The sequence below is a fragment of the Calonectris borealis genome, chromosome 1 (assembly GCF_964195595.1).
Source record: "Calonectris borealis chromosome 1, bCalBor7.hap1.2, whole genome shotgun sequence".
In the NCBI taxonomy this organism is placed as follows: domain Eukaryota; kingdom Metazoa; phylum Chordata; class Aves; order Procellariiformes; family Procellariidae; genus Calonectris; species Calonectris borealis.
Window position 1 is genome coordinate 116,641,977 of NC_134312.1, and position 118,000 is coordinate 116,759,976.

Below are 118,000 nucleotides of genomic sequence, written 5' to 3' on the forward strand. Positions count from 1 at the left end.
AAAGGTACCTTAAGGAATTTCAGGGTGGTTCGTAAAGTTCCTCAGCCATGCGAGAGAGATTTCCAATGATTCCTTATAGCTAAATGTCTTACCTGGGTTTTGCAGCTCCTCAACATTATATCTGTACTTGATGGAATTTCAAAGCCTCCAACTTCTTGATGTAGCTTTTAGGAAGACGTGGGGCTGAGGGCTCAGAGCTGACATCAGTTTCAGGGCATCCATGCTTATCATGTCACTCTGGTTTAATTTGTGTTACAGAACCAGTGAGGAGAGTCTATCCTAATAACACCCTATCCTGGGAAACAGGTGTCTCTGGACATGATGTCATTCACAAGGGAGTTATGACAGTTTGCATCAGATATAGGAGATGCCTCGATCCATGAAAAGGGATTAAAACGTGAGTGAACCTCCCTTTTTCAAGCCGGGGAAATGACTCCTGTAACCAGTGAAACTGCCTGAGCTGGTTTGCTGCACGCAGCTTAGCGATCTGAACAGCGCTTTGTCGAAGGGGTGTGCGGTCACTCTTGACGGAGCAACTGAAACTTCAGACCATATATTAGTTCTAGTGAATTAACGCAGCATCTCCTGACCATCTGGCATAACCGTGGATTCCCCTGTCCCCTCTAAAGCTTGACAGAAGCCCAAGCTGTCTGTCGCGGTGACTGAAGGCAAATGTCACACCTTATATGTAATACCTTTGGGTATTGTAGCCTCCTTCCCCAAACTCTGAGCTTGCTCCCACCGAGTCCGTCCAAAACACAGCTGCCTCCCTGGTGTGCTTGGGCTTGCCCACCCTTGGCCCTTTCTTCTCCAGCTCCCAGTCTCCCCTTGCTCACAGCAGCAAGGCTGGGGAGGAGCTCTCACCCCCGCGATGACTCGCCCTACTCCCAGGAACCACTTTAGACCATATGGTGTTATAATTTTATCCCGTGCTCAAGCTTTTGGGACGACTGCTCGCCATGGCCCTTCCCCTTTCCCACCATGGACACGGTGTTTGTGCCCAGTGCCAAACTGGGAGCATTGGAGTTAACTGCCACCGTGTCACCTGGAACCACCTCCAATGCGCGGCACCACCAGCCTTGGGTTTGGAGAGAGTTGGCCACCCTCACAGACCTGATGCAACAGAAACACAGCCAGTGCACCACAGGGAGGTAACTTTCCACTCGTTTTCTCACCTGAGGCATCAAGGAGCCGTCCCTCAGCCCAAAAGCAAAGTGAAGCAGCCACCAGCCAGTAGGAATAGCCGCAAGAGGCTGGCCGTACCCTGGCAGCGGGAGAGGCGGCGAGGATGTGCACACCCACACCCTGGGGAAGAACACAGCTTGTTTCATGCAGAAGTGGACTTGGCAAGCCTGACCTACATTTTGGATGGCTCTGGTGCAGCAGACTGGAAACTTGGTGGCAGCTCCAGATAATTAAAAATGGGGCAGGCTTTTGTTGGATTATGGAAATCATTAGCGTGAAACATGATTCTGTGTCTTACTTAATTGCATTAATTGAATGTTCCCACACCATGTCTTGTATTCAACATGCTGCTGGATCTTGTATGGAAAATAGCCACACAGAGGGGAGCTGAATGTTGAGCCTAGCAGGGAGAAAAAGATCGAGATTTTTTGACTGTGAAAGCATAAGAATATATCTGGAATGAATCTGTACATTGGATGTGTCCACTAAAATGAGAAGCAGGTAAATAGTGAAAAGTGCCAATATTTTCATTTTCATTGTTAGGTTCCAGAGTTAACTGCCATTAACATACATTGAAATGCAAGATTTAGGCCCAGGACTCAGACTCATTGCGGGATTGTTTGCAGATTCAGACAAGCCTTGTTGACAGATTTTTCTAGTGGGTTTCTCTGAGCCCCATTTCAAGATTTACTTTACAACTGCGTTAGCTAAAGATCAGAGCTGGTTAAAAACTGGTATTTGCACATTCACATAAAAATGCTCTAGATCTTCTTACTCCCCTTCAGACTTAGAGGGTAATTTTATTGAGAAGAATATTTGTGATGCTAAGCTTACTATAGTCATTTCAACTGGAATAGCCAGTAGCTGTTTGGGGCTAGTTTGGGTATTTTATGTGCACCATTTTCCTTATGAATATGGTCATCAAGCTTGCAAGTAGGCAGTTGTTTTAAATCTTCCATCGAGCTCTACGCAGACAAATACGTACACACTTGTAAGGGAGAAATAATTTTTCCTGACAAGCACAATAACTAGCTACTTCAACACAAGCTCTTTGTTGTCTGACAGAAAGGTCAAGTCAACAAGTTCAAGCCAGTATGACTGCTCCAGTCAATCTACAGTGCTCCACTGAATGATTTCTTAAATGAACCCATAATTATTTTAAATTGATGGATCTGAAAAGCAGTTCTATTCTAATATCTTTAATTTCAGCAATTGCAAGGCTGATACTTGGATGTCAATTTTCAGGCTGCTACCACAGGAAAATGCTGAACCATGAGCATCACACTCTCTTTCTATGAACTAAAGAGGGTTGCTGAGCGCACAGAAAATGTGCCTGCAGCACTGGGTTCGTTAGCTGGGCATCTGGAGTTAGGAGGACAGAAAAGCTGAAACCAAGTTTCTGGAACGGACTTGGCTGCGTTTTGACTGTGGCTAAATATGGCAAGTTGGGCAGGTGGCTACCTGTGAAGGTGGCTACGCAGCGAAGTCAGAGGGGTGCAGATGCGGGCCTGTCTATGCCTGCTCCAGAGTGGGTGGGTCACAGCACCCCTTGCCCCTGGGAGGCGCAGCTGGAACACAGCTGCCAGGGACACTGCAAAGCACATTGCCGCATAACCAGCAAATGCCTTTTAACTTCAGCCTCTCTCCGACTAGGGAAAGCAGGCTCTGGGGCAGATTGTGCTAAACTCCAGTGCTAGCCCTCAGAGAGGAATCAAAGCTCCCCTTCCCCGTTGCTTCTCTCCCTGCAGACTCTCCTTTTTACTGCCTTTTTAAGCAGTTATAATTTTTTTTTCAAAGGGGCTCCCCATTCTCCCTCCTTTGGCCCATCTTCTGGCTCACGAGTTGCTATTCTTATCACATAATGTAAAAAGTTCCAACACGGCAAGACGGTTTAAGTGTCAGTACCATGTAACTAAGGTCAAAAGCCAGATGCTGTGTAGCAACGGGGTGATATTGCTAGAGTGTTTGCTGTTGTGTCAGGATACCAACCCCCAAAACCAGGTGCGTTGATCCTACTAGAGGCATTAGGACAGATCTCAGCAGTTCAACCAAACGAAATCCTGAAGTAACGTGTGGGTATTGGCCAGACTAGAGAGCTCACAGCTGGCGCACAGCTAGGAGGGAGCACTGGCTGTCATGCCAGTAGCCTTTGGTACAAGGACCATGCTGAAAAAAGGGGGTGTTTCCAGGCAGCAAGTGATGTCTAAGCTAAGTCTATATGTATGGCTACTACATTGCACAGCTATACCTTCTAATCTACCTTGGGACCAATGTTGACAAGTCACCCAACAAAGGGTGACAGTTGCCCTTAGCTGGGAAGTTGCCATTCCCTCTTGGCAAGCTCTGAGGTGCTCTGGTGGGAAGAGGAGATGCGTTCTGCAGGGGCAATGGCAGCCTGTTAGATTTTTATGTCTTCAAGCCCATGCTTTGATTAGCTTTCTCCTTGCTTGTTCAAGATGGCCGTCTACAATTCTGTATCTGAAAACAGAAATAATATAACCATTACTGGCACTGTCTACATGTACACAGGAGAACTGCGTTGCTGTTTCCTCCTGGAATTGTTTGAATTGAAACATTCTTACTTTTAGAGCCATTTCAAGGAAGATCATCTTTTATAATCGTTCCTCATCTTGGAAATTACAATCCATTTCCATGTCATTCATGAGGAAGGCAATAGATCATCTGCAAAAATGTATCCTTGACTTGTGTGTTTCCTTTCCTGGATTGCTTGCTCATTTTCTTCAAAAAGAGCAAAACACAGTCATGCCCTGCTCTTATCACCTGCCAGACGCCACTAAGCACACCTTGCTATGCTGGCTCATCTTCCTCAGATGGTGTGTTTGATCATGAAATGGTCTCCTCCAGAAGAGGTAACTGATGATGGTCAGCCAGATCCTCCCCTGCTGGACATGTCATCATCACGTTATCCACAAGAAGTTGCGTGAAATGATTAAGCCTCTCCCAGCAGCTGTGTTGCCACTGAAAATCCTTCTCATGTCATATAGGATTTGGCATGTTTTATGTATGAAGAAGACAATGTTATGAAACATAGGTGTACAGCATGAATGTTATAAGCCAGTGTCTGTGCCTCTAAATAACAACAGCATGATTTTCGGAGGGGTCTACCCTTTTCACCTTTCATTGCTCCCCTCCTGCTCCCCCCAGGAGCCAAAAGTGTTTCTCTTACTCCATAAGGGTCAAGGCTAAAGACAGAGCCTGTGTAGGAAGGACTTCAGAGACTAAAGCAGACAGGTTTGCCAGAGACACCTCCTAAGCTACATAGGGCAGAATTTGACTAAAGGGGTGAGACCATTAATTAAGTTGATCTGCTGAGAGATAAGTGCCCAGCAACAAGATGGAGACCTTCTCTCCAACTCAGAAAAGCCTTCCTGAAAACAGGGTCAAGGCACCTGGAGGCAGTACTGTTCACAAGAAATTCATCAAGAATTCAACAAGAGCAAATTGCTCCTTCTTTGCACACAGCTAGCTCTGTCCTGTGTCCTTGCCACCACCCCAGATTCCCAGCCAGAAGGACGGCATCTGTCAGTCTGATCTTGTTAGCAACACCTCGAGCTTTAGATAAAGGGGAAGGGATGGACACAGACCTCAAGGAGCATCTTGGAAGAGAAAGAGCAGAAGAGCTTCAAGGCTGGGTAGCCTGAAGTCTGCGATCTCAAGAGGCACCTACCTGTTCCCGGGGGAGGTTGTCTCTCTTTAAAGATCAGTGATGTCTTCTACTTCCTCCCCCTCGTTCTTCCCAGAGAAAAGCCCCCTGTGCAGTGCTGAGTGGAGGGGGAGACCAGCCACTCCAACACAAAGATTTCAAAAGGGCGGGACGCTGACAGCCCGAAAGGAAAAACGAAACCCATGGGGCATTTCCTCCTCACCCCATGAAAAGGTATTTGGGACTCACAGAGTTTCTTTTCTCTCCTTTTTGTCTGCAGCTGAAGAGGGGCTGGGGCTCAGCCCGTGAGCTCCTTTGCTGAGGGAGGCAGCCCTAATTGCTTTTCCAGCTGGGTTGCTCGGCAGCATCCCCTGCTCCCCCCAGGCACCCTGTGAATGAGGAGCCTTTATGGAGGTCTTCAGGGTTCTTTTGTTTATATGCCCCGGGCACAGAGGTACTTAGAGAAGGGCCAGGGCATCGACACAGTCCTGCTAGGTCTCTAACAGAAACGTGAAAAATTTCGGGTGCCTTTGCCAAGCGGTATCATTCCCGTTTAGATACCACTGCAGATGGGTAAGCTCTTGGATTACATTCCTGGACAGGGCTTACACACCACTGCAGTCCTTAGGGTCAGGTCATGGATTTCAGGAGAAAGTACAGCATTTGCTTGGAGGAAGAGCTTTAATATTCAAATTAATTATGATACAGTGTGACAGGAAGGAGAGGTGCGCGGTAGGAGAGAAAGGGAGGAAGGCTTTTACCAGCAGACAGCGGTTTCCTCTGCTGCTGTGCCCGGTACGGACGACACACAGAGAGGTTTTCCCCATAAATGAAGTACTGCTGTGGGGGCCTGTTGAGAATTGTCTCCAAAGAGAAATGGAATATTTTCCTTATAGTGAACCACAAGAGAATGTTACTACATCCTGCTCCTTGCATGACATATAAATAGAAGGAGGAAAGGAATGACTAGTTAACTGTTTGACCTCCATTTGGGGAAAAAAACCTCCCAAGAAACCTCAAGAACTCACCCCATTAAGCATACAGGAAAATGTCACTGATCTGGCACCTTAATTATATGCTAATGACATCCTACCAGGAAGAAAAGCATCAGATGTCTGAAAGAAAAATATATGACTGAAAAGGGTTGTGCATGCTCACAGAGCATTTTCTGACAACTATTCCCTCTTTCTTTTTTTTTTTTTAGCATTCGAAAAACAAAACAAAACAAAAAAGCAGACTGAAAAACTAGGTGAACCTTTGACATTTGTGTTTGATTTTCAACCCCTTGGCATGAACTGAAAACAAAACAAATCCTGCTGCAGAGAGGTTTGTCAAATGTACAGACTTTCAATGACCCTTCTGTTCATAATATTTTTCTGATTCACTTTTAGCTAAGATTGCAAATGGTCTTTACCCATCACCTTCTGGTAAATTTGTCTGCAAAATACTTATTATTTTCCTATAAATTTATTTGCTCCACATGAAAAAAAAAAATCTCTGCTAGTATAAATATGTGGCAAAGTTAATGAAGGTATACCCAGATATGCAGTCGAAGTATCTAGTATGATTTTTGTTGACTTGCTGGTTTGTTCGAATTATTATTTCCCAAGGACTTCGCACTACGCCTGAATGCTTAGAGAACCCTCTACTGACAGCAGAAGCTAATGATGACATTTATTTGGACAGTTTTTCTGACTCGTATTTACATCCATTCACATGTGGCGCATTTATTGGCACTGAAATTATACTATATTTGACTGTTGAATATTCTTCTGCAAAGCTTTTGGCTGAGCATCTTGGTTCACATGCCATTTCAAGCCTCGGTTTGACTGGTACTGAAAACCAGGCCTGAACCTGCTGACGGGAAAGCCCGTAACTCAACTGCTGGACCCCAAAGAGGTGGGAGGCAGCCGAAAGTGCCCAAGTCTTTCCTTCAAGAAACCTTTGCAAGCTGGAGGTACTCCCCGGGGCTCTGGGGGGGACCTGGGGCAGGGTCCTCGCCTCGTGGAGCTCACTGCAGGAAGAGGGGCCTCAGCTCTTGTTTCAAGGTCTGCAAAAACAGTACTGCGCAGACATCAAATGTGAGTGGAGTCAAAGCTGTTTGCATATGTAATAATTGCAAAAATGAAAGGAAAGGAGTATCTCCAATCAATGTCTGGAAATAATTAGGAAAAAAAAAAACCAGCTCAGGAAGGACTACTGAACATTCATGGACAAAAAAAAATGAACAAAAGCCTCCATCATTATGAAAGCAATCCCAAAAATAATGGTAGAAAACTTGCCTTTGTCAGCACCAAGTGGAAAAAATGCTTGAGCCCAAAATGGCAGCTCCAATCCTAGGTAGCACGGGGCTCACACGGCAAAGGCTGGGCCTGGCTGCATGGGGAAACTAACAAAAATGGCGATGGCAGAACTGATACTGTGTAAAAAGTTTAGTGCGTTTCCAGAGAGAAGTCACTATTCTAGAATAAAATCATTTCTATTCAGTAAGAGTCCCCACCCAAAGCAGTTATTCCAGGATAGCCTATATGGGAAACCTAATGTGACACTTGCTATTCCAGCTATTTTCTGCAAATGGGCAAGGCTTTACTTACAAGACTAGTCCTGCTGACTTCCCAGGAACATCTCATACATGGAAATGCTGCAGACTTGAGGTCACTACCTTGCTTGTTACAAAACCATGAAACTATTTGGCTTTCACTCCCATTTTGTTCTCTGTTTCTCCTCTGGGATGGCTATTTTTGCCTTTCATTAATATGGGGTCTATAATTCTCGGCAAAGGCTGTGTGATAATCCCTCTAGGTTTTATTTAACATTTGGGAAATATGAGACGTGTACAATAAATAGGGGTTTGTTTTCTCCTGGAGAACATAAGTTGGGTTTACTAGATTTAATTTATTAATTGAATGAAAAAAAGTTCTGTTTAAATTATACTAAAAATATCAGTCTTGTGTGTGTCACAAGGAGTAGCAGTCATGGGACACAACAGCATGGTTTTCAAGAGACATAGGAAGGAGACAGCTGAAGCTAACAGGAGTTTTTTTTTTCATTGCTCAAAGATGTGCCATTTACTTCAATACAATCAGGCTTTATGGCTAGCCAAAAGAGAAACCCCATCAAAGTTCTTTAAGGTGCGTTAACTTTACTTTGAGATAGTCTTGCCAAGATTAGCCTCATCCTCCTGCCATTAGGGTTAACTTTAGCGGTTTGTTTAAGGATAAAACAGAAGGTCTGGATTCCTCTTTAATACCTGGTAGGGCTGTTAGCTTTTGTCTGACGAAAAAGATTCCTCTTCTATATCTTCCCAGTTTTCAGTAATCATAGAATCATAGAATCATTAAGGTTGGAAAAGACCTGTAAGATCATCGACTCCAACCATCAACCCAACACCACCATGCCCTCTAAACCATGTCCCTAAGCGCCTCATCTACACGTCTTTTAAATACTTCCAGGGATGGTGACTGAACCACTTCCCTGGGCAGCCTGTTCCAAGGCCTGACCACTCTTTCAGTATCCCGGTCTGGGAGCACATTATGGCAATACCTGAGTAGAGCTGCACAGCTCGGCGCGAGCAACCTCCCCTCCACCTAAGGGAGTAGGTCCCAGCCCTCCTCTGCCATCTTCCTCCTCCCTCCCTGCCCCAGGCTGTTCGCTCTGGTTGCTTCAGGTAGCCCCGGCACTCAGCTGAGCTGAGCTGGTCAGGCAGTCATCAGATTCGAACTCACCAGTACAGCAGAAGACAGCAAAGCAGCAAGCTTTTTTTCCCCAAGTTCATGACCCAGTTAAGCGACTCGCTCCCCTGCCAGAGCGAGTGCAAAGGAGAGGAAGGATGGCATGGCGGGGAGCCGGTGGAGCAGGAAACCAAGGCGAGGAAAGGAAGCTCTGCCTGGCTGAGCTGGGCTGACCCTGTAGCCTCTCGTATTTGGAGTCCCCGCAACGCTCAGGAGTGGTGGATCCCAGCACCACCTGCTTAGACATGCCATCCTCCGCTCTGCGTCCCTTCTCACTACCCCTGCTCCACTTCTGTTCCTTGTGTTGGGGGTGGGATACAAATACCCTTTGCAGCACTATGCAGAGCCAGGCACTTTCTAGAGGTATCTAGAGGTGTTTTCCTCTCCTAATTTATAGCCAAATAGCTCAAGGTGAAACAGATATAGATAGGGGTTTTTGTGGGGAGGACACATGGTGTTCTATCAGGTCAGCCAAGCATACCAAAGGTTAAGCTGTCAATTAGACATTTGCTCTGTGAAATTCATGATCATTCATGCATTATCAGCCTTTTTAAAAGAAAATCTGCCATGCATTATTAACACCTGACAGACCTCATAGCAAGTTTTTCTGTCTGGGCAAGCTTTTGAGGACAGGTTCTTCCCGCCACTTCCATCCCAGATGAGGGGATGTGGCCCTCACTCTTTATTGGCACTCTGTGATGTTCTCTCTGCCAATTAATAGGGAAGATGCTGTACATATAGAGCCATCCCACCCATAGCATGGCTGTCTCCAGCTGAGGCTAACCTGACTGCTTCCAGCATGAGCTAAGAGCAATCACTGAGCTTATGTGCATAGGATCTACATTAATACTGAAAGAGAAAACGTGCCTGCATGTGTCCATCAATGCATGGAGAAGTGGGTGTATGCCTGTGGACGTGTATGGCTGTGCATGCAGTGTGTCTGCACACAAGTGTTCACAGGCTTGTATGTGCAAAACAGAGAGAGCCAAGCGGATTGTATCTTTGAAGCAGCCGGAGTCCGCATGAGTGAAAATGAACAACAGGAGCTCCTATTCAATCAAGACGGACAAATGGGGTCAGGGAAGTTCTCCCAAAGTCTCCGCTGAACACTTCAGCTCACACAGCAGCACTAAACGCACCGCTCTTCACTCTGCTTGATGGGGCTGCTAACTCTTTCCAGATGAATGTTGTTTATTTAGCTTATTGATTAAACCAGCTGCTGCAGCTAACAGGAACCTCACATTTTCCAGAAAGACAGATATGCAACGTTAAAACTGGTGACCATTCCCCTCCGCCCCCCCTTTCAAGAGGGTATAACTGCTCTTTGTGAAGAGGGCCGGCTTGCATTACACAAGGCTGCGGACCACGAGTCTGAAGAGGAAATGAAAGCAAGTTCTGCTTGAAGGAAATTTCTAGCGCTTGGGTGGCTTTTTCTTTCTTTTTTAACACAAAATTACTAATTTCCTTTAGTATGAAAAACGAGACGGCATCTGAAAATACAGTCACTAAATCAGGTTGATTTATAAAAATCTTTAGACTACCTTGCCACACCGATAAGTGACGTGATGTGCTAGACGAAAGGCTTTGGGCTTGAATGGAGGCGAACGGGGAATTTCTTTTCGGCCGTTGCAGCACCGCTTGGGTTGGGAACGCTGCTCTCGGTGACCATAAGAAGCTACCTGCAGACTGACTTGCCAGGGGGTTTATCACTGGCGCACCTGGTGAGCACTCAAGAGCTGAGGTCCCGTCCCCTCATGGCGTAAAGCTGTCTTCTTCTATCCCTGCTTCCCAAGCAGGGAACAGAGTGATTTGGACAAGCCAACACAGAAACTCAGCAATGTGCCTGGAAATAGGCCCCAGCTCACCTCCCTGTTTGGTGTCCTAGGCACAAAGCCAGCTTTCCTCACTGCTAGCCATGCCTGTGGCCTTCCCTTTTTCGGTGGGAGGTGATGTGGTTTCTTTCTCTGAAGAAGTTGTTGACACATCAATGCACCTGGATCCATCAAGCCCGGTGCAAAACTGCATTGCTCCTGTTTTTACTGAAACCAAAGGCCACTCACTGCCTTAGCCGGCAGTCAGGGGAAGATGGTGGTGGGGCAGCAAGCGTGGCACACCAGAAGAAATCAGAGGCTCAGCTCGCTCAGTCTTCCATTCCCTTCTGCTTAGGACATGCTGGTCCTACAGCATCCCTCTGGCATGTGCAAGCAAGATCTTCATCATCCCTTTGAATGTTTTCATCTGCCTTTGCAACACAGTTGAAAACCTCTGGAGGACAAAGGAGCAAAAGGATGAGTATTATTATCAGACTGCTGAGTCTGAGTTAACGGCTCTGGATCCATAAAGCTGCATAAGTACTTCATGCCCTAGCATCTGAAAGGAGGAGCTGAGCAGAATCTAAACCAAAATGCCAAAGAACATAATTTCTTATTATGCCCCATCCCCAAGACAATGAAGAGCACATCCAGCCAAGGTAATCAGTTAGACGTTAGGACACCCATCACAAAACCAAACATACAGTATAAAAGCGATGTCCCTGATCCCTAGTCCCTTTGCCGACGTTGCAGCAGCTCCAGCTGCTCCATGTCCCCATCACACCCATACCAGATGAGAGCTGTCATGTGCTGCAGTTCCTCTGAGGCTGTATGAGTCCAGAATGTATAACGATTTAATTCTGCCCACTTTTCCCTTAGTAGGACATTGTATATCACTTCCTCACCGCACTGCTGAACTTCATAAAGCCCTCAGTTACCTTGGAGACTCTTACCATTTTCTGAAACTTGGCTGAAATGCCCATCAAAAGCTACTCCAGGGAGAGACAAATCAACAGGCAGACAGGCAAGCCCATCTCCACAAGTAAAAAAAAAAAAATTCACACACAAGGACTGGCACAGTGCCTGTGAAACACGAACAAATGCCAGCTTGTAGGAGACTCAAAGCCGTGTGATGAGGCAGTGCCATCGGCTTTCCTGCGCACCACTCCGGTGCTTGCTGAGGGAGCTCCCCGTGAAGCAACCACCCCTTGCTGGTTACACTTCCAGACGGAAGCACAGGGGTTGCTGCAGACAAATGTTGAGCAGCCTGGAAGGAAATTGCCTTCTTGTTCCCTCCTGATAGGGAGCTAACCTCAGAGAGCATCCGACTGAAAGCTGTACGTTTTGAATATGCTCCCTTCTGCTAAGAAAATGTCCAAGGGAGGACATCTTTCCTGCATCTTGGAGAAATTCCAGCAGCCTGATAAAACATGATGGCTGTGATACAAAAAATCCCAGAGGAAAAGATAACTCGCAGTGGTCTCCCTGCTGACTGACATGTGGCAGTGAGCGTTGCACATTTCCTCGGGCTCCTACGCTTCAGTACAATTCTTCTCCAAGATTTCTTACCACACAAAGCAAAGAGACAGCAAACAACTATTTTGCTGTGAGATGCCGATTTATCTGTGATACATCTAATTGAAACTGTGGTTGTCCTCATTTCTTTTTCTCCAGGAAGGAAGGAAGGGAGTTACGGCTGTGCTAGAAACCAGTGTGCATGAAATGATTGCATTAGTGAGCATTTTCAAAGTTCACTTCAGCAAAAGACTCAGTGTTTGATCTTCCTTCCCCTGCCACCACTGGCAATATTCCCACTAGTTTCAATGGAAGCAGGAGGAGAGCTTCAGAGCCGACACCTCAAACAGCACTGACCTAAGTTACCGGAACGAGAAAATAGAAATGAGGCTGAATGGAAAGCAAGACTTACCCATCTAGGTTAAATTGAGCAAAAGACACAGGTTAACCTAAACACAGTAAAGCAGCGAGAAGTAAATGAATGCACTGCACTATTCAATGCTGTTGAAAATCAGGTAAGTTTTATCCAAGTTTCATAGAGGATATTTGAAAATTTTGGCACTTAGCAGATTGTCCTTCTTCTGCAGTGTGCTCGTGACTAGGCGCACACACACAGGCAGCCAAGCACACCAACAAATATAGATAAGATTTCTCTTCTCCCTATTTAATACCTCCACTCGTTGCATCTTTTTCAAGTCCCATAAAAGTCTGAAAGGCACAGAACACCTTAAAAGCAACCTCTTGGCCGTGCGTCTCCATCACGGTTTTCTCTGTCAGACAGCTCTTACCAGAAGAGAGAGCACAGGTGATGGGGGCAATGAACAGGGCTGGGTTTTCCCTTATCTTTTCCCATGGAGGCTCCACCAAGCCCTCTTGAAAGAAACAAGCCAAACCAGTAGCACAGTAGCGCAAGAAGAGACCAGGTTTGCATGCAATTCTTGAACCCTCCTGAGAACCCTAACACAAGCTGTGCATGGTTTTGGATGAAATCTCCCTCACAAAGCTCTTCATTTCTTTCTTTCCTTTTCCTTTTTTTGGAAGTCCTGAAGGAAGAGAGCTGGCAGTGGCACCCAATCTGCCCTCGGTTCCTTTTGCATGTCCTTCCCACCCATCCAAAAGACTTCTCAAGAGAAAACAGAGTGCAGATAGGTACCGCTCCCATCTTGTGCTTTGTGACTGAAGTATGACTTGAAACTTGTTCATTTAGAAATAGGAGATGGATGAAGAAATGAGGGAACGAAAGACAAGCTCTTCTCCACCCCCACAGGAAAATAGCCTCTTCGGTCTCTGAAAATCACTTTTCCAATATAGCATCCTGAGGCTTGAAAGCACAACAGGTTTTGCTTACGCTACTCGATTCTTTTCTTGTTAAGATAAGGGGGAAATATTCTTGCTGGCTTTAATGGAGCCAGGCCCTTGGCCAGCTGGTGTGAACCAACACAGTTCCTGTACAGGCAGACTGATTCCCCTAAAATTGCAGCTCCCGAGGACCGGGGTGCATTACAGAGGCAGCAGGTGAGAAGCACACTTATTAAATGCCATATTGTTAATGCAAATGAAGGCAGATGGCATCTCCACTGCAGGGAACACAAACCTCTGAAGAGCTTCTGAACATCCTGCAAGTTTTAATGACCCATTCAATGCTTTAGTGATTTTGCCCTTCAGTCACAATTCAATAGCTTTTAACATGCAGGAAGTCTACTCTCTACAAGGGAGAGTAATTCTTAGGTCTTTACTAAATAATAATATAAGTTGGCTTTCTTTCTTTTTTCTCTAGTGAGTATGATTTTTGCAAGACAGAAATCCAGGAGGAAGATAATGGACTTCACCAGAATCTGTATAGGATTTGAAGCACTTATGTGACTCCTGTGTGAAAGTACTTTTTTTTCAGGCAGTAACTCTATCCAAGTGTGTATTTTGATCGGTATCAATGTCATCACCTGTGGTAAGGTAGCCTCAAGATGTCCCAGCCAGGCTTAGGGTTTCATTCTCCTGAGCTTTGGTGACAGCCAGCTGGAGAGCTGTAGCAAATGAAAGGGAGGTAACAGAGAGGAAGGATGGCAAGAAGCATGGGTGATTGCATAGGAAAGCGTAGGCACGACCTTGTGAAAAGACTTTCTAAACGATACAGTGGTTTAAAACCAATACACAAACCCAGTAGCCACCCCATCCCCACTGTGGGGTTTTGTTATTTGTACATTGAATGCCCATACAAACTCCCTTGAGGAAGGGAGCATGAGAAGAAACACACACAAAGCTGTGGTATAACCTCTTTAACCAGTACAGGGCACGGCAGGCTCTGTTATTGGTCTCCAGAGATCAGACGCTTCTCAGAAAATTACACCAACTTCAGTTCTCCTCCCCCCAGATACAACAGCCAGCTGTGGGGTCCAGGCTCCCGAACTACGTGAAGCCGTTTACTGATAGGCTTACCATGGTATTGTCTCTGTTTTTAAAGATAACATTCACTTCTTCCAAGTAGAGCAGAAAAAACCAAAACAAACCAAAACAAAACAATCTTCAAGGAGAAGGATGTGATCACCCCCAAAAAAACCCATCATATGCCACCGGGGCAGACAGATAATTCTCTTAAGGGTAAAACGGGCAGCAATTTAAGAGTTACTAGGGCTCCTACTGCAAATATTCTGAAGTATACTTGAGAAACAAAAGAAGAAGCAGAAACTAGGAGATGCCTTTTGGATTAGCAGTGAATAAAATCTCACCAGCAGGAAAAGCACCGCGAACAACCAAGGCAGTGCTAGCTCCACGCCGGTTCACAGCGAGATGCTGAAGTTGAGGCGCTGGTCCCGTGGGAGCCAGCCAGCGCTGGGTAGCTTACCGACTCCAGCAGATTCAGTATCTATCTCCTGTCCTGTGTGGTGGTAGCTACTTGCTTAGTTAGATAACCAAGATGTAAAAAAAATTCGGGGAAACAACCTGTTTTTTCTGGTATTTAAGCCATTTGGGTTGGTTTTTTTCTGAGCTATCTGGATTAGATAACAACTCCGCCTTGGTCTTGTTAATGGTGCTCTCTGCTGCGTTGAAAGACTCTGCTCTGTGTCTTGTTGGGGTGCTATCTTTCTGTGTTTCCTGATCAAATTTACAAACACTATGTTGTTTAATAAACTTTTCAAATGGTATTTCCTCTTCTCAGTGTGGAACTGCATCTGCCTCATCTGAATTACAGACCCACATAGCCTTGAGTTATTTGGGGCCCTGTGGCCCCATTCCTTGCTGACTCAAAGGCTTTTCCTCTCAGCCTGACGCAACCTTCTGTTAGAAGTTGTGTTTTACCCCTCTAGGTGCCGGATTTGACACCAACCAGGTTTCTTTAGCTTGGGCCAGTAACTCTCTGCAAGGGCAGAGCAGTCCGAAGGACATCACTGATGCGTGTTGCAAACCTTGCAGCCACTCTGCAACTGTGCCGGACCTCTGACCCCCGGAAGATGTCCACCTTCTGCCACCCAGGAAGCACCTGGATGGCTCTGCGCACCTTGGCCTGCAGGAAGGCAGCTCCTGCGGATACCATGACCACAGCTGGAGCTGGCAGGAGACCAGGTTTCTTTGCATCAGAGACATGGTTGAGGAAAGACTTACTGGGAGCGCCCACCCTCCACCACCACATCCAAGAGCAGGTGTTTCCCAGTGGGTGTGCATGAGGTTTGGACTGGTGCACCATCAAAGCAAATAGTCCATGTCTGGGTAAAAGGCAGAAAAGGACCACTGGGATGGTCGTGAAGCTAGAGGAGCGTTGGGTCCCCATTAAGCACTGCGAGGCAGAAGCACATCCAGCATCCCAAACACGGTGTGGACTTACACCAGGGACAGAGGCAGTCCCCAGACAGGAATGATGCTGGTGACAAGGGCCTGAGGAGGCCACAGCTCTTGGTAGCCAGGATGTCTGTGCTCATCCAGTCACTGAGGGCCCACAAAACACCTGGACAGCAGAGGGGAGACCTGGTCCATCCCTGACACCCCAGCTGTGGGAGAAGGGAGGCACGACAGGAGGCAAGCTCCGTAACAGCTCCCTGCCTTTACCCCGACACAACAGGATTATGTGTTGACATCTGGCCAGGCTTGTGACTGGCCAACGGCTGTGATTGTTTACCCCTGGAGTTAATCTCTTTTTTTTTTTAAATTCTCTTAAATGCCAAGGAGTCATGTTTGGCCAGAAGCTGGACTATATTTAAAATATCTATGAAGCTGACTTCTTATGCAGAATAATGCTCGTACTGTATTATCTGATTTTTGTGCTGACATGGTGTCCAGTGACAAGGCACCACGTCCATGGTTTCTCCTGTCCATGTCTTAGGATCAGATAAGCTTGATCATTTCAAAAGGACCGGACGTGACCTGGCCCAACACCATTTCAATGAACATTACTGATCTGACCATGTAAACATGAGGCAGTTAAATATTCCAGTTTTCAGTGGAAATCAATAACAGTAGGTAAAAAATCTATCCAAGAAAAAATCTGACAAGTTTTTGGAAAGGAACACACACACTTGCAAGTTTTTATACCTCAGCCACTGCTGCAGTAGCCAGGGCAGAGGAGAGAACAAAAGTGATAGTTTGGGAAAAATCTATTTCTACAAAATGCTGAATTCCAGATTTAATTTCACAGTTTCAGTGATGATTTCCCATGCACGTTACTGCATTCGGTTGCACCATCCATCTTGGTTTAAGGAAGAGATGATTGCTTGTGCCTAATACTGAGTCAGTAAGTGCCATCAGCTATTCAGTCATCCTGGTCTGATCTGAATCCGGAGTTTCACAGCTGGAGGCTGTGGATTCAGCAAAGACCCTGGTGGAGCAGAGAAGGCTCAGTGAGGTGGGGGAGGGCTGTGGGCCACACTCACTGCTCCAAGCAGCTCCAAGTGCACATGACTTTGGCTTTCTGCTGCTCTGGCTTTTCCCAACTCCTGCTTGCTCAGAAGAGCCTTTGCAAAGGCTGTGGTGGGCAAAGCACCAGCGTGAGGGGCACAGAGCGGTCAGAGGGGCGAGCTGTGAGCTGCAACGCTGTGTGGTGGGAACTCTGCTTCTGCAACCGGAGCCACTCAAACAAGTGAGTGGTGGTCTTGGTCCTTCGCAACTGGGACTGACATCCCAGGGAGGAGGTGGATCAGGGCCATAGCACTATATGTGATGGACCCCAGTTTGTTACAATCTCTGGCTGGGGCTCAGAGTCAAACTGTGGGCTAGTGAGTGTCCCCCATGGAGCGATGTGACAGGGGCAGCACAGCCAGGGGTGCAACCGTATGACATTGCCTATTCTTCTGTTTTGAATTCTGCAGGACCACATAAGTGAGCGTGTGGGCAGAAAAGGCAGCCAGAGTGGGGAAGAACACAACAGCAGCTCCCTGATGGAGCAGGGACCGAACAAATGAACTCACCACCACCACTGCGGGAGTCTGGCACCACTGGCGTTCGGAGGGAGAGAAGAGCCTCCATGGACTTTTCTAGTAGCTACAAGTCCTGCTTGCAATTCCCCTGCAGGGAATTTTTGCAACTGCACAAGCCTCTCTGTGTTGAGGGCTCCTCTAGCTAATGCTCAGGTATTGTGGGCCACGCGACAGGGGGTACAAGGTGCAGGATGGTGACAGAAGCATGTGCTATTGAGGGATGGAAACTCCTAGGAGATGGCTCTTCCCTTGCTTGCCTTGTGGTAGCACGTGCTGCCCAGCCTCTGGCACATGGGATCTCACAGCAGGAGAGACATGGCAGCACTGTGTCCGTGGGGCATGGGCGTGGGGTGAACAGAGCATGGGCAGCGGGTGGATCAGCTGCTCAGACCGTGAGGGCTGACGGTCTCGTGCCACACATGTGTCCACGTGCTTTCCTTCTGGCTGACCCACTAACGCTGATGCAGGAGCTTCAAAGTGGCTAGTGAGGACTCTCCATTGTCAAAGAGCCACCTAGATTTTTTCGACTCAGGACAGCTAATAAAGACAATCAGCAGTTTAAACCTGACTGGCCAATGTTTTGCCAAGGAAAAGTGCCCTGAAGGGAATCTGGTCCCACCATCTTTTGGTGCGTTATTCAGTATGGCTTATTTCTGCTGAATAAAGCCTTTGGGACTAACTAGCACTGCAGTCAAAACCCCATCCAAGTAAGAAAAGTGGTTTGCAAGTTGTGCCCCTGAGCCCTGGCTCCAGCTACCCAGCTCTCATCGTGCCTAAGGGGCTGGGTTAGTACTCCAACAAGGGGGCTAACGAGACACCGGGCTAGATAAAATAAGCAGCCTGAAATTTAATGGCAGCGTTATGAATGGGGACTTCCACAGCTAAGCCAACCCAGCCCTCTGTATTTATTGGGGTTGGGGAGGAGACACTTTAAGAAAAGACTTCTGATAGCAGCAACTAGGAAGAGTTTGTGTGTTTGCAAACTGCTTCCAAGCCTTGTTAATTCCTGCTCAAATATGAAGCTTTGTAAGCTTAATCCTCCTTTCTCATCAGCTGCTTTCAGAAAAGCCCTGCTGGCCTGATATAACGCAGAGCTTTGCTTATGCAAGGCTTAAAGAACAGCCATTAAAAAAAAGAAGTTGTTTCAAAGAACCATCAGTTTTCAGGGGTTGACCTTAAATCCAGCATTCTTCTCTGGATGCGTGTTATTCACAGCTCAAAAGAGGATGCAGAAATTGGTGATTTGGAAAAAAAATGCAGAAAAAATTTGAAGTGTGAACAATGAAGGGCCTATTGTTACTCCTACAGGAATCACTGCATGAAGTCACTCTGTCCCAGGATATTTTTAAATACATATTCAGTGGGTAGATGTTTTGGTTCTTTTAGGAACTGTTAGATTCGCCAGCAGTGTTAATTAGCTAGTGGTGAACGGTGTGCAGTTTGTCATTCAAAACTTAGGCTGTGGGCTCCTTTTCTAGAGTATCACAGTGCCACTGAAAACTAGATTATGGTCTATTTATAAAATCCTTATTTATAAAATCCTCTATTTATAAATAGATAAATCTATTTATAAATATATAAATCTATTTATATACTCCTCTATTTATAAAATAGGCAAGTTTTCATGTTTTCTACTGTACCTTACTTTGTTTTGTAAAGATAAGCTAAACGGTTTTAGTTTCTGTCAAATCATGGAAATTTGCTCCTCAATATGGATTAAATGAATGCTTGCTACATTTTATTGCTTCTATAACGTCTTATATATCAGAAACAAAAGACAGATTTATGCTCAAGATTAGAAAAATCTGTCTTGTTCAGGTTTTTTTTCATAGAAAGCATCACAGTGATAATAGCACATCATCCCCAGGGAACCCCTAGGGAAGTAACAGATGAGAGTCCTGTGGACTCCTTTGTGGCTCTGTCTTAATAGTTTTGAGTCTAAACAGTATTTATTCAACAAACCCACACCTCCTGCCTCCAAGTAACAAAGCAGAGCTCCAGCTAGCCTGCAAATTCATCTTGAAGAGCAAATAGGTGGAGAAAGAAAGGCAAAAACCCCGCTGCACTACGTAGTGAAAAACCAAAGTCGTGGGTGAGCAGAATGAGCTGGGGAGGAAAGTCTTAATTGTCACTGCTAAGCGGCGGTGAAATCTCTTATGGAGATGTGCCCTCTCCCGGCCTCACTGGGGAAGCGTGGAGGGACCGGGGGTGCCAGGGGCACAGGCGCCGCGGGGAGGTTCGGGAGCCTGCGTTACTCTGCTGTCATACTAGCAAGCAAATAAATGAAACGCGTATCGGCCTGGCAATTACATATTAACAAGTTGTTTGGGTCAAGATTTAAATAAATAGAGGGGCTGCCCGAAGTTCAGCTCCCAGGGGGCCGTTTAAGCGCTGTTTTTTCACAAGTGCCAGAGCACCTGAGCCTAAAGCCGGCTTCAGCTCCTTAGATTGCGATTGGTCTGTTGCCAGCAGCTTGAAAGTCACACCTTCTATTTGGATGCTTGAAGATGGTTATCTGAACCCAGCTTTCATCCCGGGTCGTTGTTGTTGTTATTATTTATTGCTGCTCTTGTTTGTTTGTGGTTTTAAACTGGGGCCAGGGAGAGAAAGCTTTACCAGGCTGGGGCCCAGGGAAGGCTGCCGCTACACAAGCCCTGCCAGACGGAGCGAGCCCTGGCTGCAAGCCCCACGCCTCCTGGGGGCTGCTCTGAACCATGCCACCCACGCAGCCATGGCCCGGGGCCCCCGCACAAACCCACAGCCAGCTGTGAACAGGGCCTATATTACGGATTTCCAGCCATGGAGCATCCCTTATTTGTGCACATTGGTGCATAGGAGTTGGCTTACTGATTCTGTTAAAAATCATACACTTCACTTCCAATGTGATTTTTGCCTAGCTTGCAGTCCAAACCACTGCCTCCTCCTGTGCTGCTAGACTGAGGGTCCCTGCATTAGCAGATCTCTGTTCCTTGGGGATGAACTGACAGACACTTAAACTTCTGTTCCCTGAATTAGCTAAACAGTTGGAAGGGTTAAAATCTTCAATGAAATAAAGCTTATTTTGCTGTCGTTAAGACATTGTCCTGCACTCTTCAGTATCGCCCCCCCTGTCAAACCATGGACATCAAGCAGAAACGTGGTCTTCCAGGAACAGCTCTCCCTATGCCCAGCACAGGAACAGCCTCCCTGTCCTAGACTCCGCTAGAGTTAGTGCCCACTATTTAATTCTGAAACACCACGAGAAACACATCTGTGCCTGATCCCCTCATAGCAAAGTCTTATCAGAGAACAAAACTGCATAGAAAACTATTTTGAAATGTTTCAAGTGAAGTGGCTGTACTAACAGAGTGGATCCATGTGATGTTGTACAGTAACTTAATGTCATTTTGACAGTCTGGAATAGCTAAAAATAAGTCAGAAAAGCCAAATGCATTTCAGGTTTTTAATTCCTTATTGTTTGAACCTTCTATTTGCTGCACTGAGAGATTTGGGAAGAGTTTCCTCTTAGTTTACAAAAACTTTAAAACAAATCTTCTCTGTCAACCTAGTATAAGCACTAGTCCTTAGGGGTTAGAGGGAAAACATAGCTTTCACACCAGCAGAGAGCAAAAACAAGGGGATCTTTGCCGATTTACATCCCCAGCGCTTTCGTCCTAGCAGTAAACACAAAGCCTCGTACTATAAAATTACATAGGTTTGGTCTCCTGGGTGACTTGGCTCAGCTTGGAGTTCTCGTTAATTTAAAAGAAAACACAGTTCTGTTTCTGTGCTCATTTTCAAGCTGACAATACTCCTCTCCTTTGGCCACACAGTAGGAAGCCATGGGAGACACATGGAAAGAATTGCCAGGATGGTGTCACGCTGCTTGGCATTGTGGAAGCGAGCCTTACTTCTACCGTAGCCCCACAGCACAGCCAATACAGTGTGGCCACTGCTGTTAGCAGGCCACAGCCCTTGTATTCTCATGGCAATAAAAGGCTTAAGGGTTTGAGAAACACGGTTGGGGCTTGTCTGGTCTTGAACTTCTTTAGCTCGGTTGTAGCTGATCAGCCCATTGCCAACAGTCAGCTGACTAGAGTCTAGTTTGTTTTAGCTATAATGGCAGAACTGTCGAGCAGTTTAATGTTTCCTTTGTTTTCAGCTTTAGATTGGTTTTGTGTAACTCCAGTTATTACCCCAAAGCATTATACCATATATGTTCATGGATTTTGCTAGCCTGTTAACATTATACTCCTGAATTTGTATACTAACCAGAAAGATGTGTTAGCAGTCAGCTGCTTGGAAATGTCCATGAATAGCATCGAGCTGTCCCAAGAAATACCCCGCTACCAACAGCAGTACATCACCTGGTGAAGAACCTGAACACTAAATACCTGCATCATCCCATCTGAGGAAAAAAAGACCCTCCACTGCAGACCACAGGCACACAGGTGAACATCACAACAGAGAAGAGGGGGAGATGGTAGAAAGTCTGTGTAACAGTTCTAATTGTATTATTAATGGGAATTAGCAATAATTGGAAAATTTGGACAGTAAGTGCTGATATCATTGTAACTAGATTAATAATAGCTGCTTGCTACTATTTTGACTAGACTGCTAAAACAATCACAGTAACAATATATGGAGCAAAGAACTGCAATGTAAGAGGAGCAAAGTGTTCATTCCAAGTATAACATTATCAGTTTTTGTAGATCACGTGGATATTGAGTAAAAAAAAAAAATCTGCTAGGACTTAGGTCCTTTTCCTATTTTCTTCCTGTTATTTATTTTCACCAAGAATTTTCATTGACTATTTTCCATTGACTTTCTCTTTTCAATTATGGAATATGTTTTCTGCAATCCTTTCCTGCCCTGAAGACTTACAAGAAGGGTTTTCAAAGGATCTGCTGCCTTGTTCATACGGAGGACTTGACATGCATCTGCACTACAATGTCTGCTCTGGTGTTTCCCCGCCCTCCCTTAAACACATTTTGTGAGAATAAAAGTTATTTTATTCCAGAAACAAATCTGCTGTGTCAGTTTACTCTCCAGTAGCTGTATCTGTCAGTTTGCCTGTGTACACAAGGCCTAAAGGAATCTGATGTTCAGATCTCTCTGGAACTAAACCGATTCAGGTGCTTTGCTCCTTTTGGAATCACACATCTATTTTCTTCATGCTTACTCCCACAGTATCATGCTTTCCTGTCAGGATATTATGTGCCAGTTTTTTCTTCTCCTTCTGCTCTGGCAGATTTTCTCCAGTTCAGACTCTTCCTCGGCTTTTCTCCATCTTGCCAGCTGAAAAGGAAGGGAAAGAAGCATTCATGGAGGCAGTTTTCCAGCTAGTAGATTCTCAAAATTTATGTGGATAAACTACAGGGCACTAGTGGACACCAGGGAGGGAGGGGTTCTGCCCAATGGTTCATTTCACTTTACACATCTACCTCAGGTCTCTAAATGAGGAGGCCACCTTTAGTCAGGGAAGAAGCCTCTTTCCCTGTCTGTGGAGGACATGGGGACCCTAACCTCCTGATCTAGAAACCTCAGTCAAGGTGTGTTCTCCTTTCTCATGAGCATTCAGAGTACAGCCATAAGAGTCTCCACCTTCATCTCATCCCCCCAGCCCCCAATTCCCTTCTCCCTCCAAGTAAGATCTGTCCCACCTTGAGTAGCAGTTTTGTTTTGCACTTGCACTTCTTTCATTTCCTTGTGTCTTTTCAGCCATCTTGCTTGCTTGGTCTCTTTCCAGGAAGCCCCAGCTGTATCTATGGTGCTTTAAGCTTAAAAACAGAAATTACCATTTCAGCGCCCAGTGCTATCTGCTGGACCTGTGCTCTACTGCATCTTACCATACAGGGTACACTTAACTACTCCCTATGCTTTTTCCAAGCCTCTTTTAGAGCAGAAATCACATCCAGAGAAGAACATCAATTTTTGCTCCTTTCCTACTCATTGCCTCTACTGCTTTTATTTCCAAAAGTCCAACAACAGCCAGGAAAATTTTGAGATCCTTACCTTTTAGACCTTTCCTGAAACCAAGAGCTATAATTACCATATGGATTAGCCAGGAACTACCACGCTCAGTAAAGAACATTGCCTGTTTGGGACACGTTCCCAGGAAGGTATGTCCAGCCTCTGCTGCAGTGTTTGTTGGAAAACTAACAAAAACAATCTCTACTTAACTTCAGAATCTTAGCCTAACCTGAAATTTTGGTGCAATTGGGGGGGGGGGGGGGGGAAATCAATCAGCAGCTCCATCCCTGACCTTATGGAGTCACCTTGGCAACTTTGAAATCCTAACCTCAGCAGCAGATGACCGTATCACCTGTGACAAAGATAAACATACCTGGGCCACCAGATGCCAAACTGGATGGAGCTAACTGTCCCTGTTGGACACTCCACTTTCTTGTGCAAAAAAGAGAGATGGTTCTCACATTGGTTTCCTAGGCCTTTATGGACAGGTACATCTGTGCTGCTAAATGCTGTAGAGCCCATTCATCAATACTTCCATGGTTAACACTACTGTCATTCAATAGCTCTCCCCCAACTTGAGAAGACTAAGGACCACAGTAGGCTAGATTTTGCCCACACGGAACATAAAATCATAGAATCATTACAGTTGGAAAAGACCTCTAAGATCATCGAGTCCAACCGTCAACCCAACACCACCATGCCCACTACACCATGTCCCTAAGCACCACATCTACACGTCTTTTAAATACGTCCAGGGATGGTGACTCAACCACTGTCCTGGGCAGCCTGTTCCAAGGCCTGACCACTCTTTCAGTAAAGAAATTTCTCCTAATGTCCAGTCTAAACCTCCCTTGGCGCAACTTGAGGCCATTTCCTCTCGTCCTATCACTTCTTACTTGGGAGAAGAGACCAACACCCACCTCGCTACAACCTCCTGTCAGCGCGATGAGGTCTCCCCTCAGCCTCCTCTTCTCCAGGCTAAACAGTCCCAGTTCCCTCAGCTGCTCCTCATCAGACTTGTGCTCCAGACCCTTCACCAGCTTCCTTGCCTTTCTCTGGACACGCTCCAGCACCTCCATGTCCTTCTTGTAGTGAGGGGCCCAAAACTGAACACAGTATTCGAGGTGCGGCCTCACCAGTGCCGAGTACAGGGGCACGATCACCTCCCTGCTCCTGCTGGCCACACTATTTCTGATACAGGCCAGGATGCTGTTGGCCTTCTTGGCCACCTGGGCACACTGCCAGCTCATGTTCAGCCGGCTGCCAACCAGCACCCCCAGGTCCTTTTCCTCTGGGCAGCTTTCCAGCCACTCTTCCCCAAGCCTGTAGCATTGCCTGGGGTTGTTGTGACCCAAGTGCAGGACCCGGCACTTGGCCTTGTTGAACCTCATACAGTTGGCCTCAGCCCATCGATCCAGCCTGTCCAGGTCCCCCTGCAGAGCCTTCCTACCCTCGAGCAGATCAACACTCCCGCCCAGCTTGGTGTCCTCTGCAAACTTACTGAGGGAGCACTTGCTACCCTCGTCCAGATCATTGATAAAGATATTGAACAGAACTGGCCCCAAAACTGAGCCCTGGGGAACACCGCTCGTGACCGGCCGCCAACTGGATTTAACTCCGTTCACCACAACTCTCTGGGCTCGGCCATCCAGCCAGTTTTTTACCCAGTGAAGAGTGCACCCATCTAAGCCGTGAGCCGCCAGCTTCTCTAGGAGAATGCTGTGGGAAATGGTGTCAAAGCTTTACTAAAATCTAGGTAGACCACATCCACAGCCTTTCCCTCATCCACTAGCTGGGTCACCTGGTCATAGAAGGAGATCAGGTTGGTCAAGCAGGACTTGCCTTTCATGAACCCGTGCTGGCTGGGCCTGATCCCCTGGTTGTGAGCACCCTCAAGACAAACCGCTCCATAATCTTCCCCGGCACCGGGGTCAGGCTGACCGGCCTGTAGTTCCCCGGATCCTCCTTCCGGCCCTTCTTGTAGATGGGCGTCACATTGGCAAGCCTCCAGTCATCCGGGACCTCCCCTGTTAACCAGGACTGCTGGTAAATGATGGAGAGTGGCTTGGCAAGCTCCTCTGCCAGCTCCCTCAGTACCCTCGGGTGGATTATGAAGCATAGCGTGTGTTTATCTTCCCAGCACATGCCATTCACAGGGCTATTGTCAAAGCTGACGTGGTGCTATTTTACAAGGTAGTTACCACCAATGGAAGCTTTGACCAGTATTCTTTGAAGTCATACAAGCATTTCTGGCAAAGATCGGTTTGGGAAAGCAAGCTGTTAGGGACAGTTTTCAACTACAGATACATATGCTAGTATAGACAAAATTTGTAAGAAAGGAGACAAACCATCGCTTTTTCAACCAGAAGGAAACACCCTTTTATTTTCTGTAGCAGTAGCCAGGATGACAGCAGGTCCTGTGTGGGAAGGTTCCTGTCAGCATTACAAAGGGCTACAGACACAGGGCGGGGTGGGTGGGTGTTTAAGTTAAATAGTTAAAGAACAAAACCAGTATTTCAGACACGTTGACACCCTAGCAAACAGAACTCTACTGTCATAAAAAGAACACTAGGACTAAAATATAGCTCACCTGTCTATTCCCTATCCCCCCTTCAAAAACAGCCTATAAAAGCTCCAGTCTCATCTATGTTCATTCCCAGTTTTCACCTTTCCTAAGCATATACAGATCTTTGAGCATACCTGTAACAGCTTTTATGTGTTTCTTTTTCTTCCATTGACAATTCCATGGTGTTTATTAATACGCTACAGAGAACATGTGCAACGTTACCCATCCTTAAATAAATTCTTTGTGTGAAGTGTATGGTCTTCCCCATCCTCATTCCTTTCCTGCTAGTGGATTCTGTACATGTGAAGTTTTGCTTGTTATTCTTCTCAGTGTTTTGGGGTGGTTTTTAAGTTACAGAAAAGTGTTTTAAAGTTTGAATCAGGGGATACCGAAACCTCAATTTTAATCCTCTGAAAACATGTATTTTATGTTATACCACTTTCTCTCTCCTAAAGGGCATAATTAGAGTGAGCTACAAAGTACTGCTGTACTTGAACTAAGTCCCTACCGTATTTAACTGCATACAAATTTAAAGAACTCAAAGTGGTATTTTTCCCCCTCCCAGTGCATAATGCACAAAGTGCCTAGGACAAGTATAAGGAAGTGTACCAGAGAGCATGCAGATTCCTGCAAAGGAGAATTAAACTTCCTATTAATCCTGCATTCAAGGGCAGAAACCAAGAAACTGTGTATAGAAGGAACAGTCACCCAGTAATAGGTACTGCTTATTAAGCAAGAAGCAATACCTTTTACATGACTGTATACCCTACATCCTGCTGGCACACTAAAACTTTGCTACTATATTTGATTAGGGAAAAACTACAGCTTTCTTTAATGTTTAAAAATTGTTCAAGTGTACCATAATACACGTTTATACATTTAAAAAGAAAAATTCTCTATTTTATTACTATTTATCTCTATTTAGCCCAGTTAACTACTCAAGATACTAGGTCCTAATTGAACTTCACAGTAAAAAAGAAATTATTTCAGCTTCTTGGAACAATACACATACCCAAATACACACATTTCCCCATGCAGATATAAATATATCTACATCCATATGAAATTTATTCTAAATTTAGACTGTTCATTGCACACCTTAGCAAAGCAGCAGCTAGCAACCCTTGAAAGTGTGGAAACACTATTTTAAGAGAGTCTGTTGTGTTAATGTACTCGAGCTCCCACCTACAATATGCTAAGAGACATTGTTCTAAATATACACTGATGCCAAATGCAGGTATTCAATAAAGAAAAGCTACAGAAGACCGTAACACTAAACCAAGGAGAAAAATGGTAACTTAACAGGCACTTCTAAAATGTGTTACCTGTGTATGTTCCATCACAGGAACACATACTCTAATCCAGATCCTTTGTAGTCATTTCTGCCTGTGAGTTCAGGGACATACGGGTGGGATTATGTTTTTTGGGTTCCTTCTTCAGCAGGTATTTTTCCCACAGTAGCTAGAAAAGAGGGATAGTTACGGAATTCACATGCTTACCTTAAGATAAGCAACCATTTATTATTTTGAATATTTGCTTACATATATACACTTTACTTTCACTACCCACAGTAGCAATATATAGGACACAGGAGACAGGTGCTAGGAATCTACCTAAACAAGTCTCAGAAGGAACTCAGCTGGTGAATCTATTTAGGGAACTCACTCTGAACACAGTTAGCTGCCCTCCATGTTTAATGGAGGAACATGTTTAAAGCTACAGGTGCTGCTTGAGGCCAGCATACCTGGTTCTTTCCATCAAGGGTAGATCTAATTGAACAAATACAAGAACCCACTTTGAATAACCTAATGTTTATCAACCTGGAGTTTCTATCTCCCACCTCTAACATGCCAATAATTTGGATAGGGAAGCATCAGAAAATCATACAAGTTTATCTTTGCACCTTTGTGTTTTGCTGCTGCTTTGCTGGAATATAGATGTAAAAGATCATGCTGTCTTGTCTCAATCTTTGGTTAGAAAATTGAACACGTTTACCTCCACAAAAAAAAAATCTAGAGATCCTTATGGGCTTATGTCCCTGCTCCCATCCACATGTTAAAAAAAAGTATATATCTGGAAAAAGCATGTCTGAAAAGGTAGGCCTATCAAGCCATCAACTGTTAACATTCCCAACAAAAACATACTCTGTATATAATGAAAAACATCAACCAACCTTCAATTAAAGGGCAGAGTTCATGGTTCTCTTCAGACATTCAGGATGAACTGTCACTTACCAGCATTCAAAACCTCATTAGAGATGAAACTGCCTCAAAAATTACACTGGAGTAATTTCATTGGAAAGATTAGTACTTATAACAATTCCTTTGGCAGGTATGCAAGTAGGAAAACATTTTAGTTACCTGAACAGGAAAGAACCTGAGACCCATCACTACAGGCTAAGCTTGAGTACTACTTCAAAACAAAGCAGTAAATAGAGAAAAGGTGGGGGGGAGAAGCTTTTATAAGAGAAACAGTGCCTACCAATGGGGGAGAACAGTGCGAAATTCATTAGAGCTTTTTGGAGAAAACTTAAAAACTTGCAGTAGTAAAATTAAGTAGTGTTGGGTAACAAAAAAACCCTTTTCAAAATTGTTATTCCTTTAGACTATAACTGCTTGCTTTCGTTTTATTAAAAAAAATTACTTGGAACACTCACACTATATAAGAAACCCTGACAATTAGTTAAATACATAGAAGATCGAAGACAAATAACTGAAATATCTGCATGAAACCAACAAAATACTGATAAGTGTTCTTACTTAGTATTTTGAATTCATTGCTCAAATGTACACCAAGTTTTTCTTAAAGGTGTACTGCTACCAGCCTTGTTTATTTTCCTCCCCTTGAAGCCGTAAAACATATGACCTTCAATACTGTGTGGAAAGCCATTTTATCTAATGCTTTTAAAGCCTTCTTTTACATTTTACCCTTGAGCTTAAAAAAAAAAAACACACACACGAAACAAACCACCCCATATGGTTATTGTGCCATTCCCATCTCTGAGCACAGGTCAAGCAAAGGCTGTGGAGACAAGAAAAATGACATATGTTGTTCCTTCAGACATCACAGGGATTTTTTTTTTTTATTGGCTTAGGAAGGAGAAGCACACCTAGTTCAGTAGATATTGAAGTCAGGAGATAAATGCTTTCCTTTCAGAGATAAAAATTTAAATATATATTTACATATGAACCAAAAGTCTACAGAAACTTGATTAAAAACAATTCTATTTCTTTTTGTGGTATCCTTTTAACAGAAAACAGAGGAACTCCTTGTCTGTGTTGAAGACTCATAGGCAGCATTGTTCTACTGCAGCATGAGCCACCAATGTCTTTCACTTTTTTGCACAGCTTTTGCAATGTTCCCACAGATTCCATAGGATTACAAGGACAAGTTTCACATACATCATTCTCCTGCAGTTAAACTTCCTGCGTGTAATTTCTTCCCAACTTTATTGTGAAGAGAAGCCATACTCGATTCAACAGCAGTCAGTCTTGTCTCCAGAGCCTTTAATACAGTGTCTGCCTGTAAACAGGGTAAGATACTTGGTTATAAACAGAACTTGACAATATAAAGAGCAAGCATGGATTTCACCAAGCACTCACTCTTGCATCACCAATCCTGTTGGATTCTATCCCTGCTACTTTCATAGTTTGAAAGCTCACTCAACTCTAATATTAACTCTCCATATTTTCTCAAATTTATAATTGTCTTCAACCTTGGCAAGCGTCAGATCCACATATTCAGCTTTTGCTAGACAACCATCAGCTTTCAGAACCAACTTTGTTACGCTGTTTTCTCCCAACTGATTGCTACCTGCAATCAGAAGTTTTCAGTAGAGCAAAATGTCAACTTTATTTATTATGTAATATTTCAATACAAAGTTACAGCAAAAGCATTAAGTCAGTTTACATGAAAGACAGAAGAGACATGACTAAAGCAAAGTTAACTGAAAATCTGGAGAAGTGAATCAGAACTAATTAGAAACGAAAGTTCTAATTACTGACATAGATAGGAATCTAAAGCTGCACTTAAACAGAAAATGCTAATTATCATTAAAATTGAAGGAAAAGTTACGGAAAATCTTGCATAACACAAGATATTAATAGCATGAAGTATTACAGCATATGTTAAAATCCACAGAATTTATCTGGATGAAATAAGGATATAAAGGATATTAAGATTTCATAGAGGTGATTTAAACAAAGAATGGTATGAGGTTAAATCTTACCCTTTGTAGCACCTCTTCCAAGACAGCTCGACTTTCAAGAGTTAAAGGTTCCTCATCAGTAAGAGCTTGCTTTTCTGAGGATCCTAGAATGTAACTGATACACTACAGTTTAGATCATGCACTTTTCACTCTGAAGGCAAAAAGATGTAGGACTCCTACATCATTGTCAATAATTATGAGATTATTATTAATACACTAGCAAAATGGAAGCATGATTCCAGCAACAACAAAAAAAAGTATCTTTATTTGGTAATCTTGTAAACAAACTGTATGGTGGAATGAAAAGAGTTTTAACTCCAAGAGACAGTTAGGAATTCTGGTGCTACAGGATATGGTGAAAAATTATGCAGACATTAAGAAAAGTGTCGCTGGGAGAACCAGCCATCACCATTACTGCACAACAAAATGCCATTTTGTCACCATTTAGCATTTCAGAGAATTTTACTGCCATGGAAAAAGCAAAAGGCAGCCCTGGTATCTTCTTTTTTCTAGGATTTGTTTAACATTACACAGATGATGTTTCTCACACTTCAGCACTATGATGCTAACGGCATTAATACAGAAAACTGCTCTGGAACAGAGCAGCAGGAACACTACCTCCAGACATGCCACAAATATTAACAGGAGCATCCCTCAGTAAGATGCCTGGGTGAAGCTTAGCTGGCAGGCTTACCAATAAAAAGTCCGCCTTTACCTTTCAATTGAGTCAACATTGAAACAGAACAAATCCCTCTTGTAGTCGAGATTCTTTGGGGTGCATCTATAGATGTTGCCAAGTGTCATTGAGCAGCCAGAGCAGAATAATGTTTCAATCATGCTGTAAGTAGAATGTGCAACATTTATTCAGGTGAAAAGAAGAAGAAACACCTCTCCCCATCCCTATTCTAAAAAAAAAAAAAACACAAAAAATCCCCCAAACCATTATGATTTTTTTAGAGCATTCACTCCTGCTTTACATAGTGCAATTACAAGCATTCATCTTTCAGCCTGCGTTCCCGGTGGCCGGCTGACCTCAGCAAGACCAACACATAAGCACCTCGTACAGACCGCCCGAAAGAAGCGTTCCAGGCCCAGGCCCCCCCGCCCTGCCCGGGGGAACACGGGCACTCCCCGCGGGCCAGGTCGGCAGCACCTGACGGGCCGTTTATCATGCTTTTCCTCAGCACCTTCCCCGGGGCCTCTCGGCTCCCTCAGGAGAGGGGAAGGGAAGGGCCCAAGTGGGGACCCCCCACGCCCGGGGCAGCAGCGGGGCTCCGCGGCCGGGCCTCACCATCCGCACTCGCCGGGCCGCTTGGAGAGCTTCCGCTCCTCGTCCACCGAGACGCTGGCGGTCGCACCTGCGCAGAAGGGGGGAGGGAGGTGACCAACGGCCGCCGCGCGGGGCAGGGCGGGGCGCTGGGTGGGGGCAGGACTCACTGCGCAGCAGGATGCAGCCCGCCTCCTCGTCGTTGGTCACCCAGCTCAGCGTGTCGCCCACCGGCCGCTTGCAGCCGGCGCAGAGGAACACCATGGGCAGCAGGTCTGCGTCCTCCCGCCGCTGCTCTGCCGCCGGCGCCCGCCCGCCGCCCACCTCCAGCAGCGACAGGGAGGAGTCCAGCTCCGCCACAAGGCCCGGCGGCGTGTAGAGCGCGCCCGCCATCGCCTTCAAACCGCCCGCGCCGGAAGCGGCAGTGACGCCCGCCCACTACAAGAGCTGCGCCACGCCCACCGCCCGCCGGAGCGGAAAATACCTCCCGCCCCGCCTAGGGGGCGGGGACGCACCGCGCGTGGCCACGCCCCCCCAAGGTCCCGCCCCCCCCCCCCCAGCCGTTAACGGTTCTGGTGGACGGGACGGGGCGGGGCGGCAGGTGTTGGCTCGCCGCTGTCTCCGCTGGAGGCCTGCGCCTGTGGGCCCCAGCAACGCGTACGGAAACGCGTTGCGGGGGCTCGAATGCTATAGCGGTGGGGAGGCACGGAAAAGATGGCGATGCGTGCTTTGAAAGCTGCCTTTAACCGACCTGACGCTTTTTGTGCCGCGTTTGCGTACCTGGCTCGCGGTTCTAAATGGTGCCTCGCCGCACTCCGCGCCCCGGAGGTGTCCTGGGAGGCCTGCCTTTCCCCCGCGCCCTGGGTGCAGTCAAAAGAAGGCTGAGGGTTTGTTTCAGTTTTAGCATGAGTAATTGGTGGTGTGGAAACCTCAGTGTAAGAACGCGTGTGTGCGTTTGCCTAGGCACAAGACTTCTGTGGGCCAAACACCTTCCACTGGTCTGCCTTCGTCTTGGTTGGGAGCCTGCCTTTCCATCCCACCATGGGGTGGAGGGAATGAAGAAGTAGGAAGGCAAAATACGTGGTTATTCCAATACGTCCTTTCTGTAGGAAGCATTTTGTCAGGTCTTACCTATGTTTTTATAGCCAGAGAAATTCAGAAATGTCTTTCAGGCCAGGTCTCAGTAGCTCCAGGGAGTGTTGCGTTGCTGTGAGTTTCTGGGAGGGAAGGGTTTGTGATCCAGCTGGCACTTGTCCACCCCATTCTTAGGTTACTTGACGTCCATCTCAGTTTAAAATATGCTGAGGAATAACATAATTGCCCACCAGGAAGTGAAGATTACATTGTAAGGGCTGCTGTTTCATAGCTGTCGGACATTAATATTCATTGCTGCTAAATGTTTTTTAGTACCAAGGCAGTCCTTGAGCTGTGGGACCCCAGAGTGATTTACATAGGCATCAGTTATGCAATCTCTTTCTGAGGGCGCTGAAGTACAATGAAAAAAAGTATTTGGTTGGAGTTCTGAGCTGGTTTAAAATGCACCACTGAAATGGCTAACAGGACAAACTCCTCTGAGTATTTTTGGTCGTATGAATATTATTGGGATTATATAGATCCAATTCCAGTAGATGGAAGCAAGTTGAAGGTTAATAAATGTAAGTATTGTAGAGTAGTAGGTGCTAATCTAGTACAGGAAAAATGTTGGATACTTTGTCTCACTGACTTATTTTTTGTTTTCCTTGCAATAGAGTCCATGCCGGGTTGTATGTGCGTGGTTTGTATGGATGGGTGTCTGCCTTCCAAACTGACTGTGCTGTAATAGCAGTTATTACTAATACTGAAACTCTTTGCTTCATCTTACAGTATTTGAAACTATAAGACTGCTGATACTAACTCTTATTCAGAAGGACAGATTCTTTTTTAACCATTTGCTAAGTGGAAACCTAATGACTTGCAAATCTGCAGTTTGTTAGTTACCTGCATGCTACTATCAGAAAAGTTGACTGAATGAGCAGAGTTTTCCATAAGACTATCGTCGTGTTTTTTTCTTGGGATGTAAGGCTTACATTACAACTGATAAACATTCAAAACCTTAGTAAAAGAAGTAGTGTGTTTCTGCTAGCCAAGAACAACAAGCTGAAAACATACTCTATTACCTTTCCTCCTTTGATTTAGTGCTACTGTACTGTAAGATAAAGTAATAATATACATTATTATCAAAATAGTTTATTGCTGTGGAAGCTGATTCTGCTGGGTGTAGAAGTTTATTTTCAAAGTATGTAATAATGATGAAATAGCATTCATCAAATTCACCTTGCGACAGTTAATTCCGTTTCACACTTGCTTTTGCACAATGAGATAGCGGTGTCCTTTTATGGTTACTTAAAATGGCAAGTAATTATTTTTTTTCCTAATGTAGCTGCATTAGTTTTTTTTGATAAGATAAAATGACAAGCTATGTCATGAGGGATTAACTTAACCGAGTATAGTTGGATGGGTTGACAAAGGTAAAGGGAGAGCGGTAGGCATGTTTGAGTCACTTAGGCTATAGGCAGTGTTTTCCCTCGATTTCTGCCAAGTCTCTACCTATGGTTGTATCCTCATTTGAGTGACAAAGCTATGGGCTTTACTGGTTGCTATTTAGTTTACTGAAGACAACTATGACTGTTCAGATACCGTTTCAGAGGCTAAAATTGCTTTCCCCAAGGCTATTATAGTGATCTGGTCTGTAAGGAAAACATGATAGTCTTTCAAAATATTGTCATGTCTCTCTAATTAACAGTGCAAGGAACTGTCTTTCTAATAGTGACTGGACAATGCTAGGAGCTTCGTGTCCTTCGCTTGCCTTATGAGAGCAAGAATAAGAAACGGGAGCAGAAACTTTTATTCTCCACAGCCTCTAGAAAAGCTCTGATGAGCCTAGGGTTTATTGCCTCCAAAGTTAGAGAACCATGCCTTAAAGGAGGTGGTGTAAATATCCACATCCTTCCATATATAGAATCTTGCTCCATAATACTGTAGGGCAACATTTGGTGCTGCTGAGATCAAGCAGGTTATGGGCCGCTTCTCTAATTTTCTTAATTTTAAAGTTAGGGCAGATAATTACCCCCAAATTCCACCAGGGAAACCCCAAACTGCTGAGTTAAGGTAGCTGTAAGTCCCCGGCATGTGGCTGGCTTAGCAAAAAACAGAAATCAGGAATCTAACCTTCCTCCTTTTTTAACATTTATAACATCTTTCTAACATTTGGGTTGCCTGATACATAATAGATGTGGAGTCTGTGTTACAGCATTTCCCTCCATGGCAATTTATAGGATATTTCTCTTTACCCAGCTGCCTGTTTTCTTGACATTTGTAGAAATTGTGCTTTTGAGAGAAGATGCTCCCCTTCTGTTAAATTTAATTTTAATTTGTTGATAGTTTCATGGAGGAAATTACCACACACGTGTGTGAGTGCTTATGAGTAATCTCATAAGCCTTATTTCCATTAAAAAAGCAGAGTAAACTGATCTCTTACTGATTTTTTTTTTTTAATTTGTTCTCTCCCCCTAAAGAAGTAGAGAAGTCTGCCACCTTTCAGATCTTTTTATATTCTAAGGAGATGATTTATGCAATCATACTTTGTGTTTATGCATCTCATCTGCTCCTACAGTAACTCCAACTTGATCTAGTTATAAAGGAGTGGAGGCCTCAAAGATATAAAATATCTGCAAGTTCCTGCAGCTGGTGACTAGATAATAGAGGAAGAACACTGTTAGTGAAGACCTTTGCTGACAAAAAGGCTGCAGGGTGAGATCATGCCCTGTTGGACATGAAAGAAAATCGCCTTTGGGCTCAGCTTTGGGAAACAAATCTGCAGGAAACCAGGCTTCTGTATTTCAGCTGCTCAGCTCCCAGGCAAAGAAGAAAGAGAAAGATGCAAGTGTAGGGTTTGGGATGTGTTTTTTTTTCCCCTCAGCAGGTTAATGTTAAGGCAATTTGAATTCCCTGGGGCGGCTGTTTATGTAAGACATTTCTAGGCAGCTTGTCAAAATGGAGTTCTGCTCTATGATTTGTGTCTTTTAAAAAGCCCACATTGGCTGTACTAATTTCTAAACTAAAAGTGTTGGATTTGGTTTTCTGATAGCCAGTGAAACTGTTTTTTTTTTTTTTTTTTTTTTTGCTTCCTATAAAAATAGACATTTTTCCATGTCAGCAGTCTAGGAGGAATGGAGACTGCGTCATCTTGGCACTTTTATTCTTCCTTCTCCAAATACCAGTGGGAGAACAGTGAGTTGCAAGTTATAAAGAAAACACCAAGGGAAATAATTCCACAGTTGGTCAGTTTTTATCTTGTTTTGAATAAAAGCACTAGTCAAGCAATGAATACTTTGTAGGTTTTCCTGTCTTTGCATAATATTTACATTCTTATACCTTCAAAAGCCACTGTTGGGATTATTGTCTTCATGTGCTTGGAAGTATGTAGACGAAATAAGTTCAGCAAGTCCTTGCCCTTTGTGCTGAAGATGAAATGTGATAATTTCCCCTCAGATAGCCATAAACATTCCAAGTTTCTAAAAATGTAGGATATTTCCAGGATTACAATAACCGCTGTATTGATGTTCCAGAGGGCCTCTGCTGGTTGACTGCAGTGGGACCTGAGCGTTTGTTTAGGTGCTTTGGTGAATCAGCCCGAATGAATCATATGGTTGTCATAACCCCTGGGATGGGATTATAGCTCCCTAATTCAATTTTGCCTGTTTTTTTTTTATTTAATGTGAAACAGAGACCTGAATCTCTGCCCTTTCTTTCCTCTGTTATGTGGCCTGTCCCTGAAGCATTGTGAGACCATGTTTGTCTCATGAAAATGAATCTAAATCCAGCTATAAAGTAATGGTCTTGCTTTCTATTAATAGCATTGTGCAGCTCTCTCCATTTTGTATAAAAATAATAAAAAGCTTAATTGGCCCATGAAGTAGTAGGCTATTTAAAAACACATGCACACACACACAAAAGGTGACTGTAAAATTTAACAATAGAAAAGCTTTTTATAGATTGTTAAAATTTGTTATCCCAGTTCAAAAAAAATCCTAATTGCAGGACTTTAAAAACAGTCAGGAAGTTTCTGTTTATCCCTCAAAAGTTCAAACTCCCACTGAGACCTGGAGTAAATTTGATTAGCTGCAGTGAATTCCATGAATCGTATTAAAGCTGGTTTTAAAAGATGAAACCAAAATAGCTCTGATGGGGAATTCTGTAAATCCAAACTCTTCATTTCTGTCCCAATGGCTTTGAACACTTCAAAACTTCGAGCTTTTCAAAATATCCTTGGACCATGAGCTTGCTTTTTTTTTTTTTAACAGAAGTCCCCTAAGTCTCCCTTGAGGAGTTGGGGTTGGCCAGTAGCACCCCATCACTTTTTCCCATAATAATTTTGGGAAGAGCAGGTCAGAATATTGGCCCTCACATGCTAATTTACCATCCTCTGAATTAAAGCTCAGTAAAACTTTTTTAACAGAGGAAGAATAAAATAAGCTGACCCTCCACATTCTTATTTCTCAGTAGTTCAGCCAAAACTCAGCTTTCTGATAAGACTCCGGCTGGGTCAGCTCTAGTTTTAGGTTTAAAAAGAGCTGGAATAATTCCCCCTAATCTCTTTGTGGCTCTGATGACAACACGTTCTGAACTTTTTCACAAAGAAACACCTAATCAAACATATTGGACCTGTTTCAAAGAACACAATGTTTTCTGTCCTTTCAGATGGAAGATTTATTTTATCTTGGTCAATATTTGTCTCTAGAGTCAATGACCCTTCTTTTTCACCTCAGTCTAAGTGAGTAGCCGGTTATGAATTCAGGGCATTTCTCCACTTGTGCCCTGCAGAACACCCAACCTTTTCAAGGCTTTAACTGGGACGTTCACCACCGCCACACTGATCCCAGGAAGGAGCATTTTTGAAACAGCGACCAAATGCGCTACCGGGGTAGGAGCAGATTCATGCCATCTAACCGCGAGCCTGTAACTGAGGCAGTCATTTCAGCAGCACCGTAGCCTTCATTCATGGAAGAGCAACTCCCTTTTCTCCCCCAACCAGCTTATACCCCATTAGCTCTGGTCACCCAGATCAGGGATCAGTTCATCTTTTTTTTCTTTTATTAATTAAAAAAAAAAAAGTTTTCATCTGAATCGGGGATAACAGCAGTGGCAGGGTCTTAGGCTGGTTCAAACCCATACTTAGGTGCTAGGAATCCACTTAGTTGTTCCTTGAAGAAACCACTTAGTCCTGATAAAGTAGGCTGCATTTTGAACTATTTTATGTTGATTACAGAAGTATTGCAGCTGAACAGGGGAAGGTTCACATTCTCTTCCACTGGACTGATGTGCTGTGAGGGTCACAGGCACTTTTCAACAAGTTTTCCTTGGTATTTCTCTTGGTAGAAAATGTTTTCAAGGCTAGAATTCCCTCCCTAAAAGCATCATCTTAGAGATCATGGATTGTTGTACTTTTTCACCTAAAAGCAGGATTTGGCTACACACACTGAGGGGTGATGGCTCAGTCTTGAGTATTGCACTGCTTACTGCACTGTGATTTTGTAAAAGAAACTGCAAAGAGCTTAAACTGTGAAAACCATCAGTGCTCAGTATTACCTTTTAAATATACACATAGTGCTAGTCACCATCACGCTAGATTTTTTTCCCCAGCCTCTCCCCCAGTCCTGGCCATGCACTGTTACAATAAACTGCTAGGAGGCTCTTAAGACTTTTAACAAATTGGCACTCAGATTGCTGTCTCTCAAGGGTTTAATGAAATTGAATTAATAATATGACACACCTTTCTTAGAGATCATAAACTATATTGCTGTGTTTTATATTTGCTATGGTACCAGTGACAGAATTACTGTGTTGTGTCCACAGATTCTATTGTCATAGCCTTTTGGGTTGGGCTTGCTGCGTTTGTGACGTTTCTTTTCCTTATTTTACTGTATATGTCCCGCTCTGGATCAACTCCAGTAAAGTAAGTACAACCAGAGGTAAAGTAAGTATAGATAGTGCGATAAAATAATCTGCATGAAACGTTCATTCAGTGCTTCAAGTGATCCAGCAATTACAACATTTATAATTGCACACAGAGATGACACTTTTTATGTTATTACTTGGTTTGAGTGTCTCTCAACCCGTGGCTATTCACTGCTTGTATTAATCACCTGGATAAAAATAAATCCATATCTGATGAGGTTTGCAGGTGACAGAAAGATGGGGGAACAGTAAACCACGAGGATCTGCAGAGCAGGCTGGACTGCTTGGTATGATGGCAAACAACAGGCATTTTAGTTATGCCAGCTATCCAGGTCGCATACTATGGAAGTAAGAGTGTCTGCTTTACACACAGAATGGGAAAGTACCTCTTGTAAACCACATCTGAGAAGGAAGTAGGAATCATGGTGGTAAAACAGGTGAACACAAGCTCCCAAAGCAATTCTGTGAGCCTTGATCAAATTAAGAGAAAATTTATTAGTGAGGTCAGGAAAATAATAGTATGTGTGCCATTGCTTAGATCATCCCAAGAATGTTGTACTTATGTTAGAACGCACTCTTTAAAAGGGGTTTTAAGGAAATTGGGCAGAATCGGGAAAAAACTGATTTGAGTTCCAGAAACACATCCTATAGTGAGAGAAATCAACTCAAATCAATTAGTTTCTCAAGGAGCAGTGGCTCAAAGATGCTCCTGGTGAACTGTCTGCATCTTTTAGAACGCTAGTGTCCAATTCAAGAGCCCCATGGTAAATACCTCAAATGGTAAAGTACCGTACTAAAATGCAATGGTTGGAAGCTGATGCTACACAAACTCAGATGTACCACATATTTTATGTGAGGGTAATGATACACTGGAATAATTTAGAGTAGAATATTAAATGGGTTACGATTAACTCTTTTTTTACTTGATGACTGAACATCTGAAAAACATGCAAACATTACTGTGAGGAGCCTATGGTCTATCATTCTCTGGTCTGTTATGCAGAAGGTTAGGCAAGCTTCTTTCTTGCCTAAAATAAGTGTATGACTCAGTCCTTAAGCACTTTTAAGTTCTTGTAGGTTAAATTAACTCAGTGAAATTATTGATTTATAATTGGCTGAAGATCTGGGCAAATTTTCCTTTTTTTTTATTTTGTTTTGTTTTGTTTTGCAAAATCTGGCAGGAGTATGACAATACCTTCCTTCCCAAAGATGGCCCGTATCTGAACTTCTGTCCTTCAGCATAGTAAGCCCACGGTAAAACTACGAATACACTTAGAGTATTAATCAGCCAAAAGTGTGGTTGTGAAATGACTTGAAACACCTGCCAACCATGGATGTGTAGCATTCACAGTACCAGTCAGCTTAGGAGTGAGACAACATGGTCAAACTGGGTTTTCTGTTGGGGCAGAATCTCCTGGAATTAGCCTCAGGCCATTTCATTAGTGATTGAAGTTTACAGGTGTGATTCTGTCACTCTCACCTGAGTACCGTAATTTAAATTCCAGTAGAGCATTAGGGAGCATTATTTAGCATTAGGGAGACAGAGTTGGGTCTGAGCTAGCGAGTAGCCCCGTAAAGCATAACAGCATCTTCAGACTGAGAGTGTGTGCAGTGTATCTAGCTCTGCAGAAAGAGATCCCGGAGCCATGTGTTTGTGTCATCCAGATTGTTTTTACAGCTGGGCTTGACAAAACAGGGAGATATCCTCCAGTGGCAGATAGATGGAATAGCCAATCTATTCTAGTAGGGTGTTTCCACCTGAAACCTCCATGACTGAAAAGAGAGGCTGCATAAATACCTCACTGTTGACAGGCATGTCCCCAGTCTCCTAAAAGATTATAGGCCCTGTCCTGTGAAGGTAGCTGTAGTGGATGTGCCTGATGGAGACGCAGCGCCCGCTGACGTGCAGCACCCACATGTTGAATGGAAATGTAGTTCTAATGCTGCCTGTGATTTTGAACTTTGTCTAAGGACAGGTATCTGTTTGCAGCTTTCTACATTTGGTTTACTTTGTTTGCTGCTAGTTTTTCTGGCAAACACGTTTTATGCAAACAAGGATGCATTTGCCCACTGCTCCTCCTAATCTGATCAGGACGCAGAAAATTCAGCTCAGGAGATTAGGCAGAGGTTCAAGATTAGGTCACAAACAAGCAGAGGGAAACGAGTATAATATGGCAGTAAAAAGGAGCGCTAATATTCTAATTTATTGGCACCCTAAGGCCTCTGGCATGCTCACAAAAGGTAACAACAACAAGAAAAAAGGCAAGTTGCCCAAATAAACCACAAAGCAGGAGGCAAGCTAACAATACAAGAAACACATGGAAATGGACATAAAATTACAGGGTAACAGAGGCATGTTCCCATTAATTTACTGTTCCTAAAAAACTGGCAGGAGAAGTCTATATACATGAAAATCTCAGAGTGTTCGGAAGACTTAAACAAAAGTATTAATTTTTTAAAATTTTTCACTTTTACATCATGTTACTGAGTGAAATACTTGGCTTAAAAATATCTATATTTATCCCTAATATGTTCAGTTTTGCCCATCGAAAGAGCTATTGTGAACAAGGCAAGTCTAGGAATGTTTTGTGGAGAGCCCAGGAATCATTAATGGCAAGCAGTATTGGATGAGATTTGTTTAGGCTTTGAAATCATCGTGTTTTATCATTTTTCTAGGCTTGCGACATACTGTAAGAAAACAATTTCAGGCCTGAAGAGACTATTCAACACACACCTCCCAAACTTGCCCTTTTTGATTGAGTTCCATTTGGTTTTTAACCCCCACTCCAATTATACTTCTCCCAATTCCAGCAATAAAACAAAGTAGGGTGCCCGAAAGAAGTTTTTCCTCTTAACTTCCACCATCCTCCCCTGGCATCTTCTTTGTTATGTATGTATTCCATCCGTTACCCTTGGCATTACGATCATCTAATTTCTGTATTTAAATCTCCTGTCTCTTTTCCCGTGATAATTCTGATACGTTCACCCAACAAACGTACATACACGTCACTGGTCAAGGCTGGAGAACTTTTACCTTCACTGTTTCTGTGCTCATCCATCTCTCTGTCAAGCCCAGGGGCATATAGGGCAGCATGTACTCTTCCAGCTTGCTCAACCGCCTGGTGAAACAAGTGTGCTTTCAAGTCTGGCAGTTCGTAGGAGCGTATCTTCTTGCTTCAGTTGACTGTCGAGCAAACCCCCACCGCCGCATGTCAGCTGTCTTTATCGTCAGCTGGATCTCTGTGGGGTCCCTGAAGGTTCCATTTTGGCCTGGTATAACAGGCAGTGGTTATACTCTTCCACCACTGTGTACACCAAGGTCTTACTATTTTGGCAAGAGCATGCCATCTACCACAGTATAGTCTGCTGATTTTTACCTGCATACCCGCACAGAAAAGAAGCCACTGTCAAAGTGTCTTCTGAAAGGCACATGCAACAACTAGATCTACTTATGCCACAGCATAATCCTTAGGCACTGAGAGGTCCTGGACCTGAATCCATGATCTGATTGCACCACACTCTTCTCTGCAATACAAAGTAATTTGGTGCCAAGTCAGATGAGTGAGTTCGGGAGAGGGGGGAGGGCTGATGTTTGCAAGAGGGCTGCAGCAAGGAATCGATGTCCCAGTCCCTTTTGTCACCATTACGCTATCCCCACAGAAATAGAAAAAGGGTTTGAGGCATGGGACCAATTATTTCAAACCCACTAGCATGCCAAGGCAGTTGACTACCACACTGCTGTAATCAAGAGCCAGTATTAACATTTGCTTCGACTATGTTTCTTACCATCCAAAATGATACAGAAAAATAAGGGTTAGTGGCTGGAGACAGTTCTCGGCCAAGGCTGGAACTTCATGCAGTGGAAGCGGGGCAGGAAAAGTTCCTTCCTGGACCTCTCAAGAGGACACCCTTGTTTTCCATGCATTTCACTAGAGGCTGTGCATTCCTGACAGCCGTGACTGAGACCGCTGTGGACATCCAAAATCTTTTGGCTATCACTTTCCTACCGGACAGTGTAATGTAGAAAAACAAATAAACTGGGTACCCAGAGAGTTGGAAGATCTGCATGTCTCATCCCTTGTCCACATTTCTTGCTGTCATAGTAGCCTCAGAGAGGCTCAGTCAAGGGACTCTGGACTCCTTGGCAGCATGAGCCTTGCTGGCTTCAGACAGATTTCTTGCAATAAGAAACCCGATTCAGTGTTTAGATATTTTTTTCCCCTGACTACCACCAGCTTTTACCCAACATTTCTGGGGCATATGGTAACACAGTTTGAGGATACCACTTGACAAACAGAAATGTGGGAGTTGGCTTGAAAACACTTGTTCTACAGCCAGCTTTCTTCTCAGTTTGCAGGTGAGAGTTTCCTTCATGGACAGACTGTACAATGTCCATGTGCTCTTTCCATTTTTTGCTCCATCCAGATCAATTGCAACAGCTGCTTCATTCCTGGAACTGGGGAACTAATTTGGACATTTGACAGCTCAGGGGTTTTGGTCCCTAGGACAGAAAAAAAATCTATAGCAATATCCTAGATCTCACATGAGGGCAGATAGTTTTCGGAGGGTTTTTTTTTTTAGCTTACCTTCAAGATTGTAATATTCATTAGTGAACAATATAACCACCATATATTACAATAACAAAAAAGTACCTATTGGGGTACATGAAGGCAGTGAATCTGATACTTAAGGCACCATATTCCTCCAGATGACAGTAAGACATGTAATAGCTCTACTTGGGCATGCTACCTTGTCTTTGGGGAGAAGTCGTTCTTTTTAATACTACAGGAAGATCTTCATGAGAGGTGCTTCTCTGGCTAAGCAGACCATGCTCTTTTTTTTCTATTTTCTTAAGGCAGCTGCTCCTGTTCTCTACTTTCTTCAGCCCTCTCTCTCCTATCACAGTAGGCTGTTTCCTGGAATCAAGGTAATTCGTCTGTCTGTAAACTCACTTAAGACATACTCAACTGCGGTCTCTACCTACTATCTCTCACTAGCGGTAATGACGTATTCTCACACCCAGGTATCTTGAACTTCCTAGCCAAGATTGGCTAAGAGCTCAGAAAGAACCCAGTTTCTCAGTGGTGCTTAAATCTCATGGTCGGGACTCTCACAAGACCAGTATTTGAGGTCTACATGACTTGTCTGCATAGATTACAGCATCATTCCTTGTGTCAGAAGAAGCTGAGACAGCTAAGTCTTTACAGCTGGCTTCCCATATACAGTGTTCCTGGGGACCTATCCCAGTTTCTCCCCATTACAGTTTCTGAATTTAATCTCAAACAGCAGATAATAAATCTTGCTATTCTCAAGCCTCTGGTTTCAAGGAATAAAGCTGTCTTTCACACCTCCATCGTTAGAACTTTCTCTTTTTATGTTGACAGAACCAGCTCCCTTTGATGTGAGCAGCTGTCAGACCCACAGGAGCAGCGGCCGTAAAAATGGTTAGCTATAAACTGTCAAAGCCTGTTATAGACTTCAGTCACCAGAGCTCAAATTACAGTGTCTCCACAGGAAGTGTCTCACTCCTGTCATCTAAAGAAACATGCTCCATACTTTTTAGCAGGTATCACGCCACTGGAGAGAGGCCTGGGATTGGTATCACACTTGGTAGGGTGGTGCTGAGGTTGGTCAGAGAGAACTGATCTCCAAGTGACAACTAACGGGCTGGGGTTTTGTTTAGCACCAGCCACTGTGTGAATGTATGTGTGAACTCAAAGCGAGCAATAGAGGTTGTTTACCATAGCCAGTGTCCCTCCAGAAATCCCATGCGCTGACACTCCGCAGTTGAGAGGATCCCGTTTGCTGGGTGTGAGGTCAGAACATGCCCTCTGCGGCTGCTGCTCAGACATTCTCCAAGTCTGGTTCCACCAGGCAAACATCCATCTAGGTGGGCTGTGCAGTGGACTGCACTGCTCAGGTACTGGGAAGCAGGCTGGCTGTGTTAGCATTAAGGTGCTCTCCGTTGCTTTCCAAAGTTCTTCCTAGTTCTTGCCCTTTCTTCTACAAACCGAAACGATGGGCCTTTTTGTTTTCAAACTCTGAAATGGTTTTAAGTGTCACAAAAAGGCTTCCAGCTAATACTGAGTAGACAGACATTTACAAGTGACAATCAAAAGAGTGAAGTAACTCTTGAGCCATGCGTTCAAATAGTGTCCTGTAACAACCGTATCATCAAATCCAGTATTATCTCCTCAGAGGGTGCAGAATGCTCAGGCAGGCAGGCTGAGATTATGTCAGCTCGCTCTCATGGGACACAAACCAAACCACAGACAGCTCGTGCACTGGAGGAGATTTGAGAGTGCTGGCAACTGAGAGCAGGGATGCAGGCTCCCGAAGCCTTTGCCCAGGTGCTATACCTCTGCAGAGGAGAACAAGTTCTTGTATTTATTAAGTTGGTCGGTATTTCTTATTTCTCTGCCTAGTTAAATCACAATGCCTTGGCATTGTGTCTTGGCTTAACCGATAAACTTCTTCAATAAAATTAGAGCTAAACATGTATTTGCGTTTAAAAAATATTATAGTTGTTCATTAATGAAGAATGCCAAAAAGTGATCACTGTGGATAGATAGTGTGATGAATATATGAAATTTTGGAATCATAGTATCACCTACTCCAGGCTTTCAAAGATCATGTCTGTCCCCAGAAATCCAAAAATACAAAATATCAGCTCTACTTTTTTTTGTGAATATCTCAAGCTTTTCTGTACGCCACAATTCACTGTCTTTAGGGAGAATAGTTTATGAAAAACCTGCAGTTCTTAATGAAAAATATTATTGCCAGTGTTGAGGCTTATATTTAATATATTAATATTCTTTGAATAAGTCCATCTTAACTAGCTATCCAGTCTGTGCTGTATGACTGTTTGCTCCTCCTTGTATCACTGTATCTTTTTCTGCATCTTTCATTCAGGGTGACTTTACATTTACTTCCAGATCACTGATGAAAATGCTGAACAGGATCGGGTGCTTATGGAGCCCTGCTAGAAACAGCCACAGTCGGAGATCATTCTCCAGTTACTCTTTGAGAAGCCTAATTCACTTAACACCTGTTTAATGGGGCTTGTGTATAGTTCTTTTTAAGGAAGACAGTATAGAATACTAAGTCAAACGCCTTACTGCAGTTTAAATAGCGACATATATGCAGCTACCTTTATTCTCCAAATTGTGTTCCCCTCAAAAAATGACATCAGACATTTTTCACTGTCCCTGTCTTTCTATAAAACCACACTCACTGGAATTAGGTTTTCTGTCCTTCAAAATACTTTTTCAGTCGTATCTTATCTTAGCTTTAATTCCATGATTTTGCCTGGGGCTGAGGTCAGTTGCACTGCCTTATAGTGACCTGGCTTGACCAGTTCGCTCTCTTTGAGTACTGGGACACTAAGGCTCTTCCAGCCTCCTCAAACTTCCCTGCTGTTCCAGGGATGGTTAACTATTAACAAGAGCCGGCCAGAGGTCTCCTCAGACAGTCTCCAGGTCTCTGGGATGCAAGTTCTCCAGCTGATTTTAAAATATGGATAGCTAGCTGATGATATTTAGCTACTTAATGGACTGGAAAGAAAATGTCCTGTTTTGGTAAGAGTATTTTTGTCTTGCTCCTGCCAAACAAAGAGAAGAGAGATGTCTTGAATATGCCTGCATCATAGCAAAGAAAACCCCAAATCTGCCTGCCTGTGGTGGGCCTGTTGCTGAGACTTGCAGGTTTTGTTTCGGGTTTTTGAATTACCATTAAGCAAAGTCCCTGTTGTAAGGTTTAAGCTTTCATTAGCAATTAATCAATATAAATTTGAAGTTTTAAAGTATATATTTCTCATCCTCCAAAGTATTACAAATAGTCATTTTCCTTTTCATCCCATTTACTTCATCTTGTTTTTTAGACTTGGTTGTTAGGGTTGTCTAGCCACTGAAACACTGGCTTCTAGTCAAAGATGTCCTGTTTCTCGTCTCTGAGGCCATGGCTCCAGGACATTAATAAGACTTTTCAAACATTTTCCGTTTTCATTCTTGCTTTTGGGTTACATTTTTCTTCCCAATGTAATTTTCCTCCCCACTTTTGAAGCCCTAAGGATATAGTAGTAGTTGGGATCTTGTGTTCAGCCATACTGAATGGAACTTACTGATTCTAGGCCAGGACTCATCTGCTATTTATTTTTCAAGGGTGAAGTTTGGGAAGCTGCTTGGAAGAGGGCTCAGGGAGGAGGAGGCAGGGTGCACTCTGCTGTTCTCATATCATCGGCCCCTCCACCCTATCACTAACTTGTTTTTCTGGCAGAACCAGACACCTTTGCATTGTTATTATTTGTACACTGGAAACTTCCTGCTTCCCTAGTCCTACCCACTCCTTTTTAGGTCTGTCCCATTTTCTTGCTCAGATCCCCACCAGCCTTAGAGCTGTGTCTTGCCTTTTCCCAACCCCAGTGTCAGGGAGTCTCTCCCAAATGTCACACATCCCTCTTGTTCTTGCCCCCAGTGACACCCATTCACAGTCACACAAAGCTCTTAGCCCTCTTCTCTTCCCTGGGAGCAGCTGTGACAGTTCCCTTCACCCTCGGTGCACAGCAAGTCATAGCAAAGTTTCTAGTTTCCTTTTTAAAAATCCAGCTAAAGAACCAAGCTTAAGGGCTGGACTGAAGGTCCCGTCTTGAGGGGGAGTCACCAGGTATCAGCCACAGCTCACACTTTTGCTGTTGGTCATACTCCATTTCCAGGTAAGGACATGATTCTCATGGTGCATAAAGAGGGCTGAAATCCAAAAGCCTCTCTCATGCTGGATTCGATGTCTTTTGTGTTAGAAGAACACAAAACCTTCTATATTTTTTAAAACTTTGATAAGGTACTTTCTTAGGAAACTGCTGCTATCTGTCCTCCAAACAGATGTGCCTGGTAACTGTACATTTTTTTTCTCTCCACACACTACAGACAAGTGATTGTAGGGAACCAGATAGAAGAAAGCAGTTCTAATGGTGAACAGCCTCACCATGATGATCTCAGTAGCCCATACTCAGATGTGGTTGCTTCTCAAACACCTACCTCCCTTTCAGATGAAACTGGCATTCATGGAAGGATCTGAGCCCGAGTTAAAACTGGAACAGGTTAAACAAAGCCAGCAGTACAGTTCTCCTGACTGCAGAGAAAAGCTCAGTGCTGTGACTGCCTATTAAACACTGCTACCACAAACCTGAATTAGTTCAGGAGAAGAAAAAAAAGAAAAATGTCTTTCAACAAAGGACAAACCTGAAAAATCCTGGATGCGTAAGAAGTCGTCCTAATGGCCATATTGGAGCAACGTTGCTGGAGTTGCCTGATCAGCATTTTAGATCAACATTTTAGATCCTGATGATGACGACTGTAAAATTTCTCTCTTTTTTAAGTAAGAACTCCGACTCAAACTCCTCTCCCAGTTACGTGGTGCGAAGGGTGTACTGCTGGTTGAGTGGTTCTCATTAAGACCCATTTGGCTGAGAGCAGATTTACTCCTCCAGCAGACAGTCTATACCAGTTATGCCCCGAGTCCTGTAGAGAGTTCTGCCTTGCTCACCTGAATGCACACCGAGTCCTGTTATCCCCAGAGAGGTCTCCACAGCATCAGTTTTCACTGGGTTGTCTTGCTTTGAAAGAAAGCAGCATCTCGTTGATCTTACTGAACAGGCAGCATAACCAATATTGTTTACGTACCACGAGAGCCACAAGTCATCTATTTCTGGCTCTGTCCTCAGGTCACACTCATCAGCTGCATCTTCGTGACACCTCCACTTGGTCATCCTCTGAAAAATAAGCAACAATGTCAAGTGGAACATCCACAATAAAACTTTGCTTTTAGAAGGGTTACAACTTGCTTCACTAACTTAAAGCTCGGCAGTCCCCTCAAGGATAGAACATGCTTTTTATTTACTTTTCTATTGCAAAAAATATTTGGGTTACTTAAAATTTATTAAAACACTGTTTATCTAGAACAGCGTTTAAAAAGCTAATGGCAGCACTAATTATCTCAAGTGAGTGTCTTACTGAATGAAGTTATTAGCTTTACCTACTACCCAGAAATACAGTTTTGCTACCAATAACCAATTACTTTTTGCTTCCATTTTGAAATGGTAGATGGAAAAGAAACTCTTAATATTGAACAATCTTGAAATGGTATCTGCCAGTTACCCAGGCATTAGGAAAAGAGAAGTGTATACACTGTATTTTATATCAAAGGAAAATGCTGGCAAAACCACAAAAGCAGCATCGCATTTCTGTAGGAGTTGCCTGCTTTCAGCTGGGGCTGACAAATAGTTTAACAGAAGCTACAGCCCTCCGTGAGGGTTGCAGCAGCTTTTTGGTGAGGTGGAGAGGATGGGTTTAGCTCAGCTGGAACAGTCAGAAGGGCCACTCGCACTCCCTTCCCCTTCAGTGGCCTCTGCTCTCTCCACCTCTCCTCCCCTGTGGAGCTCCACCAAACCCAGGCAGAACCAGGCGAAGGTCCACGAGAGGGTGAGGAACCCTTAGAGCTCCAGTAAGCACGAAGCTGGGACTGCAGAGTTGGGCTGAGGAAGGCAGCGAGGGCTGGAATAGACGTAAGACCGCATAGGTAGTTGCTGGGCTGAGGACAACACAAAATTCATTCGAAACTTGAGGAGACGCTTAGAAATTCCACGTCCCCAAGCAGGCAGCAAAAACTCCTACAATGAAGCACTGCCAGAGCAGCCTTATGCTGCGTGGAGGGAGTGTGGGCTATGATGTTACCAGAGAGTGGGTGGGTTGGGCTGTGTTAAAAAAGCCTTAAACACAAGAGACAGACCAAACCACCAGGCATATGTTTGTATTGTGGGGTTTTTTTTAATCTTCAATTTTTTTAATCTCTGAGATAAACACTTCTGCAGTTCGGTTTTTGAGCAAACTGACTGCTACTGGTGTTGGGCTTGGAAACCTGTCAAGGCGTAAAGTCTGTTGAGTCAGACTGAGTCATGGGCAGATGGAGAAAACGAGGAAAGGCTGCAGGAACGGAACGTGCAACATGGACAGAGATGTATTGGAGAACCAAACATTTCCATCAGTCAACTCAGGTGGCCACAACAGCCTTCCCCTCCCCTCAGACACCCTTACCTTTTGCTAGAGCTGAGGTAGTTCTCACAGGAGACATGACTCAACTCCATTGTTGGTACCAGCTCTCCTGCTGCAAATTGGGTCAGTTACCTTTAACCCCACTGCAATGACACAGTATCATCAAAGACAGTCTGAAGAGGACCCCACCATCTAGACCCATTTTCCTTCTCAAGGATGCAGCAACTGCACTTCGATCATTCCTGCCACGTCCATCTACCCTGAGCTAGAACATCTCGCCTGCAACAGTTCTGCACTGCCGGCCGGCGCAGTCTGCTCCAGCATCCTCCTTCCTGACTCGTGACACACTCGTATCACCCTGTTTTTCAAGAACCTCTTCTCTACAAATGGATTCCAAGGGGATTTCTGAAAGATGTGAATACTCCCATTCGTAACAACTGGTGTTCTTTCATTAGTTGCACTGGAACCTGACTCAAAATAGATAACCACTGAAAAGACTTTTTTTTCTCCCTTTCAAATTACCTGGAAATGGAAGGCATATAGTATGAAGTATATAAACAGCAATAAATAATATGCAAAATGCAAGCCTATCTTATACCACTTAACTTGGGAGGAGGGGAGTGAGGGAGAGAGAAATGCATGTCCTTCTGTGACATTTCCATACGTACCCATTTCAAGGCCCTTCCTTGAAGGTGCTTTGCTCTCCACAGTGAGCACTTTATTTCCCCTTCCCTCATTAACAGAGGCCCTCCCTCTGTGGTCTGCAGCACTCATGGATGGTGGAAATGCTGCACCCACCAGTCAACAAAGCATGACCCAAATCAGCTCACGCTGCCGGTTCAAAGACATAGTTGATTTCTATAAAAACGTTACCCCAAACCACTACCCCCACAAAAGCCACATCGTTCTGCCCAATCGCTCATGCTATGTGAAGTCCTCTCCTGCTAACGTGTCAGATGTCCTCGTCTGAGCACTGGCACCAGCAGCCCATCGCTGAGATCCGTTTCAAATCCTGAGGAGCCCCACCTGCAACTCAAACTGTACCTGGCCTATACACCAGGTACAACAGGAAGCAGTATGTTCTTCTGGGCTGATGACTTCACTGAGTTTTTGTGAATTTTGAGTAAAAGGCTTAAAAAGCCTGTCCCGGCAATGACTTCTGTGAGGGCAGCCCAGACGGCTGGGCCCGCTGCAGAGCGCTCTGGAGCTTCATCCACATGGTTCTCATCACAACAGCATCAAAATGAGTCATTTGTGTTACATTGTAGGAACTCCTTGTTTACGCCCATATATGCAGCAAGTTTTCCATTTCCAAATGCTTTCCACAATTTATTTTAATCAAGCTTAATTTCTTAAAATAATGACTCTCCATCTATGTAATTTATTAAAATGCATTTTGAATGTGTTGGCAGTAATTCACACACACAAATCATTCAACAGCTAACCGTCTATGGCTTTTAAAGATACTTGACCATTATTTCCAGGAGGACTTCATAATAATCTTTTAATTAGCCACATTACTAGAATATATTGAAGCTCAGAGGCGGTGAGAGGTTAAGCCTTATTTTTAGAAGTTCCCACATGCACAGCCACATTCTCTTCACTGATAAGCACATACGAGCTATCTATCTTTTACATGACAGGCTAGTAGCTTTAAATTGTCAGTTCATTTGCATTCATTTTCTCTGTTTCCAAAACTACCATTTAAAAGAAAGAAAAGCAATGCATATGAACAAGCCTCTCCTCCAACCTTGAGTATTTCGGTAACAGCAGTATTGGAGATACTAACAAAATGTTACAAGCTAGGGAGAAAGTACTCACTGCTGGGCCTTTCTGAATACTTAAGGCCGTCAGAAAATCATCATTTGAGTAGGAACCCTTAGGGGGTGGATTCATATGCAATTGGTCAGGATTTAGATGCATTACTCTAAGGAAAGCATACCAACATGCATGACTGGCCCTAGCCGTAGTCACGGTCTCCTTTCCACTTCTGTAGCACCGTGCATCTCATTAGCTAAAGCCCGCTATAGGCTTGAAAGTTATTTTCCTTATTTTAGCAGTGACAAAACTGCATTCAGAAATCACTATTTCCATCCACAGAGAGAAATACCAAGGTGTGCAAATAGCTGTTTAAGTGTAAGTAATTTAGAATCATAGAATCATAGCATCACTAAGGTTGGAAAAGACCTCTAAGATCATCGAGTCCAACCATCAACCCAACACCACCATGCCCACTACACCATGTCCCTAAGCGCCTCGTCTACACGTCTTTTAAATAATTCCAGGGATGGTGACTCAACCACTGTCCTGGGCAGCCTGTTCCAAGGCCTGACCACTCTTTCAGTAAAGAAATTTCTCCTAATGTCCAGCCTAAACTTCCCTTGGCGCAACTTGAGGCCATTTCCTCTCATCCTATCACTAGTTACTTGGGAGAAGAGACTGACCCCCACCTCGCTACAACCTCCTTTCAGGTAGCTGTAGAGCGCGATGAGGTCTCCCCTCAGCCTCCTCTTCTCCAGGCCAAACAACCCCAGTTCCCTCAGCCGCTCCTCATAAGGCTTGTGCTCCAGGCCCTTCACCAGCTTCATTGCCCTTCTCTGGACACGCTCCAGCACCTCAATGTCCTTCTTGTAGTGAGGGGCCCAAAACTGAACACAGTATTCGAGGTGCAGCCTCACCAGTGCCGAGTACAGGGGCACGATCACCTCCGTGCTGCTGCTGGCCACACTATTCTTGATACAAGCCAGGATGCCGTTGGCCTCATGTTCAGCCGGCTGTCGACCAGCACCCCCAGGTCCTTTTCCTCTGGGCAGCTTTGCAGCCACTCTTCCCCAAGCCTGTAGCGTTGCCTGGGGTTGTTGTGACCCAAGTGCAGGACCCGGCACGTGGCCTTGTTGAACCTCATACAGTTGGCCTCGGCCCATCGATCCAGCCTGTCCAGGTCCCTCTGCAGAGCCTTCCTACCCTCCAGCAGATCAACACTCCCGCCCAGCTTGGTGTCCTCTGCAAACTTACTGAGGGAGCACTTGCTACCCTCGTCCAGATCATTGATAAAGATATTGAACAGAACTGGCCCCAAAACTGAGCCCTGGGGAACACCGCTCGTGACCGGCCGCCAACTGGATTTAACTCCATTGACCACAACTCTCTGGGCTCGGCCGTCCAGCCAGTTTTCTACCCAGCGAAGAGTGCACCTGTCTAAGCCGTGAGCCGCCAGCTTCTCTAGGAGAATGCTGTGGGAAATGGTGTCAAAGGCTTTACTGAAGTCCAGGTAGACCACATCCACTGCCTTTCCCTCATCCACTAGCTGGGTCACCTGGTCACAGAAGGAGATCAGGTTGGTCAAGCAGGACCTGCCTTTCATGAACCTGTGCTGGCTGGGCCTGATCCCCTGGTTGTCCTGGATATGGCTCATGAGCGCCCTCAAAACGAACCACTCCATAACCTTCCCTGGCACCAAGGTCAGGCTGACCGGCCTGTAGTTCCGCAGATCCTCCTTCCGGCCCTTCTTGTAGATGGGCGTCACATTGGCAAGCCTCCAGGCGCCCGGGACCTCCCCAGTTAACCAGGACTGCTGGTAAATGATGGAGAGTGGCTTGGCAAGCTCCTCCGCCAGCTCCCTCAGTACTCTCGGGTGGATAATTTATCACACCTGTTTGCATCTGCTGTACCTATTTGCTGTGGTTTAACCCCAGCCAGCATCTAAGCCCCATCCAGCCGCTCGCTCACTCCCCGCCCCAGTGGGATGGGAGAGAGAATCAGAAGAGTAAAAGTGAGAAAACTCGTGGGTTGAGATAAAGACAGTTTAACAAGTAAAGCAAAAGCCGTGCACGCAAGCAAAGCAAAACAAGGAACTCGTTCACTCCTTCCCCTCGGCAGGCAGGTGTTCAGCCATCTCCAGGAAAGCAGGGCACAAAATTTAGCTTCTAATGGGCTTGCAGCTTTTTCAATAAATATTTGTTATTTTAAAATCAAGTCTTGATATAGATATTATGGCTTCTTTAGGACAAGAATATTTGTATGTGGATGCAATCCTCATTATCTGCGTCTCACTTTTTTTATTAAAAAAAAAAAAACAAATTAAATAAACAACACAAGGAGTGTGCATTTCTGATTTTTTCCCTGTACAGAATTTGTACAAAGTACCTAGGCACAGCACATATTTATGAGTCGATTTTAATAAATCCTGTTTTACATTTCAAAGGTTCAAGTTCAGGCTCTGCGTGTTTGCATATCTGGAATGGTATGTTAAACTGCCCTCGAGGCCACATTCAAGAAATATTTATCAGATTTCACAGAGAATTTCCAATAAAAACATGTATAATCAATGAGCAGCAAGTCATCTGGGTTTTAGTTCCATCTGTCATCTTTTCAGAGTGGAGAGAAGATGGGCCTTTGTTGCAAGTCCCAGCAGCCGTGATGGTCAGGGCTTTTTTTAATTAATAAAAAAAACCACAAAGGAGAATAAAACCAGACCAGCTCCAATATAAATGCTTTCAAAAGCCATTTAATTTAAAAACAAGAAGAATCCCAGACCATCATGATTCCAGTGTTCAGTCTTCTATTCACACTGGTTTTGGTATCATATATCATGAGAGAAACTGGGTTCTTCAAGAAACAGTAAATCATCGTGGCTAAACCTCTAACTACTCGTTCTTGCACTTACACCACATTGTGGTGAAGTTCTGCAGTCTTTTTTCCCCATCTTATATTGGAGAGAGGATGGATTTTAACTACATGGGGACTGAAATACAGTCCAGAGGCAATGCACTCATCAGTCTTTTTTGGTTCTTCATAAAGTTAAAAATGCCTGTAATAAAAATGATATAAATAACATTCAGTGTCCCATATTGTTCAAGAAAAGGGAAATTATAGCTTTAATGTTCCGCTGAGAGATGATGAATACAATTTTCTCCCTCTGAGTTTGCACACAGTAATAAAATATCGATCTTTATGACAAAACAAGTTAGATTTGTACGGAGAACAGTTCAGGAGGGTTTCATGGCTCGCAGCAATGATAGCAGAGCATATAACATTAAAGATTAAGTGTCTGTTCACTGAATTAATGCCCCAGTGTAGCCAAGTAAAGGGTTTTGCAAAGAGACATAATAGTTTCTCCTCCTTGTTTATGAGTTTCCAAGTCATCATCATTTAATTTATCATCTGTATTACTGCAGATCAATTTGACATGGGTTATTAACATATCTGGCTCCTGTGCTCCAAGCCATATGTCCCCAATGTAAACAGAAGTCAGGAATACACAAACAGCTGTGGAAGAAAAATTAGAGAAAAATCAGAACAGATATTCTTCTACATCCACACAGTAATACAAAACCAAACCATTTTACCTCCAAACCTATGTTTTAAAACAGTTTCCTAACTCTTTTCCTACATGGAAAATTTGTGGGGTTTCTGGCCATGCAAAGCCAATGATCCTCCTCACACTAAGGAAAGAAAACAGTTTCTTGCTAGCACAACCTTCTGACCTCTTTAAATAAAAAAGCTTGAAATCTGACCTGTGGCTTTTGCTATCAAATGATAACATTGAACAGCATATGGATCGGAACCCATACCCACATGGACGCATTTGTTGCAGACTCTTTTTCCCCTTGGAATTTTATTTTTTATTCCTCACTGAACTCATTTTAGTCCTAGAAAAGAAAGTTTCTTTGAGGGAGTATGACTGTGGTACTATCAGAAACCCGCGCAGTGTGACCCTATTCTGTGCTACCAACCCCTGTGCCCTACCACCAAAGACATAGCTTTTACTTTGTGAAGTTATGAGCACCAACGGACATAGGCAAACTTCAAACTGTTTTGATGAATTAAAAAAAACATGGAACTACCTACTTTCTACCATTACCGCCTTGTAACATGAGTGAAAAGGAAAAGACACATTACCTTTCTTGTTCGCATCCTCTTCCGTCATTGCTGACAGGCACAACGTTTTCACAAGTTCATGAAAGCTGTTGTTGGTCAGGCCCTGAGCATCCATGAGGTGAAGCATGATTGAACTGAACAAACAGAGCTCCTTAAACAGCCCAGCCATCCCACTACTGGCCTCGCAGATCTGGGTGTAAAACTTGAAGATGTTGTTTCTCAATGTCTCATCCCTGAGCACCTCCTGCACTGCCACTGGGTGTGGCAAGATGCAATTCTGTAGCCACCGCAGAGTTAATGAAACATTTTGCATATTGAGACTGTGCTCAACCATGGACTTTACGAGCCATTTAGTTACTACGTAAGTGGATGCACAGGTAAGACTGACTGTTTCGTCCACAAGGTTGGCACATTTGAGGGGCTCCCCTCGATGTTTGGTAGGCAGCGCTGGGAAAACAGGCTCCCAATGGGCAAATATGGAATTCAGATGATCTCTGCATTTCTCCAGCTCAGAGACTTTCAGGTCTGCAGCAGTGTCATCTTCTCTTTCTATCTCATTCTTTTTCCGAATGTGATGATATGCATGAGATGAGGCTTGAGATTTGTTCTTTTCTTTAGTATTTTCTGTAAGAAGAAAAACACCACCAAAACAAACATCAGATACTCCAAAGGGTTTTCTTGGTGCAAAATTGTACAAGAAAGACGGTATCATGTCTTGTTTCAGTTGCTAAAAGGATAAGTACTAGCCTCATTTAGCAGCCTAATTAGGCCTATGCAATTCAGAGCAAATGGGCTACAGGCAGCTCCCAGTGACTCACAGGCTGAAACGCTTTTCTGAACTGGATCGCCTAACTGAGGTGAGCAATAATGCCACCCAGGCCCTGGCCCACAGCCCAGCGAAGCCAAGGCAGTGTTCCAGAGGTCCACGAGATGCCGTTTTGCCAGTAAGGCTACATTATTTACACCACCTCATGAAAAACCCACAAGCCGCTACTCTCCGGGCTAGCGGGGGCACGGCACGCGCCTGCCTAAGGAAGGAGATTCCAGCACAGCGACACCGCTTTTGAACGGCGCAGGCTGAAGCGGCGACGTCTGCCTTCCTCCAGCACGGCCGCCTCCTCGCCGAGTGTCTGGCTGGCGAGACGCTGTCAAGCAAGGGCATGTGAATTTTTCACACCCCAAGGGAAAAGATAGGCAGCCGAACTTTGTAATGTGGGGCTGCCCTCCGTTAGATGCTGCCTGTGTCACGGGAGCAGCAAAGCTCCCAAACAGCAACAGCACTTTGCCACCACCATACCGTGCAGAGCATTTTATGGCAATTTGCTTTCAAGGAGTCCGTGAGAAAATCATCAGAAACTTCAGTTATGTTGCACTCTGCAGCTTAAAATCAACCAAATGCATTTCAGCATTTTTTCCTGGGGGCTGTGGGGGATGGGGACAACTCCTGAAATGTAACCTCAGAAACAAAATTTCAGAGAAGGACCCATTTCGTGACTGCTTTATAAGCTCCTGAGGCTTGGAGCAACAGATATTTTTTAAAACCTCATATATAGTAAGTTGCAGATGTCACTGTAATTCTCTAAAAATCCTCAGAAAGACACTAAAAGGGTATGAAAAACTTTAGAAAAACTAAAGCTTTTATAGTATCTCTTAAATAGAGTGATACTTTAAAAATTAGTTTAACTGATACAGAACACTTAAGAAACCTATAGAAGTTTTATTATGTGCACCAAGAGCAGTTGTCGTATTTGCAGGAAACCAGCGTTATTTAACACCTCCCACTACAAAGTTCCTTCTACATTTTATTCACAGAGATAACAAGAGAGAAGTCATACAAGTCCAAATGTATTTTTGCTTTCTTCCAACACTGATGACAATAAGAAAAATTAACTATTTCATTTTCGTTTGCTTTACTGCTAGTTTTTACTCATATTTCACTTTCAGATCCCCCGTCCACACTCAGAATGGTTCAAATCTTTGAGCACAAACCCTCCAAGCACTGTTTTTTTACGACTTCATTCAAGAATACAATTTTTCAAAGTTTGACTCTAGATCTGCAACTAAGTTTCATTTTAAAGCTCCTTCCCTTTTTAAAACTGTATTTCTAAAAAGCTTCTAGAATTGTGTTAAAGTTAGAAATCACTACAATAAAGACGTGAAAAATGGCTTTCCATTTCTGTTCCTCGTCCCCCAAACTATATCAGATTGTCTGACAAAAGTCATTAATACTTCTTTCTATAAAGTCTGCCTCACTTGTATGGTTAGCTTATAAAGGCCTCAACAGTATTACTTTTCTGAAATATTTTAGTACTTACTAAGCAATTCTTTGATTTGGTATTTCTGAGCAAGAGCCTGCACATCCTCTTGCAGTTGCAGGTCTTTTTCGATGATGCTCCACTTATGCAGCAGCAGCAGGATCTCTTTGTTCGAGAGAACGCTGTCATTCACAGTGAACCGGCTCATTTCTTTGAAGGCCTCAACAACTATAGCACGATATTCCAGCACAGAATTGAGTGTACTGAAAAACTGAGTCAGCTTGGCTAGATCTAAATTAGTCCTATGAAAAGAAAACAAAAGTGCCATGTATTTTTCTGCATGCTAATTAATAAAATAAAATAAGTACAGGTTTCTTCTCCTTACAGTCTCTTCCTACAGTTTTCTCCTGCAGTTCTCTAGACATACACTTTTGTTTCTCAGGATGCCAGTAATAATTAGTTTCATTCCCACTGAATCCCCAGTGCTTCGCTCCATTACTGTTTGGCAGAACAGACCATGAAACATAGTCTTTGCCCCACTGCCTGTAAATAGCAAAAGCAGGTGGCACACAAGCAAGCGGCCAGAGGTCCAGAGCTTTACCTACACTTTTTTATTTTGCATGAATTTTCAAAATTTTGAGGAAATAAAAATAAACATAGCTTCTCCAGGCTGTGGCAGTACGTGTCTGCACGAAGAGCTGCAGGTGCTATTATGAACGCAAACAGAACTGGTTACCCAATTGCTTCCTACTATCCCTGCTGCAACTGCGGTGCTTAGACAGGTTAAGCGCTCTAGATCTGTAGAGAAGAGACTGACCCCTTCTTAACGTTGTCGTGTAGAACTCTGCACGGTTTCTCCTTGTACAGTTTGCAGGCATGGCACAGACACAGAAAGAATCTAAAGCTTCTGAGAATATGAAAGATCCTTGCAGCAAATAGCACCGCTAACTGCAGGCTCTAATCCAGCAGGAAAAAGTAAAACGTAGCAGCTTAAAAATGGCCAACAATTAAGGATGTCGAACTTGACAGTAATTGTGCATCAGTTGTTATTTTATTCCAATTTATTTAAACAGCTAAATCTTGCTGTCAAAGAAATCTCATCAAGATTCACTACTCAACATTCAAACTGAAGGGGAAAAAAAGCCTTAAACTACCAGAGATCACGAAATTCTTCTGGCCTTAATAAATTTCAAACTGGACAGAGGATGACATGCAAATTGATTAAAAAACTAAAAAAAAAGGACGACTTACCGAATGTGTTTGATTAATGTGATCAAAACATACAGAAATTCATTTACAAGCTGAATTGGAAGAAACTTCCTGTTCTCCTGGGATTGATTCTTGCTTTCTCTCTTGCGTCCTAAATTTGTTAGCCACAGAGTATGGAGTAAGGAAATAATTTTATTTAACAGCTTGTTTTCCAGAAACCTGAAAAACAAAAGAAAGAAGCAAACACCCATTTGGAAGGCAGATCCTAACCAAGAACCAGACCATCACCTAGAGGGGACCATATTCTAGTGCACGTTTGGAGCCGTGAACGGCAATAGGTGCCTCTCAGCCAGGACCCCATCAGGGCACGACAGTGCACCCCTCTGAAGCCCCAGCCGCACGCAGGCCCTGGTTACTGCCCTCCTCTTGCCACGCTGCAGCTGGGGAAACACCGCAGTGTACGCCTTCCATAGAGCGCAAGAGCGCTTGATCTCCAGGTGTAAGAAACCGGGAAAGGAAGGCAAGAGACCAGCATGGATGAGTCGAGACCTGCTGGTCAAACTAAAGGGCAAGAAGGAAATGCTCAGGCGGAGGAAGCAGGGACAGGTGTCCTGGGAAGAGTACAGGGATGCTGCCCAGTTGGTCAGGATGGCCAAGGCACGGATGGAGCTGAACTTGGCAAGGGATGCAAAGAATAGCAAGAAGGGCTTGTCAGCCAGAAAAGGAAGGTCAAAGAAAGCGTACCCCCCTCAATGAGGAAGACTGGCAAACTGGTAACAACAGAGGAGAAGACTGAGGTACTCAACAACTTTTTTGCCTCAGTCTTCACTGGCAAGCTCTTCCCACACCTCTCGAGTGGATGGACCGCAAGGTGGGGACTGGGGGAGCAAAGTCCCTCCCACTGTAAGAAGATCAGGTTTGTGACCACCTGAGGAACCTGAATATACATAACTCTATGGGACCTGACAAGATGCATTCCAGAGTCCTGAGGGAACTGGCTGATGTAGTTGCCAAGCCACTCTCCACGATATTTGAAAAGTCATGGCAGTCAGGTGAAGTCCCTGGTGACTGGGAAAAGGGAAACATTGCACCCATTTTTAAAAAAGGGTAGAAAGGAGGACCCTGGGAACTACCGACCTGTCAGCCTCACCTCTGTGCCTGGGAAGATGATGGAACGGATCCTCCTGGAAGCTATGCTAAGGCACATGGAGGAAAGGGAGGTGATTCGAGACAGCCAGCATGGCTTCACCAAGGGCAAGTCCTGCCTGACCAACCAAGTGGCCTTCTATGGTGGAGTAACTACATCAGTGGACAAGGGAAGAGCTACAGATGTCGTCTATCTGGACTTCTGTAAGGCCTTTGACATGGTCCCCCACAACATCCTTCTCTCTAAATTGGAGAGACAGGTTTGATGGGTGGACTGTCCGGTGGATGAGGAATTGGTTGGATGGACGCATCCAGAGGGTAGTGGTCAACAGCTCAATGTGCAGATGGAGATTGGTGATGAGTGGTGTCCCACAGGGGTCTGTACTGGGACTGGTACAGTTTAATATCTTCATCAATAACATAGACAGTGGGATCGAGTGCACCCTCAGCAAGTTGGCAGATGATACCAAGCTGAGTGGTGCAGTTGACAGGCCTGAGGGACAGATGCCATCCAGAGGGACCTGGACAAGCTTGAGAAGTGGGCCCGTGTGAACCTCATAAGGTTCAACAAGGCCAAGTGCAAGGTCCTGCACATGGGTCAGGGTATCAATGGTATCAATACAGGCTGGGGGATGAAGGGATTGAGAGCAGCCCTGCCGAGAAGGACTTGGGGGTACTGGTGGATGAAAACCTGGGCATGAGCTGGCAACGTGCACTCGCAGCCCAGAAGGCCAACCGTATCCTGGGCTGCATCAAAAGAAACCTGGCCAGCAGGTCGAGGGAGGTGATTCTGCTCCTCTACTCTGCTCTGGTGAGACCCCACCCGGAGCGCTGCGTCCAGCTCTGGAGCCCTCAGCACAGGAAAGACATGGACCTGTTGGAGCGGGTCCAGAGGAGGGCCATGAAAATGATCAGGGGGATGGAACGCCTCTCCTGTGAAGAAAGGCTGAGAGAGTTGGGGTTGTTCAGCCTGGAGAAGAAAAAACTCTGGGTAGACCTTATTGCAGCCTTTCAGTACTTAAAGGGGGCTTATAAAAAAGATGAGGACAAACTTTTCAGCAGAGCCTGTTAGGATAGGACCGGGGCAATGGTTTTAAACTAAAAGATGGTAGATTTACACTAGATATAAGGAAGAAATTTTTTACAGTAAGGGTGGTGAAACACTGGAACAGGTTGCCCAGAGAGGTGGTAGATGCCCCATCCCTGGAAACATTCAAGGTCAGGCTGGACAGGGCTCCGAGCAACCTGATCTAGTTGAAGATGTCCCTGCCCACGGCAGGGGGGTTGGACTAGATGACCTTTAAAGGTGCCTTCCAACCCAAACTATTCTATGATTCTATGATTCTGTGATCATGGCCCCTGCATGCATCTACTGATTTCCGACTTGCATCTTTCTTTACACAGCTCTGCCAAGTATTCCATTACATTACAACCATTGCCACCATTTCTTTAGAGCTGTTACTGTTCAAGACAGTTTGGTTCCTTACGTTCCTAAGACTTCAACTAATAACGGCAATGCTTACAGCACAATATCAGGAGCCATATTTACTTTGTTATTCTAAGGGCAGGGGCGGGAGGGGGAGGGAGCAATCTCATTTTTGTACAGAGGATGCAGAAGAATACTTCTCAAAAGTACAATCACAAAATAAGTATTTGATGCCAGAGGCCAAATCCAGGCTTTTTCACTTCCAAATGTACCAAATTGTACCAAAGAGAGGTGTACAACAGGGGAGCATTACTGAGAACCTGTTCAGGCCAATTGCACTATAGATGATCCTGAAACCTTGCTTGAACCTGCCAGGGGAACCTATGCAAAAGAGATTTTGTGTGTGTGCATGCGCGCACACGTGTGTGTGTGTGTGTGCACACGTGTGCATGTATGTGAGGGAGAGGCAAGGGGAGGAGGAAGGAGTGGGAGGAGAAATATTATAGACAGTTCAAATTAATTATTGTGCCAATTACTGTGTAGGAGGTCCTATGACAGGATGTGACTTGTGGGTATTTGAAATGAAAGAGTCACATATGCTAAAATAAGGTGCCATTTTGTTTTCTAAGTTTTTCAATAAAGCGTTATCAAAAACATGAAGCCCCCCTACCATCATCCCTCCTACTACAACCCAAAAGCATCTTGATTTTGTTTTTAGAAATACAAGGGAACGCTTCAGAGTTCATCAAGTTCTGCCAGTGTGGCCCTAGGTGCCAAATGTCACAACTGCTGACAGGTCACCTCCGTATCTGTCACCCTTGTTTTCATACTCGTACAGTTGCATAATTATTCTACTGTGGACAGTAAAGTTTTCTCATTTCAGTAGTATTTCCCTAGTTACCTTTTCTCTAAGATGTGCAGTATCCAGGTTAAGAGGCTGTGATCTTGTATCAGCTCATAGGCAGCTCTGGTGACTTGGGCAGCATTTTGTAGTATCTCCAGAATACGACTCTGAAACAGAAAATATAATTTGTTCTTTTATAAAATTACAATATAGTCAGGATCTAATTATTATCAATCTTTGAGAAGGATATAATTAGCAGTCTGACTGGGATCTGGGATCTGATCAACTTGAAGTTAAAATGTATTACCAAACACCACATGTTCTTAGCAACCCCAGGGAAGAAAAGACATTCTCTTTTCAAGGCTTCATACACACAGATGATACTCTTAAAAGGAAGTCTTAAGGTAGCAGGACAATTTTCTCTTTTTGTCCAAGATTTTGATACCTAACTGAGATACTTTTAACAGACTGGATTTCTCAGGGTGGATGCTTATGAACATGAGAGCTTCTGGCATGTGAGTTTTCTTCCTGCTAAAGCACTGTATGGGTAACATGCTGGTTAGGGAATAAGGAGACCTAAAAAAGCAAAGACCCTGACCGTATGAGCAAAATTGCGGTATCTGCGATATTTTCCACAAAGCAGTAGAAATATGACTAGAGCCAGACCACCAGTTGATGAAACTCAGTGAGGTTCCATGATGGCAGAGACCTGTTCCAATTTCAGGGGACAAGGATGTGACTGTGGTTTAGACATAAGCAATTATTTCCCCCTCCATACATACACAAAATCAACAAGGAACAGATTTTCAAGAGGGCAAGGGAAGAGTCAACTGCTCTTTTCTGCTTTGTATTTGTTTAAGATCTCCAAACCATGCAAACTTTTGTGGTTTGGGGTTTTTTTTATGGTGTTTGGCTTTTTTTTTCTGAATCCTTACCTGGGAGCCCTCATCACACAAAGGACTGTTGAAAAAGGAAAGAATGACCTGGAAAATCCTCTGGTAGTCATAAAGCTCGTAGCAATGTTTATCACGTAGCCCTTCTCCAAGAAATCTGAGAATCCACTCACGTTCTGTTTTGTACTAGAAGCCATAAGAAAAATACCATGATCAGACATTTCAAAATAACGCCTGCTCATAAGAGCACAAAAAACCTGGTTCCCTGGGAGTGCCAGCACAGTACTTAACAGCTTTTTCTGGACTTCTCAATTTTCATCCCTATCAAATTTAATCAATAACATCCATCAGGAATAGTTACTCCACAGCCCAAATAGGCAGTGATAATGGACTTTAAAAGTTGCTGTTTCTAAAATACCTCAGTTGAACTCAACGTTAATAATCTAAACTCAAATACGAGTGTAAGCTAGCTAGGGCAGAACATTCTGTTTGTTGTGCTTACAGAGCATGCACAGCACAACTCATGATTCCATTATGTGTTACTATTAAAAAAACAACAAAGAAACCCAGAAATAATACTTCCAATATAAAAGAAAACAAAGATGCCTCTAATTATTTACCTATGGAAGAATAAGATTTCATTGCATTTTGATGGCTTTTTTCTATTATTTTCTGAAGAACTAGTAGACACCTAAGATGGGATTCTTACATTACCTCGAAATCAAAACTGTAGAAAAGCTGGAAAAACCCTGGTACTTTCCTCAGGTCCAAATACTGGTGTGACAGAAGGAATCTGTTTACCTTTATATACATGTGCTCCTCTGTGAAGAGAAACAACGGTTATTGTGGAGGAAGACAACATTCACAATACACAACCATGCAGAAAAATAAATGGAAATTATATTTTCCTGTGTTTCAGCTAGCTGTCAGAAGTACAATAACTACAGTGAGGAGGCCTTCTGCTCTAAGGCTGATTATATTGTTGGCCATCCCACCTCTTCTCTTCCCCAAAATGAAAAGCTCATTCAGAGTGTGCACAAAGCAGGTGAGAAGATAAACATTCAACATGGCTCTGATTTCAGCAAATCCAACGTTACTTCATTGACAAAACAGGAACCTGTGGCAAAGTGAGAGGCAAATCTCTCCACATTTCAAGCCTAACACTTCACATTAGGCAATCATAATTTTTAACCTACAGACCAGACATGTCCCCCATGAGCGGTGGAAGAAGTTGCCCAGAGGGACTATACAGTCTCTACCCTTGAAGGCTTTCTAGGATCCGTCTAGAGGTCTGGAGGTTTTCTAGGATAAAGCCCTGCGCAAAGTGGTCTGCCCTCGTAGCTGGCCCTGCTTTGGGCAGAGGGTTTAGAGACCTCACTAGGATCCTTACAAACCGAACTACTCCCCGATGCTATGATTGTCCTTTGCAACAGTGACTTATGTTGATTCAGTGTCTAAGGACAAAAGAACGCTCGGGCCAACCTCCTCCGATATGCTGAACAGGACCCACGCACTCATCTAGTTTCACTCATCTAGTCCTCTGCCCACTTCCACCCCAAAATTACGAGGAGGTAGTGGCTTCATCCCTGATGGATCAGACTGGTTTTGTACACAAATCGAAATGGCACTTCCCACTTCTCCAGCAAGGCAGTCTACACAAGCATTGAAAGTTTTTCTCTGAAACACCGGAAAGCATACTTCATGGCTCCTACCAGTGTCACAGCTACCTCATCTTCCAGTACCGTCAAGGACATTACTCCACGCACAGTGACTCACCCCAGGAGTTCAACACGCACAGCAGGTTACAATACCTGGCTTCAGAATCTGCTGTGCCACACGAGCAATATAGAGGGTCAAAGAGAAGGTAAATCTGAGGTTCGGCTGCCTGATTCCATTTTGCACAGCATCCAAGAGATACAGCAACTGCAGCACAAGAACCCAGGGAGAAAAGCTTGAACCATAACCCAAACAAATACAACAGGAAAATGTGAATACATAAATAAGCTTTTAGGATGTTTCATAAGCCATAAATCAAATACCAATCCCATCAGGATTTCCATTCCTACAAATAAAATTCCTAAGAATTTCTAAAACACATTTTCCGCCCCTTTTTCTGCCCATTGATTATAACAGGAGGAAACACAAAGCGATAGAAGAGAAACAATGGAATAGAGGATAAAAAGCTTCTTTTAGCTCTCTCACCATGTGCATGTAGATGGATGAGTACAGCAGCGACTCTCCCATAAGCATCCATGACCTAAAATGTCTAACCTGGCAAACTACCAACTGAGCTTAGTCTTACCTGGCTCTTCTCTCGAAAGCGAGCTCCTTCCAGATGAGAACGAAAGGAAGCCAGGACAAAATACGCGGCTGCTCTCATGTTGGAATCATAGCTGCTAAGGGCAGCTACTGTTAGACCCAGGGCATTGACTTCGACAAACTTGTGACATGCCACTACACACTCTGTGTGGGAAGAAGGAAAAAAACGAAAGAAAAACACCCAGTGCATTATATTGACATGTCATAGAGTATATAACAGCGCTATAATCCTTAACAAAACTTCTATTCATAAACACCAATTTCTAGATCTACCCCTACAAACTATTACTTCACTGCATGCTGAAGGCTCCTTCAGCTAACAAAGGCATTCTGCAAATCACTCTGAACAGGAATTCTTTATCTGATCTGAAATTAACGTGGTTAGTCTCATTTACGTGAGACAGAGACAATTCTGCCTGGTAGACCATGCAAAGTTAGGAGTAAATTCTGTAAAGACATCACATATCTCACTGTTTCAGGAAAGTTAAGTACAAAGGAGAACAGGAGGTAAAATTCTCCTCCTCAAAACATTTTCTGGGCACTTGATGAGTCTGTGCCTGAAAGAAAGATCAGCATAGCCAATGAAAAGCCTATCTGCACTGAAGAGCTTCTGTAACAGAACAAACAGGAGAATAATACATAAATAAGCCATTAGCCACACCAGTTGTTACCATGCAGGCGTGAGCGATTCTGCTGGTAAGGTATGTTCCAAGCAAAGTACTAAACTGTACCCCTATGCCCTTCTGGGACAAGCAAAATCCAGCAATGAACAGTAACCCGCCAAACAGGTGTGGCTGTGTGTTCAAGGTAACAGTAACACCCTTGAATCTAACATTTATCTTCCATAGCGTTTGGCCATCAGGATTTAGAGTTTCTCATTTAAGGGCTGTGTGTTTTGAAAAGCTTGTGCCACTTCTACCCACAGATGGCTAGAAATGACTTGATGTAAAACCTCCAGGATCTCTCCTGTGCTATTTCTATTCCATTCACCAGTAGTAGAATACAATGGCACCTCAGTTGTATTTTACAAGCTAAAGTGCAAATGTATTGCAGTTCTAAGTTTAGCAACCATATTCACATATTTTCTTGTAATTCACACTGAAGGTCAAGAGGAAGTTTCTGAGAAACAAATATTCCTATTTAAGGAGAGGCAGTAGTCTTACTGACAAGTACCTATATTTGGTCCACAGATTTCCTCCCCCACCACCACCCACACACAACTAAAATACGTATATATATTTTATATATATATTTATGAAAAAATCAAGATTATTTATGTCACTGCACCAGCAGCTGGGCTGTTTCTCTCATCTTTTCCTCAACTGCCAGAACTCCTACTTCAATTTCGTGCCTGGCAGTTTCATAACCAGCTCTGCTAGTTACGGGCCAGGCAATGGCAGGGTCTCCACCTCCCAGCACTGCCTCCCAACAAACCCACTGCTACGTGACCAATGCAAAGGCATCACTGAATTACAGTAACAGATCTTTTCAGTGAGTGGTTTTACAAGTTATTTTAATACTAGCAATTACCGTACACTTCCCTACACCACTGCTGACCAAAGCACATCGAGTTTAACTGGCGTAATACAAAACGCCTCAGTCATTCTCCTAGTGAGCGAAAAGATCCCTCGTTTGTTATCATGGGATACCTTTCACATCACCAGAGCTCATACAGATACAGCTCTACTCCCCTCTGCTTCCAGGCACTGGGCAAGGCCACCACCTGACTGCCAAAGTAAAAATGGTGAGAGGAGTAGCAACAACAGGGCAGGGGAAAGAGAAACAGAGCCCAGAGAGACACCTCATCTATGCCTTCTGCTATCTTCTGCCTGTGGCAAAGCAACTCTGCACTTCCCACTCTTCAGGCGAGATGCAAGGTAAGCCCTGGGAAATGGATGCTTTCAGCTGAATCCCAAGTGAACAGGCAAAGATGATCTAAAACTCGTCTGCCTGCAGAGGATTCTCCATCACTTACGGACACCTCACACATAGCCCTGGCCTATACAACCACCCCTCTTCAGTACAGGATCAAATGTGTGTATGCCCTTTCATAGCAAGCCACCACACGGCTCTCCTTCAGACCTCAGTTCTTGAGAATTACTAACGTACACCAATGACAGACAAAGTGGATAATTTTATGGGGTGGTACCACATAGTGAAATCCAAGGTCCTCACTTCAGCAGTAAAGTTCATGCTGGCCACAGAAAGATTTATTTGGAAAACTTTCACTGAAAACATGCAGTGGAAATATTTTCCATCCAGCTGACCTTGGAGAGTGTGTTCAACAACTAACATAAAATAACAAGCTATTATTAAAAAAAAAAGTTAACTCTATGTCTGACATACAGTTTGTTTAAAGTACCTTGAGAACCATGATGGAAAAGCTTTCCACAAGATGCTTATCAGAGCTAAAGTTAGACAGAACTTGCTATCTGCCCAACTCCAGACTTACTTTTTACTCAGTGAGCATTAAACACTGTGCAGTAAGTCTATGTTTATAAATTCAGCAGTTATGTAACATCTGTGCACAGGGCACTGTGCAGCCAGTACAAAGAGCGAATAAGTAAAGTGGAATTGGGAATTCCAAGAGCAGCTGACATGGTTTAGGAGCACCATGGGACTTGAACTCATAAATCACTTGAGCCCTTTAAAAATGCCCCTCTTAGGACACAGACTCTCAACTCAGTGTGGAGCAGTTAAGGGAACTATTTTTCCCCTCTCCAGTTTTAGAGTCGGCCTATGTCGTGATAGCCACTACTTCCACAGCTCTGCAAGAACACAATGTGCAAGAGCTCCCTCAACCCCACTGCTTCCCACACAAGTGGTCGTCCTCGCTGGCTGGCTGCGGTGCTGCTGAGGCTGACCAACAGCCACCAAATCCCTCCCACCAGTTAATGCAGTGGCCAGGTGGTGGGTGATGGTGACAAGCGCATGACAGCAGCGCTTTTTCCAACTATTACACCCAGGTTCGAAAGACACTGGCTGTCCATGCTCTTCATCAATAAAGATCTCAAAGACCCAGCATTAACTGGATCGTCCAAGATCCCTCCTCCTGCAAAACGCCAAACAGTTCTGGTACCTTTTTTTCCCCAGTAGACTAAAAGACAGGGTTTTTTACTGCTGTCAAAATTATACAGAGCAGTTTACAACTATAGCTAAGTATAGGCTAAGAACACACAAAACAGGTACTGTACTATAAGGGTATAGGTGAACAAAGAAGGACTGTAAGTATGATTTCAATGAAAGCAGTTATCAGCCTGCAAATTGGTTCTGATATTATTGTTGTGGAAAGCCAAATCCAGCTGTAACTACACTGTGGTTAACCATAATCAACATAGGGAGGGAGCTGGTTGGGAAATTCCCTATGATACTTGTCTCACTTTGATCTTTAAGGGCTCTCTAAACAGACAGTGTGCCTGTGAAGTACAGCAGGGACATGCATATACGAAGCAGGGTCATGTCAAACAAGAAAAGTCAGGCTAAACAACTAGTTTTCAAGCACCATCTCACCAAACTCTCCACAATTCTGAGCACAGCCCTATTCATGACATACAATGGTCCCACACATCTCTGCCTGATGGAAAATGAGTTGGCTGAAGTTTCCCTATGCTATAACCACAGCCTGTAACAGGCCAGGTCTCCAGTCAGTTCAGTCACGGTGTCCCTCACAGAAATCAATACCCCTGCAGAGATTCACTCTGGTCGGGAACAACTCCACCCTTCCCCAGCAATGGTGGCTTCTAGTTTATGCCCAGAGAACTCCTCCAACATTGCAGGGCACATTCTCCAACCTGCCCTACCTCTGCCCAGCTCCCACTGAGAGCATAGCTGAAAGGAGTAGGTTACTGCTCCCAAAAACTCAGCCACAAAGCAGCCCCAGATCAGAGCAGTCCTATCAGCTGCAGGTGGGGCACTGTGTGCAGCAGCAGAAGGTACCATCCCTCCCATGCCTGTTTTGCTCATCGCATTGCTGTGACACCATAGCTGAAGCAGAATACAGCTCTACGCATTCACCAGAAAAAATACAACCTTCCAGTGGGGAATATTCTCTACTGATCCCTATTATGCTATTTTATAATTACATTGTGCTGTTTTTTGTGATATACAGAACGTTGTTTGACAGATCAGAGAACATAAATCTTCGTCTACCTTTTGTCTCTTCCAAACTGTTTCCAGTTCCAGTTTAAAAACCTCTCCTCATCTTAAGCAGATCGGTCCCTCTACATAGGGTTAACTCACTACATTTAAAAGAGCTATGAGGGAGCACCTAGTCATCTGGACAAGAGCAGCTTGGCAGGAATGCCCGTCTGCTGCTACGTTGCTCTATTTCTGAGTAGCCAAATCTCACTAGATATATTGCATTATTTGGAAAAGTGCTTTTAAAAAAACCAACAAACTTTAATGCCAATTATGTCTTATTATTTTTAAGTCATTCTCAAAATTACAACGCAATGCAGTTGGTCATTAAATGATCTATGTTTCTTCTCTCCAACGCCAGGCACAAATTTCTTTGTAGTATTAACTCTTATACTGAGAATAACAGAGCTACAGATGGAGCCATGCAGCTCCCGCAGCAAAGTAAAATGACACTAAATATCGAAGAGAAACATTCACTTTACCTGGTCTGGTCAGTTCACTAAAGAGCTGAAGTAGAAAACAAGGATCATAGAAGTCATCAAGACTCTTGACACTTTCATCTCTATATAGTGACTCTTGTACTTCCTGAAACCAAATCCAAACCAGTATTTGTAAGGAGGAACACCAACTTCCAGCTTGGTTTCAAACTTCCCCAACCACCTCATCCCATTATAAAGCAGCCCATACTAAACATTGCAAAAGATAATGCAACATCGGGTGAGACATGCTTGTGTTTAAATCTGGCTTTCACCATCAGGGTTCCAAAACTATTTCCCCTGACTAGCACAAACAGGTATAGAAACATGTTAGCAAACTGTATGAAAGACCGAAGAGCCCATTGTCAGTGGATCCTTGGACAGTCAAATTTAACAACTGTTTAAAAGTCAAATTCTGGTCTCACTTATACATGGCAATCTTTGCAGTGCTGCACAATCACACCTGCCGACAAGATGTGGTCCATATATTGCAATTCATTTGAAAAGTGCTCCTAAATAATTAATTCCAGCCCTCCTATGAATTTAAATTACTCTCCTGATGTAAACAAATTGCAATATATTACAAGAATGCAAGAAAGAAATTATTAAAGTGAAAGGCTCTTTTTCTACATCAGAAGAACAATAATTCAGCAGTCTGAACCAAAGCACCTGTGATGACAGAAGACGGCGATGCTGAGGAAAAGACAGAATTGTCTTCATCATCTTTTCTCGATCTAGCAGACACAGAATCTCCTCCATGCTTGGCTGCTGCCATAGTGACTTCCCTAGACTCTTACAAGTCTTGTGATGCTCCACAGCGGCTGGACCCCATAGCAGGATTCTTAAACATTGTTAAAAGTAAAGGCGTTAGTCAACAGACTGCTAGCACTGAGCGAAAAGCAATTACAGAGGATATAAATTAGTATTTAAATTTTCCCTTCACTTGTATTTATTATCCTGTGGGAACTTGAAACTAGAACTCGTTTCCCTGGCAACACCTTTTTCATCTCTCCAAAAGCTTTTCAAATTCAGTCTGAAGGTGTCTCATTAACTATTTCCTACCCTGTTAATCCAAGTCAGAACCTACCTTCTCAGAAAAAATGCGTTTTTATTTAGGCTATAAAGGCAGGTAAGTATGATAGCAGCTGCATGAAGAGACACAATCAAGACCTGGTCAGACAAGGTTGTCTCAAATGCAATTGATATTTCAAACCAGCATCACAGTGGTTCAGTAAAACATAAATCCTTACTCTCCTCCTCCGACTTGCTCCTTAGACCCCACTTACTTTGCTATTGTGCTTAAAGTGTTATTGGTATTGTCATTTATTATGTGGGTACTGCCAGCAGCATGCCTCACTATCAGTGAGGCAGCGGGAGGAATGGTGTTAGGCTTCTTATCACCCAGAACCTGAAGGCTGCCATTTGTAACACAAGCTGGGCTCTGCTGGGTTGCATGTACAGCACTCTTCATGAATGTTCTCTATATTCACTCAAACTCTTCAGTGCTGGGATCAAATCTAACCAAGTGTCTAGCTACCAGTACACTTCAGGGTACAGTATGAAATTGTTTCTCCTTTTAAAAGGCTGGGACCTAACTATCTCCGAAATTAGTCTCCTCCTCACATTTATGCAGGATGCAGCTAGTGCCAGAGCCCTGGCTTCTGGAAGCCACTTCAATTCCCTGCTAACAAGAACCTTCATTTCCTGTCCCTCTTCACAGGCTGCAAGGATTGTCTATATTCTCAGACAAAACTAAGGGAAGTTCTTAATTCAGCGTCCAGTCCTGCTCCAACTGCCTGAGCCAGTACTCTTGCATTTCCGTTAATATTTATGTCAATAGCTCAAAGACAGAAAAGTGCATTTAAGCAAGGCAGACCAAAACATCAGTGTATGTAAGAACTAACTGTTAGCAACAGACTTCCCTGTGGACTGCTTGGGCACAGGGCCTGAAAAGAAACTGATTATTTTATACAATACATGGCGCTCTCTTATGAAGCCTGTAAACGTATTGCAAGGTTGCGCTATAAGGACAGGTACAGTCCAGACTGATGAAAGACAAGGAAGGCATTGATACCATGTTAGTACCCCAAAATAACAATACACGTGTTAATGCAAGAGGTTATACGTCACTCCACCACTGGCATATTCCTCTCCTCTACAGCAAAGCACCAGAGCCAAATATCATGCATAGAGGGTCAAGATCATCAAAAAGGGCAAGTGCTGTGCTGAGTGGCGAATCCTGTATCCCAAGGGAACAGGGAAGGGGAAGGAGTCCTACACTAGCAAGGTGTGCTTAGGCCTTCACCTGTGATGAAATCCCTGTAGTGGGTTCTTACTATGGAGAGTCAGGCACTACTGAAATGAGACAATCCCTCACCCAAGCCACAGACACCCAAAAGTTTGGGCAACGCACAGGAATTAGGTTAAGAATAGGAAATACATAGGAAAGCAACATTCATCTCTAGGTTTGACCTTGCTCACTGTTCATGTCAGTTAAAAAATAAGACCCTGGAAAAATGCCAGTTGTGAGACTGCTTATTTGTGTGTAGTTAGTCGAACAAAGGAAGGTGGTCAGCATACCTGGAATTTATAAGACTTTGATTATTCTTCTCATATAACTGAAGCAGTAGCAGTATCTTCTGATCTAAGAACGAATAAGAAACCCAAAGTCAGCCACCTGTGAAGATGAAAACCAGATCTAGTAGGAAGTACCTTTCCCAGGCTAACACACTTACCTACAGCACTCAGTGTAGCCCCGTAGGCACCCAGCAACACAGCAAGGTGACTGCTCTCACAGAGCGAAGGGCTGAGTTTCACAACTGTCAGCAGTATATCCACCAAGGCCTCTGAAATAAAGACACAGCTTTAGCTTTGTTGCTTTCTCAGTTAGTGCGTATATAAATACCCACACGCACATACCCTCTCTAAACAGATGCGCACACCGTACTCTACATTTTAGATCAAGATCTATCTCTATAAATACCAAAACCCATTTCCCTGACCACACTAAAGGATGATTACGATGCATTTAATTCAAGTGGAACAACTTTTTTGAAGAAGTTAAAACAGTATTTCCAAGCTGGACACACAAATGTTATTGTGAGGTGAGGTCCACAATGTGGCATACTACCCTGCAGAATCTTTCCATGTGTACACATTTGCTCTCTGGTTAAAAAGAAGTGCTATACCCTATCCTACCATACCGCAGCTCCCTCCTTTCCCAGGAAGGCATCTTAAATTAGCTCAGGAGTTGCACAGAGTAAAGGCAGACATCCCAGCAACCTCCCCAAGCTACTCAAGAAGTTACAGCAAGAACTTTTAAATTCACACTCCAGCTGCAGTAATTTATCAAAATGCCTTTATGCTGTGCATTTAAGCAGGGGTCATCACTGCAGAATGCAATTAGTTAGCAAGGTACAGCAAGCTCTGTCCTGGGGTGTACAAAAATATCCACCTTTATTTTATAACTAGTTGAGAAACAGATCAAACAAGTGATCAAAGGCAAACAGGGTATCTGTGGCAGATTCAAGACCTGAATTCAGATTTCTTTACTCCCAGTATCTGAAAAGGCATGGGCTTTTCCCCCGACTATCTACAGGAATATAAAATGTATGTCAAAACAAAACAGATCATAAAGACAACAGCCTGAATGAATGCACTCTTGACACCACATTTCTGAATTAGTGAAGTTAGCCTCAAAGAATCCATCTTGCTGCTCTACAGAAATACATTCAAAAGGTAAAACACATACAGCATGCAGCAAAATCTGTTACTTATTTTTAATTTTACTACATTTGTGACTTCACAAGAGATTTTTGCTCTTTTCAGGTGATTTAAAACTTCAGTTTGTTTACATGATGCTCACCAATATACACAAAATTCATTATCAAGATACTGCCCTGAGAATTTCCTCCCCTTTTCTTATACGGCTCCTTCAATCACTGAATCTCAAGGCTCTGTACAGTGGGAAAAAGCTGAGGTGTATGTAGATGAAATGATTAGTTCAAGGTCAGGTAGTATTTCAGTTGGCAGAGACAAAGAAACAAAGCCAATCCTACACATGAACTAGCACCCAATTTATATTACTCATGGAAGGATATTCCTCGTGAAAGGTGGCAATATCAAATACACATTGATTAAAGCAGCATTTTTGATACAACTTGCAAAATCAACTTAAAATATTCTGTATCAACCTATTTTAAAATAGGTTTAAGCATCACGCACGTTTCTAACAGAACCTATATACATTTTGGTGATCTTACACTAACAGCCTCACAGAAACCAAAAGAATCAAGATTTCAACAGTTAAAAAACAAACAAACAAACAGTAGTTTTAGAAAACAATAAGTGTTTAAAACTGGCAGCCATAAAATGAATGCAACATTTGGATCCAAGTAGAGGTAGAATTTAACACTAAATGCTAATATTCTGGAATTGTTTAATAGCTCTGCAAGTACGTGTAGGTGGATAAGTTACTGGATGGATAGAATATAATGCGAGAAAGACAAGATTACTAAATATAGTTAAAGGGAAGAAGAAGATAAAAAAATACCTCTTGTCTGGATGTTTGTGCCATCTTCTTCTCTTGACCTCAGTATGGCTGACAAAAATAGAGAGTGCTGCGTGACCATCATGTGAAGTTTGGGGAGTTTGACTAATCTCTGACTAAGTGAGGATTCTTTCTTGTATAATAACTGAATAGCAATGTTCAGGAGTTTCAAAAATGCTTCATCTCTGTAGCGGTACCTTTAAAAGCAAGGATCACAGAAAAGTCAGACCCCAACCAGAAGGAAAGCTGCTTGAAAAAAAATCTCTTTAAGACATGAGAACTTTGCAAAGAAAGAAAATTTAGTAAAATCAAAACAAATTAAAGAAATTGAAACACATCCACCTCTTTCCCTGAGCTGTTTTGATCCTTTTTTTTTAAGCTATACTAGTATCTTAATTATAGAAAAGGGAATCAACACACAGTCACACTTGTAGCTGCACTGAACTTAATAAGGGATTAGGATTTTGCCTACTAACCCTTCAGACAGCAACCCTTCAGATTAACACTTCTATCTCCACAGAAGCCAAGATAATCCTAAACTATTTTTCATTTCTTTTATTTAAATGGTTTACATTTAAAGGTGAAAGATCTGATTCTGTTTTCATGTGAATTGTATTTAAGAAATACCTTAAATAAAAAGACAAGAATTTATGAGCACAAATTCTTTATGCCGGTCAAAAAGAAGCTAGTTCAGCTATCTAATTAGTTATGTTAGTTATGCTAACTGGAGCACAAAATCCAAATCTGCCTGCAGTTGCGCAGGTTCAGGCTCCAATGAAGCCAGTGGATGTGACATAAAGCACATCCTGAGAAACACGGAGCATCGTCAAACCTGACTGAATTCAGAGGAGACAGGGTGTTTCCAGCATAATGCAGGACAAGGCCAAGTGAACAAAATTGTACCTCCTACAGCAGCTTTGGTGCATCTCAGAATTACTTACTTGAGTCCCGCCTTCACAAGGCTGTACCAGTCATCTGGGTCCACTTCTTCAACAAAGCGCTGTGCACGCAGTAAGTAAAAACAGAGGTTTACATTTAGCACATAGAGCTTCTACAGATCATCAAGACCAGCAATTTTTGTTCAACAGACACACTAACAACATGCAAGCCAAACACTCAGGTGGGACAATCAAAGGACAACAGGGAAGAAAGATCTTGGATTCAACAATCCTACCTCCTGATTCAAATGAAACTGCAAGTCTTGTTCTGTTGGTCCTGGGAGCAAAAGGGAGCATATGGGCTGTACGCAATTAAAAAGCAAGCTGGTCTGTAGGTACCAAAAAACCCGGAGTCTGGAAACTCTTCACACTCCCCAGGCGTGAACGGAATAAAAAGATGGCAAGTCAAAGCAAGAGACTGCTACTCAGGGACTAGGTGTTTGTGCACTTCCAATGTGCTTAAGCTAACCAACCTCTGCACGTGGCAAACAGATATGATACCTGGGTGAGCTGGGTGTACGTGTTCTTTACAAAAACTGATCTTCCCTGAAATGCTATAAACAACAATCAGTTTTAAGAAGACTGACAGCTGCACATGCCAGCAGTCCCAGTAATGGTAGGTGCTAACCTTGTCAGGCCTGCAGCACCATCAGGATGAACCTGAGGTGGCCCCTCAGGTCCTGCAAGATTCCCGTCCTGCACAGTCAGTCACGTCTTAAAATGGAGTCTTGTCAGGAACCATAAAGAGGTCAAAGGCAGACTGCAGGTCTGCAGAGACTTTCATTTGTATGTCTTACATGGATCTGCCTACCTTACTGAACTACAAAAAAACCAGTAGTACAGAGGGAATGATCAAGTAGTGTTCTTTATGATCAAAGTCTGGATTTCTATCTATGATCAACTGGATTTCTGCCACAGACCTCAGAGGGCATGGCAGGTGGGTCTTGTCGAAAGTGTCTCTATCGCTCCATCTTTTTTTTTTTTTTTTAATAAAAACATCCACTGGCAACCTTTGTTTTTTAACTCCTGAACACCTCAAACTCTGATTTTCAAAGGGGACTGTTAGCAGAAAGCCATCATCAAGAACAACTCAAAATGGCTTCTCATGAAGGATTAGCAGGACTAAGTTAACTCTGTAAAAGCTATTAAAAGCTCATAGAAGCCATAATCTATAAAACAGAAAATAAAGTCCAATCTATATTTACCCAAGATACAAGAGCACAGTAACACATATGCACACAGTCACATTCTGGCAATACAGATAAAAAGAAGTCTCACCAATAATTCTTCTAGCCTCAGCAGCATGGACCTCTCCACTTCTTGCTTGCTTTCATTTTTACAGCTGTTGTACATGACAATTAACTCCTTCACGCAGGCTGATAACAGGCGTCTCCTCCAGGAATGCAGCTCTTCAGAGTTTTCAAGCACTCTAGATATGGCATCTGCCACTGTCCAACTGCAGAAAGATATTTATTTATTTTTTAGTGTTATAACATGCTTTTTGTATATACTAAAGAGGTCCTGCAGACAAAAGTTAAAGTGACAGATTCTGAGGAGAGGATGCTATTATTGTTCACAATATTTGCATTCATGCATATCTATCACAATGCTTTATGGGACAAACGTAGTCCTGAAACAGGGCAACTGGATTTGCCTACCTCTCGTTACTTTCTGCTTTCTCAAGAGCAGCAGGAAGCTGGTCAATAAGGTTTCGCAGCCCTTTGCTTTCTGAAGATGGCAACAACTTCGAAAGAACTTGCAGTTTCACAGTGGTCTCATGAGATGCTTCTGTGTCTTGAAATACACCACAGAGCTCCTTCCACAGAGCTTTCCTCAAGACAGGTATAACAGCTGAGACAACTGTTGGGAGGGAACAGGGGATACAGCTTTCACCATCTCCGTGTGTTAAGCAACAACAGACTTATAATTACAAAAATCCCAAATCACTTTTCTAATCAAGTTTCTAGGAAATTATACTACAGTAGCTGCTAATCTCCTACAGAGGAGTGCACTCTGTATTGCCCCATAGCACCATTAGGAAGTATTTAGCATATGTACCAGACAACCACTTGCTACACAGCTGAAACGATTAGACATGGGCAAACAATGCAGACCTTCAGAAGAGGGACAACTTCCTGATAAGAAGCCTTGTCCTTGCATCTCAGGAAGGATGAAACCTTACCAGTTCTCTGACCCTGGACTCAAAGGAAATCTTCTCTCACAGCAACAGACAGCTAGCACGTACCTTATAAATCAAGTCAGTCAAATAGCAGTTTCCCTTTCTCTTCCCATCTCTACCAAGATGTTTTCACTACTTGAATTTCTCCTAGATAGAGCTAGCCTTCTCCACGAACCACTACAGTCAGTTTGTTTCTGTTGCTATTCACATTTCTATGCAATAAGAGAAACGAAATCAAAGTGATCCTGTTCTGTCAAGTTGAATCCTAACTCGTAGTTTTGCTGGTAGAAAATCTAACAGTCTTGACAATTTAATGCTGCTGTTGGTTTGGAAAGTTTTGGACTGCCAGCTTAGGAAGGCATTACTGTAGGAAGCTATATTTGGAGAGTTATTTTAGAAGAAAGTTTTGGACTCTTACACTTTAAAAAAGTGAAAGCTTACGTTCTGCGAAACCATATGGCTATGACATTCCACTCACTAGACAGCGTTCTATCTATGCTTGAGAAAAAGTTTTTACCTCCTATACTAAACCAAGATAAGCATGAAGACAGCTTTTTACATGCACTAAGTATTAAATAAGGGCTTCAAAAGAGAAAACTGGGCAACAGCAACTGTAAGAGTACTTTGCTTCAATCTAACAGCCAAGCTTCGTTACAGTCCTTTACCTTTTATGCTGCAGAGGTGTTTATCCGAGAATCATTAAAAATTAAATAAGTAACTTTTATCAGCTCTACTTATTGTGCAGAGGATCCATGATTTTAAGGCCAGCAGAGCCTATACTGAGAATGTGGCCTCCCAAATCACGCATAGAGATCAGTTGTGGCTTTACCTGCGGAAGGTCGGGTGAAATCATACTGGTCTCTGCATTGCAAATACACATTAATGAGTGGAAGAAAGCTCTCCATGTTCTTCCTGAGGTACTTTCCAGTGGCACTGTTCAGACACCACAGCTCAAACTGCAGCAGGTGAGTCCTACAGTGTTTCATCAGCATGCCCACAATGGCAAGGGAGGTTTCTGACCTCTGGTTAAGGCAGTGAACATGAACCTCTACACTGACTGCGTGTGCAAGGACTGGCTCGTTTTGGAGAGCCTGAAGGAAAACTTTCTCTAAATCTTTGCTGGCTGATGCTGACATCAATATCCCCAAAGCTTTAACGTGCTCTGTGGATAGCAGTAGTTCTCTTTGTTGGGGCTGCCTTTCATAGCTCTCTGTAAGGAGCTGTACCAAAATCTGTCCATAGAAGCTTAACTGTTTCCCTTTTTTAGGGGATTTTTCAGATTTCTGAGTAGTCAAGCTCATCTCAGGAAGTCGCAGCATGGTTAAAGTGATCTCCTTCAGCTGAGCTGCAGCCATGTATATGTGCAACTCCTCCAGAGCCTCCAGCTGGTGAGACTTCTTGGGAGAGACCTGGCTTTTGTCCTTCCCCACAGCCTGTAGCTCGTTCAAGACACTTTTTGTGACAGCTTCAAAATACTTCGATAACACATGTTTGTGATCCATGCTCTGCAACATCGGGGCACCCGTCTTCAACAGCTGGAGCACACCGGAATTGAGGTGAGCCGACAGGAGCTTCACAGCGACAGGGTTTAAACTGTGCTGAGGAGGAGAACGTTGCTCTAAAGCCAGGAACCAACTCTCCAGCGTGGGATGTCTGAAAATCAACATGAGTGTATCTTCTAGTATCTGTAACAAATGGTTGTAACAGTATCACTGAATGGATAATTATAGTTTGGGGGGTAAGGGGGGGGGAATCATTCATCTGCCTATTTTCCAGAGCATGTTTATTACAATTACTGAACATGAAATTGTCTATTAAGTCGTCAGAGGGTAAAAATATTCACGAATTACAAGCACATAAATGCCATTCTTTCAACATTTATAATGTGGGAAGCACGCCTTCACTCAACATTCTCCACATCTAAGCACATTTCCAGGGGAAAACTGTATATTCTGGGGTTTGTCAATATGATTCCATTCTAATCTCCACAAATCCACAGAACAGATGAAAGGTGGGGCAAAAATTCACTCCTCTGAGTACATACTTTTCATAACCAGGCTTTACACAAGACTTAGGGAATAGAATTTCTTCTGCAAAGGTGAGTGACTTCTGTCAGGACCTCTCCTGACTGTATTCCATCTCAGGGGTCGGACTGTGGATGATGCAGCTTGGTCAAATCTCCAGACAGTAGTTTCCTAACTGCTGGACCACGTGCTCAAAGTTTGTAAGTCCTCTTCCTAGACCTTAACAGCACCTCTCTGCATCAACCTGTTTCCATTCAATACAACTCTGTGAAATACACAGTGTATGATACCCTGTTCTCTCCCTGCCCTTCCGAGTACCTGACAAAATGTATAGCAATGCTTCTATAAAGCAGTAAAATCCTATTCAAGCCCTTATAAAGTGAGCGTATGACAGACACACTTTAATCCTAACTGAAATCCCAGAAATCCTCATGACTATTATCAAGTCACAGCACTCACAAAGCCTGATCCCTGCTAGATCTCCTGTTCTCTGTCACGTTTAGCCAGTTCCATGTTTGGCAATTGGTGAAAATACATCAACATAATTTATGCTCAAAAATCATTCATGTTTAAGATCATTTGCTTTAATTAATGGTTCAGCAAAACTTATGACTATTTCCCTAGAGAATAAATCAAATCAAAATTTACTAACAGTTGAGCTTCTGGCTTGTACATCAAGGGATTTGGTACCTTGTCATTTGAAGACTCCTCTGTAATCAGAGATTCCTCGTCCATAAAGAGATCTGATTCAGTTTGATGCTCTTCTCGTTTCTGCTGATTATCCAACTCTATCTGATTTCCCCGGCACAACAAGCTGCTCAGCAGGTCCACATAGAGGTCAACAAGGTGAGGACCAAAAGTTTTACTAAGCTGTGAAAATACAGACACCTTGGAAGTTGAGAAAAGAGAAGAATGGGAGCAGAAGGACAATTATCCAACAGGAACAGAAATTAACTAAGAACTTTGTAGATTACAACCTTTTCTGGGGGAAGGAATCACTCCCCTCTGTAGAAACCTTCTAAGAGAAGTCTCAGGGTGCCAAATAAATATTTGGAGATTTTCATCTATACTGCGACTTTTGGTGTAACACAAGCCAATGAATTTCACTCTCTGGAGAGGCTTCTTATGGAGACTCAGGAGCTGGATTAAAATCTGGAGTTTATTTGCACTACACACAGATCAGTAAGGTAACCCATGCAAAGTAAATCCAAGCCGCCTCAACAATTAGAAGGATAGACATTTGTTTACAAATTAGGTGCAGGTTTGTCTGGTGCTCTATAGCCTCAGTGAGAGCTGAGTACATGAAAAAGCTGCAGAACTGGATTCTTAAGTTTTAACAGCCAAATCATTTGTACTTGGTGCATTAAAATAAAACAAACAAATGTGCAATATCATCACAATATTGCTCTTACACTGCCGAAGTTCTCCACTGTGGATTTCAGGTATAGCAACACATGCTTTACTCCTAACAAAAGCTGTTCAGGCGGGAGCTGGGAAGCCAAGTCTCTCAATGTTGTCTGGATATCGTCTTCCAGTAACGTATTGCTTCCTCTCTCATAGGCTTTCTTTAACAAAGCGGTAAATACAGAATCCAGGACCACAGCAGATTCTTTGCATACCTCTTTGCATCTTTTAAACTGTTTAAAATAGAAAAAAATGTAAAAGAAAAATGAAGATTAGTATGACTCAAAAGTTTCTTTTGCTACCTCTGTTTTGAAACGAGTTCTGTGCTAAAAGTGGGACTGAAGCTCCAGGAGCATACGTGTACAGTCCTGCTATCACTGAGCTAGTCAAAGATGTCCCATGGCAAATCTGCACATGGTCACTGCTGCGCTAACAGAAAAACACAGTAACCCCTAGCACAGCTAGTCCATGCATTCCCAACCCACACCTGGGTGAACTCCAACCACTGTAAACTGGCTCCTTGGGCCACATCACACATTATGCTACACTGTGCCTGATGAGAGGCTGTAGCCTGGGTGATTGTGTACAACCCCTGAGCCCTGGCTTCACTTCCCAACCACAGCACAGACTTCTTGTGTCATTAGAGAAAAGCCCTTGCGCAAATTTGTGTCCCATTGTGATCAAGAAGCAATACAGAATTAGCTTAATGTAAATGCACTTTCTGCTGGAAATGTAACCTTTATACGCTGTAAGGTTTTACAGTAACACTGACTCAAGCATTCAAGCGACTTCAGGTATTCCATACCATAGGTTCCTGAGATTGCTGGGGTATCCAGAGTTTATAGTACTGGTTAAATCGGTAGAGCTGAGGATACTTAGAAACTTTCAGGGACTGCAGATCTTTATCATAGAGCTGGAACATCAAGCAGAGGGCGAGGGGTTCCCTCTGAGAGTGCAGGAGGTCAGTGAAAACAGCAACAAGATACTCAACAATGTGTGCTCCTAGAAAAGCAAAATAAAAAATGAAATTTCTGTTGGAAGTAATCTGCATGAGCACAGACAGTAAGGCAATCCTTTTTCCTTAAGGCCTGGGCAACAGGCCATATAGCATCATTTAGGAAAGTACCGGATAGGATTAAAGGTGTTTGTGATAAGCTAGACAGGTGTTCCTGACCCACTGAGGTATCTGGCAAAATCCTTCATACAGTAGTCCTTGTTGAAGTAAATAATCACCCCACTTTAAGATACATGCTCAGGTTGGCCTATTTCCTTCCAAACAAGCATAAAACTAACTCCGCCTTTACTATGTTGTGCTAAAATTTTATGAATTTTGGCGGATAAGGACCCCAGCCAAGCACCACCTAAGAGGAGAACTGATTTGTACTAGGGAGAACACGCCCAGGTTAACACGCACTGGTTAAATATGGAGGATTTTCTTTCAGAACCGGGACTTTCAGTCCCACCCCCGGTGCTACTCAACAGCCAAATATACAGATGACTTAGTGAGGTGCTGTCGCATTGGCAAATCCAGCTCTGAGGCCAACTGCTGCCCCTGTGACTCCTCACTCCACCAAATTCTTTCCTCAAGGAGGTGGTAGAACTTTGCAACATTCGCCCCTGGAGCTTCATCTCTGAAGAAGTTTTCTTTGGAAAACGCATCCATTTTCTATGCAACAGTCCAGTCCTCTCTCCCCTACTGACTGGTCTCAGTGGAAGAGCTGCCTACAGCTTTTGAAGCCACCTTCCTCTCTCGATCTGCATATCTGATTAAAACACTCTGTTAGCATGGACACTGTCTCTGCACTGCTCCTCAGTCCCCTCTATACCGTGCTCAGAGCCTGGGGTCATTCTCCTCCTCCACTTCCCTGCATCTCACAGGGGAAAGGTGAACTCTCTTTTTCTAACCCGGGCAAGTTTGTTTTCCCATAGTAGGAGCTCCCTAGAGTCAAATGGCAGCTTATAGAATGCCTGCATTTCCACCTATTTTCCCTACTCCAGAAACCAAGAACGAGCTTCTTTAGGGTCAGGAAAAAAGGACAGAAGCACCTCATAAGCTTTAATGCCTCTCTTGAGCAGGCAACACCATGGATCTGCACCTCCTTCTGCTTGCAACGAAGATAATCAAATGTCTTGAGGAGCTCATTGGGTAAGAATGATCTCACTTTCACTAGCATAGATGATACATAGAAATAAAAAAGTCTGTACCTGTTCCATTTTCAGTCTGAAGCAACAGTGTATTCCTGGCTTCTAATGCAGCAGGGACAACAGCACTAAATGGAAATGTTTGAATAATCATGTCTTCATTTAAAGTGAACCCAATTTCTTCATCTAAGCCATCACTGCCCTCAATTAGGACATCCACCATATCCAGAACATCTATTAAGTGAAGAAAAAAATGTAAGCAGAGGATTCAGACTAACTAGAAAACAACGGAGGTAGAATCCAACACTCCAGGAATACAAGGCAGCTTCTGAATTCCCAAAGCAGAAAAAATGATGAAAGAGACATTTATCTAGCAATGCAATGGTAAATGCAACTGTAAAAATCACTGTCTCTTACTGTGTGCTTAACTTTACTTTTTGCCTTTCAACACTGTTGTCCAGCTGGCAGAAGTAAGGGAAGGGAAGAGGTGCATCACCTACTGCTATCAGGATGGCATTAGGTAAGAGCATAACAGTGACAGGAAATGTGTACGGGAAAGTACAAAAGAAGCAGTCACTTCTCCCCATTAAAAGAACATCCTGAGCAGTCCTTGAAAAGCTTCTCAGCTCTCTATGGCCAGAGAATCAAATCTTGGTCATGAAAGAGTCAAAGACAGCTTTAACATACGAAGAAGATACCATGTATTCCATGGCTGGCATTACATCTCTGTAATACAGTCAACTCAAGGCAACTGATCCATCTGGTACTGAGTGTTAAAACTACCTCAGCTATCCTACATTTATGTCCTGCAAATTCCTACGCATGGACTGTTATAGCAGAACAGCTAGCACATGGTAAGTTGTCCAAGTGTCCACATCTGTAGAATTTTTACTTTGTCTGCAGTAGGGCTGTGACTGGTCCCAGAAAGGGGAGGAGCAGCAAAATTCCAGCTGTGTGCCTACAAGTAAGAAAGTTCCCTGGGCACCCCAGCCCTTTTCTCCTGGATGAACAGATATGAGCAGCCCCAGGGAGAGGAACTGTAATAGTTTGCATTTTAGTTAGGAAATGCTGTTGCAGGAGCCTGAAGAGAGATTTAAAATACTGTTAAAACGGCGTAACTGCATCAGAAATTACTTTTGGGGATAAAGTGGTAACTTTGCAATTCAGACTTCTACTTCTGATACTAAATACAACTGGAGGGCTGAATCCTGTAGGTCCTTACTTGAGCAAGAGTTCTATAGTTATCAGTCGCTGTTAGCAGTTATAGTTACCAGTTATCGTCTGCAGATTAGGGCTAGAAAATTTGGCATGAAGTCTTGGAATTTTCTATTGTTGAGGGAATCACCACATACCGTCAATGTGAGAGATGGGGATGCTGACGTTATCAGAGTCTTGTTTAAACATATTAACTTGGAGCATACTGGCTTCCTGAACAAGGTCTGCTGCTTTATCTGTATACGGATAGGGATTTGTCACCAGTTTCAACAGGATCTGTTAACAAAGGTTGAGAGAGAAATTTAAGTGCTATTAAGTCTACGGGAACCATATCTTGTTAACAAAGACTATGGTCTAAAAGTGGTTAGAAGCTGGGAAAGTTTTAGGAGTACAACTTCCATATACTTCTGCAGGAATCTGCCTATGATTACTGCTGTACATGGGACACTGGGACTGATGGAAAAAGAAATATCCGCTGCAATTTTGCACCCGAAGTGCTACCACAGACTGAGTCCCTGGGGAAACTGCAATGAAAAGGAAGCATGGGCATTTAACATCCTGAAAAGTAAACAGGAAATGTCAACTTTTCTTGTAAAAGACTACAATTTACTCAGGTCTGATAATTTTGGCAGGTATTGCCACATAAAGAAAAGAGAAAATAAGAGCTACCCCCACACACAACACTCTACCCTTATATCAACAATGCTGTAATAACAACTTATCTTTCTGGATCTAATTTTTCTCCAAATCATTTCACTGTCCTCCCACCCAAGACAAGAAAGATGTCACCTCTGTATGAAGAATTACAAACACTGCTTTTCTCAGAATTCATTCACTGTTCTTTGACAGGTTTCTCAACAATAGCAACAAAATAATTAGTTTCCATTAATGCTATTCTTGGCATTATTTATCCAGCTAATTTGAACAGTTGTTACCCTTTCCAAAAATTGAATCACTGCTTCCTTTTTGTCTTCTTTTGTGTTATCCAAGTGTTCCAGCCAAACTGAAAGTTCCTTCCACGTGTACTCAAACACTCCACTGTCACGTAAAACCTGTCCAGAAAACCAAAGGGGAGGGGTAAAAAAAAAAAACCCAACTAAAATACAAAACCCCCAAAAAACACAGATCTTTTTGTATAGCAACTTCATGTTTTCTTTTTCTTGGAAGGAAAAAAAGAAGAGCAGGCTGATGAAAAGACGCATCTGTCATTCTCACCCCGCCCAGTTCAAGAAGCCTTATTCCCACTCACCAGGGCCACTCTAACTGCATAACAGAAGGTAAAACTGAATGCATTTTTTAAAATAAAATCTGCCAAGACTGTATCATCTGATCTCAGCATAACTAGGGCCAAGGCCTAGTGTCTTCATCACGGCTGTTTTGCTTACTGCTCTCTCAGCCAAAGCAGTGAGAGGTGAGGCATGACTGTGTTACAGGTGACAAATGAAACCCGCGGAGCTTTGCCAGACACACAGAGGCGCTGTGTAGGAAAAGGGCAAGAAGCAGTCCTGGGGCAGAGAAAGGAGGGCTTTAAGAATGACCAAAGTAAGAAGCAAAACATGGCTTACTCTCTCCCAACTGGGAAAATCAGCTGAGAGCAACTTCTTTCTGCTCCTGTCTTCTCAGAGCCTCTCCTCCTCTCACCGGCTGTCTGCAGCACAAACCCAGTACAACTTCACTTGGTTCCTGCCCTCACACTGACTATGTGTATGGGATGGATCCCATATGCACCCCATTCAAGTATGCTGCAAACACCTATTCACCAGACTGGGCAATGAGCACATGCCGATCTCACTATGAACGTTCATTCCCATGCATTTGGAACACGAGATTCCTACAAGGACCCACGGTGCAGGAACCTGCTTCAACACATGCCGGGGCAGCATGCACCGAATCCAGAGGCCATTACGCTACCTGCAGTGCTGCTCACTGCAGCAGCCTCTCTGCTGCTTCATTGCTGAAGACCTACAGTGCAGGGACACAGAGGAAGAGAGCTGGTTGCAGCACAGAGCCACAGCCAGGGCCAATCCATCTCACTGGTCCCAGCCTGCAAAAGAGCCTTACGCTGGACAGCTTCAGCGGAGCTAGTGCGTCCCCTGTCCCATCACGCGGCCTGAAACACCACGTGTCCCCTGCAACGGGGGTACTACAACGCTGTCTCACACGCTGGCAAGGAAGGTCCCCCTAAGACGCAGCCAAAGGTAAGAGCCAGGGTAAAGGCTAGCAGGACTTTTGGTCTAACCTCGTCAGTCCTTCTGTTGTCAGCAGTCAGTCAGCACAAACCTTGCTGAGGTCAAAGTTGCCTGGACACAGAGCATTTGCTCCCTCCACCTTAGTAAATCTTACAGTTTCAGAGGAGCTGCTTTAAGGGGGTTGTACATCTTTATACCACTATAGCAAGGAAAAAAAAAGCGCCATGCCCTTAAAAATAGCCTACAGAAGGGCTTTTGAAAACTGATGTCATATAAAACAAAAACATTGCTAAATTAAATCTAAATCAGGCTACTTGTGCTTAAAAGAGTTGGGCAGATGGATAAACAGTCAAATAAACAAACAGTTGTTCGTGACCACAGCAAGGTCCAGAGAGAAGCATTGGCATACTCATGGTTGCTGTGGGTAGACACAATTTTACCACAGTCAAGTAATAGGCATTAAAATATTTAGGAATTTTTGCCCACTTACATGCTATCAAAATTCAAGCCCTTATCTGAGACACCTAAATTAGGAACTTGGGTGATCCTATGCTCCGTCTGTAAAAGAAAGAAATGAGGAGGAGGGAGAAGAGGAGGAGGAAGAGGAATGGCTGACTGAAGGACAATCCAGATGACGGGCAATTTGAACGGCACAGTGGTAGAACCACCTGACCCTCATTCTCAACAACAGAAGAAACCCTGACCAACTTCCTAACTCTGGTATCTACATTAAATGACTGTAATTATGCAGGATGAATCCGTGCCTTTGTTTCTCCCCACACACAAAATAAAGAGGAAGCTACCACAGCTCATTCACTCTGCATTTGCTCTGTGTACACCACCATCAGCTATAAAAATAACGCTGCTGCTTATACGAATCTGACAGGACAATTCGTTTAAAGAAAGGAAAAAAAAAAGAAAAAAGGACTCATTTTTAAATAATTAACTATTTTTGGCAGAGATATCTTGAAATAGAAATACACTTGCAGGTCTTATGAAAACAGGCAGGAACAGAATGTGAAATCCAAAAACATGCCTTCCAATTATATGGCACTGTGTTGAAAAATAAGCAAAACACACTCATTAACATCTATTCTTAGCAGCCTTTCTGCTGACATAACTGCCCTAACTTCACTGTTCCTGTATTCTCTTCAGAGAAAATGAAATGGACTGAATCTAAAAGAGGAAACAAGAATGAGTCAGCCAGCCCACATCTCCACTCAGTAAAAGAATCCAAATACACTACAAAAACTGGACTGGATAGCTTTTGATTGAGATATTCATTAATGTGAGACAAAGTTAACCTGCCTTTAATCCCTTAGAGGATCAAGGGCAACTAAAACCTAATTCAATCACTGTAACTTCGGTGTAGTTGTTTGGACATTACAATTGCACCCTGTAATTGAAGCTAAATGCAGAAATTAAATGCACAAAGCTGTATACAAACTTCTATGCCACTATTACTATGGGAAACTGCACGAGGAGCCCTGTTCAGGACTTAGAACAGCTTTTTGGATTTTCTCTTAGGGGGGACAGCTGTTTGGTTGGGTTTGTTTTTAATGTAGGTCTCTACCCCTACTTAGATAACTAAAAGATGCCCAGTTTTAAAAAGATACTAGAACTGACAGCTGCTGGTGTCCTCATGATACTTGCAGTTGATCAGCACTCCTAAGAAGTCAGACTTATTTAAATGCACAGAAGGGGATTTTAATTCATTTTTAAGACAAAAGTACTCCTTGCATCAGAGCTTGCATCAGCTTGTAACAAACAGGACTATTTTGCAAGGCCAGAGCAAACTAGCTAAGGCTTTATGAAGGCTAGAGTGATGAAGTACAGATTAAATAAACGAGGATAAAAAAGAAACATCAAAAATAATCTCTTCTCGATCAAATTCAAGACCTTTACAGGTACAAACTACATCAGTTTATTACAGTATTGGAATTAATTCCCTAGGGGGGGTGGGCAAACATTAAAGATATTTTCCTTACTATTTCATCAACTGCTGCAGCAAATTCAGCTGACAGCATTTACCTTCATAGAATATTTAGCTAATAGGTAGTTATCTTATAGCAATTTCCAAGAACTTTCCCAAGAAAATGGGAAAGATGACTGTTGGCCACACAACTATGCAGTAAAGGTATCTGCTTTAAGAACAATTTTAGAATATAGAAATTTTAGACCAATGGGATATAGTGAATATCCTGGTATTTCAGATCAAACAAACACTTACCTTGATGATCAGGTTTTTAGTTGAAATTTTCAGATGAGAATGGTTACTTGTAACAAACATTTTCATCAGTAAATAGAATACTGATTTTTCACCAGATATCTTCTCTGTCTCAGAAACATCCTGAAAGAAAAATCTATTAAAATTCCCCTGGTACAGCAACACCGTACAGTATTATGTTGCACTGAAGCAGATATGTAATAAAAGTAAATTATTTTATAGACCTGTCCAAAAATACCAAGGCCAGAAATGAATGGGATCATTTATACTACTTTGCATTCAGTGAGCCAGAAAGATGAGTACAATGTTTTTCTGGAAAGTGGAAGAAGAGGACTAACAGAAACACCAACTAAAACAAGGGTCTAAGATAAAGCTACCTTCCTCCCCAATCATCCATCCCACTTCTATTTCTGTTATCCCCTGGAATTCAGATTTCCCACAAGTACTGTCTGAATAAGAAATATAATAATTTAAGAGACTGATCCCCAAAGAACAGGAAAACAATGCAAGTCACAGGGGTGCTGAACGCTATCTGAACATCAAATGACAATCCTTCAGCCCACTTCCCCTGCTCTTCTCACGGACTTGCATTTGATGTCTAACAACCGTAACCCTCTGCAACATTGCCAGGTTTGGCTTTTATCTTTTCTGTTAAAGCCTGTCTAAACTAGAAGGGCAAAGCCATAAGAAAATACTTTAGCTTCTTTGCCTGTTTCCAGGTTTTCCTTTGCCTGCTCTTAACTCTTCTCAGTTTTGCTTTATGGCCAACTGGAAAGGACAGAAAATCTCCTACAAGGCAGGGTCACAGTCATAACATGGGTCTCTGTTTCCCCCCAAAGCTAGGCCCACTCTTTTCTCCAGACACGAAAAGCAGGCTCTCTACAGTTGTTACTTTACATGCCTGCAATAAAGAAAACAGCAGGGGCCCTGAAGGTTTCCAGTAATTACAGAGAGGAGGGACAGCTTTAACAAATGCCAGAATCATCCCTGGGAATGGGTGGGATGGCTCCCATCAGCAGCTCATTTCCTTGGTCTGAAATCTCAGGCTTTCCAGACAAGTGGAAACCAGCAAATTCTCACTCTTGCCCCTCTCCAAGGACAAGAAGAGCTGAAGGAACTTTTTCCAGCTCTCTTCAGGGAGGCAAAAATTTCTGTCCTTGTAGAAAAACTTTTCAGCTCAGAAGTGATTCTTCACTAATGCTCAGACTACAATTCCTACTGGTTTTACAAAAGGGCCACCTCCTAGTGACCAGTTTAAAACTAGGCAGTGCCAGATGTAAAGATTTGAGGACAACAGGCCAAAGAAACATAAATCTGCCTTGAAGTCTCTCACCTGTATTCTGAACCAGGCAAATTTATTTGCAGGAAGTTCCAAAGCCACTTTCAGTATATGGTGCTGCAGAACAGGAGGGACCTCCTCTCGGAGGCCCTTTTCAGTGACGATACCTGAGGTTTGAAAACAATACAATCAACTTTGTTTTGGTGTATCTTCCTGAGATTTCAAGAACACTGATCATTTAGGGTTTCAAACCACCACTGTGAGATAAGCTGGCAATCCACAGATTTTCATACCATGAGATCCCCAGACACGCTACGGTTGTATTTGGCCAATCTAAGGCTGGAATCCAGCCCTCAGCAGGGAGAGTCTAACACCTGCCCGCGGCACAAGCCATTGCTGGTGCATGGGAATACAAAATCTCTTCTATCAATCTCAGCAACCCTGAAAAGCTGTCCCCTACAGGAAGTAACGAGGATGGATAAACTGGAGACCAACATACAGAATTTAAGTCAGTAACAAATCTTAACACTTATGCTATTACAGTATTTGCTACAGGCAATGCAACTTTACACTTGTGTCTCTCCCTACATCACGTTTATCATCTGCTCACAATGACTGCTTTGGCATAGCCTCAGAATAATTCACCTTACAGGTCACACAGCTTTGCAGAGACCCTCGCAGTGTGCTCCAAAAATTGACCTGCCCACACTTTAACTGCAGTTAACATACAGAGATCTCTGAACTCTGAACACACACAGATCAGCTGTATAAAGCTTTGGTGTCAGTGTGCTTTTCATAGGCTGTGTAGTATCTTTGTGGTCCACATTAGAGAGAGCAATAAACTTTAAAAATGTAGCATCACTACGAAGTATACCCAACAGTAAGACCAAACAATAAAACTGTACCAGCTGTGTAAAGCACATATTGCTACAAGGTAGAGAAACATGCTGCCTTTGGAGCGTATGTTTCAGTCAGGGTAAGGGGAAGGAATGACAGAACTCTCAAGCTGGCATCTGAGAGAAGGAAGTTTCATGATTAATTTACACCATCATTTTTTACCATATCACCTTTCATCAAAATTAATATGCAGGCTCACTTCATTATATTTGTTTGAGAATGACACTTTATTTTCCACCCTGTTCAACTTTTTATTTCATACTGTAACAAAACATACCATCAAAGAGATTTCTGCCTCACAAAAAGGTGTCCTGCCTTTTGTCCATTTTGTAAAAAGCAGACCAACACAAGAAATAATGGGATAAACAGGATATGCGATTTGGTGAGTCATCAAGTATACAAACCACTTAAATATGCTTTGACAGAGGGAGGAAAAACCTCACACATGAGACAGTTGATTCAGAGGTGTTTTTTCTTTAAAGCCCCTTTTTTAGGTTGGCAAACATGATGCCCATCTACAAGAAGGGCTGGAAGGAGGATCCGGGGAACTGCAGTCTGACCTCGGTGCCAGGGAAGGTTATGGAGCAGATCATCTTGAGGGCCATCACGTGGCACGTACAGAACAACCAGGGGATCAGGCCCAGCCAGCACGGGTTTATGAAAGGCAGGTCCTGCTTGACCAACCTGATCTCCTTCTATGACCAGGTGACCCAGCTAGTGGATGAGGGAAAGGCTGTGGATGTAGTCTACCTAGATTTTAGTAAAGCTTTGACACCATTTCCCACAGCATTCTCCTGGAGAAACCGGCTGCTCATGGCTTGGACAGGCGTACTCTTTGCTGGGTAAAAAACTGGCTGGATGTCCAAGTGCAAAGAGTTGTGGTGAATGGAGTTAAGTCCAGTTGGCGGCTGGTCACGAGTGGTGTTCCCCAGGGCTTAGTTTTGGGGCCAGTTCTGTTTAATATCTTTATCAATGATCTGGACGAGGGGATCGAGTGCTCCCTCAGTAAGTTTGCAGACGACACCAAGCTGGGCGGGAGTGTTGATCTGCTGGAGGGTAGGAAGGCTCTGCAGGGGGACCTGGACAGGCTGGATCGATGGGCCGAGGCCAACTGTATGAGGTTCAACAAGGCCACGTGCTGGCTCCTGCGCTTCGGCCACAACAACCCCAGGCAACGCTACAGGCTTGGGGAAGAGTGGCTGCAAAGCTGCCCAGAGGAAAAGGACCTGGGGGTGCTGATTGACAGCCGACTGAACATGAGCTGGCAGTGCGCCCAGGTGGCCAAGAAGGCCAACGGCATCCTGGCCTGTATCAGAAATAGTGTGGCCAGCAGCAGCACGGAGGTGATCGTGCCCCTGTACTCGGCACTGGTGAGGCCGCACCTCGAATACTGTGTTCACTTTTGGCCCCTCACCACAAGAAGGACATGGAGGTGCTGGAGCGTGTCCAGAGAAGGGCAACGAAGCTGGTGAAGGGCCTGGAGCACAAGTCTTATGAGGAGCGGCTGAGGGAACTGGGGTTGTTTAGTCTGGAGAAGAGGAGGCTGAGGGGAGACCTCATCGCGCTCTACAACTCCCTGACAGGAGGTTGTAGCGAGGTGGGGGTTGGTCTCTTCTCCCAAGTAACTAGTGATAGGATGAGAGGAAACGGCCTCAAGTTGCGCCAGGGGAGGTTTAGATTGGATATTAGGAAAAATTTCTTCACCAAAAGGGCTGTCAAGCACTGGAACAGGCTACCCAGGGAAGTGGCTGAGTCACCATCCCTGGAGGTATTTAAGAGACGTGCAGATGTGTCGCTTAGGGACATGGTTTAGTGGGCATGGTGGTGTTGGGTTGACGGTTGGACTCGATGACATTAAAGGTCTTTTCCAACCTAAATGATTCTATGATTTTTTCCCCTGACAGACTTTAATTAAGGCATTTACCTAACTCCCATTCTTACACATCCCAGACCTGCCTAAAACAGATAGTTGCTCTAGTTTGGTGGCATACAAGCTCTGGTGGCCCACAGACAGCAATGATACCGAAACAACATTTTGCTCTCTCTTCCAGTCTCAATTTTAAATGGCTGTATTTATTGTACCACAAGCAGCATTGGAGGATCTTGCCCACAGTCCATAATTTGTGGCTCATCATCCTTGCTGCATTAAGCAGGTATAGAACGTCTCTGTTTACTTCTGCTGTATGAAGAGGAATACCCTCCGTGAACATGACTTCAGAGACAAAAATACAACAATATTGCTAAAGTGCTTCCTCATATAGATTTCCCACAGGAGATAATGCCATACACAATCCTGTTGTTCTCCCCACACACTGCCAAACTATGATAAAATAATTCAAAACATAGCAAATGGAAAAAATACTTGAATGTTAAAAAGATTTTCCAGAGGAGATTAGTGAATTGGTACGTGCTTCTCCCCCACCCTAAACTTTCTGTGAACTACCCTGTTAAAAAAAAAATCTGTATCATTGCGGCTAGTAAGAGTTTGGAAATAACTTACTTATGTAGGATTGTTCACATAGGTCTACAAGAATAACACCCCCAAATCTCATTAAAAGTTGGACATAAGTCCTCAGAAACGTTAGAATTAAAACCCCATAAAAATCAAATTTTTGCAAGAATACAACACACAAAGAGGAAGACTGTAGCGCAACCTACCACTTACAACAACTGAGTGTAGCAGAGCAGCTATGGAGTTCAAGAGGGCAGAGTGCCAGAACTGCAGAAATAGCAACAATAAATGCCAATACAATGAAGAAAATAAAATGGGTTACTTTTAGAAAACAGTTATTTCTCTATCTACACAGAAGAGCAAACATTCTCTTCTGCTGTGGACTTTGTAAACAGCCAGAGAAAGCAATGAAGGGAATAGGAATACCCATCACATACCTTTTAGCAGCTTACTAAAATCAAAGTTGCTCCGTGCTACCAAGTGGGGCACAACCTTCTGATAAAGGCATATGACCTGAAGCAGTGCAGCTTTCAGAAACAGTATCTCAACATCATCTGTACCTAAACAAAGTGTTTACATAATTAGTTTCTCCTTCCTTCATACCAAGAGAGCACAGTGTAGCACCTACATTATCAAACATGAGAATTACTAACTGTATTTCCACTAGACTCGCCTATGAAATGATCAGTTATCTTCCTCACTAACAAGAAGAAACAGAAAAAAAACCATGGAATCCCCAGTTTCCTTCCCCAGCATTCCTGTGTGAATACTTTGAAAACTAAATCAGCTTATGCAGTGCTTAAATTGGCAGTTGCCATTTCTAATTTGATTCAAAAGTGCTCACACATATAAAAGACAACCTCAACATTTTAACACTTACTATAAGAATCCAATCAGTCCCACTGCTGTTCAATTTAAGGCTGAACAACAGAAAAAAGTGAAGGAAAGGATATGGTCATGCTGCTGGTTTCTGGGGACACTATTTTTACCTAATGCCAGGTAGGTTTGACTGGGGAAGTGCAGGAGACAGTACACTAATTTATTACTAATTTATTACTTCAGTTAAAGGTTTCTTTCTTTCCCTTCCCTCTTTCAAAATAGTACTTTCTCAATGTGACCTCTTGGCAAGAGGAAGACTACAAATATCTGTATGAGAGAAACACCAACCCCAGCTAAGGCAGCCGTTTACTTCTTAAGAAAAGCTATTTCAGCAGCTAAATATTCTTTTAGTTTATAACATGAGGATGCATAAAAGCTACTTGTTATCCAGTCACTAATGAAAGGAAGCAAAATAAGTGAAGGGCAGCCAAAACTTTTTTTAACACCTACTTTTTTCCTGTTAACTGGGTCTCCCTCAGGGAGCTATGAAGAACTGGATGGATGCCATGCATAAACTTTTGTCTTTGCCTGAGTCTCAACTCCCATTAAAAAAGAATTCTCTAGTGGCCACAGTGCAAATAAAGCTGTAAAAGGTGAGCTGAGAGTAAGTGATACAGTATTATCACCCTAGTATGCAGAGAAACTACAACTACAGTACTTTAGAGATTAGCTACTCCATTAGTTTCAGCAGGCTCTCTACCAATAAGGAGCCTTGGAGTGTCACGTTGACACCTATTTTGCTGCCCAAAGCCACACACAGAAGGACATACACTGAAAAACTCTCTGCTCCAGGAAGTCTCACTGTGGAATATGCCCTGTGGAGAGCATGAAACTGGCTGTAGATTTATCTTCAGTCTATAAGTAAAACACCGCAGACTGCTAGCCAAGCTACAGAGAGTACTAAAGTTTCCAGTTCCCTGCAATAGGACTATGAAAGCAAGCCCTTCAAGAGGGACACTGGTTTGGAGAGAGGAAAACTGAAGCATTCACTCCAACCCTCTCCCCCTCTTCCAACACTTGCATGTTTCTAACCCTGTGCTACAGCAACACAAGCATTTGTGTAGCCACAGTAACTAACTGCTTCAAAAAAATGATCTCACGGTAAAACAACTTGGCCAAACTAAAATCCTCAAAAAAAGTATTTTTCAGGCATATCAGTTTGCCTGCCTGTTTTATCTTGTGGCTGCAAAATACTCCTACTAGCATAAAAGGGTCAAGGACAGGAGAGTTAAGTTCAACAGGGGGAATTGCAGAGTCCTGCACCGGAGGAGAAACAACCCCATGCACCAGTATGTGCTGGGGGCCACCCAGCTGGAAAGCAGCTTAGCAGAAAAGGATCTGGGGGTCCAGGATGAACATGAGCCAGCAATGTGCCCTTGCCGCAGAGAAGGCTACCGGTATCCTGGGCTGCGTTAGACAAAGCATCGCCAGCAGGTCAAGGGAGGTGATCCTTCCCCTTTATTCAGCGCTGGTGAGGCCACACCTGGAGCGCTGTGTCCAGTTCTGGGCTCCCCAGTACAAGACAGACACGGACATACTGCAGAGTGTCCTTTAAAAAGCCAAGGACTGGAGCATCTCTCCTACGAGGAAAGGCTGGGAGAGTTGGGACTGTTCAGCCTGGAGAAGAGAAGGCTCAGGGGGATCTTGTCAATGTATATAAATACATGAAGGGAGGGTGCAAGAGGACAGAGCCAGGCTCTTTTCAGTGGTGCCCAGTGACAGGACCAGAGGCAATAAGAACAAACTGAAACACAGGAGGTTTCTTCTGAACAGCAGGAAACGCTTTTTTACTGTAAGGGTGGCTGAGGATGGGCACAGGTTGCCCAGAGATATTGTTGGAGTCTCCATCCTTGGAGATATTCAAAAGCTGTCTGGACATGGTCCTGAGCAACCAGGTTTAGGGAGGGGGGTTGGACAAGATGACCTCCAGAGGTCCCTTCCAACCTCAACCATTCTGTGATTCTATGACAGAAAGGCAAAACGCTTAACCTCCTAGTAGCAATGGCAGCCTATTTGTCAAACTGTGTTCTTAGGCAATTCTGACACTGGTCAGAATTAAACTGCCCAAAGAACCGAACAAAGCAAAGATGAATAGTAAATGCACAAGCGACACCTGGACTCTGCTGAAGTTAACTACCTTACATGGGATGAGGATTTCACAACACCCATTCACACACATGTAAGAAGGGGTAACTCCACCTGTGTTGCCTACCATGCTGTTCAGCAACTTCTGCTGTCTCAGTCATTGCCTTCACAGTGGAGATATTGTTTTCCCTTTTCTCCTCTTGGCCATCGTGGTGTTCTCTCCCTTGCTTCAGAAGGGACTGCCAGACAGCCACTATATTGTTCATGTCTGGTAAAAGCTAGAAGCAGAAAAAGTAAATTGCAATAGCTCTCCTGCGTGAGACAAAGCTATTGTGATAAAAATATTCACAACCAACCAACATGAGGATTTGCTGCCCTTCACAAAGGTTAGAACTGATCTTGTACGCAATTGGAAAATCAAGTAGTGTACTTTCACTTCTGCAGAACATAAATACTGGAAAGAATACTTTACTGAAAACGTTTCCTGTAAAAAAATTACATTTGGTTCTTCATCCTCATGGTATATTTTCAACCCAAATGCTACCTTGTCTAGTAACTTCTAACTCCGAATGAACTCTGCTGGTTACAATTTACTTGAACCAGGAGATGAATTTGCTTCTGAGCCTGCTCTTGGAATTCATTTGCAGCGCAATAGCTGCCAATGTTACAAATTTGACTCACAACAAAATTTTATTTGCATTTACATCGCCAGCTTTGTTAGGAAATGTAGTCTACTACCACACCAGTTATTAACACCTTTTAACCCACGGTCTTCCCCTCCTGCTGCTCAAAGGTACTGTCTCCTGGCTCCCAGTCCGCAAACGCTTCGGGAGAAAGTGCAGATGAGTAGTTATCTGCTGCAAAATGACTCGTGTTATATCCCAGTTTTCTTTTTATTTTGTACCTTGCTGATGGCTTCTCTGTACAGCTGTACAAATTCCTGCATCATTGGCAGCGTGTAGATTTCTGACTTTTGCCAAGTTTCTTCATTCAAACAGTACTCAATATTCTTCAAGGCTCTTCTCAGAACCATTGATACAAGTGACAGTATGCTGTGCTTCACTACTGTACTGGGTAACTAAAAGAAGGAAGTTGAATTAATGACATTTCACTGCTTCCTTTTATGCTTTGCACATAATCTGTACTCTGAATATATGTTACAATTTGTTAATGAATTAATTATTTCCTAAATCTTGGCTTGCAGGAAAGAATCTGTTTTCAGATTCCCAACCTAAACCACTAGTGATCACTGGCAGCGTTGGTGCTTGTGAATGGCTCTTATAAGCGGTATCAACGGGTTTTAATCGATTTTCCAGTGCTTCCCCAAGCCAGCTTTATGCTGGGACAGACAATATAAAATGTATGTAACTAACCAACTTAAAAAACTTCTTGGATGATCATACGTTAAATCAAACAGTATTAACGAGGACAGAAAAATCCACTGAAATACTATAGACTGGTCTTACATTTAGTCCTTGGGTGAACATTATTTTATTGCACACTGCAGGGACTGTTGTTACCATCACCATAGAAAGCATCCTGGGAAGAGGAATAAACTCTGAAGTCTTAAAAGAATTGGAAATCTCTGGTTGAGCCTCATAGATCTGAAATAAAAATAACAATTTAATCAACATTGATATAGCCCTGGAGATAACAGCTTCTTCTGGGGAGCATTTTACAGAACGGCTTTGACTTGTCAAAAGTAATGACAGCACTAAATATCAATTTTTATGCAGAAATGCTACAGCGCAACCCCCAGACTCCTATTCAACTAAATGGAACATCTGTATGCGACCTGCACCCCTCCTAAAGGCCACCCCTTTTCAACAAACAGACTACAGATCCTACTCGCCCATTTTAAGCTAAAGCAAAGAGTCAGAGGAACACTCAGAAAGGACAAAAGGTTTTTCTAGCTGAGCTTCGATGTTGCTGCATCTTAAAACACGTACCACCAACGTGATGTTTCCTACTGCTTCTTATGCCAATTCCTTCTTTCCCGGTTTAGTTAAATGTTTATACAGCCTCCTGCTCTGAGAATGGCTTTTTACCAAATGACCTTCCAACTAACTCTACATCTACACTTTTTAAAGCAGCTGTGGCTCTGAGCCATGGCTCATTTTCCTCAGCACCCACAGAAAACAGGATGCCATTTCCCCCCTCCTCCGTTTACCATCTTCGACATTTAACAGCATCCTGCTGCTTCTTTCCTAACATACCTACAGTAATCAATGGTGTTATTTCAGAACCATTAAGTCCTTCCTGTTTAGCTCACTCACCTCAGTCACCTAACTTCCCCACTGTTAGACTGGTTTGTTTTTAAAATCATTATTTATGAAACATTGTGCCTGTCTGCTTTTTAGTGATTTTAATAAACTCTAAAGCACTTTTTTAGAGTGTGCATTTACAGCTGTGAACACAACACATCTTCAGACATGTGAGTTTCTTCTGATACAGAACAGCTGCTTCTGAACAAAAACAAAAAAAACACTTGCTGATCCTCAGCTTAGTTCCTCTGAAATCAATGAAATCTTGTTCCTTGTTACTAGGAAGACCTCAGCTAAGGTGATGAATTCAGAGTTAGTTTATACCTAACACGGCCACGCCACAGGCTGGCCGGGCTCTGTAAGGCACAGTACCCAAATTGTAACAAGTTTTACAACAGAATGACATTATAATATCTATCTGTAATAAAAGCAATCAAAGGCAGGCTTATCAATCTACTACCAAGTTCTTTTGCTTGGTAACTTTTCTGTAGGTCAGGAATGTTTGACTTTACCATCTTTCCTATTACAATTTTGTGTGATTCTGCATTACTGTTTAACAAAAACAACTTCCATTTTTGGAGGAAAAAAAGAGTATTGGGATTGCAGATTTCTATGGAGAGGTGGTGTGCATCATTCACACTCTTACCTTTTTGAGTAACTTCATATTGTCCATCCAAGCTGACTTCAGTCTAGGAACAAAGGAATACCGGGTCTCCTTAAAGTATCTATTCAATAAATCTGGGCATACTTTAAGAATATTCACCATGAGATCAGCAACCATTTCATCTTCTGTTGCAGTTTTTAAACCGAGCAGGAAGCGCAGAAGTACCACATTTCCTCCCCTATTGAAGACAAAAAAAATACTTTAAGAAAGAAATCCCTATTTCAATACTTCACATGTGACGCTAACTCTGCAACTCCTCTAACTGTTCCTGGGATAAATTCAAGGCAAGACCTCTCACACTGCTGGCATAACTTGAGTTTATACTCAGAAAAGTAAGAACTTAATTTTCCTCCAGGTTTTCTGCATGACAAAGAGTAATTACTTTTAATTAAACCCACAATGTTTCAGAAATATTCTAACCAAACTTCACAAAGCTAAAAATGTAGAATTAAAACTTAATATTAAACTTGGAAGTATTTTTTGCGGTCTTTCAGTCCTCTTGTTTAAGTTTACTTCTGTATGTCCCTAAACAAAGTGAGAATACCGCAGATACCAGACAAATACCAGCTAAAATTTTGCTCAAAGCAAGAAACAACCTGCTCTAGCACCACTCAGTATCAGTACCTGCTCCTACAATCTAGTACCTTCTTTGCCCAGCTGATGTGATGAACTCACCCTATGAGAACCCCTCCATGGAATTACAAGAGTCTCAATTATTTTCTCTATCAGTTATAATCTTAGTGCACACATATTTTAACTAGTTCGCAAATGGAAACAGTAGGGCAAATAGGTGCTTCCAGATCAGGTGTTGCAGGCCAAATTCTGGCACTACTAAAATCAATGTTGACATTTTGCCAAAATTTGGGATAAACCACACCTGGTTCTACAAAATGTAAATTAGACTAGGTATTTTACTACCATCTGGTTTACACTGCAGCTCTGATGCTTTATTGTCACCTCAAAAAAAAAAAAATCTATGGTCCAAAATCATAATTTACAGTAAGAGACTTGTTATCTAGTTATTCACGGCGATGGCTCAGAGAAACACAATCATTGCCTAAGCCCTTATGAACAGGGCAGAGCACTCTCTACTCTAGTACACAGAGGTATAAGGAGATCCAAGAGTTTGACCTTGTGAAGTTAAAAACAACAAAAAAAACCCAACATATTTATTTCTTCTGCCACAGAAGAGAGAGGGAAGCAGAATTCAGTGAAGTTACTGGCAAAGGCCTGCAAGGGCAGACAAGATAATTAGTGAGGTCTCTCTTGTTCCTAGCACAAAGTACACATACAGTCTCATCTGTCTGGTGACTTACTTGCCAGAAGTTCCAAGACTTGGATCATAGAAAGTTATGCCATGTTTCAGAGAGCAGCAGAGGTCCATTAAGAAATTATGAACAAGTTCCCGTACCATCATCTTTCCCATCTCTTCAGAACCTTGAGTCATCTATAAAAATCACAAAGGAGTAAAAAAGGCATATGATTTTTGGTGTCACAGAAGAAAATCTTACATCAATTTCACTCTTCTCTAAATTTTATGAAGCTCCTTTTATACAGAAATGCTAAAAGATAGTTTAGCTTTTGTTCAGATTAACAAGACAAATTTCAGTTTCTGTATTAAACACATTAAATATTACAATATTTTTTGTTTCAAGGAAAGCAAACCAAATGTACCAAATTTAGGTACATATGTACTATCTGCAGGGCATTACTGACTAAGGGCTTTTTGCTAAGAAGCCAGACAGAAGAAGATAGAGAAAAGTCAAGCTAAAGAAAAGTAATGATATAAAACTTACATAAATTGGGCAAGGTCATCCTGGGACTTTGAAGCCAAGGATCTAATATTTAATCTGAAATAACCAACTTTCAACCTTACAGGCCAGGTTCACTATGAGGAAGTTCAGAAAGACCAAAAAAATCATTGAAGCCTTCAGCATAAAGCACGTGAAATAAGCATGTTTATGTTTTCTGGGCCAATTTGGCAAAAGACGGAACAACTTTAATATAGGGCAAGAAAGCTGGATAGCTAACAACGCACTGAATATGCCAACACTTCAGAGAAAGGAGGTGTGGCATCAATGCCGTTACAGTCACCATACAAAAATGGAAGAAGTGACTAAATACCCATGTCAAGCAAAAAGAACAAAAAAAAAAAGTGAACCCAGATTCCATTAACCTTTTACAACCAGCACAGCTCAAGATCCCTACGAATGAGAAGTCCCTTGACAATTGTGGTTAGGAAGTCACAAACCATATGACTCACAAGGACTGCATGGAATTGTAAGAATTTAAAATTACTCAAAAGTGAAATGCACGTTTATTAATAGGATCATAGATCTGCATAGCTCCGAAGACACCTACTAGAAACAGATCTCCTCCGAAAGTTGTTTACAATACATCAGGATTGGAATGGCATAGGCATAAACATCCAGTAGAGGAAGTGTAAGAAGGCAGTTGTTCACCGTTAGAAGTTTTGAAGAAGAATGGTTGGGCTTCTAAAGATCCAGCGTTAATCAACACAAAGGTGAAAAGTCTGCAGCCAAAACCCCGTGGAAGCATAGAAGTCTTTCTACTGCTTTGCATTGGGCTTACAGCCATGCCTTAGATATTCTCCCAGTGAAAGGGCGGGGGGAAGAGATTACATAATTAAGAAAAATAAAAAAGCAAAAATGTAACCTATTTATGAGGAGAAGAGGACAAAACGTCTGCAGTACTAGCACACACCCACCAGCTGCTGCCCTGATCCTTGCCTCACCTATGATTTTAGGAATGTGATTTCATGGACCAGTAGAATCAGTAACAGCTCAGCCCTCAGAAACACTGCCAACCTCTCAAACAATGCAAGCTGAAAAGGCTGGCAACCATCTTGGGAGTTTAGCTCTCATATCAGATCAGCGTGTAGGATGGGAATGAGGCATGTGGTAAGAACATTGCTTCTGATATATTCACCTACAGAGACACAACTGTACCCAGGCAATGGAATATGGTACTCGCACCCAAAAGCCCCAGTTCTCCCTGGTTCACAGATCTGCACCACAGTTCTGGCAATCAGGGAGGGGAAACGAACTCTCTTCCTCGAGCAGTGAGAAGCGGCAGAACGTCAGGGTTTCTCTTTAAGTAGCCTCAGCAGATACCTCTTCTTGAGCTCCCAGTCACTCTAACATTGATGAGCTATTTCAAAACCTGTGGGCTCCAAGAGGGGAAAAAAAAAAAAAAAGGCAGAACAAGGACTAGGAGTTACAAAGAAGTAAGTTACCAGACCTTTAAATCCCCAGGGCTGACATCAGTAATCCCATTCCACCGGTAAAGTGAAGCTATGTGAATCAACACTTCTGCAGTAAAAAAGCGCACCTTCTGGGTTTTGGTGATATTTTTATTTTGAACCACCTGGAAACAATGAGAAAAACAAACACACAAACAACTCTTCTATTTATTGCAAGTTATCACAAAATAATGGCAATTAGCAACATGCTCCATTCTTCTAGTACACACACAGCTCACTCTCCTCACTACAGCAGGCAAAAGGTTCCGCCTGTCCTGTTAACACTTCTTTCACACGCTCCTGCTCCCATCTTGATATGGTTGAAGCCATAGGACTCTACAACTTCTGCAAACACTGCACAGGCTGAACAGGACAGACTTTCAAGCTCAACTAAAGAGCATGGAACGTATTCAGAGCAGCACAGCCACAGACTAGGATCATGGAAACCTGCTGGTAGAGATGGTAGAACCTGCTACAAATAAAGTTTGAATGAAAGGGAAAACATGGTGGAGGAAGTTCTCAAAAATCCTCCTACTGTGTTCTCCTGTCCTCATTTTTATAATTCTCATTTTCCTGGCTAAACTGAAGGAGTCATACCATACGTTAGGTTTCATCAATAACATAACATACATGATGCATGATTCCCACATTGGAAAAGCTTCATTTAGAAAACAAAGTTTCAAGGAGCTTTATTTTACATTTAAATGCTAGCTTTTTTCTTCTTCTTCCAAGGTTATTGCAATAGAAAAATGAAAGAATATTTTTGGCTTTAATTTGTCAGTTGTGAAAAGCCTGAGTCTGAGGCAGGCTCTTACGGTTACACTCTGAATTTGAAACTATTTTTTCTTCATTCTCTCAATTGGTCATACAACAGTTTGTGCAACATTGCTACAGTAATTCAAAACAGAGATTCAAAAATCATAGACACTGGAACTAAAAACATTTTTAAGAAAACTTTTACAGAAATAAAATCTCTGGTGCAGTTGCTGTACCCACAGCAGCAATAAGCTGGTGCATCACAGTGAAAGAGGCACAGCCATGCTCAGAAGCTAAGGAACAACAGAGCACAGGAAAGGCAGCTGAGACTAAACCAACTCTCACACCTTTCAGCAATTCCTGCTTTCAAGTTTTCTGTCTCAACCCTGCTGTACCACGAGGTTATTTCTGTCTGCTATGAATCAGAAAAAACAACTTCAAAGAGGAGCAGACTTACCTCTCCAACAGTACTTTCTGATAGCAGGTGGAATGTACCCGTTCTTTTTCACAAAAACTTCTCTGATCTTGGGAAGACAATTTTATGATCAAACCTCCCTTTTCCTCTACCCCACCAATAAATAACTTTGATCGAATTAATCTCCTGCAGCAGAAACGTTGCCATCCCAACATAACGAAGTCCAAAGACCAGATAATCAGGACCACAGGATGTGGCCTCAATGGAGCCCTGCCACGACTGGTTGGGGAACGGTACCACAGACCCTTCAACTGCAACCAGACATCTCCTAGAAACTCGTTTCATGTCACAGTCTCCACACTAAAAACACACAAAATCCTTTTTCTCCTGGAAAGAAGATTGTATGTCATTACCTAGTTCAGAGCTCACAAACCTAGTCAAATCTAGCTCATCTCCCCATTTCGGAATGAGACACATTCATTTACAGACCAATCTTACTGTCACTGGAAGCACCAGACTCCAGTTCTTTTGACCTTCAGGCTTGGCACTGATGCAATCACAACCCATGAAACAATCGGTATCTGTTGGACACCACACACTAAAGATGAGCTGAAATTAGCATCTAAGTACAAGCTATGCAAAGACTTCCTTTAAAAGAGGGCATTGGAAAAGCATAACAATCTCCAGTCCTGAAACAGTAATATAGCCAAGCTATCAACCTCCAATCTCCAAATATTATCAGTAATGGACACAGTGACAAACTTTTAGCAGCAGCAGCAGCACAGTGCCAACATCTTAAAGAGCAGTACATTTTATGAGAAATTACTGCAAAACTGTTTCCAGCAGCAAAGAAAATAGAAAACAAGAGACAATGCAGTATCAAGAGTATACCATACCTTAGTTCTCAGTGTGGAAAGTAGAAGATTGACAGTAGAAACTTTGTCTTCCTTTATTTCAGAACGAAGAATATCTGGAATGAAATCTAAGAAGACATTTCAAATGTTAAGTGAAAATGTGAAAGCTATTTTCATACTAAAATGCTTCAGGGTATTCATACCCATTTCTCTTCGATGTCATATTATTTACCTTGCTGTTATATTTAAGGATGAACCAAAAGGCTGCGATCAAGAGTTCAGAAGGATGGTGTGTCTGTAACTACAGTGATGAACAACTGATGCTGCCAAACCTACTCCCATCGTAACTAGCTAATTTGCCAACTTGGTTATTAACACTTATTGCAACAGCATCTGTCAACTTCAAATATATTTCAGGCCTCAATGTGCTGTGCAGTATTTAAACTTGAGTAAATGCCTATCTTTTCCATTGAAGGACTCACAACTGTTTCAGTGAGTGATTCTCAAATGTTTGGAGGTTACATCTCCAACGACACGCATCATCTTTTGGCTCACCTGTGCATCCCAAAGTTAGAGAACTTCAGTTTACAGAGAACTTCAGTATCTTACAGGGGAATGAAAGCCAGCTGTGCTGACTGGGTCTAGGTGTGCACTGCCATTCCCTGTCCTAAAAGAACTGAACAACTGTGAGCAATTAAAGGAAATCAGCAGTGCCCAGGGTAGCACGAACAACAGAAGTAAATAATTATGGCCTGTTCTCAGTCCCTCACCACAGAAGAAATTAATGGCTGCCAGCTAATGGCTTCTTTTTCTTTTTTTTCAGAGTATTACTAGGTCCCTTCTGAATTCTTTCATAATCTTACCAAGGGTCTCAATTCACAACTTGAAAAACATCAGCAGTAGATTTCAAATCACTAAAGTCAACAGAAGTTTTACATTATCTCCAGCACATAAGGGATCAAGTATTGATCAACTGTATGTAAGATTTAACCTTCTGGACCCTCCTCTTCATCAGTTCAGTTTGACCCCCTTCTCTAAGACACATAGGTGTAACATACTGCTGGACTGCACTCCCCTGTAATGCCTCCATAAAGGATGCAAAGGACATTACACTGGTCTCCTGAATCATTGACAACAAGCAGTCTAACGGAGTACACAACAGTTGTCCTGCATGAGAATAGAAAGGAAACCAAAGTACGCACAGTCTTTAACACTTTTTAAAAAATTTTTAATGCAACGCCATTGGAATAATCTCCCCAGGGAAGTGGTGGACTCCCCAACATTGGACATTTCTAAGATTTGGCTGGACAAGGGTGCTGGGCCACCTTGTCTAGACCGTGCTTTTGCCAAGAAAGGTTGGACCAGATGATCCCCTAGATCCCTTCCAACCTGGTATTCTATGATTCTATGATATCCACTGTTACTGTGTTATGAGCAAGGCTGGAGGCAATGAAGTTTTTTCTGCTTATTGAATCTATGGCCTCAAAGCTATATTACATTTACTTTTTTTACATCTGTGTCACCAAGGGCTTCCTATTTTTCCAGAATTTTTGCAGATAGCAAACATTATTCTCAAGCAGAAGAGGCATTCACTAGAATTCTGAAGAAGTTTAAAGCTTTTCAGGTAATAAGATTAAAAATATGTATTTTGTATCTTATTAGTGTTGTTTAACAGGTTCACATTTTGAATCAGCTCATATTTATTATCCCATATAAAAGACTCTGCCTTAAAAAGAAAAAATAAAATACAAGCAATTGTGAAATACCTTTTAATTCCAGCACCTGTGTCAAGATTGCATTGTCACCAGCAATTAAAAAGGAGAGAGCAAACTGAATATAGGCCATACGGACATCAGTTCTCCCCTAAAAAAGATAAAAGGCACTGTTAGCATACAGATTGTACACAACCACAAAATTAATACTGCAGAAGTTGATTATCATTACAAGAACTATAAACACTTAAACGAAACAACTTCTATAAACATGTTGCACATAGCCATACACATATGTATATGCAAAACATCCACAGTATATTCGTTTGAAAAACTTCTTGCGTTAAGCAGCTCACAGTCTGTTAAAGTTAACATCAAAAAGGAAGGTGTCCTAGTTCACATATTTTTCAATTCTCAACATACCACATAGGCCATAAATAAAAAAAAAGAAAATGTTAACGGTAGTTTCGTACCAAACCCTGTACACAGATCACTGAACATCCTCACTTCTGCACTGCTTGGTACACTGGTCAATTCACAAAAACATTCAAGAATGGTAATGACAGTAGTGCTGCTGCAATTTCTTACTATACAGGCTTCCAGAGCAGTGCCAGTCTTGGGGACTCCTGCTGCTCGTTGCCATCTTTGAGCTGCAGTGCATTACACACATCTCCCAGCTACCACAGCTGCTCAGGGAGCTACCCGGGTCATGCAACTGAGACCGGCTGAAAAAAAAAAGCTCTTAAAAAGGGGCTAGTATGTTATAAAACGACAAATTCAGGCACAGTAGAAGTAATGAAAGCTTTGCCTGGAAAAGGATCATAGGATATGAACATGACTTATAATTTTTTGAAACTTACTGTGCAAAATTAAGTTGCATGTAAAAATGCCTGAAGGAAGATACTGACTACGCTAAACATAAGGCAGAAGTGACTCATGAAAGGGTTGAAAGAAGAAAAAAGAGAAAGCAGTAAGATTTTGCTGTAAGCTTTGGGCCTGATATTTTTGTATTAAAAATCCACCTCTGACAGCCAGTTGTCGTAATAATTTCACTGAAAGCTGAGCAAGAGTAAGATCTTCAATCGGTTTCTGAAAACTTTTTTCCTTGTACTTTACTTGCATATCTAATAAGCTTGTGGTCAAAAGACTGCCTACATCCAAGCATTTTAATTTAAGGAGTGGAGGTACTCCTAAAGACAACTTCTGCAGTAAGGTCAAAAAACATGAAATCTGACATTCCCAAAATTCTTTATATATAAAGCAATCAAGTAGAAGGCAAAAAAGCAAACACACATATTTCTCCCTGAAACCACCTTTTACAGTCTCATTTGTCACCACAGATGGTACAAACCCAACACAAATATACGCATTTATTCTGCAAGTCATCTTTAAAAACTAGAAACAATCTATCAGCATTGAAAATACTGTTGGATTTATTATACACTTATATTTGGAATGAAATATAAATATTCTTGTTCTGAAACACTGGTTCAGGTCAACCCTGATTATTTTTAGCAAACAGAGAGGAAACACGAAATAGTGTTCCTTTTGGAAAAAGAGGAGTGACTTTTTCTACTCACTCGCGTATCTTCCTTAAGGATTTCCGCCAAGAGATTGTTTAAACCTCCTGGTTATATTTGCAAATGCAATTACTCTGACTATACTAGTACTGGGCAAAATCCTCTCTCCATTTCTACAACTGCAGAACCTCTGTTTATTTCAGTGGGACCAAACCGCAATCCATGCATTGGAAAAAAGACTGAGCTCTTCCTAAACACATGACTGAATAGGTTTCAGAAGTTCACCATCACTTTCCCTTTTAGACATTAAAAGGGTAGCCCACAGAAACGATACATTCATATTTCACCACATTTCTTATTAGAAACAGACAAGGCACTTTGATGTTTTGCAGTAAATTCTACAAAGCAGCGTAAAACCAAGGTTATCCTAAGGAGCTCACCATCCTGACAAGATGAGGAAGACCAGCACGGGTTGGAAAACAAAGCCAGTTATACCTCAAGGGTGCAGGCCAGCTCTCCCACTGTTGCAGATACTCAGAAACATCTGCTGGGGATTTCCTATATAAGTAGATGGGAAGCCTTGCCCCATAGATCAGTTCTGCTGCCAATTAGAAACAATCAAGAAGCATTTCAGCCTGACGCAGGACAGGAAGGAAGAGGTAAGTTCTTTCAGATGAAAATACGACTAAGAGACTTTGGCAACAGCTTAGTTTTAAATACTTGGCAGAAGAAAACCGATGGAGCCATGGTGTAGCATTTCGTGGCACACAGCAGCTTAATTTACCTTCTTACATCTTTTTTTCAATAATCCAGGCAGAAACTTATTATTGAAATCAAAATGGCTATACACATCTCTTGCTGAATCTGGCCCCTGAGCCACCATTGCTGACAACAGGGTAAGGCACGCTCGGCTCATCCTAAAACAAAAGGCAGAGGAAAACCTGCAGGTTATTTCCAAGACGACAGTTATACAAACAACTGAATCAAGAGATTAAAATTTAAAGAAAGACCTTTTTCCTGTAAAAGAAATCACCCCACTCCACCTGCAACATCCACTCAAGCCTTCAGGAGTTTCAGGCATGAAGCAGTTCTGAGTCAGTCCCAACACGAGCAATCAAGATAGCCGTTAGGAAAGTATCCCCGGTCATGCAAAGCTCTCGCTGCAGTTGATGGGAGCTTTAGTTGAATATGTAACCAACCATTTTAATGACCATCACAATACAGATTTAGGCCAAACACACATTATTCCACTATTCGTAAAGAACTTTGATCTTTGTTAACAGCCTATTTCTACAAGCATATTTCTTGGATAGAGCCCCCAGTCCTGCAAATGCTTATGTGTTTTACTGCCACAAACAGGTCCGTAGGAGCTACAGCTGATGCTAAAGTTAAGGACACACACACCGCAGGCCAAAATAAGACTGCATTTTTTGTGTTTTAGCTGAATGACAGAGGTTTTCTTCAGTTTAAGTATGCAGCGTGGTCTTGTCATGAACTAAATCCCAAGATCTACACTCAGTTTTGATTCTTGCTCGCTGACCACTGGGAAAATTTGCCTGAGAAAATAGAAAAGAATTTAAAACAACCAAACCCATTATTTTAGGCAGTGATAATGGCAACTGGGAAGGAGGAGAGAAGGAAGAAGCGAAAAAGGAACGCCTGTTTATATTCTTCCCAAAAATTAAGCTGTAAGAAGAAGCTGGATGTTCACTTTATAAAGTAGGATAAAAGGAAGAAAGTGCCAAAAATTAAGAACTCCTATATAATAGGAGTTTGCCATTTATTTCAATGGGAACATGACAGGGTCATCGGGTACAAGTCTGCAGACCTCCATTATCTGAATAGCCACCACCCATTAAGGGTTTTGGAATCTGTCCGTCATGTCTCATTCATGGACAATCTGCAAGAAAGCCATATGATTAAAGCAGAGATCCCATCTACACATACCACCACAATAAAATCCCTTTGCACATCGAGGAGGTAGCACAGAAAAAGCAGAGCATATACCATCAGAATACCATCAGAAATCTGCAGCCTCCTCTATGCAGGTTCTAGAAGGATTTCTCCAAAAACTGTAATCTTTAAATGCTTAATAAAAAGTGCAGATCTTGCGTAATTTCAAAATTTATTTTACAATATACCTATACCCTCGTATTTGGGGTTCTATGTACAGTTAAAATGCTTGTTGCAATAAAATCAACCGAGTGGTGCAGGAAGCATGGTTGTGTCCATAAACTGGAAAGCAGAAAATGCTTTTCTAATTCTGGCCTGTCCAAAGACCGAAAGACAAGTCATTGGCCTCGGACAAGTCATTTGCAGTCTCTATTTTTTTCTCTCCCTTCCTCTTCCTCACAGGTTTGTATTAAAATTTCTCTGGCACTTGGAACTTCTCTCACCCTGTCCACACAGCACGAGAAATTGTTGTATAGACTGGACTAGATAACACACGAGTGCTTAAATCGGCCTAAAGTGGCCTTAGATTTAAGAGATAGGAAAAGTTACAGAAGAAAAGCCAGTCTGAAAGAAAAAATTCTATTATAAACATGGAAATATGACTACAAAAAATACAGGGAAATAAAACACTCAAGAGCAGCTTTTTGCCATCACAAGATAGACTGCTTGGCCTCTGTGAACTACAAGAAAGCCTGTTCCTCCCTGTTCCATGCAGTACATTTCACTTCACAAACCAAGTAGCATTAAAACAATAGGACTCAAGATACCATCCACTCTACCTCTCACTAGGGCAGGCACAACCAATGAAAACTACAGCCTCAGGAAAGTTAGGAATAGCATTAGATTGTGTATTACATCAGTGCTTCCACCTTGCAAAGACTTCCATGTGCAATTTTATGAAACGTGGAACAGTACCATTAAATAAAGGAGGATTATTAGCAATAAGTCAAGCTGAATTTTGGAATGATTGTACACATGTGCAAGACCCAGACAGCCCCTCGGGATCAATTCGGAGCAACCGACAGAGATTCTCTGCAACAGTACAGAGAAGACTTACCTGTGATTTTCAGAATACAAAGCAGCATAGACCAATCTCATGTAGGAATGAATCAACTTTTTGACTATGTTCATTCCCACAACAGAAAAATGGGAAAGGTCACTGGCTGTCCTCAGTAAAATGGCTTCTAGAGCTTGAAAGATTAACAGCATCTGTAAGATATAGAAATATGTTAATATCTGCCAATATCAGGTATGGCTTGAAATTACTAGCTGAGCAAACAGTAACAAACATCATTAAAAAAGAGTAACCCCACCACAAGAGGAAAGCTTCCACACATGAAGTTGAAGTTAACTTCTAAATTCTCTACCAAATTAATGCTTCCTCTTCTAAAGGATTAGTCCTGAGAGTGCAAATTTTCAAGGAAGCCCCTATACAGATACTATGTGAAAGACTAGAGAACCACAGGAGGTCAGCTGACTCCTCTTTTTTTTCAGTTGCTAAACTCATGCAATTCAGTAGTAGGGAGGGACAACCTCCACTGGAAGCCCAAGCCAACGTGCTGACCGAAGGCCTGTACAATCCTGGACAAATGAACTGAACGCAAAAAAGGGTCCCCCTCACACGTGAATTGAGACCGACACGCATGATTTATCCGCGTATGCACAACAGCCACTTCTGGGGATGCAAACACCAACTGCAGAGCAAATCTCAGCACAGGCTGATGGATCTTGAAGGCCCTTTTCCAGCTGGAGGCCAAGGCCTAGGGCTAATGAACCAACGCTTCAAGAGACAACTGCTAGTAAGTGCACAATGAAACATGCTAGAGAAAACCATCTGAGCTGCTCCAGTCTTGCAATTAACTCCTTCTAGGTGAATCCAGAGTCCACACAGCAGTGGGACTGTATTGATTACAAGTATTAGCCTCTATTAGTAAAAGGGTCTTGACGAGAGCATGGCACTGAACATGACACAGGTCATCATTACACACACAAAAATGATAATCTAAGGCAAAGACCAACAAGTGGAAGTTTAAAAGAACACTACCCAATTTTACGTTGTAAGCAGATTTAAGTTAATAATGCTGCCCCAGTATTCACAGTGAAAAGAATGTTTTAATTCTTTAGTTCATTGATCATATTATGATGAGGAAAAATTGTGTTCAGCTCAGATGAGAAAAACGAGGTCAACTTTACCAGTGGCTTCCTACAAATACTTATGTATCGGGAAGATGTCTAGTTATCTAAAAACAATTACTTTCACTGGACTATTTTTTTTTGTTTGCTTAACTTCTTCTGTTGATCCCCTTACTTCATAAATGGTCTTTTGATAACATTTAAAGAACCTTAACAGCTTGATTTTGGCAGGACTACTGGTTGTGTGTATCATTAAATCCAGGGACATCTTTGCACTGAAAAGAACATTTCCCATTTGACCAGTGCTTCTGCCACCGTGACTTCCAGAAAAAAAAAAACCAACAACAAAAAACCCAAAAACCCAGACCAAATTATGAGCGTTATTTACGCTGCAAAGCATTTATTCGGCGGTTCCTCTCCCAGTCGGGACGCACGCAGCCAGTCACTAAACTGTAACACCCACGGCCAACTTACTTCACTTTCAGGCTTCCTTTCTCCGTCCAAAAGTTTGAATATTTCAGCACACTCCATGGAAATTTTTACGTAGCCCTCCACGACATCATATATTTCAGGTGATGGCAGCGTCTTTGCAACGGAGACGAACGTCTCCAGACCTGCAATGCGAGAGTTTCACCCGGGGTGCCAACGCCTCGCGTGTGACACGCTACCAGCCGCCCCCCCGGGCCCGGACACGCCGGCGCTGCCGCGGCGGGCCCACGCCGGACGGGAGCAGCACGTGCCCACGGTATAGTAACAGCAATCGTCGTCATCATCATCATCCCCCCGACGTCGCTCTGGGGACAGCAGACGTCTCCGGCTCCCCGGGGAGCCGCTCCAGCGCCTGCTGCGCCGGCGGATAACGCCTTTACCTCACGACCCCACCGCACCGCACCCCCGGGCACGGGCAGAGCCGAGCACCCCGGCCACCCCCCGCCCGGCCCGGTCCCGGCCCGGCCCGGCCCGGTCCTCTCACCCTTCCCGGCGGTGGCGGGGTCCCGCAGCAGCGCCTTGAAGCGGGCGCCGTTGAACTCCTCCTCGCGGCAGGCTCGCTTAGCCGCCGGCGGGCCGGCCGCGGGCACGCCGCGGCGCTTCACCGCCATGGCGCTGCCGCCGCCCCGCGAGGGCCGCCCCGGAAGCGGCCGTGCGGCGGCGCCGCACCCCGGCAGGAAGCGGCGGCGGCAGCGGCCGCCTCCCCGCCGCGGACCCGCTGCCAGCGAGGGAGGTGCGGCGGTGCGCCCGGCCCGGGCCCGGGCCCTGAGCGAGAACCGGCCTCTCCCGCCGTGAGGAGCCGAGGCCCGGCTGCAGCGTAGGGCCACCCCGCGGCTTGCTGTGTGTTCAGCCGGCGGTCCGTGCCGTGCAGGGGCAGCCCTTCTAGCCCCGCCCGCCCCGGGGCCATCTCTCTCCGTGAGATTTCCCGGCCTTGCTGCTCTTCCAGCCTCTGCCCTAGCTGCCCTGCGGCTCTTACAGAGCCCTCTCACCAGCCGCGCTGCCCCGCGGCCTCCCCTTCGCGGCTTTCCAGGTGGAAAATGCTCCGAAACCCCCCTCCGCTGGCACGGGCCTAGTTCTGTGAGGCAGCCGTGAGCACTCGGCCGCTCGTTTCTACTGACGGACCTGTCCCTGTCACACATCGCCGTTGACACTTCCTTGCCCGAAACTGCCCCGCGCGTAGGGTCACTGCATGTCAGACAGCCGCCCTTCCAGTGGGGCGTTCAGTTCGGGACGAAAGAAGGGCACTTCGTACGTGTGCCTGCATAAAAGCATAAACCGCTCTTCACGTAATGTGAGTATGCATTTGGTTGTCAGCACAATCAGTGCCCAAGTTGACAAAAAGCGTTAAAAATAGTTATCACACCTTTTCTTTCCTGCCACTTCTCTCTCAGGATGCTTTGGTCGCCTCATTTGAAGCGCAGCCACACGGTCCTGACTGGTACCACTGAGGGGTGAAAGCTTCTGGGGTAGGGGGACTTCAAAAGCAGATTTCCAGCGCCCTGCAACCGTCTGTCATCCGTCGCTGTGCCCAAGGCCAAGCAGGTTCTTCTCCCCACTGGCATCGCAGTTTCACAGGACTGCAGTCCCATGCAGTGCTGAACTGAGGAGACACAAACTTTGGAGTGGAGGAGGAAAGCACGGGGTGCCAGAAAGCAGGGAGAGGAGAGAACTTCAGATGCTAGGGAAACGGTAAAATGGTTGTCATTGGCAAAAGCAACAGTCATGAACTGATTTCCAATTAACAGGCCATGTTTCCATTACATTTTCAAATCTGTCTGGTTAAAATACCTTATATAAACACTAACGATTATAAACAATGAAACACTATACAAGGGTATTGGTCTCCTGTCAGCCTGTGAAACACATTACTCAAGGTGGCCAAATATATTGTTCTCTAGACTTAAATTGAAACCAGAGGTTTTGCTTTCAGCAAGAGTTATTCCAGGAGAAGCACAGCGATAAAGAGGAATGGAAAAAGTCTTGTTCCAATAAACTGTTAGATATGAAATGCCAACAGTTGAAACAGTAGTGGAGGATAGAGGAGATTGTTACATTATGTTAGTAAGAGAAAATTAAAATCAAGCTAGAGATCTATCCAAAATGGATTCTTTTTCCTATTTACAAGTGATAAATAAAAGCAATATTAATATTTTTATGTTCTTCCTGACATGAGTTTTTGTTAGAACTGTTTTTTTAACTAAATACTGTTAAAAAAAAGTGATCCAGAAGAGGGCAACATTAACAGCCATTCTAGGATTTAGATGGTCAAATGCTTCAATGTTGATGGAAGATGCTGCGATATTTTGAGAACAGATGTGGAGTAAAATAAGGCAAAGTTAGAAGGCACAAAAGGGTAAAATAAAAGGAGTACTGGGGAAAAAAGGAAATGTGAAAATATGAATTGCTATATATTAGGTACAAGGGCCTTTTTAAAGTAACTTAGAAGAACAAGGCTAAAAAGCATCTTAATGCTGCTAGTTAAATCATACTCCAAACTCTGCTAATCATTTATGATATTTCCGGAAAGACTTAATTTTAAGTCTGTAGATTTCAACTATTTTTCTGTTTGTTTTGATAGCAGTTTCATTTGGAATTCACCATCGTATAGCAAATTCTATGCAAAGGCACAATTAAATTCTTCCATAAAATTCTGTTCAGTTCTTCCATAAAACATTATTGATGGTTTGTTCTGGATGATGGGAATCCTTTGTTTCAACCTTACAGTTTTCTTGAAAATTAACTGAAGGTATGCAGATATACAAATGCATTTGCAATTCCAGAAACTGGGGGGACATAATACGGAAAGTAAGTAACATTCTCAAGAGGGAGTTGGGGTTTTTTTTGAGCAGATGAAAAGGAAGGCTAGAGCTAATAGAACTGAAAAATATTTATGTAACACAGCTTTTAAAAGGCTCAAAGCACCCATACTGATACCTTCCAGGTAAAAGTCATAGTTGTCAGACTTACAAGCTTAATCACTATCATCACACCGTATTTCATAGAATAGCTAGTATAAAAATATTACTGCAAAATGCTAGTGAAAATTATTTTAATTTTAATTTTAAATTCAATTATTCTCTCCCCTCGCTGCCTAAGTAGCTGTCATAGGCTTTAATGAGGATGGTGAGGAAGATGTTAGTTCCATTTCAAGCCAGTTTACTTCCATGTTCTTGCTGTAGTGTACTTTGAAGCCCATGTCCTTTTCCTTCTCTATTATATCTATGACAATTTTCCTCCCCCAAGTCTGTTTTTTGGCCAGCTCCATTCATGGAGGTCTAATCGAAGAATGAGACATCAAGCTCAGACAAAGTTCATCTGCTCTGTTGTGCCTACATGTTTAACAGATGTCAGCAGTGAATGAGTCAAGCATTAATTTCCGAGCTGCCCAGTTTTCAGTAAATTGAAATATACTTCTGTGATTCTTGCCAGATGAACATATAATCATATCCAAGATACACATTGCCCCTTTGGCATTTGCTAGTCTGAAAAATAATTCTCAGTGCCTCTCATGAACCTTAGCTCTCGCCCTTGTTCAATGAACAGTTCCAGATACAAAACTAATCGAGCCAAGTGACCCTTTCCTGCATCAGCCATAATCTGACCTCTGAAGCCTTTACTGGCTTGAACAGCATCTAGCCCTGCAGTCCTGCCTAATTTGCCTTTGCGTCCCAAACTTGAACATTATTCCTAGCCCTAGGATCCTCAGTCCTGAAGACAAAATCTCTTTTGGCAGATTAGCCCAGTTCTTACCCAATAGCTTCATCAAGGTCTATCTTCTGGTTTCTGCCACAAACTCTCCCGTCTTGCTCACCCAGCCCCTATCTCTGGCCTTTAGCTGTGGCTCAGCAATACCTGCTATGCCAGCCCTCTAGCTTCAGTCTGTTGATATGAACTTGTACCTTTTCCTAACCATGCCCTGGTGACCCTTACTAAGCTCAGCCTGATCTCCTGGCCTGCAACCTCACAGTACAGACGAGCGACTATCCCTGTGAGTAGAGCTGCTGATGGACCCATACCTAAACAGAGCTATACAGCCCATGCTAATCTCGGATCAGACTTGACCTTTAAAACCACTGATGCTTGGTTTAGCGGAGCCTCTGCCAGTTACAGTACCACTGCACCACTACTGCTCTCAGTGGTGGTATCACTTAATGGCCCTATATGATCTGTGATCCCCTACTCCACACTAATTTTGGTCCAGAGCATGTAGGAAATGCAGTAGTTTCTTATGAATTTTTCATTTGATGTATAAATTAATTATAAAAAGCATTCGGAGGGACTGAATTTCATCAAAAATCACATCTTTAAAACTGTTGTTCTCAATGTTCTTCCATGGTTTACAGAATTATTTCATAGAAAAGTTTCCTTCAGTTTTTCCCAAAATTTCAAGTTCCTGTGTGACGTACAACTGTTTATCAGATCTTTCTGCTTTTCAGCCTTTGACACCTGAGGCATGGAATCACAGAGGGAGAGAGGGTGGATGCTGCCAAGAGGTGGGCTAAGTGTCAGGACCACTTCCTCAACACAGCCTTGCAAGAAGGGAATATTCCCAACACAGCCCAACACTATCATTTCTTCCTCATCACATGTCCAAATGCCCTGTGCCCCATACTCCCACCACCTTCGCTCTGATCAGCCCAGTGCCAGCTTGGAGATGCAGACATTGCAAAGCTTGAATTCCAGAAATGTAGAAACAAGGGGGCTGGGTGATGCGCAAGAACGGTGTATGGACTCAGGATCTGAGCGGGCAGGCTGGGCTGAGGCAACAACCCTAGTGAAACTGCCCTACAATGCCAATGCCTCTCTGGCATAAGCAGTTACAGCAATTTAGTAAAAGCACAACTTTTTTTGCTCTTGATGCTGAAAAACAAAATGACCCCTCCTCCTCCTCCAGTTTCTTAGTTATTTCAGCTGGAGCAGCACTTTTCTGAATAGCTAAAAGAGTGCATTTTAAAACCTGACTAATGACAGTTTATCTTCCCTACCATTACCCTAGAGCCCTATTGATACCAAAGGACCCAACTCGCCTGCGGCGTCAGCAGTACAAACATGCATTAGCACCAGGGTTTTGAGCCAGGGCACAGTATGAGTTGGGAATCAGGCTGCTTGCCCAGATGCTGAAGATGGATGGAAAGATCAGAAAACAAAGAAAGAGGACAGAAGAGCAGGAAGATCAGTGAGCAGGCTGGGATGAGCTAGAGGAGGTATAAGCTAAAAGCAGCTATGGGTGTCCACTTGTGATAAACTGTATAAACCCTTTAGTTCAATGGACAGCACAGGACCTTTGGCACTGCGGGATAGTTACATCCAGAGGCGGAAAAAGGCTATCTTCCATGCGTACTGAAATCCTTCCCACCTTCTATACATGGAATAATCTTCAACCATCATCAAGCCCGAGTTAGTTTAACCACAGTCACTGAGCATCTCTTCAGAATTTACCATGGAACCCTTACGGTCCTTAGAGGAAAAGCGAGCACATAGAAACAATGCAATATTATTTTCAAATTTTGTTTTTTGCTTCTAATTTTGGTATGCTGAGGTTGAATTAGTGTGAGGTCTGGATCTTAAAACTGTTAACTCTCACTGAATAGAT

At 43.2% G+C, this 118,000-nt stretch overlaps 2 protein-coding genes across 6 annotated transcripts; both read right to left on the bottom strand.

Annotated features, from left to right (window-relative positions):
- Nucleotides 1-27,295: 27,295 nt before the first annotated feature.
- On the bottom strand, nt 27,296-31,725 carry MIS18A (MIS18 kinetochore protein A). Of its 2 annotated transcripts, XM_075171205.1 has the most exons (6): nt 31,471-31,725; nt 31,325-31,391; nt 30,749-30,871; nt 30,055-30,148; nt 29,228-29,348; nt 27,296-28,847 (listed from the first exon to the last, which is right to left on the bottom strand). In XM_075171205.1, exons 1-5 carry the CDS (start codon nt 31,691-31,693, stop codon nt 29,229-29,231), a joined length of 627 nt encoding a protein of 208 aa, XP_075027306.1. In that variant the 5' UTR covers nt 31,694-31,725; the 3' UTR covers nt 27,296-28,847; nt 29,228. The 2 variants fall into 2 exon arrangements, with proteins under 2 accessions (XP_075027306.1, XP_075027299.1); XM_075171198.1 differs by lacking the exon at nt 27,296-28,847 and having other exon boundaries at nt 28,972-29,348; nt 31,471-31,724.
- A 22,107-nt stretch (nt 31,726-53,832) lies between these two features.
- URB1 (URB1 ribosome biogenesis factor) lies at nt 53,833-113,039 on the bottom strand. Of its 4 annotated transcripts, none has more exons than XR_012676924.1 (39): nt 112,892-113,039; nt 112,393-112,532; nt 110,843-110,994; nt 108,617-108,749; nt 106,367-106,463; nt 104,643-104,728; nt 102,575-102,700; nt 100,630-100,760; nt 99,296-99,491; nt 97,852-97,989; nt 97,290-97,463; nt 96,513-96,663; nt 93,859-93,981; nt 90,127-90,239; nt 88,797-88,916; nt 85,313-85,429; nt 84,515-84,653; nt 83,226-83,396; nt 81,826-82,022; nt 81,029-81,253; nt 80,307-80,504; nt 78,422-79,277; nt 77,072-77,273; nt 76,692-76,869; nt 75,417-75,475; nt 74,479-74,672; nt 72,662-72,772; nt 72,507-72,570; nt 70,596-70,767; nt 69,933-70,035; nt 65,297-65,457; nt 64,806-64,917; nt 63,709-63,815; nt 63,037-63,180; nt 62,159-62,268; nt 58,728-58,836; nt 57,537-57,778; nt 55,243-55,845; nt 53,833-54,609 (listed from the first exon to the last, which is right to left on the bottom strand). XR_012676924.1 is itself a non-coding variant. In XM_075171605.1 (39 exons), exons 1-39 carry the CDS (start codon nt 113,016-113,018, stop codon nt 54,404-54,406), a joined length of 6,837 nt encoding a protein of 2,278 aa, XP_075027706.1. In that variant the 5' UTR covers nt 113,019-113,039; the 3' UTR covers nt 53,833-54,403. The 4 variants fall into 4 exon arrangements, 3 of the variants coding, with proteins under 3 accessions (XP_075027706.1, XP_075027696.1, XP_075027715.1); XM_075171605.1 differs by having other exon boundaries at nt 58,728-58,904; nt 80,307-80,486; XM_075171595.1 differs by having other exon boundaries at nt 58,728-58,904.
- Nucleotides 113,040-118,000: the final 4,961 nt, after the last annotated feature.

Bases quoted from the DNA above. Each gene is read 5' to 3' on its own strand.
- MIS18A (XM_075171205.1), bottom strand. From the start codon at position 31,693: ATGGCGGGCGCGCTCTACACGCCGCCGGGCCTTGTGGCGGAGCTGGAC. The intron at 31,392-31,470 runs GTGAGTCCTGCC...CCTTCTGCGCAG, and splicing joins GGGCTGCATCCTGCTGCGCA to GTGCGACCGCCAGCGTCTCG. The intron at 29,349-30,054 runs GTAAGATTTAAC...CCCTGTTTACAG, and splicing joins TGGAAGAGGTGCTACAAAGG to GCAGACACTGTATTAAAGGC.
- URB1 (XM_075171595.1), bottom strand. From the start codon at position 113,018: ATGGCGGTGAAGCGCCGCGGCGTGCCCGCGGCCGGCCCGCCGGCGGCT. The intron at 58,905-62,158 runs GTAACTAGGGAA...TTTGTTTTTCAG, and splicing joins CTGCACATCTTAGAGAAAAG to GTTTCTGGAAAACAAGCTGT. The intron at 55,846-57,536 runs GTAAGTACTAAA...TTCTTCTTACAG, and splicing joins CCAAATCAAAGAATTGCTTA to AAAATACTAAAGAAAAGAAC.